Source organism: Photinus pyralis, unplaced genomic scaffold (assembly GCF_008802855.1).
Source record: "Photinus pyralis isolate 1611_PpyrPB1 unplaced genomic scaffold, Ppyr1.3 Ppyr1.4_LG2, whole genome shotgun sequence".
Lineage (NCBI taxonomy): Eukaryota > Metazoa > Arthropoda > Insecta > Coleoptera > Lampyridae > Photinus > Photinus pyralis.
This window is the reverse complement of record NW_022170403.1, coordinates 18,765,845-18,883,951: the sequence shown is the minus strand read 5'-3', so window position 1 is coordinate 18,883,951 and position 118,107 is coordinate 18,765,845. Positions and strand designations below refer to the sequence as shown.

The 118,107-nt window shown below is 36.2% G+C and overlaps 1 protein-coding gene across 1 annotated transcript; it reads left to right on the top strand.

The window, feature by feature from the left end:
• Positions 1-17,868: 17,868 nt before the first annotated feature.
• LOC116163861 lies at positions 17,869-105,765 on the top strand. The gene is made up of 4 exons (XM_031477992.1): positions 17,869-17,964; positions 50,180-50,251; positions 99,832-100,296; positions 105,668-105,765. The coding sequence occupies exons 2-4, from the start codon at positions 50,212-50,214 to the stop codon at positions 105,763-105,765; spliced, it is 603 nt and encodes a 200-aa protein (XP_031333852.1). The 5' UTR covers positions 17,869-17,964; positions 50,180-50,211.
• Positions 105,766-118,107: the final 12,342 nt, after the last annotated feature.

The following is a 118,107-nucleotide window of genomic DNA, read 5'->3' as shown; positions in this document are numbered from 1 at the left end:
AATATGCCTTGCGGCGGCGGAGGGTTCGGTAACGCCGAGTGGTGGTGGAGAGTTCGGTGCGCCAGGTCTCAATCTACCTACTCCTGTCGGTTTGGAGATCTTGAGGTCAGCCGTCTTTTAGGGGTTGCCCAAACTCAAGTGGTTTCATCAATGCCAACCGGTGCTGCTTATATTCTTGCCAGAGGTGTCTGATACGGCAGCCAATGGGGTTGTCGCAGCACCTTCTTGACTTTCAGTTGCATCAGCGAGAATTCTATAGTCGGTCCGTGCAGAAAGAAGCTGAGAGGCCAATACTTTCCATTCTAAATAAAAGCTGCGTCCACAACGCATCTAAAACTACTGGTGCATATACATAAACCTGCTATTAAAAGACCACTTTTTATAACTTTCACTATGAAAATTCGCCCAAGAGCACAGTAACAATATAGGTAGGTACTATGTGACCGAGAAGGTTTTTTTTTTGTTTTGAAATGTTTATGTGTATGTTTTGCAACTATATACTGCACAACACTATGATGACTATCATGTGGTAATGTATGCCTCCAACATTAGCCTTTAGTCGGGCAGTACCCTAAATCTCAGGTCGTCGGTACCGTCGGCAACGTCTGGTTCTCAACATGCTGTGTGGTTTGTTACGTTTATATGTGATCACCACAGAACAAGTACAAGAAAGTACAAATCTTAAACTGTTTGTGGGTTCATGCATTAGAAGTGATGCGTATCCACTTCCATACATAAATCCTCCTTCTAACAAATTGTGTTCATAAACTAAAATGAAAGTAAAACAAAATATTTGCCGTAATAAAATAGCGCGATCCATAAATCGAAACTCGTCGACCGAGCAATAATTATAGAAAGTTGCATGCCGGGATGCCTCACACAAATTAATGAATTTCAGATACCGCCCATATCATGCACCTTTTTGTGTGATTATTCAATCAATAATTGCCTATTATTCTTAAATTCGCGAATGCCGACGGGACAATCGAAATTTATTTAAATATCTATAGATATAGCGATGTGTTAATTCCATTTATAAATGTACTCGCAACAAAAAGTAATAATTTGTTTGAAAATTACGTAAATTTACAATCGGTCGGAAAAAATGGGCAAAATGTAAAATCGGGCGTTTAACAAATTCGCAGCGTACTTTCGAGTAATAATTTCGTGTATGTTCATTTCACCAATAAAACAAGTATTTATCGTTTTCGTCCGTATTAAATAAAATAAGGCGAGGTACTTCGGCACACGCAAACGGCTTCGTGTCGCTAAATCGTGCAGCGCGCAAAAAGGACAGGAATGCATTTTCCCAATTTCTATGCAAATTTAAAACCAATTGAAAATTAGGTACACGAATTACGTATATATATATACCTTTTCATATTTCGTACGTAAGTAACGCGAGTAAGGCGAAATTGGCACGCCATTCCGTATACGACATCTTATTCTAATGAGAACGAGTAAACATACACATTTACATCATTTTGTTGTTTGGTCGTTGTATATACTGAAATCTAATCTACAAATGCATGAAACTAAAACCGGAATAATATATGTAAAGCTCTTGAAATGTGAATACTAACTAGCATACAAATGCAGAAAGCGGGATAAGAAATTGCATCCCCTTGCGCTAACTTTGTTGATTATAAATCCACGTGAAATAAGTTTCATTTTGTAAGTGCTTTGTGGCGAAATGGGCGACTTTCGCCCACTTTGTGTTTGGCAAAGGTTGCGCCTAATTATAATTGTAGATAATAACAATGTTTACGGGTCGGCGATGACGCGAGTTTTTGTCCAAGAATCATTTGTATACTTTCTCATTAACAACACATTTACGTTACTTTTTGATAAGGACACCTTCGTTATATAAATCAACGCAAGGTTTATTTGGTGAACCTTCACTTCCCACAATGCAAATACTCCATAGGAATAGTCTGTCGGGTTGGACCCCGGTTAAAACCCCGCCCATTTAAAGATGTGCACAAAAATTAAAAGACTAGGGACCCCAAGTCCTTCAGTTTAAGTACTCAAATATGCTTTAGGTATTTTTCATGCGTTTTTCAGAAATGCTTGATAGATTGTTTGGTTTTTTTTTAAATTTCAATAGATTCTTTATAAGCTATTTTCAAAAACCCTTACAAAAGGTCATACGAAGATTATTCAGGGATACTTAAAAGATCAATGTAAAATGTTTAATATTTCCAGAAAGATTTGTGAGAGATTCTGCATAGAATTCTTCATATTAAATAAATGGAAGGGTCTTCACAAAATTTATATATATTTGGGTTTTTTTTTAATTGAATGTTCGGGGAAAATAAATAAATGTTCTCTGGAGGTGCTTCAGGGATTCATTACAAACTTGCCCGGATATCCCTCCCACCCTCTATATGTCTCAAGTAACTTTCAGAAAGTATTCAAAGATATATTAAGGATTCTTCAGAAGTTGCTCAGATTCTTTAGTTCGTACACCCATAGTTAGGGATTTCTCATATGATCTTCAAATTTCTACTGAAAATAATATCGTTCAAACTCCAGTGTTCTTTACTTTTTTTGTGATTTAAATGATTAATGTACTGCATGTAATTAATAAAGTTTAAACCCTACCTCGTGATCACGTTCGAATCTAATTAATTATCTAGATTTGTTTACTATCTGACGTAATTTGTAATTTTTACGCCTCTGGATGATAAATATAATTTAACCCACACAAATGAATGGTATTACGGAACTTAAAATTCACAATTAATTAGAAAAAAATGTACCAATATCTTTGATTTGGGTTCACTTATCATTCATAAAAGATATACAAAATTTGTTCACGGGATAAATTCCTGTGGGTCGAATTCTTCAGGAATGTTAGAATGGCTTTAAACATAAATCACGATGAAGTTACGCGATCTGTAAATTTCCGCGCTTATGTTGCGTAGGTTTTGCTTGAAAGTTTGGCTAAAAAATCGAAAAATAGAGCGCTCGACCTGAAACTTTGGCTATAAGTCCCTTTCTCCCACCCGATTTTTGCTTGTGTACTCGCCGAGCCCCAAATACAAAACGACCTCAAGGAAAAGCCAGTGTTAGCTTTGAGAAATACGCGGAGAGAGCTTGAATAATTCGTGGAACCAAAGTCAGGTGGGGGTAAGGGAGAGATATGAGAAGCATAAAGGAGGAGGTGAAACTGAAAAAAGACGCGAAAAGAGGTAGCCGACCAGGAATAGTTAAGAAACAACAGGACAAAGAGTGCGAAATAGTGCCTGTTAAGAAATAGCGAAGCAAACTTGAAAAATCTATGAAGGAAGCTGTAAAAAATACATGAAGACGTTGCGAAGAAGGCATATTATCAAGTATAACGATGAAAAGAGCGAAGAGGCAAAGTGAAACAGGCCGAGAGGAGGAATTTGACGGACGTAAAATAGGGAAAACCTACGTAAAGTAAACAAGAAAAAGGATAAATTAAGAAAAAAACTGCAAAAGCGAGAAGTATCCGGAGACGTATGTAAATTAGACGTGCAGAAGATGTTTTAGAAAATTATAATAGCGTGAGAGATTTTCAAAGAAGTCCTGTAGGAGGCAGAAAGACGTAATGAAGTTGTGAAACACACGGACAAGAAAGCAAGCGTAAAAAATACGCAAAGAGATACTTACAAAGGTGTTATAGGTAGATGAAGATGAAGTGAGGAAGATGTGTAAGTTTTTAAAATGATACGAAGGAGCTTAAAAGAGGCTGGACTTTGCACAGATCCGTCATGAAATGCTCTCACTCTCCACTGTTGTGGAAATTCTCGAATACCTCGCTCTCAAAATGCTGCTGGAACTCTCGTTCGGGCACTGCTATGGCTCTATGGAGATGGGACTTCGTTCTCCACGCCGGTCGTCGGTCTTTTAAGTATCGCCAAGAAGACGGTTCACTTGGTAACGCACAATTTGGCTTCGCGAAATAAATTAGCGTAGGTTCCCCGCCTGAGAAACCCGTGGAATCGCTTCACTTTCGAGCGCGAATTCACTTGTATTTATACCCTCTCTCTTAGTGTCCATTGTAATTAAATTCATTCGACTTCGTATTGAATAGACGCATTTAAAACCTTGGGGTTATTTCATTATTATAATTAACTCCTCCTGAATATACACACGTAAAGCAATGTTTACGATCCTATTTATTTACATGTGAGATAAATTTGCAGCTCTAACTGTATAAGTATTGCTAATTCCATTTTAGCGCTCTCGCGGATAAATAATATCCCAATTCGGGTCAAAGTAAATGAAACAATGCAATGCAACATCAATTTACTTCCAATGGAAAAATCTGCATACGGAAATTCCGTTGCAGATCCAGCCGGCTGGAGTTACCCGAAGGCAGAAAGGCTTACAATCCTGTTTAAAGATTAACGATTTTTAAGGTGGAACCAGTCCACTGTTTTCAAGGTCTATCCAATATTAAAACACGTATCTTTGGAAAGAAGATCGAAATTCACAACTCCCTCAATGAGCGGCTGCTATGTAAGAGAAAATTTTGGCAGGGTTTCTCATGAATCCCTTTAGCGTAACCAATCATTGGTACCAACCCCTCAGTAAGTAAGGGGTTAGGATGTGCGAGAGGATTTAAAGAAAAAACGAAGAGTTTTAAGAGGGTAGGGGGCATATTGTTGAATTGAAATTTGAAAAGGTGCATATAATTAGTAATCAGATCTGAACGGTGTAAATTTCGTCCTAATTAACGTATCCGCAATTTTTCGTGACAAAAACTTTTCAAACGACCATTTTGCGTGCGTTCGTTTAACACATCTAATGGCGGCAATAAGGAAATGTTTAACAGCGTGCACGGATTTGCCGAACTCGGTCAATATTGGCGCTAGTGTGGAAAGCAATCGCGCCTATCGCCGAAATTAACAAAATCTAATAAAATTACATAATTGAGAGCCGTTATACGCGCATCTGTTAAATTTTATGGTGACAAAAACGTTGATATATCGATGGCGCGTATGTTTGAGTAAACTACATTGTGTAACAATGCCTATCGACAGGAGCATTATTTGTGTTATCTGTGTTGGTTTATAATTTATTACTTACCAAATATGTACGGATGTATGGTTTTAGATAATAAATTGTGAGTAAACTAAATTCATGTTAAAAAAAATTATGCACATCACGGCTCCGACAGTTCCAGCGTCACGTACAGATCGTCCAACGTGGCGTTAATGTGTTCAGATCGTACAACCACAGATTACATCTAGACATTTTGGGATGGCCGCAATTTTGGATTTCCTTCAACAAGAACAGCGTGACTTTCCTTCGAAGAAGGCGAAAAAGAGGCGTCAAGAAGGTCTAAAGAAACTGCTAAGAAAGACAGTGAAAGAAAGAGGCGAGAGCAAGATAGATTAACAAGGGTGGAGCGAGGCGAAGGCATGGAAATCAAAGAGCGTTAAAGAGGAAGAGCGAGATACTTGAAGAAAGGAAAAAAGGATGTCGAAATATCGTAGTCCAGAGGTGGTAGCGTGACAAATCGGGGGAAGGAGCCTCAAAGGAGGAGTAATGCGGTAGAGACGTGCACTCGTGAGGAAAATGTGGAGGTTTGAAGAAAGTGTAGAGGCCTAAAGGAAAAGAACGGGAAGAAGATGAAGAAGAAGTTTGATGAAGCGATGTCTGGAAGAGTCGTGCAGGTGGCAGCGATAAAGAAGAAGAAATAATGGAAGTGGAAGTCCTAAATAAAGAATGAAGAATGCATTAAGCACTTTAAGTAATCGTTCAAGAAGCATGAGATGAGGGGACGTGAAGATAAGAGGAATGAAACTTTCATTATTGCTATTTAATGCCTCCTTTCTTCCCGCCTTTTTCCTACACGTCTATTTCCTGACGGTTCACACCTTCATTATGTTTCCATCTCACCTCTCTCTTCCTTCTGCTTTCATGTGTATTTCACGAACTTTCCACCCGTGCTTCACGGGTTCATCATGCCCCTTATTTCTTCACCCTATCACGTCACATTGAATCTCCTTCTCACTACACGTTCTACGTGCACCGTGCCTTCAAGTCTCCTTCCCTCGCCTACTTTACGTTTTTTTCTTGCTGTTTTCTTCACGTCCCCTCATCTCATGCTACTCTAACGATTACTTAAAGTGCTTAGTGCATTCTTCACTCCTTATATAGGACCCCAGCTATTTATTCTTCTTTATCGCCGCTACTCTGCATGCGTGTTTCCTTCGACCTCCTTCAAAGGTGCTTCACGTGTTTCTAGTTTTATACCACGTGCTCGTCTTCTTTAGTGAAATAGGCGCGAAAGATCCACGAAGAAAACTGGTTGACTGTAGAAAACATAAAGGAGGTGTGAAGAAAGCTTTGAAAAAATTTCGAAGCAGAATAGAAGAAGATGAAAAGGAGACTCTAGGGAAGTTTAAGTAAAACGCGGAGGAAGTTTACAGGAGGTTTAAGTAAAACGCGGAGGAAATGTACAGGAGGTTTGAGAGAAAGAAACATAAAAGTGCTTGAAGTAGGCATGCAGAAATGGCGTATTACGGAGGAAGAGTAAAGAATTGTGATGTGGAAGGAGGAGTTTAAAGAAAGAAGATGTCGATGTCGTGAAGGAAGACCGTAGGTTAACTGGAAGAGGTATTGCGACGAACTTTCGGCGAAAGCTCGCTCACCAACGGTGATTTCGATTTTCCTTTACACAACAAATACGGTATAAAGATGTGGGCGGCCCCAGGGATTCTAAAGGGCAAGCGTTGGGTGGCTACTGGGGAATGCAAAAACAAATTTAAAGCGCATAGCAATTTATTAAGCGGAAACAGTAAATAATCGATTCGGTAGCGGTTTCGACGGGAAAGCAATTGCAGGAAAGCGAGACAATATACCCCCCCCCTGATATCAAAGAGTTGCATGCATTAGGAAAGCGTGTGGAGTAAAGGTATAAAAGTAAGAATGTACAAAGGAATCGAAGAGAAAATTTGGGGGCGTGAAGGGAATAGGTATGAAGGACAAAGCCGAGAATGAAGAAAACAGAACGTAGTGTGTATTTGCGACATGAGAGTCGAGAGGTACAGGAAGAGGTACGGATTTCTAAAGGGACAATGCGAATTGGCAGTGGTCAACTAGAGACGGGAAAGGAAGAGGATGGCCACATACCTAAAGGAGGAGTTCAGGAAGGAGGCTTTAAGGAAGAAGGAGCAAATTTAAAGCGCATAGCAATTTATTAAGCGGAAACAGTAAATAATCGATTCGGTAGCGGTTTCGACGGGAAAGCAATTGCAGGAAAGCGAGACAAATATAGCCCCCCCCTCCTTCTTAAAATTAATGAAACGGAAAGTAACACGGTAACTTGCACGCCCTTTGCAGTTCCAATGCTCGTTTTGATTTAGGAAACAAAAAACCTTTTTTTATTAATTTTGGGGCGTCGAATCCAAAACAGTTCGTACTTTTTCGATCAGACTTCTCAATCAAAAGTTATGGACTAAAAACCAATTTCGCAAGAAAAGTTCAAAGGGCTGTAACTTTTGAACGCCCAATCTTGGAACTGTTTGAAATTGTGAATTCTACAGGCCACATTCTATAAGAAAATCTTTGTTCCCGGTCGATCTCAGACAATTTTTTTTTCGCGCTTCAAAAAAAGGCAGTGTATAACCTTCCTTTTTTACCAAAAATCGACTGCACCAAATTTTCTCGGGAAAACACTTTTTCTTATTAATTTTGGTGCGTATAATCAAAACAATTCGTACTTTTTCGATCAGATTTCTCAATAAAAAGTTAGGCTAGAAACCAATTTCGATTTCCCCGTATCTTGAACACACTGTATAGCGGCGATAATGTGTTTGGATGTTTTCACAACCAAATTTTAAGCAAGTACTTTGACATTCTTTTATTGAAAATCTTATTGTCTTGCACATTTGCACCTAAACTAAGCTATCGATTGCCGAGAGAAATTTAAAAAAATGTCCTTATCTCAAGTCAAAGATCAGATGTATAGCGCCTCCTTACGAATTGATTACATCACACTATTGTACGACTAGAATCTTCTGTTCTAGTTCTGTTAGCTTGTGTTATTTCCATATTTCAGTTTTATCATGTGACAACTGTAATGTGTGTTTTTATGAACTGTAAGTAACCATATGGATTAAGTAACGACATAAAACAGCGATAAGTGTTTCTTATAATGTGTTGAATCACATATGAAGCTATTCCCCGAAGGTCGTAGTGACTTTACTTTCCTTTGAAATAAAACGACCTCAGCTTGTCCTCTTTATCCCTTTAATCGATACGAAACCCATCTAGTCGTCGTCGTTGTTAATTTTCAAACTGTATAGCATCGCCCCCCGAAAACGATGTATACAAATGTTTGTAACGAGCCAACTAATCAACCCCTGATTAATAATCCTCCATTATAATGCAAGCTATGCAAGGAGAACGTTGAAGTTGCTCTTTGACGAGTGATTAATTTGGACGGGAACATTTAGTCACTTTACATTATAATTGCCGAAGCGAGCGAGGCCTTCCGAAATTGCGCTGTACAAAAAGCACTTCTTCGCTATGAATTGACGGCTCGGGGCGCGCAAAAAGTTACGTAATCGAGGATACGCACGAATTAAAAAAAAACGGTTGGCGTCCATTATAGTTTTAAGTTTCCCTCGGCGATTCCTCCATCTTGTTCTCCGTTCTATATTTAATTTGTCGCCCAGTAAACAGCGAATAATTAAATATTGTTAATATTAACCCAAACTGGGGTTAGCAAGTATGCTCTAGATCCAAGGGACTAACATCAACATTAAATGATTTAGTAGTGTCCTAATAGCGGAATGCATGATCAGAAGGCCGGGATAATTAGTATACACGACCTCAGATTAGCCAGTCATGTACCCTCTGAATCCTACGTTATTCATAGTTACCCTTAATCTCTACGTTAGTCCAGGGGCTGTCAATTTGTTAATATTAGCAATAGGGAGAATGTATTATATGACGTTGACGTCGCAAATCAATTAATTATGCTTTGTAATTACGCTCTAATTTGACTTTCTTTTGTTTGTTTCAGATCGCAAGAGATTTAATCGGGATTGCAGTGGGGTAAGTCACCACGTTAAAATAAAAATAAAAAGATTTTGTCTCCTTTTGAATTTGCATTGTTATATTAGAAGTATGTATCTATGAGGAATTGTGACGTTGGATTTTAGTTAATAACCTGAAACGGAAATACCCTCTAAACTACGACTAAGTTACCACCTTACGGCTTCTCTTTTATTGTATCCTCCTTGCAGCCAGAGAAAATTTACATAATCTTTCGTACGGTATCTGTGTGCACGTATTTGAGGCTGAAATACCTTCTCACACATTATATTCTTTTAATACAAAAAGAGAGGAAGAGTTTAAACGAAAAACTTGAAACATTCCCGTTGAGACTACAAAAATCCGTCTTAGATTTCTATGTACTCCTGGTAGCCAGGAAAAATTTACAAATTTTTCCTTCAAAAGCTGTTGTCAAATCTGAAATACATTATTTTATTTTATACTTAACAAAAGTTTTACCTTTAATGCAAAGCCAACACGGAAAAAGATCCCCCTATATCATGCTGTTACCTTATATAGAATTCCCAAAATACGGAAAGGGAACATCTGGATTTCCAGCCTGCCAGTGTACTCGGGTAGTAATGTCCAAAAATGAAAACTTCTTTAATTAATTACTTGATCCCCTGTTATCCTAAAAAATTTGGACCAGTCTTAAAATTCATCTCAATTAAGCGCGTTTCTTTTGACACCAGACACAATCTAATCAGACGAGGTTTGCTGCAACACAATTGATTAACGACGATTTATTTGTTCGGGCTGAAATTCGGTTTGTTCAATTAACACCGCCCGCGTCCCGGGTCACTTTCACAGGTTTATCTACTGGATTCTATCCTAGTTTTAAATTAACATAGGGAATCTGAAATCGGCTAATACCTAATTAACGGAGCTAAAATGTTAAAACAGTAATTTTTACCCCGCTTCCCTATGCCCAGGGCTTTCGGATGCTACAATAACTTCCATATCTCTACGGGAACCATTGGAAACTTTACAATTATGTTCGGCAGCTGGTTTCCTTATCAGCGTTATTAACGTTTGATTGGTTGTACAATGTATACCTAAAATCAAAGACGTTGAAATTGGGAGTTATGAGGTCAGTTTTGTTTAGTTTTGTGAGCCAGCGTAAATAGCTTCACTAGCGGGCGGAAATTAACTGGTACTAAAGATATCCAGTGGGTCATCCTGCCATACTGATTGGAGAAGTGTGTCGAAAATTGGATCTGCATGCGGATCAAGACACAATAAAATAAACCACAATAGTTATTTTATTGTTCTAATATTACCTGAAAAAATATGTCAATCCTTCGAATAGGCAGCGGAGCTAATTATGTGAACGTCGTACTTTCAGTATCTCAATCTTATATTGTATGTATAGGTCACGTACATAGAAAATAAACGTATACGTTTGCAAGTTCTTTGTTTAGTTCATGTATATTGTTTTGTGATCGTATCATTTTCCAAGTTTCTGCCAAGAGGCAAACCGAAACCGTATTAGATCTGATATGCGAAATCAAAGTGAAACGGGCCCGTCCTTCGATTCAAATGTTTGTCTCCGTTATGGAGCCATCAAATGGAATTTACAATGAATTGTGCCACATCACGACATTGATAGACGTTGATGATATTGCGTGACGATGGCGACGGCGTCGGCGTCGGTTTCGCGTACATAACTGATAGTGCCGTTATTGATACGGTAATAATCGCCATTGTAATTTACGAAAAATTGAGCCGCCACGGACAATTTAAGAAGCATTATTATGTATTCGCGTGCGTAAAGATTTTTGCTTTGCTAATGTTCGCTACGCTAACGATACGCCGCGATTTGTCGTGTAAATATAATGGCGTGCGTTATTACGCGTTTATATGCTAATCTAGTTCTAATTTCGCGAAATCAGATGCTATAATTGGAAGATTTCCTTCGCCAGGAAGTGAAAGAATTAAAATTGGCGAAAGGATAAGAAAATGTCGCGGCGGTTATCGTATTTACATCAAAGCGTCGTTTTCCTCGCGAAGGGGCATTTTGCGAATCTATAAATTATAAATGAGGGCTGGCTTGGCCAAAATCAGAGCCTTTGTTTGTATTATACATTAATATTTACTTTACGGTTATAACAACAGTAAATCTAAACAGAATCCATTTTAGTTCGCGTTCTACTTCCCCCTTTTTTTATTGATAGAAGATTTCAATATGATAGAGGAAACTCGATGGAAATTTAATGCGATATGTTAACCAGACTCCTGTAACTAATAGCTTTTACAACCTACCCTTTCGCCACTCGCCGAAGAGTCGTCTGAGGTAAACTGCCACCACCATTTAATCCCATAATATTATCCAAATTACTATTTTATTTTATACCTACCCCATTTATTTATCGATTTCGTTCAAATATATCTCTCTTCCTGTCAATATTTTATTAAAGTCTTCGGGAATTATGACAAAAAAAGTCGGTCACGAGTATAAATTATCACAAACCTACAGAAAATGGAATATGTTAAAATACTGTAACATTAAGGGCGTACAAAAATGGAAAAAAAACACATTAACATTCACGAAAGTACGGAGAATGAGTCACGCAGCATGGAACAATCTAGTTGGTAGTAATTACGTATGATTGTTATACTTGTCAAAAATGGCATTCTCTGGAATAGTTCGCTGGTAGCATGGCCTACAATGGACAGTCTTTATATGGGTTTTAGTCAGAGACATGGCCACCACTCCATGTCTCTGGTTTTAGTACGTCAAGTTATAAATGAATGTCGTGCTGATATAGTAAAATTCAGTTAATTTGTTTACTAATAGTTTAAAATCTGCTGCACAATGAGGTCGTGTTCTAACCTCAGGAGGAATGTACCAGAATTTATTTCAGCTTAGACTTTAGCACACGTTCGTATCATAACCATAGATTTCTGTTACTGATCGTATTTGGCAAAAAAGATAGATTCTTGCATACCAGGGAACCATAATAAATTGAGAAGCATTTTTTAATCAGATGGGACGTGTCTCCTATATTCACTTGAAATGTTGTGTCAGGAGAAGGAGCCAGGAAGTATTTCTGCTCCTGTTACCAGAAGAAAATATTAACGACCTCAATAACTGTAATTTATTTAATTTTTTTTTTGTTATTTATAGGAATTGACATAAATACCTTTGTTTGAAGTAATTTTAATATTCCTAAATGAATCGACCAATGAAAACGCAGGTCATAGAAAATAGGACCAGGGGAACTAAGACGGCCAGAAAAAACAAACGTTATCGAGAAGGCTAAATACTTACAAATATCTGTACCAAATTCAGAGACGCCTTCCGAGTCTTTTAAGAAATTTCGAGGCCCCCTTTTAAAAGTCCTAGGCTCTAGCTAGAGCTAGGTGAATCTAGAAGAAAGAACCACAGATCAGCTAGTGAGTGGATACGTTTTTTAAGGGTTTTTAGAATATTTCCGAAGAATCAAAGGCTTTTTAAACCACTCTAGGCCTTTTTCAGAGCGATCAAGGGCTCGTTCTGATCGTATCAGGCTGCTGAAAGGGCCTTTAAAGATCTCTGGATAAGTTCCGCGGTTTTCTAAAGAGTATCCCAGCCTTCTATGCAATTCAATTGTTTTTTAGTTTGTTCGGATGCTTTGAGGTGGTCGCTTTAGGCTTTAAAGATTTTTGATTAAAGTGTTGCCGGTTCTAAAAACCGTGGCGACGGAGAATGAGAGGAGTATTTTCTGCTATACCATCGCATGTATAAAAACAGAGTGAACGCTTCGGTGTTGTGGGTCCGTTTCGTATTTGGCGAACACTTAAGTAAGAATCTAGTGGGAGAGCGGGATCCTTACTAAAAAAACTTAGATTAGAAACGTGATCACGATGTAGAACTTGGAAAACTTAATTTTTGTATTTGTTACAAGAAGTACATCAATCTTTTAAATCACCACCAATGTAAGGAAAACTGGAACTGGCCCGAGATTCATGTAAACTATTCAAACAAATCAATTACTTACTTGAGAGTGGTCAAACCAAAGCATCAAGTTTTAATTTTCAGTGGAGATAAAGAACCAACCTTCCGCAAGGTGAGAGTCATTACTGAACTAGTCGTGGTATTTATTATTATTGTATGACAAGTAGTTATTACAGTACAATTTTTACCAGTGCCGTAGAGAATAAAATTTATTTTCTACAAGAGGGGTTTATAACCCTTGTCAATGTAACTAGGCCGCTATATACACACGTACGAAAATATGGAAGTATCAGACGTCTATATTTCCATGATCTTATATGTGCTCTCCAGAGATTTCTAATGCGTTTCTGGAGCATTTCTGCGTGCCTTTCCGGACCGCATATCTTTTTAGGCGTTTGACGTCGGAAAGCTCTGAAAATGCTCCAAAAACTTTGGGCAATGTATTAAAAGATGTGGAAACTCGGGCCTTCCAGGGCTTTTAAGGGATTTATGAGCCCTTTTAAATTGTTCTAGATTCTCGGTAGAGCTATGGGAATCTACAATGGTCTAGGTTAAACCACCGAGTACCTAGAAGTCTGTGGTAAGCTAAAGATATATCAGAACCTTGTAAATCCAGAATATTCATAATAATTCTGTGGAAAACTTCTTTTTTCTATTTCGGTGTCACAATGATGATTTTGTACAACTGTTTTCGGCCGAAAACGGTTGTACAAAGACAGTGATTATAGTCGTTTTTTTTTGGTAACTCATCTCTTAAGTTGGCAGTTACTAGTTAGTACAAGTAGGTACTTCGTTGGGTACTTCCATGTTTGAACTTCAAAATGTCAGTCTTACTACGCTGCCAACCTAAAACTTAACGGCATAAAAAGTGTTCCCAACATAAAACATGTTAGTTCGAATGTTCCCTATAGTTTCTGATAATAATTTTTTTAATTAAATTAAAGCACCGAAATAGAAAAAATAGTATGAAAAACGCGTGTTACAATGCTTTATTGTAATACTCCTATCTTGCGGACACTCGTGGCTACGCTTCGCGTCGCCACTCGTGCCACAAGATAGTTTTATTACAATAGGTCGCATTGTAACACTTGTGTTTCAATATACTATTCTCTATGAAGAGCAAATAAAGAGATAGAAATCTTTAAAATGTCCCTGGAACAGTTTGAAAAGTCTCCGGAAGGTCGTCTCGATGGTTTCAAGAGAGCTAGGTTATCCAGAGAAATAGAAAGGGCCTAGGAAGCTCTTTCCATAAGCTTCTCTATAAGCCTCCATCCCCCTCACAGAACTTTTAGGTCCTTTCAAATTTTTTAGATTCTTTCTAGAGCTCTCTAGGTTGCCTGCTCCATAAAAACTAAAAAAAAAGTTCTGCCGGACTAAAGGCACGCAAAAGTGCTCTGAAAAGAACTTGTAAGACTCTGGAAAGCACTTTAAAACTTTGCATAGACATCAGGGGCCCTTTAGAGTCCTCCCATTCACTCGGAGGATCTACTTACAATAAAATTGAAGGCTGTTCAATGGTTTCTAGACACCTTTTGTTTGACGGTCCTAGACCGTTCATGTTCATGGGTTCTTTCAAAATGTTTCCACATTTTGTCTTTTCTTTTAGAACCTATTTACGCCATTTCTGAACAGTATTTGAGCACAAAGGACCACAAAAACTCTTTGAGAACCTAAAACGCTCCGAATGCTATTATTATATTTCAAAGCCCGAAATTGAAGGGTGCCTTTCACAGGTTTCTAGTGTCTTTTCTGAACATTTAATCGCGAATGCTCCGCGAAAGCATTAATTTGGTAGAGGTATTATACCAGAATTAATAAACTCACCGTAGTTCCAGCTTTAATGAACACTCGGTATATCGACGAACTCAAACGGGCATTTCGTTACTAGAAATTGTAGTTCCGTACCTATGTATTTCAATTTGTAGAGCCATAGAAGATCCGAAAAAATGAAAACTGGCGAACTTAAAGAAACTGAAGAACTGTTCTTCTTGATGTTTTTCATCCAAAATCCCAGCTTGCATACAGTAACATAATAAGTCCCAAGGCACAGCAAGAGGGGCATGTAAAGAGGCCAAGAACACAAATCCAAAAAATGGGAGGAATCTCAAGCAATTAAAAAGTATTATTGTGTGGGTGGCAAATGAATTTGTTTTCATTTTCTTAGACGGTTTCTAAGTGAACGCCAAATTTTTGGTAAATCACTCCCTGTACTCGTAGTAATCCACAACAAAAATAATTGGTTAAGTGGGAAAAACATGATAATTAAATTCCATTCCCAAAACCTTGGTCAACGACATTTGTATTTAAATGATTCACGCTATTAAAAGTATGGCCAAGGTAGATAAGAAACTCGCGTGAGCGTCCCACCTGCATTCTTATCTGTGACGACAATTTCTATTATAATTGAACAGTTATATCGGCAATTTAAAGTGCGTCGGTTGTGCGTGAGCGTCGGTTTCGTTTTCAGTGCGAACTGTAGCCGTTTTTTTTTGAAAAAATGTTCAGCAAGGGGTAAGTTTCACTTATGGTACCTATTTATTTATTTAAGTAAATATATTATTTATAAAATACCCTCGAGACCGGGGGGTTGCGAATATTATTACACTTACTTATATAAATTAGAAGTAACCCCGAAGTCGTCATTTGTAACATGATTTTTGCAATGTATTATAATTGAGTTTTTTTTTGGAATTTAGTCTTTGAGATCTGGGAAATCAGGGGACATTTGATATAGTTCCCTTAGAGGTACAAATAGACACTGTTGCCATGTTTTACAAACGATTTGATTCACAATATTAGAATAGTAAACACCCGCAAACACCTTATCTTATTAACTTATAATCAAAGGTTGCCTCACATTCTCATGCGTTTAATCGTTAACCGTAACCATCGTTTGTGAAACGAAAGTCTTTTTCTCTTCATTATCGAATATCTCAAGTAGGTACTTTCCCTTAGCAACCGTTTAAAGGGACGAAATCCGCCCCTCTGGTTTAAGAAACTTCATTCACTACATGCACAAAGAGGAGTCAAGCATTCTAGTTGCTTTCAAAAATTTGGAATTGAATCCCAGTAGGTATTTAAAAAAATTGGCATTCACTTAGCAACCGTTTGAATGAGTGAAATTATCCGTCTAGTTTAAGAAAATTCATTTCTCACCTGCACAAACAGGTATCAAATTTGAGTTTCTTTTGAATTGATTCCCAAAAAAATTGGCACTCACTTAGCCACCGTTTAAGGGGGTGAAACCCTCCCCTCTGGTTTGAGAAAATTATTTACCACCGGCACAAATCTCAAAAAAAAATTGTTCATTAGTTAGCAACTGGTGAAGGAGGTGAAATCTGATCCTTTAGATTCAAAAAAATCATTTACCACCTGAACTAACAAGTTTCAAATTGGAAATTTTTTAAAAGTTAGAATTGTTTCCCAGTATCACTAAAAAAAATTGTCATTCATTAGTAACCCTTTAAAGGGTTGAAAGTCGCCCGTCTACATAAAAAAAAAATTCATTTACCACCTACATTAAGTGGTTTCAAAATTGAGCTTGTTTTAAAAATAGAATTGATCCCGGTATTACTAAAGAAAAAATGGAATTTACTTGGAAACCGACGAAACCGTTGAAGGGGGTGAACTCCGTCCTTCTAACATAAAAAAACTCATTTGCCACCTGCACTATGTAACGGGCGCATTAGGTTCGATCGAGGGTTCGCTTTGATTTTTTTAGATTTTCCCGCAGAAATACATAAAATAGTCTTCTCAATTCGTGATGCAACGTAAAGTAGCCAATTTGATGATTTTATAGTATAGGAAACGAAACTTGGTTGTATACGATTATAAAACCTGGCAATTTTTTCAAAATTCATCGATTTGCATGGAAATTTTGGATGAAGTTCAACTTACCCTCCACTTCAAAATCTATATTATGCCGATGGGCGCTCTTTATTTTTTATTAGCGAAAACTACCCCTTTTTGTCAAAACCCATAAAACTACGTATTAAAGCTTAAGGTGTATAAAATTTGCTTCAGATGAGTTGAGTAATGATTGTTAGAGGCTTTGGAACATAATTTATGAATCTTTCAATCATTAAAAATCAACCCCTATTTTGTATTGACTTCAAAAAGTTAATAATTTATTATTGACGACAGTTGTTCAGTATACATTTCGAACAAAGTATGGTGTTCAACCCCCTCATAGGTGGTGTATTAAAGGTTGATATAAACATTAAACAGTTCAGAGAGAAGGAGTGATCATGGTTTTATTTTGTCTCTTTAATTAAAATTCAGATCTTCAAAGTCGCCCTGTATATACACTACGTATAGTATAGGTGTATGGAATGAATGTAAGTGTGTATGTAAGTTTCTAATGAATATACGAAATATATACTGGTCATTTAGATCATCATGCTCGATTTGTGCTGTCAGAAGTTTTCGAAAAAAATTGGGTTTCGTTTTTTAATCATAACTCTTTTATTTTTATGATTGAAAGTGCATTAAAAAAACCATTTTGTAGGTTTCTACCAGAACTACTACAGCTTGCATACAGTAACATAATAAGTCCCAGGCACAGCAAGAGGGGCATGTAAAGAGGCCAAAAAATCGGAGGAATCTCAAGCAATTAAAAAGTATTATTGTGTGGATGGTAAATGAATTTGTTTAAGTGCAAGGGCGAATTTCATCCTCTTAGACGGTTTCTAAGTGAACGCCAAATTTTTGGCAAAACAACAAAAATGGGAAAAACATAATAATTAGATTCCATTCCCAAAACCTTGGTCAACGACATTTGTATTTAAATGATTCATGAAAGTATGGCCAAGGTAGATAAGAAACTCGCGTGAGCGTCCCACCTGCATTCTTATCTGTGACGACAATTTCTATTATAATATAACAGTTATATCGGCAATTTAAAGTGCGTCGGTTGTGCGTGAGCGTCGGTTTCGTTTTCAGTGCGAACTGTAGCCGTTTTTTTTTGAAAAAATGTTCAGCAAGGGGTAAGTTTTACTTATAAACTTATACAAAATTGGTAATGTGCGTGCACGTCGTGTTTTCGTAGGTCTAAATTTTGGAAATTGCCGACTTCCACGTAAATTTGCTCAAACACTTTTGGTATTTAAATATATCATTTGTAAAGTACCATCGAAACGGGGGGGATACGAATATTATTACACTTACTTATATAAATTAGAAGTAACCCCGAAATGTCGTAAAGTGTGTCGTCATTCGTAATCTGATTTTTGCAATGTATTGTAGTTGAGTTTTTTTTGGATTTTGTCTTGGAGATTTGGGAAATCAGGGGACTTTTGAGATAGTCCCCTTATTGGTACAAATAGACAATAACTGTTGCGATGTTTTACAAACGATTTGACTAACAATAGTCAATATTAGAATAGCAAACACCTTACCTTATTAACTTATAATCAAAGGTCGCCCCACATTCTCATGCGTTTAATTATTAACCGTAACCATCGTTTGTGAAACCAAGCAAATTGCTCCTCTTCTCCTCATTATCGAATATCTAAAGTAGATTCCCTTAGCAACCGTTTGAGGGGGTGAAATTCACCCGTCTAGTTTAAGAAAATTCATTATCACCTGCACAAACAGGTTTCAAATTTGAGTTTCTTTTAGAATTGATTCCCAAAAAAATTGGCACTCACTTAGCCACCGTTTAAGGGGGTGAAATCCGCCCGTCTAGTTTAAGAAAATTATTTTCCACCCGCACAAATCTCAATTCGAGCTCCTTTTAAAAAGTTAGAATTGATTTCCATTATTGCTACAGAAAATAGTCCATCTGCACTAACAAGTTTCAAATTTGAGATTTTTTTAAAAATTAGAATTGATTCCCAGTATTACTAAAAAAATTGTCATTCACTCTTTAAAGGGTTGAAAGTCGCCCGTCTACATTAAAAAAAATTATTTACCGCCTACACTATGTGGTTTCAAAATTGAACTTGTTGTAAAAATAGAATTGATCCCGGTATTACTAAATAAAAAATGGAATTTACTTGGAAACCGTATAAGGGGGTGAAATCCGCCCTTCTAACATAAAAAAACTCATTTACCACCTGCACTATGTAACGAGCGCCTTAGGTTGGATTTGATTTTTTTAGATTTTCCCGCAGAAATACGTAAAATGGGTCTTCCCAACCAAATATTGTTCGTGATGCAACGTAACGATCAGTTTGGTGATTTTATAGTCTAGGAAACGTATAAAACCTGAAATTTTTTTCAAAATGCATCGATTTGCATGAAAATTAGGAATGAAGTTCAACCCTGAGTTCAACTTACCCTCCACTTCAAAATCTATATTATGCCGATGAAGAGCGCCTCTTCATTTTTTAGGGACGAAAACTACCCCTTTTTGTCAAAACCCATAAAACTACATATTAAAGCTTAAAAGGTGAGTAAAATTTGCTTCAGATGAGTCGAGTAATGATTGGATTTGTAACATTTTTTATGAATCGACCCCTATTGTGTATTGACCTCAAAAAGTTAATAATCTATTATTGACTACAAGTTGTTCAGTATGCAATTCGAACAAGGTGTGGGTGTTCAACCCCCTCATAGGTGGTGTATTAAACAGTTGAGAGATAAAGAGTGTTTGTGTGATTGGGATTGAACATCTGAACCTATTTTCTAGTGGAAAAAAAGTTATTTTAACTCTTCATTTTGCTATAACCCATGGTTCTATTTTCTTTCTTTAATTAAAATTCATATTTTCAAAGTGGTGGTATTCTTGATTCTTCATACACTATGTATTGTATAGGTGTATGGAATGAATGTAAGTGTGTATGTAAGTTTCTAATGAATATACGAAATACATACTGGTAATTTAGAGGATCATATGCTCGATTTGTGCTTTCAGAATTTTTCGAAAAATTGGGTTTCGTTTATTCCTTTATTTTTATGATTGAAAGTGCATTAAAAAAACCATTTTGTAGGTTTTTACAAGAGCTACAAGGCTATTTACATCAAATTTCTTTAAAACTCTTAGTTTTTTTAAAATGAGGCGAGCTTAAAACGTCTATATATCACTTAATTTTTTTGTACAGAAAATTCCCGGCGAGGAAAACGTTTGTAATTAAAAAAAGTACAATTTGATCCTGTAGCAGCATTTTTTACGTATCTCTATTTGTTTTGTAGATATTTTGAAGAGAAGAACGTTGTTCACAAAATTATAGAAATTCGTTTTTCACTTTTAGCTTCAATTATTTCAAAATTAAGCTTTCTGAACTGACCACACTTCTAGAATGTAGTAATAATACATAATTAGAGAAAACTGAAAAAGGATGAGCACGAATTTTAATTAGGGTGTTAATTTTTCGCTGAAAAAAGTACGGATCTACGTTATTTTCATCGTAACTCACTTAATTTTTATGCTACTGTTTGTTCTTAAAAAAAAGAAGAAATGTTTTTTTTAATACCTTAAGAAATGTTGTACAAGTTTTTCTCGAAAAATGCATAGTTTTGCCATCGGTTTTGCCTTTATTTGTCTGTGAAACTCTCTCTTTTGGCAAAAAGAGCTAACTTTTAACAAGCTACAACTCGGTGCGTATAGGTCGCACAACAATTATTAAAAAAACATTTTCTTGGTTTTTTAAAAGCTACGATATTGTTCTCCACAGTTTTTCTGATAAAATGCATACTTTTCGCGTTTTTCGCGTGTAACCAATTAAAAACATTGATCTTTTCTATGAAAAACTCGAGAAAAACTCATACCTTCGGTAGCGAATAACTGGAAAGGTATTAACTTATAAAAAATGTCTAGAACACTTTTTGCTTAGAATTAATTTTTCTATCTATTACTGTGTTAAAATTACAACAATTTCCACTCCCGAGATGGGGTGGCCACCACCCTTACGGCCAAAACATCCTTTTAGTCCAGGCTAAATAGCTCTAAAATAATTTACTTTCAAAAGAAATTAGCGAGGAAATTAGTTACCGGGCGAAACCGGTTTTTTCAGGCAGGTGAAATGATTAGAAATTGGGGAAAAATAATTAAAACTGCATTTTCCAGTGAGTGAAATCTCGGGGGTTGAAAGGGGTGGAAAGCGGTGTTTTGCAAATTGTGGCAAAACTATTCATTTTAGACGAAAATGTTTTTTTCGTTTTATTCTTATTTTTGTGAAAATTTGAAATTTGGAGAAAACATTTTGTGATAAAAAGGAAATAAACTTTTTGGGCCTGTAAAGTCACGATTTCTGAAAAAACACCTCTTTTTCAAAGGGATGAACAATTGTCTTCTGTTTTATGATAAAACAAGGTATGTTTCCTCCAAATTTCAAATCTCTACGACTTTTTTTTCGCAAAAATGAGAATAAAAAACGAACAAAACAGTTTTTCGTGTTCTTCTAGGAAAATTGGAGGTTATGTGAAAATAGTGCAGATACAAAAGTTGTTCATTTTTTTATTCTCTAACTTTTTCATTGACTACAAATAGTTTTTTTATTAATAAACCGACTTGACTTGACTTGACTATTTTCGTCTAAAGTTAATAGTTTAGCCACAATTTGCAAAATACCACTTTTCACCCCCCTTTCGACCCCCGGGATTTAACTCGCGGAAAAATTCAGCTGTTTTAATTATTTTTCCCCATATTTCTAATCATTTCACCTGCATGAAAAATCTGGTTTGAACCGGTAACTAATTTTTTTGTCAAAAAATATTATATAGCCCGGACTATTGGCATGATGTAGATTTTGCTCCTTAGGCTATATTCCCTACCGACTGCCAAATTTCAAGTTAAATTCATTTTGAAATAATTACCAGGGTAAAACCTTCATTTCCTAGACTATTAGGGCGAGTAACGTTTACGTTATTTTACGCAGTTTATTTTCAATGAGTTATTTGTTCTGTAAATGTCCCCGGAAGGTTTAAGCGCCTCGAACTCTGCGTGTTGGATCAAATTCTGTATTTTTTAATAGTTATTGAAGTTACAGTTCTTAGCTCATAAAGATAAACGTACCGTGGATGACTCCGTTTGTTCTGGGGTTGATTAAGAGCCTTAAACCCGTTCAGGATTGGTATTACTAAAAACACTAACGTATAGAAATTTAGGCTTCATCATTTTAAAAGGGGGATTATTCGAACTTGAAAAAAGTCTCTTAACCATCGGAGAGAGATTGCAAGATTTTAATTAAAAGGGAAATTTGATTTCTTTTCGGCGGTGTGAAAAACTGGAATTAGTTGTTGTGTTTCTTGAACGATCGTTTCAAATCATAACGCTGGTTAGGAAATGTGAATTTACCGTTAGCCTAGTCAATTTAGGTTAAATAAACCAAAAAAATCTTATTGTAGTTTTGAAATGTTTTTCTTCTTGAACATGTCCAAAAACCGCATATGTGGGGGGTGTGCAACATGCCGCCGTTTTTAATTTCAGGTCTTTTTTTCGGTTTTTCCTCAATATCTTGAAAATTATCAACCACTTACATATATTTACAAAATGAAATCTCATTTCCTACCAAAATATAAGTAGTTTTTTTTTTCTAGAATGAATAATTTGAGAGATATGCAGGGTGTTTCTACTTAAAGTGAACAACACAATAAGGGTTATAAAACTCGTCAAACCAACACTTTTTTTAAGTAATTGTTTTCATTTTGGCTTTTGTTTCCGAATTACGGACCTTTTTTGGGTATTATAAAAATCTTTATGTCTTACTAACCTATCATAGCACATTTTATATCTGTGATACGCATGCATAAAGTACCACTTTATGCCCTAGGGCATTAAGTATCACCATAGTAACTCATTCATACTTAATGACAAAACTAACAAATATTTGCAGGTCATTGAAAATTAGAAACGTCAATTATTAATTGTCAATACCTACTAAATCACAAGATTGGCCTTATTTCCTATAGTTTCTGGAACTTCTTGCTCAATCACGATGAATTGAATTATTTAAAATTACGTTTGACGTTTATATGGTTTCAATCACATTAACAAATTCGTGTGGTTCGAACTTGATCAAACATAATGATTTATTTTGTAAACGAATATTTACTTTGACGAAGAAAACTATTTGTAAAACATAAAATTTTGTATGTACCACGGGCATAAGCTGATGTTTATACTCTCGGGCGACTAAAAAGCTCTCGGGCCATAGGCCCTCGAGCTTTTTAACTTGTCGCCCTCGAGAATATAAACATTACTACTATGCCCTTAATACATAAATAACTATTATATGAGGCCATTATACATGCAAAACTCGCTAATCGACAAAATCCTAGAAAAGTATGTTTTTGGGTAGGTTTATACAGTTTTTAAAGAGGAATCGAATGGTGAAATCAGAAATGTTCAAAACTCTTTCCTTAGCATGCAAATATCGTTGAGAAAATTCAAGTTATATGCAGAACTCGCTCTTTGCTTGGACGTGTTACTTGCAAAACTCGCTGTTTGCTCTGCCACCAATTAAATTTGCCGGTTGATTCACGTGACGAGCACGCTAATAAACATTGTTAAAAAAGGTAATGCCCCACCAGAACAAACGTTGATGCGGACCGTTGCCAAAATGTCGAGAATGATTCCTTTTTTTTGTGAGCATTAAGTATTTTGAGTCATTTTTTGTTTAAAAATGCAAAACTGTTACTTGTACGAATAACTCCTTCAAATTTCTCATTAATCTAAAGATAGTTTTAATTTATCTTAGATATTTATTTTCAAAACTGGTTATTTGCAATAAACATTATTATTTTCTATTTAAAGTGTAAATATTTTAGGCTGAAAACTTTTAATTTCCTTTCCTAAAAACTCTATGCAACATAAATAAGAAAAGTTACTTTGCGCGAAAAACACTAATCGACACTTATACATTTTTTTCGATTTCCCAAAAAATAGCTTCCGAGCAAATAGCAAGTTTTGCATATAATGGCCTCATATCGCCATTATTTTGTGAGTTCTAAAAGCTGCAAATCTGCGTAAAGTGTTGGCCAGATAATTTGGATATTAATTAAGTGAACTGCGAGCAATTATTTTTTTTAATCGAATTCTAATTTCAGGTCTGTGAGTACTATTTCATTGACATTTGGAAAATTTGATTTAAGCTTTCGTAATTTTCAAATTTATAAGAATTTTAAGACAAGTTTACTTCGAATTAGTAACCGGTGAAGTGCGTTTTTAATATACACACAAAGGAGTATTTATATGCTTAACGTACGAGGAAGTTTAAAATAGTGAAGTCTAGAATTTCAGAAATAAGACTTCATTCGACTACTAAAGTAAATACGTAGAGCGAGCGAATTTCTCACAACGTGTTGGTGCAAACTGCTTCTGATTCGTGGCAAATAAAATAAGTCGTTGGTAACACGTATTTAAATCATCTAAAGTGGTGAAATTGTAACTAAAACTGCCGGTAGTTTAAATAATAAACTTATTTCAATCGGTTTCATTGTTAGAGACGATGGACTGGACCCATTGCGCTGATACAGAGGTACAGAGGTGAAACTTGCCCGAGATTCCTACCTTGCTCTCTTTTTAGTTAAGTATTGGAAGAGCAGACTGTTCAGTTTCCTCCAGAAAAGAGAAAAATTACTAAGGGGTGGGTAAATAAAGTTATTTAAACTATATAGGCGGACTTTTACCGCTGGCCCTCTACCCAAATAACGTTCGCACTGGATATTTATACAGCCACACAACATAATCTTCTTGGCCGACCCAAAAGTAAATTTTTATTTTAATAAATGGCTGTAATTTCATCTTAACCAATTCATCAGTCAAAAATAATGCTACAAAATTTACGAGCGTACTAACGCAGACTTTTACGACATAATAATATGTATAACGCATCAATTTTTTTAGCGGAATCGCCCAAAAAAACACTCCTAATTGTTTAATGAACGAGCGTTGTAAAAATAGCCGACCTTTGGATAAATTTGGACGTGGTATGGGAAACTTTAAAAATAAAGTAACCCGTACTAAACCACATGTTACTGATATCGGAGTAATTATAGCTTTGTTTGTAGGCCATTTCGCGGCTCGCTTCGATTCTGTACTCAATTCGATTGGATTTATGCAACAACTTTATGAACTGATTCCATCCCTACGTCAAGCTAACGTTCAGTTCATTCACAATTCCTTCGAGGTTTCGGTTTCTGTCACTTTCACATTAATAATCCGTCCGTCCGAGATCACGTGGAACACCTCCAGGAGGACCAAGTGCAAACTACATTTCAAGTCGGCTCCTTCGGTAGGTCGCTGAATTCTTTGCTTACAAAACTGGAGATTGTTAGCTTTTTTCGCTCTAGGGTAGCTGTTTCCAGAGGTATTCTAGAAAAACGACTGTGAAAGAGAAAATGTCAAAGATATCTTGGCTATTTTTCATTTTTTTGGAAAAAACTATCCGTTTCAAGAACAGTTCAAACTTGGTAAGTGAATTTTTCAAAAATATGTTTGAGGTGATACCATCCTCTTCGTAATTGAGAGGCGACGATGCTCACCCCGTTGTAACAAATTGTAATTATGCATTTCAGTTCAAAGGTGGTCTCGTTGAAGTTTCGGTACTTTGCGTAATCAGTTCGTTAAAGTGTTTCACCATCTAATCGATTGCGAAAGCAAATAAGGCTGTAAGCGGAAATTTATAATTTCGAATAACTGCAGTTTCAATTTGGTTAATGCCTTTGATCTAAATTCGCATCGCTTCCAAAACCCAATCAGCAAAATTCGTACTCTCCGTTCTTGAGAGCGCCAATAACTCTTCGGAAGTGATATCAAAACATATACAAAACACGATACCGAAATTTATGTGCGCCCGCTTTTAAAACTTTTGCGAGATAATAATAAAGTTAAGTCTGATTTAATAGAGGGACCTTTTAGTGTTGCGAAACGTAATGGAGTGAAGCATAGAGTCTTGCAACAACTAAATGCTACATCTTTTGTTTTAGCAGTTAAACATACATTTCGTGTTTTAATTATGCTTTTAGTTGTACCATAAGAGTGCACGCTAATGGGGTCAGCCGAAGAAGAGCATATTACACAAATATATCATAATTTTGTTGGTCGTAGTGGCGGCAGTTAGTTAAAGTTCTTCGTTTTACTCAGAGCCACTTTTTTTATTGTTCTCGCGCTCTTTATTATTGCGTCTCTATGAGTGAAACGCTCGCCCCTTTTCATTCCGGTTTGAAACTTTTCCGTCGATTGTAGTAGCAGTTGTTTCTAATATCCTTCCATCTTTCCACGGAAGCAATTTCAGATAAGTGCGTGTGTATGTCTGTCTATTGTTCTGGTTAAGTTATCGCTTTGGATGAGCGCTTTTTTTACCAAATCGAGTGTTAAAAGCGCAGCTTTTTGTCGAATTTGGAATCATTCCAGAGCTTAAATGACATTAGACTTAACGTCTCGTTTTTAAAACTGTAAAGGCGTACGGTTCATTAGGTATATACGATATCAGTCGATATGTAGAGCTTTTGTTTACGTATGATCTCAGAGAAATTGGTGTTTATCTACTTCAGAGAATAACGGAGAAGTATATACGTTGAAATGACCGTGCCTATTCAAATTCGGTGTTTTGTGGTCGACGGAAAACGTTAATGAACCACAAATGTGTTCAAGAACCTCCCAAGTGTTTTTAAACCCCATAGAGGCGTTAAGTCTTTAAAAAGCTTTACTTCGCACGCTTCTTCTAGCGATTTTGTAGGCCTTTAAGATCCATTGAGAATATTTAAAGGTTAAAGGTATGGTTGCTGGTAAAAGCCTCATAGGATATCCCCAATAGTCTTCCAGAGGTAAAGAGTCCTTGAATTTCTTTTTAAAGAGCCAGTGGAGCTTTTGTGGGTTTTTGTAAGAGTTTTAAGACAATATATATATTTTAACTCAAAGTGTTCTAAAACCTTTAGGATCCACTTCAAGAGTTTTAACAATTTTGAAAGAGGGTTCCAAGACCTATAAGAACTTTCTAAAGGCTTTTAAATAAGTTTTCCAAAATTTAGTGAACAGTTCGGATTGATTGCTCCTGCAGCACGTGTGTTTGAGTCATATTTCGACTATGCAAAAATGTCAAAAGGGATGTGTATTTTTGTTTCCGATACAATAGCAGTTGTTTTTGATAGTTTTTTTAAAAAGAAACCAACCAATAATTAAAAATGTGATAGGCGCTGCATAGCTTTCTAAACTATTCATTATATACATGGTGGCCCACTGAAAACAGTCAATGCCAATTTTGCCAACTTAACGACAGCTTTGCCAGAAACGCTCGAATAAGTCAATTTTAGTTTTAAGGAGGATACCAAAATTAAGTAATACTACTTGCATAACTTTAACCCTGAGAAGGGTTCCAGAGAAAACTCGATTTAAATGGATTTGCAGAGGCGTTTTAAATGTTTATTAAGTAGGCGTTGAAGTTGAAATAATTGAGAGCTTGTGTCAGTGCACAAGCAAGGAAACGAATTTGTGAAGGCAGAATCGCCATTAAAAAAAATCGAAACAATTTCCACCCTTTGCGCTATAGTGTAAACCGTCATTCTTTTTGAATTTACCACAAAATTAAACAAGTTAATTTAACACACTCGCAAATTCGCTTCCTTGCATTTAAAACGGCTCTGCAAATCCATTTAAATCGAATTTTCTCTGGAACTACTGATCGGATTTGAAAAATAAAAACAGTTCTGAAGACATAATGAACATTCCTTTCGACCTATCTAACATTTACTACCCCTTCCAATTTAAAGTTTTTGGTGTGCAATTCACCCCCTTCTCAGGGTTAAAGTTACGTAAGTAGTATTACTTAATTTAGGTGCCCCCCTCAAAACTAAAATTGACTTATTCGAGCGTTTCTGGCAAAACTGTCGTTAAGTGGGCAAAATTGGCGTTGACTGTTTTCAGTGGGCCACCCCGTATATGCGGGGTGTTAATTTTAAAACTTGCAGTCGGCCATATTTTCCAAACTAAATAAGATATTGAAAATTGCGCAAAACCGTTTCGGGGGTATCGAGGGGGAACCAGAATGACTACTCCTCCACTCCCCTTAACCATCCAGCCCCCCCCCTCTTCAAAAATCCTAAATGGTCACTCCATACTTGTGACACATCGTTGGAAAGCTACTGAAAAATGCTTTCCAGTGGTACCAATAAAGTCAATATTCATTAAGACAATTTAACAAAAATTTAATAATTAACAAAAGAAAATTAAATGCTGACATTGAGGGATTTATGGCAAATTGGCCAAGAACTTCAACTTGATCTGCTTCCTTAAACAATCTTGGTTGCTTTCTTTTTTATTGACTTACGGTACAGCTGAACGTGTAGAAATAATATTAATTTATGGCTCCGAAAATCGATCATCTTTTAGAACAGCTAGAACGTTTAATGAGAGACAGTAGCTTTCCAACGATGTGTCACAAGTATGGGGTTGCAATTTAGGATTTTTGAAGAGAGGGGCTGGATGGTTAAGGGGGGTGGAGGGGTTGTCACTCATAACGTCATTCTGGTTCCCCCTCGATACCCCCGAAACGGTTTTGCGCGATTTTCAATATCTTCTTTAGTTTGGAAAATATGGCCGACTGCAAGTTTTAAAATTGACACCCCGTATATGGATATATGTATAAAACCCTTAATCAGTGCGAAATCCATTGGTAGACAGAAGAAAAGGCCCTTGTTAAAGAAATAAAGTTTTTGCATCTTCAAAACATCGAAATTTGACATGAATTCTTGATCAACAGGGGTTTTATATTGGTAAGGCGTATGCCTGATTTAAGCAAATCCTGAAAATATTGGATCTCGCCTGCTTTAGAAAATGCGATTGTTTTATTGGAGTTTGGAGTTTATTTAAAAAAAAAACGGGAAAAAATAGATCCACGACATTGACGAATAGGCCGTACGAAATCACCGTGATCGACTATAAAAAAATAGTATGAATTAACAATAGTTTTAATACTGTAGAGTTTTATGGAATTATAATGTAAATTTTAGTAGAAAGAGGCGATTTTTTAATTGTTCATAAACTATACACGATAGGATTATGTATGGAATAACATATGAACCATTTTGATATTTTCCGTAACCCTTTGATATAATTGTTATTGAATTCCATTGCCTCGCCTCGCTCCCGAAATTCCCTCGGGCGTGAGGCGATCCAATCACAAACGTAGCAACCATTTTGCGATGAATCTCGATCAGGTTCGCCCTTCTGCTGTCGTGAAACGCACACCTAGCGTTTCCTTCTTAGGCCTTGTACCCTGCGCATCAACGTCCAGAATTTAAGCTAAATTGTTAATTATCCTTGGGCCAAAGCATTAAAATGACATTTCACGTTGGAAATCATGACAATTACCATTCAAATTCAAAATGGCTTCGCCGCTCCCATAAGGAATTGCATTGCCCTATGTTCCCTGTACTGTAAAGTCAAAGTGAGAGGTGTGAGAGGGACAGGCTGTTTTTGATTAAGCAATCCGTAGTCGAGACAATACAAAAAAATTACTTTTACGGGGGGCGTTAATAAGGAACTTCAATATTCCACAGCATTCTACTTTATGTGGTTTTCTCCGCGGAGAACATTAAATGCACTGGTCTATCTATTGAGACGCAAAATAATAAGTAAATAAACTGTGTCAAATCAATATAGGCCAAGAGTCCACATGACCAAAATTTAATCAATTAGTCCCTTGACCATCGTCTACCTATTACTGAAAACAGAATTGGAAAATTCGAAACCGTTCGCTGCTTCTAATAATTAACAAATAAACAAAAATATTGTTTGGCAAAATTCCTAAAAATTAAATAAATTGCGAAGACCAAACAGCCACGCTTTTGATAATTTTGAAGAGGTTTTAAAATTTCAAGGTTTTTCGTTCCCAAAAAGTTAATCTCGGGGATTTGGAGTTGGCATACTTGGATTCACCATGTCCGTACCACCCCCTGGCATCTATCTGTCTCTCTCTTAAGTCCACAATCCTAGGATTGGTTTGTGGCAGGTCTTCAGCCAACTTTTTCAGTGCCAAGTAGGAGGTATAGCCCATGTCAACCGTTATTTGATCATTGTGTTCTAACCTAGGTCTGCATTGGTATCTTCCAGAGATCTTTCCACTCATGTGCTTTGTATGTTAGAATGTGTCCAATCCAGCTGATGCTCCTTCTCTTTTTCAGAGTATTCCATCGACAAGGTCTCTTTCTCACTTTGTCTCACATCAAATTTTCACCACCAGAATATTTCCAATTACCCAAACTAGATTTACAATTGCTTAAGAAGAACAGAACTGCTCAAATTATTGTCAAAATATACTTTGAAGGAGATGTGCACATTTTAGAAAGGAAGTCTATCTAGGATGACACGAAATTGCATTTGTTTTTAAATTGACCTTTTCTAACGAGAGTAGAAAGAATGTCCAAACTAATACAAATTGTGTCTATATTCAGAATTATGTAAACAAGTGCGACAGAGTCATTGAAGATATGGGTTCGTGCAAAAAAGTCGTAAATTAATTAGACATTTTCGAAAAGGCAAGCCATAATTATGTAACTAGTTAAAAAGTAGGAAATGAACAATTTAAAGTATTTATGAATAATGTGAAATGTTTTGAAACTATTTTCCGAAATTACAAATTACTTTTTGTGTACCGCCCGCAATTTTGCATGGCATTTTATTCACAAAACGCGTTGATTAATTGATACAAGATAAATACAATCTAAGTTTGGCAGTTAAGAGGGTTATCTGATAGGCATATTTAAGTTTGTGACGAAGGTAAATCTCCATTGATGGACGTAAGGCACGCCATTAATTTTTCAAAGTTTGATCGTTACATGCGCTCGCGCTTATTAAGGTCAGCGACGCTTTCTGTCGCTTTTAATTGGTGCACCTGTTGCGAAAATTTTCGCGTAAAAACTCATCCGTCGGTCATTGCTTATTTAACGAGGGTGGGTGGGCGAGATAAAAACAGCGCGGATCAGTCATGAATTTGTCAAGCTTTTTACGGAAGGAAGCGTCTCTGACAAGGCAAAAAGTTTCTTTTGGCGAAAAAGAATTTTTCTTCTTCCGTTTCTTTTGCGCTTTTTGGTATTATTTCAAAATTTTTGTATGTCGTAATTAGCTTCACGTTAAGGGAGAGATTTAGGTTATGGAGCGCGAGATAAAAAATGACGTTTTTCGGATATGTATTGATTCATATTTCAAACCTTTTTCAGTATTAAATCCGTGATGGAGTGGTTATCATAAATTTGAAATAACTTCGTGCTTATACATGAGATTCTGATATTTGGCTCCTTTGTAGCCAATCGCCTTCTCTAAGTAGTCGACGCGACGCGCAAAGGACAATTTCATATGTACATATAACACGTCATTTCCTTTCAGCTCGTTTGATTTATGGCGTTTTCGGGTAACGATTTAACACCCATTTTGAAGTTACACGTTGCCAAATGGGCCGGCAACCCATTCACGGACCACCATTTTCTAATGTGAATATATGAAGGTGTTGTTGTAAATATACTTACTCCGCTCCGACATGGTTATGTCTTGAGATATTTTGCCAAAATTGCTATATCAAGACTTTGCATATGTGATATCTTTATCTGCCATACGTTACCCGAAACCGTCGACGAGAAAATAAACATATAACTTATAAAACTTTTACTTCGCGTACGGCATAAGTTGATTTTTCCGTGATTTATGTACTTATGATTGGTTTTATATGTATGCACATTAAGTCTACCGACATATATCACTTAAGGATTACCTTTCTATAGTTTTGTTACTTTGTAAATTTAACTTCGGCAAGTAATCCTGTCAAATGGTATTTTGATTCTTGGTCTCTACTTTTTTGAGTGCTGATGATTTATGTAGTTGAATTTCAGCTTTTAAGTGCGTAACGTAGTTTTCATACCTTAGGATTTCAAATAGCAATAATAGAAATTTTTTTCTGTATCAATTTCGTGCTACAAGTACTGTAACGTAAACTTAATAACATGATAATAGTAATTACTAATGAATTTATAAATCTTGTACAGAAATTTATAACATGTAAATTTATCACGTACGAGCGCGAACTTCACTAAAATCACTTCGGCATGGATGTTAGAACTGCTATTAAACACGCTTCAATTTGCTTATATAATAAACGGAAAGTTTCTAGCAAAATTATGATACATTCTCGAGAATTCCTGAGATTTCCCTAATAAGCCGATCATTTCTCGGAAAGAACGCGTCATATCGGTCTTTGTGCTCTTTTGCGTTCCAAGCTGTTCAAATTTTCAGAATATTTTTGCCGTGTTATGCATATTTTTTTGACTTATCTTTTTTGAGTTACTCAGTCTTTTAAACTGGGATTCGAACTTAGAGCTCTTATAAAATTCGATATCTTTCCGTAGCTCAATTTTGTACCCTTTTGTTCTATGGTTTGTCCGTGAAAGAAAACTGGGAGACTTTCGAGGTTTTTCACCTTTCACCTTTCGTGGGTCTCTTAAAAAATCTTCAAATGTTTTCTAAACTTTCATAAACAAATTGTTCACAAAATGATGATATTATTTATAATTCTACAGCTATTCTTTCCAGAACGTTCGGAGCGTTGCCCGAAAGGATTTTTTAGAGATCCCTAATTCTGCACATATCCTTCACGAATACTTTTAAAATGTCTACATTTTGCAGGGATTCCTAAAGGTTCTTGTAAGGTTTATAAGTAAATTTATAGATTTTTAGAAGTCCAGGAGAAAAATCCGAAACGAATACCTCGAGTTTTGACGTGAATTTTTGTGGACATACAGTCAGATCTAAATAATTTCAACAGAATATTTTTCATGAATACATTCAAATATCTAAATATCAAAGGATACTTGTAAAAAGTGTTTGAAGACCTCAAAAAGTCTTTAATAAATGTAACGGTAGCTGTGAAATGTTGAATGAAGGACAGAGTAATCTTGGTAAATTCAAAATTTGAGTAATATTTAAATCTTTTTAGAATTTAAAGGTCACAAATCATATTTTCGTTCTGCGTTTTTAAATTCCATAGAGTGTTGTAGTCATGATGGCTTCCGGAAATGGTCGGGTCAGTAAGTTGTGATCTTATCTCAGTAGGGTTTTAGTTGAAAAAATACCTGTCAAAAATTACATAGCTATTGTACACATAGTAAGATTGCAATACATTAAAAAAATTAAGTATCTAGGAAGCCATGGAACACCCTATTTTTTATGCACTACCGTGATTCCTATTTGCCCTTAAGAAAAACGGTTCACCTAATCACTAGACGCCATCTTAAAAAATGCGTTAATTAATTAATAAAAAATAGGTAGGGGTTAGTCTGGTAGTGAAGGCATTCGTTAGTTGTCCACGCAAGAATTAACGGTTTGCTCGTCACAATTTAATTCCAAGAAAGTTGATTGGTTTGAATCGTTAATTACTCGCGAGTTTTCCGAAAAGCGTACAATTAAAAAGGCTGAAACAATAGGAAGCAGAAGAGACTTTTCGTCGGAACTTAAATCTAAAAAAATTATTTACACCAATAAATTAAATAATAAATTAAGAAAACTGTTTTCAGTCGCGGAAAAATTGCTTAAGTACGTGCCGGTTATTGTTCGCAACGAAGGCATATTGGTTACGGTTAATGCTTAATTAATTATTCTGGTCTTCCTAGTTACAATTCGTAAGGAAAATAAACTGATCTTAAAAACATGTCAAGTGCACGGTCTTGGTTGGTGGAAATTCTTCCATTTACGTTAAAAAAAATCTTGCTTTCAGAAAAAAAAATCGTCGTAACTTATAATCGACTGAAGTTAAAAAAATTATGGAAAATTTTGAATGTTCTTAAAGAGCAAATTGAAACTGTTGGTATTGCATCAGAGACTTGAGTCTCTGTATTGCATGTATTTAAGTGACCTCATTAATATTGGAATTAACAAAATCGGCCTTCCATTTAAAGTTGTTTTTGAGTTTAATAAAGAAAAATTGACAATAAAATGAATTCAAGGTGGATACTATAAGGTATATTTATTGTACGAGCATTTCACCGTTGCTTGTTGTTACATTTGAATTTAAATTAAGGGCAATTCACAAAAAAAACGCGAATACGAAAATTGATTTAGTAGAAGGTCATGGTAAAAGCTGTATACGGGGTGGACATTTTATCTGCATCATTGGATATATCTTCAAATTTTAAGAAACTTGCTAGCAATGTATTATAAGTTAAATTTGTGGTCAATGGCATATTCCTGCATGGTGGCATATTTTTTTAATAGCAACTACTAGTTTTCGTTATGTACTCTAGTTATACCACCATTTTGTAGGTATGTAAGTATGGATAATAGGAAAGTTAATAGTGATGTCATTAAAGTGCAAATTTTTCTGGATCTTATATATCAGTATCAGTATAATTAGTATGAGTGTTTGGCTCGTTAGTACCTATATAAAGTTCAGACCATCTAAATTATTTTACCCAAAATCGTCCTGAAACCTCCATTTTCATGTCTACTTGCTGTCAGGAAATTTTAGTTTCCATGATAGAGGCAGAGTAGACTACGTTTCCTTGTCACTTTGCTGGCCGTACCTGTCACATTGCTAAATGTCTATAATGACTCCTGTCATCAATGACAGATTGGCATTAATCAAAAGTTCTATATAAAAATTGAAATTTTATATTAACATACGATTTCTGGTAAAATTTAATACAAAATTCTTCAGTAAAATGACATTATTTAACTCGGAAAGTACAGTACTCGGCCCCTTAGGGGACTCGCATTTCAATATTTCCTCGCAAGTAATGTATAATTTTCCGGATTTTTATGTAAATAATTATTAAAAACCTTTTCAACCTCCAAATCTAGAGTATATACCCATTAATAGTACTTTAACCCTCAAGTACCTCCACGGTGGTTTAAAAAAAATCTTCTTCTTCTAGCTTTCTCATGGTAACATTTGGGAAAAAGTAATTGAATCTTCGTTTCTGGCGGGTTTTCCAGACCCCCAGTTACTGCGTTCTTTGCCGTAGGTACTTATTAGTAGAAGAGGATGTGATAATATTTCCAAATACCATTACGAGTTGTGAGGGCTAAACGTGTTACGCTGAAGCGAGTAGTTCCGGAGGGTCTGGGAGTATTCCACGCCCCAGCATATACGGTGGTTTAATTGCCATTTAAAAAAATGTTTCAAAACCCACTCGTAACTGATGAGTAACGAGCAGCTATCAATCAATCAAGGATAGCCTAGCACGGCGTAGTCTGGAGGGTATAGAATCCCCCCCCCCTCCCCGTATATAGGGTGGTTTCATTACCATTTTCAAAAAATCCCTAGTAGTCTCAGCAAATATTCTTCTTCCTTTAGCACTCTCAGGGTAATCTTTGGGGAAAGGTAATCGTAGCTTCGTTTACTGGGGGGTATTAACCCCCGGTACTGGGTTCCCTGTCGTACTTCTTAGTAGAAGACGATGTGGTAATATTCATAAAAACCATTACCAGTTATGATGGCTAAACGTTTTACGGGGGACCGCGTAGCACCGAGGGCTCTGGGGGGTATTCCACCCTCAGCATATACGGTTGTTTCATTGCCACTTCCAAGAACAACCAAAAGTGTACTCCCATCAAATTCTCTTCTTCCGTTAGGAAAATGGTAGTCGAATCATTCCATACCCCCCCCCCCGTACTTTTTAGTAGAAGAGGATAATATTCCCAAAAACTATTATGAGTTGTGAGGGCTGAATGTTTTACGGGGGGCCACATAGCATGGGGGGGGGGCTAGGGAGAAGAGGATGTGGTAACCTTCTCAAAAACTTATTGTGAGAGCTAAACGTTTTGTGGGGGGAGAGCGTGGCACTTGGGGATTTGAGGGATCTGGAATACATCCCAGTATATACCGTAGTTTATTTGCCATTTTAAAAAAACACCAGCAGTTCACTTCCTCTGGCACTCTCATGGTAACCTTTGGGAAAACGTAATTGAATCTTCGTTTAATGGGGGTACTAGTACTAGGTTCTCTTCTTAGAAAAAACGGATGTGGTATTCTTCTCAGAAGCTATGTGTTACGGGTTGTAAGGGCTAAACGTTTTATGGAGGAGAGCGTAGCACGGCGGGGTCTTCCATTGCCCCAGTATATAGTGATATTCATTTAGAAGTAGACATGGGGATTTCCTATTAGATATTAATTAATTGGAATGTTATTGCTTTGACTTATGTGGGCGATGTATTCAACTGAAGAAAAAGTTGATATTGTCAATGGTTAATTAATTAACGGTAATAGTTTAAGAAGCGTAAGAGACCAATTTTCTGTGTTGATCACTTAAAAATTAGTGGATATTTAAATGCGACACCGTAAACAATCCTTAATTTTAACAGAGGATATGAAACTGGATGTTTTATTTTTTGTGGGAGAGAATCCCATAAGAAACTTAAGGGAAATAGCGGCCGAATTTAATACCTTTTCATCATAACCTAAAAGCATACTATCATTGAATAAGTGTATTGCTTATTCAATGATATTATATACTGTCGTTTTTATTAAAATCTAGAATGCGCGCGCATGTTATTTCAGTTGCATAAAATTAGGCGTGTTTCAGAAGGATTTTTGTCATTCAAAAGTAGGAAATGTTTACTTTTAAATGAAGCCCCAGCAGTGTACTCGCAGCAATGATTCTTCTTCCTTTAACACTCTCGGGGTAACCTTTGGGAAAAGGTAATCGAATCTTCCTTTACTGGTATTCTACTTCTTCTACTTCTTGGTAGAAGAGAATGCGATAATCTTCGCAAAAACTATTACGAGTTGTAAGGGCTAAACTTTCTACGGGGTACCGCGCAGCACCGGTGGTCTGAAGTGGTATTCCACCCCACAGCATTTACGGTGGTATCATTGCCATTTAAAAAAAACTGCGCTGTACTCCCAAAAATTTTCTTCGTGCTTTAGGGCTCTCATGGCATATTCGTTTATACCCTCCAGAACACCCCTCCCCTTCCCCGGTACTGCGTTCTCTGTCGTACTTCTTAGTAGAAGAGGATGTGGTGTTCCCAAAAAATTCTCAGGGCTAAACGTTTTGCGGGGGGGGGGGGGATATGGAATACCCACCACTATAATAACCCCAGCATATACGGTGGTTTGCCATTTTCAAAAAAAGAACTCTGTGTACTCTCATCAAATTCTCTTCTTTCTCTAGCCCTGTCATGGTACCCTTTGGGAAAACGTAATCGAATCTTAAATGACTGGGTGGTATTCCATACTCCCCAGACCCCCGCTACTGCGTCCCCTGTCTATCTTCTTAATAGCAGAAGATGTGGTAACTACGAGTTTTTTCAAAAAACCCTAGCAAATTCTCTTCTTCCTCTACAACTCTGGTGGTAACCTTTGGGAAAAGGTACTCGAATCTTCTTACTGAGGAGTTGAAACACGTTGAAGACACCGTGATAGCACCTTTTAGTGTGATTTCCCAAAAGCAGTTATCAAGAGCAGACTTTGTTTTAAAGAATTTGCGTCTGAGAGCTGTTGAGACGGCAGTATCTTCAAGAGGTTATTGAAAGCTGCACAAGAGTTCCTAAGAATTGAAGGGAAGCTTTCAGAGTCGTTTAAATTATCTTCTCCCTCTAAGACCTTGTGGATCTTCTCATAGCCTTTATGGATCTTTAAAAACAAAAGCATCCCTCAAGCACATCAAGACTTTTTTTATCGGTAGTTCGTATCCAAAATAAAAAATATACAGGGTTCTCCATTATAAATTATGTAGTAGGTGCGGCTAAATCGTAAGCAATAAACAATTTACGTTATAAGCAATAAATTCATTGGTCTTTGTATAGACTTGTTTTTATTGTGTGATTCGTCAATTTAACCCCAATTATGCGTATTGAAACTACTAAAGTGGGTGCCATCACATTGAAAATTTTTTAACTGAAACAAATTCTTATGCACAAATTGGACAGTCTGTCACCTGTGAAACGGATACCCAAAAGAGATAAACGGAAGTTGAAAACTTGAAGTGAGGACTATACATACGTTGTGAGTCCACAAAAAGGGACAATTTACATGAATTCTATAAATAGCGGAAAATTAGTGGTTGCTCATTCCGCTCATTAAAATTTGGTCGGCGAACGATCACAAAGGCATGGCACTCTGTTTATGTGCAAACCAGCGTTTGCCATTAACGTTCTAAATTTATTATTCGACTGCTTTGTTATGTTAAATTTGCACTTATAACCCTTCTACGCACCGCAAAATAGCCGCCGTTTACATTATCGAAGCAATTTTGTTGGCCTGTTCCAGTTCGAGTAAGAAAAAAGTAGGAAGTCGACGTAACAATGACGATGATTATCCGTTAATAACGCTGATGCATAGATTTTGAATGATGGATTGCGGAAAGTAATATAGGGAGGAAGATAATTAGGTTATCTTGTTTAATCGGTCTAGCGGAACTAACGCACGTCATTCAGCAATTAGATCATTTTCAACTTTCGGTATACATTTTTGTATCGACACACTCTCTTACTTTTTTTGCATTACAATACGACCCCAATTTTGCACCCAATTCTTGGGGAGGGGTTGAAGTAGTACAATTACTAGGGCGACTCTGCAGGTGGATGTTTGGAATTATAAGCTGTATCGTCTTTCCACCAGAAGAGAGAAAATAATTGAACTAAATCATCCAGCAAGTTGCGAACTGGTCTGCTAATCACAACACTGCCTTATTTAACAATTCCTGTAGAGCTAACTAAATCTCAGGGTTTAGAAAAATTGATTAAGAAACTTTGAAAATTGATGAGTCTCTTCTGGAGCATCGCTTCAATTATTTTATAGGTCAGTGAGAACGTGAGGTGAAACCTTATTTCCAGTAAAATGATAATTATTTGTCAAAATTTGTAAAAGTATCTGCCAAACATAATTACGGTCAATATTTCAATTTGAGATATAAATTTGCTTTACTTCATTGCGCGCCTCGCTTCCCTTCATCTTCGATAATGAAAAATGTCGAAATAAATCACAACGAAAACGGGAGTTTTAAAGGTATTAAAGATTACCTCCTTGTTTTTTTCCGAGCGCCGTTCTTCCTCGTTGTTTTCCCAAATGCCTGCGTGAAATCTCAATCGGTGAAAATATCCAAGCCGATCTCCATTTGTACTTTTCAATTAGGGAGAGATATGGAAGTGCCATCCGACGTTCGTTTGACTGTAAAATTGTTTTCCATCACGAGGCAATCTCTCGCAATGGTTGCATAAGTACGAATTTGCATATAAAGCACTATCGTAAATATGAAAATTGGTTTGCTTGCAGTTTGTTTAAATTAAGATTTACCATCATAAGTAACGACTTCCTCGCCTTATACGGTTGTAACGTTCCTAACATATTCTGACATTTCGTTATGTTGCGAATACGTGCAAATTGTGTGGATCAAAATCGAGGAAATGAAATTAAGATTGTGCAGCTAAAGAAAAAATAATTTAGCTAGCAACAGGTTTTTGGAATAAAATCAAAATTTTGAATTTTTAAGTAAACTCGCAAATTCTGTTGCCAAAATTATTACTTGATCCACGGCTAGCTCTATATTAAGTATCTCCCCTCGCCAATTTCCTGAAATTTGACTTCAGGTACCTACTTGGTTTTGTTGGTGCAGAGGAGAGTAATAGCAATTACAAAAATAAATCAGTTATATTCACAATGGTTTATACGTAATCTCGCGATAGTGTCATTAGCTCTACTGCGACCAAGACGCGAATTAATGAACAATTCTAATTTTCAGAGTACACAATTCCAAAATCTTCGCCAAACTAATTCCCACTTTTATTTCACTTAATAATGTCCCGTTTAAATATCACGTGTAATAACTACATGCGACATGTTTTTTAATTGTGCCAATCGGAATCGTTATATTCATGAAAGCACAGAAAAATTGATCCTATACTGAGCTAGCAAGTGGCACTAATTAAGAAGGCGAAATATGATATGAACGACAGATATCTCGACTCGAGAGGTTTCCGAAACTCACTAAGAAACAATGTTCCATAGAAATTAAGCGACGGAAAAAACTTCGGTTGACAAATTCGTTCTTTAAGTCTCTACCAATAGTTACATTTATTTGGAAAACCAACTCAACCCCCTAAATTTTGATATTCTGTGAATTTCTGTGATTTGTAATTTCCAAACTACTCAAACCCTTAAGGTTTCAAAAAATTTAAATTTAACCAAATTTTTAAAAAGGGCTCCCTTTCGTACTGTGTTCGAAGTATTTTACAATTTACCTTGAATAAGTTTTTGGTTATACTTATAAGGAAGGATCCTTCTTGAAAACCTCTGTGGGAATCTTAAAATATGTTTCTGAATGTTCTTAGAAACCTGTTAGTAATAACTAGCAATTCACGTTAGACATCGCGTGTTTAATTTTAGAACATACTAGTTCCACATTAGTGACGAACTTATGATAAGAATGACTACTTTTCAGATAATTTGTTTTGTCTTAAAAAACTTCTTGAGGGTTTCGTTAGGAACCGTTTGGAAACATTCTTAAGACTCCTCTTAAAAACGCTTTATAATTTTAGAAATGTATACTGAAAGCTATTTAAGATTCTATTTTGAAACCTATGTAGAGGTCTTCCTAGGATCTACTACGAAATTACCCAGAAACCTCCTTTGAATCATTACTCAAAATTCTTTTAAAAGTCCCCCCCCCCCCCTCTCGTTGGTTTGAAACTGAGTTTTTTTAAGGAAATTTTCACGTTGAAACTTCTTACTGAGGGGGTTGCAACTTTAGTGGCGCATTAAATATGTTTATTTCGTTAATTGATTATGCGTAATGGGCTCATAAGGATTACACCCTATAACTACGCACACAAATGCACTCCCCCCTCCCGCTGTTTACAAAGTCTGAGTTTTGTAAGGACATTGAAACTACTCACTGAGGGGGTTTTAACTTTAGTGGTGCATTAAATATTTTTGTTTCATTGATTGATTATGGGTAATGTGGTCAAGAAACTCTATAAATTCGCACACAGATGCACCCCTCCCCCCCTCCCGCTGTATTTAAAGTATGAGTTTTTTAAGGAAATTGAAACTACTAACTGAGGGGGGGGGGTTGTAACTTTAGTGGCGCATTAAATATTTTTATTTCGTTGATTGACTGCGTAATGGGCTCATAAGAAACCCTATAATTTCGCACACAAATACACTCCCCCCCCCTCCTCCCGCTGTTTAGAAAGTATGAATTTTTAAAGGAAATTGAAACTTCTCACTGAGAGGGGTTGTAACTTTAGTGGCGCAGTAAATATGTTTATTTCGTTAATTGATTATGCGTAATGGGCTCATAAGGATTACACCCTATAACTACGCACACAAATGCACTCCCCCCTCCCGCTGTTTACAAAGTCTGAGTTTTGTAAGGACATTGAAACTACTCACTGAGGGGGTTTTAACTTTAGTGGTGCATTAAATATTTTTGTTTCATTGATTGATTATGGGTAATGTGGTCAAGAAACTCTATAAATTCGCACACAGATGCACCCCTCCCCCCCTCCCGCTGTATTTAAAGTATGAGTTTTTTAAGGAAATTGAAACTACTAACTGAGGGGGGGGGGTTGTAACTTTAGTGGCGCATTAAATATTTTTATTTCGTTGATTGACTGCGTAATGGGCTCATAAGAAACCCTATAATTTCGCACACAAATACACTCCCCCCCCCCTCCTCCCGCTGTTTACAAAGTATGAATTTTTAAAGGAAATTGAAACTTCTCACTGAGAGGGGTTGTAACTTTAGTGGCGCAGTAAATATTTTTGTTTCGTTGATTGATTATGCGAAATTGGCTCATAAGAAACCCTATAAATTCGCACACAAATGCACCCCATCCCCCTTCTGCTGTTTATAAAGTATGCGTTTTTAAGGAGATTGAAACTACTTACTGAGGGGGGTTGTAACTTTAGTGGCGCATTAAATATTTTTGTTTCGTTGATTGATTATGCGAAATTGGCTCATAAGAAACCCTATAAATTCGTACACAAATGCACCCCATCCCCCTCCTGCTGTTTATAAGGTATGCGTTTTTAAAGAGATTGAAACTACTTACTGAGGGGGGTTGTAACTTTAGTGGTACAATAAATATTTTTGTTTTGTTGATTGATTATGCGAAACGGGCTCATAAGAAACCCTATAAATTCGCACACCAATGCACCCCCCTTCCTCTCCCGCTGTTTACAAAGAATGAGTTTTTTAAGGAAATTGATACTTCTCACTGAGAGGGGTTGTAACTTTAGTGGCGCAGTAAATATTTTTGTTTCGTTGATTAATTATGCGAAATTGGCTCATAAGAAACCCTATAAATTCGCACACAAATGCACCCCGTCTCCCTCCTGCTGTTTATAAAGTATGCGTTTTTTAAGGAGATTGAAACTACTTACTGAGGGGGGTTGTAACTTTAGTGGCGCATTAAATATTTTTGTTTCGTTGATTGACTACGTAATGGGCTCATAAGAAACCCTATAATTTCGCACACAAATACACTCCCCCCCCCTCCCCCTCCTCCCACTGTTTACAAAGTATGAATTTTTAAAGGAAATTGAAACTTCTCACTGAGAGGGGTTGTAACTTTAGTGGCGCAGCAAATATTTTTGTTTCGTCCATTGATTATGCGAAATGGGCTCATAAGAAACCCCATAAAGTCGCACACCAATGAACCCCCCCCTTCCCCTCCCGCTGTTTACAAAGTATGAGTTTTTTAAGGAAATTGAAACTTCTCACTGAGAGGGGTTGTAACTTTAGTGGCGCAGTAAATATTTTTGTTTCGTTGATTGATTATGCGAAATTGGCTCATAAGAAACCCTATAAATTCGTACACAAATGCACCCCATCCCCCTCCTGCTGTTTATAAGGTATGCGTTTTTAAAGAGATTGAAACTACTTACTGAGGGGGGTTGTAACTTTAGTGGTACAATAAATTTTTCTGTTTTGTTGATTGATTATGCGAAACGGGCTCTAAGAAACCTATAAATTTCGCACACCAATGCACCCGTCCCTCCCGCTGTTTAAAAGAATGAGTTTTTTTAAAGGAAATTGATCACTTCTCACTGAGAGGGGTTGAAATTAGTGCGCAGTAAATATTTTTGTTTCGTTGATTGATTATGCGAAATTGGCTCATAAGAAACCCTATAAATTCGCACACAAATGCACCCCATCCCCCTCCTGCTGTTTATAAAGTATGCGTTTTTAAGGAGATTGAAACTACTTACTGAGGGGGGTTGTAACTTTAGTGGCGCATTAAATATTTTTGTTTCGTTGATTGATTATGCGAAATGGGCTCATAAGAAACCCTATAAATTCGCACACAAATGCACCCCCCCTTCCCCTCCTGCTGTTTATAAAGTATGCGTTTTTTAAGGAGATTGAAACTACTTACTGAGGGGGGTTGTAACTTTAGTGGCGCATTAAATATTTTTGTTTCGTTGATTGACTACGTAATGGGCTCATAAGAAACCCTATAATTTCGCACACAAATACACTCCCCCCCCCTCCCCCTCCTCCCACTGTTTACAAAGTATGAATTTTTAAAGGAAATTGAAACTTCTCACTGAGAGTAGTTGTAACTTTAGTGGCGCATTAAATATTTTTGTTTCGTCGATTGATTATGCGAAATGGGCTCATAAGAAACCCTATAAATTCGCACACCAATGCACCCCCCCTTCCCCTCCCGCTGTTTACAAAGTATGAGTTTTTTAAGGAAATTGAAACTTCTCACTGAGAGGGGTTGTAACTTTAGTGGCGCATTAAATATTTTTGTTTCGTTGATTGATTATGCGAAATTGGCTCATAAGAAACCCTATAAATTCGCACACAAATACACCCCATCCCCTCCTTCTGTTTATAAAGTATGCGTTTTTTAAGGAAATTGAAACTTCTCATTGAGAGGGGTTGTAACTTTAGTGGCGCATTAAATATTTTTGTTTCGTTGATTGATTATGCGAAATTGGCTCATAAGAAACCCTATAAATTCGCACACAAATGCACCCCATCCCCTCCGCTGTTTATAAAGTATGCGTTTTTTAAGGAAATTGAAACTTCTCATTGAGAGGGGTTGTAACTTTAGTGGCGCATTAAATATTTTTGTTTCGTTGATTGATTATGCGAAATTGGCTCATAAGAAACCCTATAAATTCGCACACAAATGCACCCCATCCCCCTCCTGCTATTAATAAAGTATGCGTTTTTTAAGGAGATTGAAAATACTTACTGAGGGGGGTTGTAACTTTAGTGGCGCATTAAATATTTTTGTTTCGTTGATTGATTATGCGTAATGGGATCATAAGAAACCCTATAAATTCGCACACCAATGCACCCCCCCTTCCCCTCCCGCTGTTTACAAAGTATGAGTTTTTTAAGGAAATTGAAACTTCTCACTGAGAGGGGTTGTAACTTTAGTGGCGCATTAAATATTTTTGTTTCGTTGATTGATTATGCGAAATTGGCTCATAAGAAACCCTATAAATTCGCACACAAATGCACCCCATCCCCCTCCTGCTGTTTATAAAGTATGCGTTTTTTAAGGAGATTGAAATACTTACTGAGGGGGGTTGTAACTTTAGTGGCGCATTAAATATTTTTGTTTCGTTGATTGATTAGGCGAAATTGGCTCACAAGAAACCCTATAAATTCTCACACAAATGCAGCTCATCCCCCTCCTGCTGTTTATAAAGTACGTTTTTTAAGGAGATTGAAACTTCTTACTGCAGGGGGTTGTAACTTTAGTGGCGCATTAAATATTTTTTGTTGCGTTGATTGATTATGCGAAATTGGCTCACAAGAAACCCTATAAATTCGCACACAAATGCACCCCCTCTTCCCCTCCCGCTGTTTACAAGGTATGAGTTTTTTAAGGAAATTGAAACTTCTCACTGAGAGGGGTTGTAACTTTAGTGGCGCATTAAATATTTTTGTTTCGTTGAATGATTATGCGAAATTGGCTCATAAGAAACCCTACAACTTCGCACACAAATGCACCCCACCTCCCCCCCCCGCTGTTTTTAAAGTAGGAATTTTTTAAGAAAATTCTCACATTGAAACTACTCAATGAGAGGGGTTGTAACTTTAGTTGTGCATTCGTCGATTGTTTATGCGAAAGGAGGCTCATAAGAAACCCTTTAGCGGGGTATTCCTGCAGGTACAACCCTTGGCTGTTTTCAAAGTATGAATTTTTTTAGGTAAATTTTCTTTCACATACCAACCTCTTACGGGGGTGGTTGTAACTTTTGTGATGTACGAGGGCTATCCAAAAAGTAACAGACGTTTTGAAATAAAAAATTAAGAAAATGTACCAAACAACTTTTATTATATTATACATGTGGAAGGTACACTCTTAGGCTATTTTTTAACATAGTCACCATTCATATTGAGGCACTTATCATGGCGTGCTACAAGTGTTTCGACTCCAACTTTGTATACATCCGCCGCATGAGACTTTCTGGACAACCCTGGTATTTATAACTTTTTTTTCGATGATTGTAATTGTGTGTAAGGAACTCATAAGAGATACACGTGATTTTTGAATTGCTTTATAGAGCATTTCGGACTTCTTTGCAGAACCTTTTACAGGCTGTTTGGCTTTTCAAAGCATTTTAGGTCCTTCTCCATAACTTATTTATAAGCCTCTGGTATATTAGCGATCACTCTCGCCTTCTCCGCAAGAAGAAATTGTTCTCATGTCCGTTTGCTCGATTTTTATATCGGACCATATTTCACACAATTGCTTTTGAACTAACCTTTTACCACGAACTGTTCGTACTCAGGAGGGGTTAGTTTCTTCTCAAGTTTGTTTTTAGTTGTTGGCATGGAAATACAGAATGAAGTTTCTGACACTCTTCAGATATAATTCCTAATTCGCAAAATCATTTGTATACGCAGGACACAATCCTGAAATACTACACCCACAGTTTTGGTGTGTTACCACGTTCCTCCAAGATTTCATTAGAATTTTAACATTGGAAATGTTTATGTTTTCGTATATGGGTTCAAAGTTACAAAACTCGTCCAAGACCAAAAGACAACGATGTCATATGTTGCATGGATCAAAATCTGTGAATCGCACCCATATTTAGGGGCGCGTCCCCATTCTGCAAATATAAATAAATAAATTAAATAAATATGTAAATAAAATCCCCTAATTTAGGGGCACGTCATCATTTTGCAATGTTTAAAACAATCGGAAAAGGCATGCCAGAAATATAAGAAGCCAATATTGATGGCGTATGTACCAATTTTGAGCCATTTGTACCTACTCTTTCAGGTACCTGCTACCTCCTTTTTACAGACTTCAACCACGCTTTACGTAAAACAAACTGTTTCGTAAAAGGCTCAAAATTTTACTCTCTTTTTGTCATTATATTGATTGATAGCTGTGGGCATACGAAGTCCATTTGCTGATGTGGCAGTCCAAATGTCAAAAGTGACGGAGGATTGTACTGGCAACAGCTGCGTTCTCGACGTGGTTGAAGTTCTCTAAAGAATTAGTGCCACTAAATGTAGCTCAAACGTAATGGCGTAAATGACTTAAAAGGAATCGAAAAATTCGAAAGAGAATCGTAATTCATATTCGAAAAGTATCAAATCTGGTATTTAAAGTAGAAATAGCCAATTTGCATCCTCTCGCACAAATCATCCCTCGTTAAATTCAAATACCGCCATGACACCTATCTTTTAAATGCGATCAGGATATTGACTCAAAACATTACGCTAGATATTCATAAAAGAGGGAGAATGACGGATATTGTCTGCTTGCAGGTTAGCGACGTGACGCAAAAATTCGATAAGGGTAGTAGAAAGAGAATGCTGACAGAAAGTGATGTTCGAATTAAATCCTTAAAGCACTTCATAGCGGAAGCCCTTTATGATTTCGAAATCCCTGACTAATACATCGGCTAAATTTCGACATCTTGAACTCTTTGCTGACTCCTTTAATATTTTATTTAACCGCTTCAATATGTGGAATGCCCCGACGTCTAAGTCCCATTAAAATCGTTTTTCTCTCCCGATTTAAACATTAATATCGCCACCCACCCTCCTGCCGCATGCATCCTCGTGCCATCAATATTTATCGCGAAAAACAAAGCAGGTGGCGTATAAAATTTAAGGACCTCTCGAAAATCTATTATTGATAACCGAATCTTGGACTGAAAATATGTTCGGTTCGTTTCAGCACTACATTCGCGGGGGGTTTAGTTAAATTTCTTCCGATTCCCGAATTCACAGCACGCTACATGCGCTGACGTCACACCCATACCATAACATTATGTTTAATTTATCGCATGTCTGTTCGTCTGCCAGGCTTGCGAACGTCTCAGATTACTACCGTCCTGGCACTATTGCCAAAATATTTTTGTTGCTCGATTTTTCTATTGTAGACGCCGCCACTTGATTAATCTGTTAACATCTTTTTTCTTGTAAAATACTCGAAAGGAAACCTTGAGCCGCTTCTGCCTAAATTAACGCCATTGGGACAGCGCACAGTTTTCTTTTAATAAAATTCTACCGTAGAAGGAAATTGCGAGTTTTTAAACGTTGCGCAAATATTTGTTTAAAACTGCTCCAATTAAGTAAACACGTCGACATCGGATGAAAAGCGTTTTATATTTCAAGTTTGCAGATCAAGATAATGAAAAACCGTTTTCTATTGATTTGCAAAGTGGAAATGCAAAACCCTTTACGACACCCGTAAGATAATAGTACATGACAGACACCTTCCTTTGTAACAAAAACGATTGCATGTACCATACGTTTGAAAAGAGAGATGAGTAAGTCTTGCAATAATTTATGAACTGACACTTTTTTCATGGAGTGTTCAAATTCTCACATCAAATCCCTCTCAAGCTTTCATCAAGTTTCCCTAAAATTCTTTATTCTCCTTAAGTCCTCTTCATATATCCTTCATTTAAATTTTCCTGAAATTCTTTTCAAATTTCTATCAAATTCTCAAATTTTCCACAAATTTCAATTTCTTCTCATGTTTCTCAGTTTCCGCATAAGTCACTTTGAATTTTTTCCTTCTATGCTTCATTTCTTCCTTCTTCTTTCTCAAGGCCTTCTCAAGTTTCCCTAAAATTCCAAATTCATCTCACTCAATTTTCCATTAAATTTTCCTGAAACTCGCGTCAAGTTCCTATCAGAGGTTTCCTCAAATTCCTTTCATATGTCCCTGAAGGTTCTTTCCATGTCCCCAAACTTATTATCAAATTCATCCCAACATCTCACCAAGTTTCTCTAAAATTCCCGACTTCTCTCACGTTTCGCTTTAAATTTTCCATCAGATTCCCTCACGTATCCTTCAATTTTCTATTAAGTTTTGCTCAAGTTTTTTTCTCTGGTTCGCCGATGCACCGTGGCAAATTTTATTGATATCGCAAAATACGAACAACAGCTTGTGGAGAAGAATTTAAACAATATCGTTGTATATTTTTGAAACTTTTCCAGCTTTTCCAAAGTGTCTCCAAATTTCCTAAACATCTCCAAAATATTTGACATTGTTTAGTAAACTTTTCATGCAATATCTAAAGCCGGCCCGTGTGGCGCAGTTCAGTTGAAGCTGGACTGTGGTGCTAGGGTCCCTGGTTCGAATCCGGGTTCGGGCATGGATATTTGTAAATGTATAGTGGGTTGGGTTGGTAGAGCAGCCTTGGCTGAAACCCCGCCCACTCAAAAATAAAGGCAAAATAAAAATAAAATAAAAAAATAAAAAATAATTAAATTATACTCAAATATTTTTTTTTCAAAAACGAAAAAAGAATCTTTTTAATAATAAAATATTCCATCCTTATTTTGAGGTGCTGTGAAAATCCTTATTAGAGAAACTCCAAATTTTTTTCATAAAAAGTATTAAATTGGACCACTTTATGGATACTTGTTAATTAATAATTAAGCACTAAGAATCTTCAACTGGAATTTCTAATAAATAACTAATACGTGCGCGATTTGTAACTTCATAGACGAAAGTTATTTAACACGCCCCTTTATGTTAGACATTTGTTATTACTAATATGTGTGGAGAAACTAGTTTTTTTTTAATAAAACGAGAGTTATCGCTTACGATCATAGACACATAAGGCGAAACATTTACGTTTCTAGCAGGCCTAAGTAATTGTTTATGTTATTATTAAAGGATTGATATTTAACTTGCAAAGAAAGCGCTCGGGAGGTAGTCAAGCATACCTCCGTTGATAGGGGAAAGATGTAGAAATGTGCGGTTTAGAAGCATTTGCTAATTTTCTTCAGTGCGAACCTACTATCGGAATACAAGGTAAATTATTTTCAATTAATATTCATTAATTGAATTAGAGACATAATATTTGCTATAAGTAGTAGCTATAATACTATATAAATCAGTATGTGGTCTGATATGAACAAATGCGACAAATGGTGGCGATCGGCTATCAATTTTTGTAATTGGAAATGTAATTAAATTGGGTAATTACGCAAACCGCTAGTAAATTATATAAGTTCGCTGAAAGGAAAGAACCACTCATGGAATTTTAACTTTCTAAAATCTTTAGAATTTTCCGATACTGATATTTTTAAAACATTCGGAACGTTTTAGGAAAAAATGTCTGGTATTTTTTAATGTCAACGTTCTAAATCCTTCATAGTCTTCTCATATGCATACTGAGATCCCTTCCTTCTAATCAGACCAATCAATGAGTCATGGTAAAACCTATGCTAAAATCAAGATTAAATTTTAATTCTCGTCGCTTAAGCGTTGATGAGACCTAGATTTAAATTGACCACGTCAGAATGTCAAGGTTTATTATATGTGTGTAGTATATTTCCCTTTAAAAAGATACGGCCGCGTTTGTTTGGCGAAAATGAAGCTCTTTGTGCCGCTCGCGAATCCATTTAATATTCTAAAAGCTACAAGCAAAAATAGAACAAGCTTTTTTCACATCTAATAAAGTAAAATCGTATGATTAATTCATGAAACACTAAATAAATTACTGGGCGAAAATGTTTCTCTTTTCGGACTGGGGGGAGTGTATATAGAGGAGAAAAAAATCGGCTAATTACGCGCGGGTCGGTGGCGGAAAGGTCTGTTAATATCGAAGAGTCGCCTCAATAATTGTAGCAATAATTTCTCGGTTAGGGTTTGTAATAAAGGCGTATAGGAGGCGTTTTCTCAAGGTGTTACAGTTTCCTTTGTGAAGGGTCGGACTTTGTGGTAATCCCCCCGAAAACCGAAAACCGCAAACCGCCGAGTTTGCAAGTTTGCTTTTCCTACTCCGTCAAACGATCTTAAAGGAGACGTATTGGAAGAAAAACTACGTACCTACGCGATGCTAAAGATTCGTAATTCATTTGAGTTTCTTCTGTTTTCAGAGTTCCATTAAGTATGGCTGGAGCGTTTTGAAATGGCAACACCTGCCATTTTCTGCCTTGGATTACAGTTGGGTGAGTATACATTTAATTCTTCATTCTCCTTTTGTTGACTTAAAAGTTGACATTTGACAGTTAAAAATTGACACTTAATGACAGTTTAAGTCAGAAAAAATTATAATTTGGTGTTTGAAAGTTTACGCTTGAATTTGAAATTGAACCTTAACGCCTAATAATTGACACTTGTGGTTTGACAGCTCGACACTTCAAGCCAGTTTGTTTGCGTGAAGGAGGTTTGTGCCATAGGCTACATATAAAGAAATGCAATAATGTAACATTTTTAAAAGGCTTTCAAGAAGTTTTAATATTTCTCAACAAACCTTAAGATTTCCAGTCATCAAGAGTAGTCTTTCGGAATTTTCTTGTAACTTGAAACATTTGTAAGACGCTGTATAGCACTCAAAACCTTTATTTGACACTACAAGGGCATTTTAGAAGCTTTATAAGTGTTTAAAGGAGAGTTACTTGAAAAATATTATTAAAAGCTCTTATGAGAGCTTAAGCCTTGAATAGGATTTAAGAATGTTACCAGGCTTTTAAGAGCTTTTATTAGACCTTAAAAGTCTAAGAATTCCAAATATTCTCAGCAAGTCTTTATGATGAAGTACCTACACAAATCGTTTTTTGGATTATTTCAGAATTTTATTAGTGTTTAAGAGATTTTAAACTGTTTTTTTGAAATCTTGAAATTAAACAGAGTGGTAAAAATGACTGTACAAAAAAGTAAAAGCTGTAGATACGGTGCGGAAAATGTAATGTAAAAGCAAAAATTGAACGGTATGAATGCAAAATAAATTTACGGAAAATTACGATACTTACGAAACGTAACTTGTGTAGATACAAAAAGATTTTTAAAATTTATTTTTCGGCTTCTCTGGCCATCATAAAAATCGGGGACAACTTACAAACATCTAGAAAAAGGGATATCTCACACGACTGGTTTTGATAACGTTTACGACAACATATTTATTTAGCTACTGTTAATTGCACCTACTTAATTGGTCGGATTGAAATTTCTAAAATCGTTAGTCTAGTACGGCTCATTGTTTATTGGCATTCCTCGGGTCGGCATGGTCACTTATCAAACCTGCATGGCCTTGTAGTTTTAATGTTCGTTTTAATTTACCATAGGAAACAAAAACCTACTAATAATAGTTTAACGGAACTGAAATTCTAAGATATTAATTTGCACTCGTCTTCCAAATAAGAGGTTTGGGATGTAACAAAAATATCTTGATTAATTACAGCTTTTGGTTACCGTAGCAGCGGCTAAAACACAACTCTAGAAATTAAATTGAGTACATATACCTTCCATCTTCAACTCCTAGAACCAGCACAAATACTTTTGACATGACACTTAAGCGCCCAACTTAAAACGCTTCTAGATACATAGTGATCCCTAAAACGGGCACACGTGAAAGCGAAAAGCGGGTGGTCCGTTACAAATTGCTTTAGATATTTGTATTTCGCCCGCCCAAAAAAACCGGTAGCAACCAGCCAGTCTGGCATGAAATTCAATTTTGGTCGATCTAATGCGTTTGAACGGTTTCTCAACCAAATTTAGCGCATAAACAGTTGTGACTTCGCCGTTGTGCCTAAATAATAGTTTTGAAATATTTTCGTCAATTCTATGGACTCATCCAAGTGGCAGATATAATACCCTATCACTATTGTGTAAAAATTTGAGAAGTGTACCCAAAGGCATTTTATTTACACACAATATTTGAGAAGGAGGTGGTTTTTTCTTCCGTTTGAGCTTTACACCTCTATCTCCATGTTGAATTTTCTCGGAAAAAAATTGAAGTTTCGGGAGAACATTTTAAAGGAACCCTTTTCTCCTTGACATTTTATTAGAAATCGCGGAAGAATCCATTATATTTTATTATATATTAAAGTGCCTCTATTAGGTATCTTATAAATTTCTTCCTAGGAATTTTGAGTAATTTTTCTTATGGGCCATTTTCTCCTACAGATATTACTAAAAACCCCTGTAACGGAAACATCTTTATTATATTCTTCTAAACCTTCCCCGGAGTTGTTCCTGGAACCATCCTTCTTAATCGTTTATTAGGGAACTTTGAGATCCATTCTTAGGAATATGACTGGTAATCTTCTTTAGAACCTTTTTAGGAACATTCTTCTTTGTAGTTTAATCTTCGTACAAATCTTTTATGGAGATCTTCCTAGAGGCTGTTTCCCGCTCGCCCGGCGCACTTTGCCTAGGCTGCAATTCGCTCGGCACTGGTTTTTACAGCATCACTTTGACGTGGAAGTTTAATAACAGGCCTATTCCAATGCCGAGCGAGCCGAAGGCGAGTTCGGCATAACTGTAGGCAAAGTAGAGGTATGACCTACCCCATGAGATGATTACTCTGCCTAGATATTAAAGAAAGATTTTAAGAAAGTTTCCAGGAAGAGTAAAGGTCTGGTGGGGTAAGTTATACCTCTATTCTGCCTAGGCTTTGGCTCGCTCGGCACTATAATATTATGTATTATTTATTTATTATCCTTCTTTTATTTTATTTTATGTTCGTGGAAATTCAATAACAGGCACGTTTCAATGCCTAAAGAGCGGAATGTATGCAAAAGTGATAGCTTTAAAAGCATTGCCGAGCGAGTCGAAGGTGAGTTCGACACAAACCTAGGCAGAGTAGAGTAGAGGTATGACCTACCCCATTAGATCATGACTTTGCGTAAATATTGATGAAAAATTTTAAGAAAGTGTTCAGGAAGATTTTAAAATAGAAGATCTGGTGGGGTAAGTTATACCTCTACCCTGCGTAGGTTTGTACCGCACTCGCCCCCGGCTCGCTCGGCACTGATGTTAATTCTATCACTTTTGCGTGGAAATCTAATAGCAGCCACATTTCAACGACGAAAGAGCCGAAGGTATGCAAAAGTGATATTTTTTAAAGCACAAACCTAGGCAGTTAGTAGAAGTATGACATAGTCCAGGGAATAGAGGGTTTAAACTTGCAAAATGAGAAGTAGCTTCTTTTGCATGTCATAGACAGTCATTTGGTGGTTAAGAATCTAAGTTTTCGACCTCCCACCCCTTGTGCTTCCCCCGTACCACCCCCAAAACCTCTGAAATTGGTTGGTTTCTTAGTTTTTCAATCATATCTTTTTAATGGTTCACTTTAGAAAAAATTGAAATTGTAGACCATAAAATCTACACAACTTTTATATACGCTACTTTTTTGTGAAATGTTTATTAAAAGAGATACAGAGCTTCAAAGTTTGCTTTTAAGAATTCTGAAATTTCTATGTAGATGTTTTAACCAAAATTTATACTTATAATTAAGAATTTTATGAGAAAATATCTTGAACCTACCGTGGTCTAAAGCCCCCCTATCCTGCACCCTTACCAAAGGGAATGAATAATAATTCAACTTTCTCGAGATATTTGAATCACTTGTGGCGATTGATAAGTTAGTCAGAGTTCCAGTTTACCCCCTACTGAAATGAGTGGTTTACCCTTATGTTGTTCTGTAAACGCTACTTTTTTTCAAAAAGGCGCTAAAGACATTTACTATTCATGTTCATATAAAATAATGATTTGTAAATTATGTTCGAAAGCGGTATAATCATAGATAGTAGGACAATCACTACTATAGGGGGTTGAAATAATCATCCCTTTTTGTAGGTGATGGAAAGGGTTAAAATGAATTAAGACCATTTTTCTTATTTGATAATCGTACTCGAAAGCATCATAATCACACAGTGATGAATTCCTACTATGACCAAGGGGTTGAAGTGCTATCATCCTCTTTGATAGGGGTGCAGGGTACGTAATTTCGTTGAAATATGTACAGGGTGAGTCAACGATTGCGCGGAGTAACTTAATGCCTTGAAGATAAGATTTTTCGATGGAGTGCTTTTGTATTATGATATGGTGGAATATTCTCCACATTTTAAAAATATTTGGAATTATACAGGATGCGCCCACAAAGTAGGGCACCCAAATGGTACATTTTTGAAATAGAACCCCTGTATTTGAATGCATTTTTGAATTCTACGTGTAATTGTACGTCTTTTTTATTATATGGTTAATATCCGAAAAGCTAGTAGTTTTAAAAGATAATTCGATTTTTAAGAAAAATTGGGCGTTTGCAAGCGTCAGTTTATATTGTCAAAATTATTACTTAAATTTTTATTCCAGGTTTTATATCTTTTATCTTGGGTTAAGTAAAAGTCAAATAAATACATCTACTATGAAACATTAAAAAAATAGCTTACAGGGTGTTTTTTTGATCCAAAGTTACAAAACTTCATATTAAAAAATCTCACTTTTTTTAAATGGAACACCCTGTATATTTTTCTGTCATCACTTAGCTCCTCCAAAAACCTTCAACTTTTGATAATAATGTCCTATACCTATCTCTGATAGTTTTCGAAATATCTTGGGTTTCCTGGTTTTTATCTTCTAATCTTAAATAAGTTATATGTAATTTACATAATAGTGAGGTGGTCACGATAAAAAAAGGCAATTTTTATCTATCGTCCAAAACGAAAATCATATCGATTGATTTATTTTTCAAACAATTTATTTTAAGTCCAAAAACTATTTTAAAAAATGTACCATTTGGGCGCCCTACTTTGTGGGCTCGCCCTGTATAATTCCAAATATTTTTAAAATGTGGAGAATATTCAACCATATCCAAAGCACTCTATCGAAAAATCTTATCTTCAAGGCATTAAGTTACTCCGCGCAATCGTTGACTCACCCTGTACATACATAGAAATTTCGTAATCTTTAAAATAAAGACAACTTTGAAATAAAAAACTTACGAAAGTATATAAGTGTAAAATTTGATTGTTTACAATTTCTAATAAGAATATTTTTCTGTAAAGTGAACCTATAAAAAGATATGATTGAAAAACTAAAAAACCAACCAAATTTCTTTGATTTTAGGGGTGGTACGGGGGAAGCATAAGGAGTGGGAGATCGAAAACTTGGATTTTTCACCATCAGATATTCCTCCATAACATGCAAAAAAATAATTGGAACTACTTCTCGTTTTGCAGGAAATGGCCCATTTTCAGTCTCTTATTTCCCGAACTATTACCCCCTCAGACCTTTACTCTGCCTAGATTTCGAAGAACGATTTTAAGAAAGTTTCCATGAAGAGTTCAAAATAGAGTAAAGGTTCGGAGGAGTAAGTCAACTGTGTCTAGTTTTGTGGCGAGCGATCCGGAGTTTCACTTTTACGTGGAAGTTTAGTAACAGGCCTATTTCAATGTGGAAAGTGCCGAAGATATGCAAAAGTGGCAGTTCTAAAAGCTCGCTCGGTAAAATCCTAGGGAGAATAGATCACACTTTTACTCTGCCTAAGTTTGTGACGAACTCGCCTTGGTTTGAAACTCTTCCTGAACACTTTCTTAAAATTTTTTTTTATTTTTTTATGGATCTAAGATATTTCTTGCTAGGAATTTTTCTACTATTCTTCTTTAGCAACATTTTAAAGAATCTTTTTATTAGCCGTTTTTACTTAGATATAAATCTTAATAACCTTCTTCAGAATTCTTACTAAATACTTCCTCAAAATCCATTGAAATCTTGAAATACTTGTTAGGGAATCTTTTGAAGCATTTTAAAAGATCTACTTAGGAACCGTTTTCTCCTAGAAATAGTCCTACAAATTCTGATGGGAAGACAAATGTAATGCTCTGAAAAATACCTTTACGTAACATGGATTTTGGGATTTGTGTTGCATTTTAGAACCGTTATAGCAAGAAGGCGGTCAAATTTTCAAAGAGGATGGAAAAACACTTCCAGGAATTCTCCAGATGAAAGGATACAACGTTTAGACAGTGTGATCTAATCTACAATCGATTAATCTCCGTCTGCGTTGATAATCTACTACGATCCTAAGTAATACCTCTAACAATGTAAGGGATTAGCCCTCTATAAGGGCGTTTAAATTGAAAAAATTGAAGTAAAAAGTTCGCGTTACGTGCCCCCGCACGCAAAAGAAAATTGAGTACGCGTTATTAAATTTCTTATTTGCTCGTTATATTCATTCTCGTACGCTTTCGACTACAATCTAGTTATAATATCACAAATGTTCTGTACCGTTGTCGACATTTCGATTTTCAAGAAGTCGTCGCCGCTCAAAATGCACGACACGTACCAGTAAAAATTGCTACGTTCAGTTTGCTGCGAAGGGTTGCCCGTTTTTCCCCCGTTCGATCTCTCCGGTTTTTTTTCTCCCTTTTTGCGGAATGCCACGTCTAACCTATTTTGGACGTAAGACAGAAAGCCACCGCATTATTTGGTTGACTGGTTTTTGTACCCCTCTTTTTTTTAAATTATTGCACATTCTATTTTTTCAAAAACAAAATGCTAGCAGTAAATGGGAAGTTTCGAGATTGAGATCCAAGTTATATCCGTTCATTCCGGATGTAATAAGACGATATAAATAGTTAACCTTTGGGGGTTATATACGATGATGCGCATTCATGTCGAAAATCGCCCATAATCTTGAGAGATTGATACATTTCTTTTCGAAATCGAGTCCGGGAACGATTTGTCTTCGAGATGGCATTTAATCGCTATTTGATTTCGCGCTTCAATTTTAGGAGGAAACAGGAGGCTCTCCCATATTGCGGTTAACTTCAAACATGTTAAAGCGGAAATACGGCGGGTTGTTTTGTTCTACACGATATAGCTGTAAATAATTATTGCATTAATTGGATTGTTGCCATGTTTGACTGGCGGAAATTCAATCAGCAGTTCAAGGAAAGCTCATTTAGATTTAATTACGCTTTTATTTATTTGTGTTTAACCGAGAATTACATGTGTTTGATAGCGGTAATGGCGTTTACGTCTGTCTGCATGCCAACTTACAAACGGAATTCAATCATCAACTGTAAGTTGCTCATGTTTTCAGAATTTGTGTAGGATTTAAATTTATATTATAAAGTTTAGGAGGAAAATGTGAAAACTACCTACGCTTATAATGGATAATACGAATAGAATTGTAATCTATTTCATAAAACTAAAGCTTAAGAATCTTCCACCGCTGTAGTTCGTTTTGGGGAAACTGAGCTTCTTAACTTCGGTGCGCTTATCAAGGGTTGAGCGCCACCAATTTCTAACTTAACTCTCCCTGCATGAAATTGAGAAGATACGGGGGTATTACAAAGAGTACAAATCAGTTGGATGGTTTATTGTCACTATTAAATGTGTCTCGCAATGGGATAGCGTAATATATTCAAATGTTCCTTACGTTACACATAAATTTTAGTATCTTGACTTTACAATAATTGAAATCTCCCAGTTTAACAAAACTCCATTCAAGAATGAGCGATTAAATTGATTACTGGATTTGAAAACAAGTTTCCACAAAGAGGTTGATATTCCATGCCAAATATAAGTAAAATATAAAAAGGCAACGCTTACCTTAATGTAAATTAAATATCATCCAGAGAAGTGAGCTCAGTTCTCGGATCCGTAAATCTGCAAACAAAAGAAAACCTCCAAGCTGCAAAGTTCGAATTGCAATGAACTGAAAAATGCCGAAAGGGCCTCGCCTTACTCTTAGTAAGCTTCTATCACAAGCACGATATACTGACTCTACCAACTTCTTCAGAAGGAAGTGGCGGGGCACCATAACATTCGCATGTGCATGTGTCCATAAAAGCTACTCATGGCACGTTTCAATTTAAATTTTCCTACTTTCAATAATAAAATGACATATTTACAACATGCAAATAGATAAAGTATTAAATAAATAAACAAAAGAGTAATATTGCAAATAAAAACGGATTTTCCGCTTACAATAAAAATGTTTGTCAGTGCACAGAAAAAGCATTACGATCTGCAGTTACTGCACATTTTTTCGCTAAAAGGGTAATTTTGACTTCGGGTACAGGATGCTTCAAATTCTTGACTCACCATTGGGATCTCCGTAACGGTGAGTGATACATTGCAGATTAAACAGAGGCAAGGTTGCCTCTTTTTGTGGCTAAAAAAATTTGAAATTTATTGAAAAGTCTTTGAAAATAACCGAGATATCAGCGAAAAACTGAAAAGGTCAAATTTTCGTCGAAGATTGACGGTTCCCGTTAGCATCTTCTATGAACATTTTTTTCGGAGGATCCGTATCTGTTATCAGAATTTCCATAGCACGATAGATGTAGAAACTATTTGATTGAGAAGTCTAATCGAAAAAGTAAGAATCGTTTTGGATTCTGCGTCCTAAAATTAATAAAAAAAGTGTTTTCCCGAGAAATTTTGGTGCAGTCGATTTTTGGTAAAAAAGGAAGGTCACTGCCTTTTTTTGAGCCCCGTAAAAAAATTGTTTCAGATCGACCGGGAAAAAAGTTTTTCTTATAGAATGTGGCCCGTAGAATCCATAATTTCAAACAGTTCCAAAATTGGGCTACTAGTTCAAAAGTTACAGCCCTTTGAATTTCTTTCGAAATTGGTTTCTAGTCCATAACTTTTGATTGAGAAGCCTAATCGAAAAAGTACGAATCGTTTTGGATTCTGCGCCCCAAAATTAATAAGAAAAAGTGTTTTCCCGAGAAATTTTGGTGCAGTCGATTTTTGGTAAAAAAGGAAGGTTATACACTGCCTTTTTTTGAGCCCCGAAAAAAAAATTGTCTCAGATCGATCGGGAAAAAAGTTTTCTTATAGAATGTGGCCCGTAGAATCCATAATTTCAAACAGTTCCAAGATTGGGCGACTAGTTCAAAAGTTACAGCCCTTTGAATTTTCTTTCGAAATTGGTTTCTAGTCCATAACTTTTGATTGAGAAGTCTAATCGAAAAAGTACGAATTGTTTTGGATTCTACGCACCAAAATTAATAAGAAAAAGTGTTTTCCCGAGAAATTTTGGTGCAGTCGATTTTTGGTAAAAAAGGAAGGTTATACACTGCCTTTTTTTGAGCCCCGAATAAAAAATCGTCTCAGATCGATCGGGAAAAAAGTTTTCTTATAGAATGTGGCCCGTAGAATCCATAATTTCAAACAGTTCCAAGATTGGGCGACTAGTTCAAAAGTTACAGTCCTTTGAATTTTCTTTCGAAATTGGTTTCTAGTCCATAACTTTTGATTGAGAAGTCTAATCGAAAAAGTACGAATCGTTTTGGATTCTGCGCCCCAAAATTAATAAGAAAAAGTGTTTTCCCGAGAAATTTTGGTGCAGTCGATTTTTGGTAAAAAAGGAAGGTTATACACTGCCTTTTTTTGAGCCCCGAAAAAAAAATTGTCTCAGATCGACCGGGAAAAAAGTTTTTCTTATAGAATGTGGCCCGTAGAATCCATATTTCCAAACAGTTCTAAGATTAGGCTACTAGTTTAAAAGTTACAGCCCTTTGAATTTTCTTTCGAAATTGGTGATTCATTAGAAGTGATGATCGCTTGAATTTCGCGCGTAAGGTTTTAGTATTTTTTGCATTATTAGATTGAAGGTTTGAATTTCGTTAGTAATTTTTTCTGTCATGAGTGTCATTTAAGAAACCAGTGTCGCCGTTAATTGTTGTGTGCCATATTGATCAATTTTTAGAGTTGATGCACTAAACTATGTAAGAAACGTGACTGTGTCTAGTGTTAGTTTATAATTTGTGGTAAAACAGAAGCAGTATTTGTAGATTATAAATAAGTAGACGATTTACTGAAAGCATGATGATACACCACTGCAATTAAATAAAAGATCATCAGTTAGTACCAACTTCATAATTTTTTTGATTTGCGGGAAATTCAAATTGTCCTCACTTCTAATGAATCACCCGGTATATGGATTTTTATAGAATGGGATAGAAGACAAAAAAGAAAAATAATGACGTGTCACACTCTATACTTTTATATAAATTTACAAGAAAAATTTCAAAAATCAAAAGATTTGCATTCGGTTCCCAACAAAATATCCACGAGTAACTAGATCTTGCCGAATGCATTTAGATGAATTACTTTTTTTGTCCTCAATATCATTCTGTAAAAATCCAATGTGACGCCCATAAGAAATAAGTAAGTAGTAGCCTGTAACTTCTACATCTATAGCGTGCTATGCAAATTCTGATGACAGATTCAGATGCTCCGAAAGAAAGTGCCTATAGTAAGTGTTACCGAGAGCTGTCCATTTCCGACTGTTTAATCTAGGGAGTATAAAAACGAAATTTGATATTTTTATTTTTTTGGTCACAAAAAGGGGCAACATTGGTCCCTGTATCTCCCACCGTTACGGAGATCACAATGGTGAGCCACAAATTTGAACCACGCTGTACACTGCCACGAAGTCAAAGTGACCGTTTTGGCGAAAAAAGTGTGCCGCTGTGCTGATCAGTGACCGCAGTTCGTATTGCTTTTTCAAACAGTGTGTCCTACTTCGGTTGAGACTGCAGTGCGTCCCAGCCGTTTCTAAAGGTAGCAATCAATCTATAGCTACGTTTGTTTCTGAGATACAGGGTGAAAACGAACAGTTTGGCAGAAACAAGGTAAATACTGCTTATTCTAGATATTTTTACGTAGAAAACGGTGACGTGAGATTTGACCAAACATTGGTATTTTTTAAATGCGACACCCGGTATAACTTAACGTTAGTTGTTTTTCATTATTTTTCTTGATTACGTTGATGTATCACAACCTACTTATATAGATTTTTTAATTTTATTCATGAAAATCTTATTTTTGTACTGTTTTTAAATAGTAGGTCATGGATTTATTGATATTTTGTTTTGTTTATTATTGTATCTATGGCAATTAAGGCAGCTGATACAAATCTCGAGAGATGGCTGACAATAGAAACATTACAGTTGAAAATTTTGAAAAATAATAATATAATCTCGAATGTGAACGTTCCAGGGGAGAGTATTTTCAGAATGAATTTTCTAGAAGGGCACTTAAGCAACAAGTACATACTTTAGGGACAAGATTTTCTGAGCAATTTTCCTTTGAAGAAATTTCCCAGTAAACTGGTATTCTAGCAGAAACATATATTCCTCAGGTGCCAAATTCGGATTGGGGAGGGGGGATTTATTTATTCATTTAATTATTTATTGCTCCACACTTGTTATGGGCCCTCAACAGGCTTTCGCCCAATTACAGAGAAGGGAACTGAATTGAGTTATTGTTGTAACCTCTTCAAAGGATCTGAAAAGCCTTTCAAAACTCTGGCTTGCTCCGCCAGACCTTTACTCTGCCTATGTTTTTGCCGAACTCACCTTCAGCTCGCTCACACTGTTACTTTTGCGTGGAACTGTACAAACAGGCCTATTTTAATGTCCAATGAACCGAACGCATGGAAAAGATAGTTTTAGATTCAAAGCCGAGCGATCCGAAGGCGAGTTCAGCACCAACCTAGGGAGAATAGAGGTTTACCGTACCTCACGTCTACTGTGCCTAGGTTTGTGCCGAACTCGTCTTGGCTCCATCGGCACTTGGTTCAACGCTATTACTTTTGCGTATAACTTCAATAAAAGGTTTATTTTAATGCCGAAGGAACTGAAGGCACGCAAAAGTTGTAGTTTTTCGGCTCGCTTGGCACAAACCTAGGGAGAGTAGAGGTCTGACATACCTCACCAGACCTTTATTCTGCCAAGGCCGCAAAGGTCAGTCCGGAGTTCGGAATTTTTTTCCGTGGGGTTGGAATTTTTGTACAATTTGTGCAAAATGATAAAAATCATACGCCAAAACCTAGCGAAGTCACTCAGTTGCATCCTTGTTAAAAATAGTCAAATTTAGGTCAAACTGAAAATGGTAAAATCAAAAGATTAACATTTTCACTAGATACGAGGGAAACTCAAAAAATGTGAAGTTCATAATGACCCTATATCTTCCTAGATAAAAAGGGTACAGAAGGATGTTTTATACAAAAGCTTCTTTATATTTTTTTTAGTATCAATTGATTTTATTTAAATATTATATAAAATATTTCGAAAATTTAAAAAAAGTTTAAAGATTTAAGAGGAAGAAAAAAAAAGTTATCGGATTTAACCTTATTTTTTTTAATGGAACTACCTGTATATTTTGATCCAAAAAATCGCATATTACTTTTTTTTTAATGTACGTAACACACTATGGATGATTCAAAAAGATTCAGGTGGTTCAAACAAATCCAAAAACGATTCGAAAAAGATTTTTAAATTGCTATTCTTTTTGAAACTAGAATTTAATATGCTATTTTGTTTAGATTAAAATCTACAACTGATTCCATTTTTAAAAAAAGTCCTGTAACTTTTTTATCTGATTCCTTATAATTATTTTAAAAAAGGGCAATTATTCCACAATCATGTCCTTCAACAACCCTTTCAGCCTGCATATAAAAATTAACCCCTTTGCAGTACAGAAATGAAACTGAAGACTACTACTAAGAAGGTTGAGATTCTTGTTATAGGTATAAGTACTTGAAATATTTTCCATTCTTTGAATAAAAAATGCCATTAATGACCCCCGCAGCTTGCACATAAGGTTCGCAGTTAGTCAGTTTTGAGAAAATTATGTCGCGACAATTGAATTTCTTGGGATGAATCAATTATTTTGGTTTATGTTGGTCATGATTAGACGCATTTTTTTAATGTACGTAACACACCATGGACGATTCAGATGGTTAAAAAAAATCCAAAAACGATTCCAAAAGATTATTTAATTTTTAATTTTTTTGGGTGCTATTATTTTAGAAACTAGAATTTAATATGCTATTTTGTTTAGTATAAATCTACAAGTTATTCCATTAAAAAAAATGAAGTCCGGTAACTTTTTTACATGATCCCATATAGCTATTTTGAAAAAGGGAAATTATTCCACAATCATGTCCTTTAACAACCCTTTCAGGGTTTTAAGTAAATGATGTGGTGAGAATTGAATTTTTTGGGGTGTACTTATCGGATATCCATGATATTGGTTTTCTTTGTTGGTTAATAGGCGCCACATAAAGCTCCTCGGAATACTGAAAATATGTGTTTATTTTGAAAGGTTTTTGTTACACAATAAAGTTTAACTTCTTTATTTAATTATGATTAAAGGGTAGATACACAAAACGTCCAGTAACTGCACATAAACCAACAACTGCCCGCCACAATGATTTTCTTGGTGCAAGTTCGCTTTCATATGGATTATTCTGCAAGAGTCAATTGAAAGTCTCGAGTCTAGGGGTTGGGGACCAAATCTAATTCGAACCCTTATCTTCACTTGACAAAGATTATGTTTTAATGCGAAGTATTTTAGCCTGGACAGTTTAGTTTATGATATTAGAGTGGGGCTATTTTAATTACTTGGATTAGTACAGATCGGAATGCTCAGTCACGGTCATGTATATTTGAATCATTTCAACCCGAAACGTTCAAAAAGTGCTTCCGGCGCAAAGATAAAAAAGATATTGGTTTTACGCATATAATTCTTCTCTAATTACCGTTCGGGTCGTTTTTCCAAGACCGAAAGGACATCGGGAGAGCAAAAAGTTCGCCCTTCCCTAACGATCGCGATGTTGAGAAGTACGCGAACTCGTTACGAGGGCATTTAAGAGAAGATGGACGAGGCGTGCTCAATTTTCACTTTCTGATGGAATCATTTTTTTTCCAATTGAGAAAGTACCATTCTATCAGAATTGAAAATATAGCGATAATACGTTCGTGCTTGTTTCGGTAGAGCAAATTCTATCAGGACGTATTTAATAGAAGATACTTGTGTCGGTAAGTAGGTTTTGTAAGGCCTGGGGGTCGCCGCCGTCGTCGATGGAAGGAGAGGAGCGTCGCAATTTAGGGCGGCGTGGTGTGCGCTCACTCAGCATATCTCAAGCCGCCCCTTGAAGACCGAAAGGCCTGTCGAGACTCTTAAAGAGGCCCTGAACTCGTTCGAATTCCGGACCTTCCGTACGCCCAGACAAACCCCTATAATGTTGTTTTTGTCCAGATAAAAGTTGATCGTGTTCGACGTTTTAAATAATCTTTTCCCGGCCGTCGTTTCACGAATTTTTCCGCTTAATATACCTATACCCTTTAAGGATCCGATTTCGATAGGAAAAGAAAAATGTAACTTTCTATATGCATATAAAAAGAAATGCATCTGATCTCGTTTTCGAGTAGTTTTTTTTTGTTCAGTTACAATAAGTCCAAAAGAAAAGCCGGCACAATAACGCAACAGGAGCGAAATCCCGACAGAAATGTCGAAATAAGTTCACCGTTCAACGACAAAGGAAAATTGGAAATGCATATAAATGAAGACGCGATAGGCAGTTCAAAGTATTGCGACATTTTGAATGTATATTCATTCGTTTCGTATCATACACAAAAATCTTTGGGACAAATCCCTTTTGTATTAAATTAATGTCGTGCTCGAACTTTTTACGCTATATTTCCATAATATTCATGAATATTTTGATTCGCCAAATGTGTTTTTCTTTATTTTCGTTCGGGCTTTTTATTCAGTTTTAAATTATTTTGAGATCCCCATTGAAAAAACACAGGAACGTCGAGCGTATTTAATCTAAAACGAGTAATTTTCCCCGCAAGCCGCCCTCGAATATTCGTCAATTATCTTGCTCACGATTATTGACCGATAGATGACACTCGCGTCAAACTACTCCGCATTAATTTATGTAAAAGGCTATCCCATAACTTCTCATCTGATCCTCATTACTTTACCATAAGTAATAAACTTGTATAACAAATATAACAGACGAGCTTCTGGGTCGCAGAAAATTTAATCAGTTCTTCCTTGGGCTATGATAAACATAATACTGAACATAATCAGTTAATCCCTTGACCATTGCCTACCTATTACTGAAAACAGAATTGAATTCAAAACCGTTCACGGGTTATCATGTACACAAACGGACGGACGGACGAACAGAAAGCCAGAATTATTTGAAAATATTTTAGAGAATCGACAGCAGTAATACAAACCGTTCTAGAACTAGAAGAAGGTGAGTCAAGCGCGAAATTAATTATTAATGCAACATTATAAAACTGTGGGCACTGTTGCCAATTTAAAAAATGTTTTTTTTTGTGTACCTAAGGCGTGTTTATAATTGCAAGACTTTAGGCTAAAAAGTTTCTGTTTGAAATCGGCATGTCTGTCTGCCTCTGCCAAGGACTGTAGATCAACAAAAAATTACATAATCGATAGACTGGCCAAAAATATTTAAAAATTACAACTTGTGCACCAATTTAATTAGAAACGCATTATACCGATTCTCAATGACTTCAATTTAATGTATGTAGAGTGTGACACAGAAATTAAAAATCGTTGTCTAAATTTGGTTGAGAAAACGTCCAAATGCACTAGCTCGATCTCGAAAAATTGAATTTTATTCATTTTCAATGCTATGAAAATATGTAACTTGCTATACAGGCTGATTCAAATTCGATGGCTACCATGGGGATCTGGGGTACTGTAAGAGATAGATAGGTAGTTTAAAATTTGGCAAAAAATGCAGTTTTGAAACTGAAGAAATTCTGACTACTTTCGGAGATATCCGGAAAAATCCGAAAGTTTGCAAAATCGTTTTTATTTTTTATTGAAGTTATTAAAAAAAACATTTTCAAAATAAATAACACTTTTTTCCTTCTACAAGATGCTAGTTTTAAATCCGACGTTTCGTCTCCGGTTAACCATCATCAACTTTGTTTTTTTTCTTATGGAAGTAATGTTTACTTTTTGTGTTATTTGATAGAGAATTTTTTTCTGATTTCAAACATGTAAATATCACAGTTTTTTTTAATATTGTTAAAATATCTTCTGTTTTGCCTAGAAAATTTTGCCTTGGGTAGTGTACGTACGTAGTTTCTTGCGTTTTTACGAATTAAAGCGCTATTTCTGATTAAAAGATAGTGATGTTTACATTTTTGAAATCAGAAAAAAATTTTCTATCAAATGACACAAAAAGTAAACATTACTTCCATAAGAAAAAAACAAAGTTGATGATGGTTGACTGGAGACAAAACGTCAAAATTAAAATTTAAAAGTAGTAATAATAATACTAATAATTTATTGTCCAACAGATATACATATCCAGTTACAGGAGAACATGCCTTAATTGGAGAATGTGCAAGCATTATATTATAATTTAAAAAAAAGGATTAATAACAATTGAACATACTAGGTAACCTAATACTATATAGAAACGAAATAAAAAATTAGTATAATAAACTCTAAGGAAAAGACTATATGAATGAAGGTGATCGTTTATTAACTAATAAATGATTAGAAACTATAAATAATAAAGTTAATAACCTGAGGTATTAGATGTGTATAAATTCACATTTTGTTGTAGTTAGTATGCCATAAGATTTACAAAAGGGAAAAAAGTGGCCGTAATAATATGTCATTTATTTCGAAATATCTTTTTGAGTAACTTCAGAAAAAAATAAAAGCGATTTTGCACTATTTCGTTTTTTTCCGGATATCTCCGAAAGTAGTCGGAATTTTTTCGGTTTCGAATTCTTCAAAATGAGTAAAAATCACGATTTAATGAAGATTGCTTCCTTATTTCACATCTAGGTATTTCCTGCACGCCTTTGTCCTCGCCTTTGTCTATGTCTTTTTGTTTGACACATGTTTTCCCCATTTTTCAAGCACACTTTATTCCTTCTTCATATGTATTCCAGTTTATGCCTTCCTTCTAGTCTCTTTCCTTCAAGGTTTACAGCTTTTTTATGCTTCTATCCAGGGCCGAATTTATGTACAAGCAGAACAAGCACGTGCGTGTGCGTCCCCCAACTTAAGGGGCCCCGTTAAAATGCTTGTAAAATGGTTTAGTATATGTTACCCTTGAAGTAACGTAAAGCTTTTGTAAACTTCCGTGTAGAGATAGGGGCCTCATCCTTACCTTGTGCTTTGGGGCAAGCTGTAAATCCGGCCCTGCTTTCAATTTCACATTTCTGTTACGTTCCGTATTTTTTACAGTTACTTCACAGATCCGACACGCTTGATTCATGTGCGCCTTGTTTCTTCACACCCCCTTTCACACTTGTTTTTTATGGATCATCCTCGTACTTCCTAAAGACCTTTTCTCTTCATAATTCTTTCATGACCTTTTAGTTTCATACTGGATCTTTTCTTCACGCCCTGTCCTTTCTCATCGTTTAAGAATAATTTCATTTCGTCTCTTTCCCTCTTGTAGGTTTCCCTTATCTGTTTCGAATTTTCACGTATCTCTTCTTCACATCTCCTAGCCCTAAACGATCTATTTATGCCTCTTTTTCTTTAAACATTCGTCTTTAACGCGTTCTTTGCGCTTATCGTTTCTCAAAAGTCCTCCTCACATCGCCTCCTTCACGTTAATCTTACGTATTATTCGAGCCTGCTTATGGTTTCTTCATCACAAATACGGCACAGTTTTGTTACGTCTTCTTCCTTTCTTCCTGTCCATAAACGTCTCCTTTGTTCACGCTTCTGCCTCTTCCAAGAAGAACCTGTCCCCTTTTCCGTACACTTCGTTTGGGCCTCTTCCTCGCATCCTGTCCTTTACCTCACTTTGCTCTTCCACCACAAAATATGTGGATGCTGAGGACCTAAAATGTGATAAAGTTCACAATTTTTAGTAAAGCTTTGAAATGCCTTTGGAACCCCGGGGTTGCATACACAAATGTTGTTTTCTGAACGTTTTCAGGTCAGCAATTGGCAGGAAGATGGAAGGTTAATAAATCCTGGGATTAATTAATTTATGCCTAATTAGATTTTTCCATAAAACTTTAGTAACTTTTAAAGGTCTAATCCGAGGTCTAATCCAAAAGAGCGATTTCAGAATTTCAGTGTTGGGAAATTTGTGTGTGCAGCTTAGAAATTATTGCTGAATTTTAAAGAAACAAAAATATTTAATGTACAACTAAAATTTCAACCCTCCGAGATGACTTCTATAAAGGAGCGAATTTCCTTAATAATCTGCGTAAATGAGGTCTTGTGAAGAGTTACAATTTTTGTGTGCAAGATGCAAGGGTTGCTGGTGGATTTTCTGAACATAATAACAAATCAAAGAAGAAAAAATGTTTAAACATATAATAAAAATTTGCTCTGTAGATGACTGCCATATAAAAGCAGACTTTCTTATAAAATTTGATAATTTCAGTACTGGGTCCAATTTTTATATGGAGCTTAAAAACATTACTCATGGTTTTTCTAAGTAAATAATCAATTATGGAATGCACAACTAAAATTTCACCCGTCTAAGTCAAAGACTTCTGAACACCATCATTCAAAGAAACAAAAATGATTCCATGAAGATCCTAGAATATAGTGTAAGTCTTATGTGTAGACTAGTAGGATTCATGATGGCCTTTGTGAACACATTTACTCAAAGATTAAAAAACAGAATTTCTTTAAAAAATTAACGAAACGTTAAAATGTTACATCGGTAGCGGTTTCTACGGCAAATGCAAATGGCAGGAAAGTGAGACAATATCCCTTGCAATTAACGGAGCGGTAGCAATTAATGCGCTAGAAAAAACTAAGGTGCGTTAAACTTAATGTAAAAGCAAAAATTAAGCAATCTGAATGCAAAATAAATTTACAGAAAAGCGCAAAATTGCCGTACTTGCAAAACGTAATTTGCAAAAAGATGCAAAAGGCAAAAGATTTTCCGTTTCGGATTAACTTACGATTCAGTAAACCACCAAATGCAAAAGATCATCTCTAAATTAAGCGTTTACCTAATAAACAGTTCGGGGAACAATGGTTTTTCTAACCGACACAAAATACATTGTTAATCTACATCCAAAAATCTTCTTTAATTCATTACGTCCTTCCCAGAAGTCTTAAAAATACGAGTCCGACGGACAAAATTCAAGTTTCTTAAGGGCGCACCTAACGGATGTAATCTTCACTTAATTGCGGACCTTTCCGGTTTAATCTTGGATTTTCGTATACCATTAGAAAACTACAATACAAAGCTTTACCGAAAGTTCCTGAATAAGCAGATCACATTTCCCCGAAAGAGCATTGGCTTTTATTCCTCTGGCATCTAATCTCGATAGACTGGATGGCGCCTGGTGGCAGCCCCATGTCTCTTTGGATTTCTAGAATCTTCGCTACAATATTTAATGAACCACAAGAATTTCAACCCTCGCATTAAATGGCTTTCTTATTATGGCAAATTTTCTTAAAGAGAATTCGTACTTTTTGTACTGCGAAGAACTATATTTTTATATGTAACTCAAAAGAGTTGCTGAAACACTTTCTAAGTATAATCAATCAAAGAAACAAATTTTAACTCTTTTAGTAGACTTTTTTTATAAACTCTCAGATTTAATTTTTATATGCCGATTAAGTTGGGAATGGATTTTCTTAATTTAGTCATTAGTCAATCAATAAGGGAACAAAAATGAAACAAAAATGTTAGCCCCTTAGTGGATTATTTCTTTAAAAAAATTGAGTCCTTGTAGGGGTTTAATTTTGATGTGCTAGCTAAAAGGGTTGATGATGGTCTTGCTGAACATAAACATTCAAAGAAACAAAAATGTTTGCTTTCTCGGTACAGAATTTATAATCGAATTTTCTGAAAAACCAACCGAGTTTTGTTTTTGCGAAGGGTTACAATATTTTGAGCCATTAGCAAGAATATGGTCATCAAATGTGCAATAATGTGTTTGTACAACTATTACAAAAATTGCAACCCTTTCAGTAGCGATTTATCCCTTAAAGTTGAATTTTTTTAAACAGGGGTGCATTATTATTTGTTAGCTGCAAAGCTCACTTATGGATCTTCTGAATATAATTATTAATCACAGCAATTTTTGTACGCGTATACACCGAATCGTTTTTTGGACACAAAATCGAAAGAATGACCGCTCTTGAATTCATGATGGTCTTAAGTTTAGAGCACGGTGCGCTCTCTAGTTGAACCATATCAAGTATTGCAATGAAAAATTACAATCATCTTTTATCAGATTTTCCTCCATATCAACCCCAACGAAATTCATTAAAGGGATTGTTCCTTTTTTTTCGTACCTTGGTCTACAAATTTAACCATGATCAATACTATTACAATTTGTTTCCGTGGAATTAATGAAGCAAAGGGGAAATATTACAGATTTGAGCATTTGTTACTCCGACTCAGTGGTATTATTGATCACGCGTTTTGGAGTTTTGTTTTCATTTGAAAGATTGATGACACAAATCGACCAAAAATGTTGTACATAACAGGCCGAAGTAAACTAATAGGGAACATCGGCGGGTTGTTTTACTTGTAGTTCGTCTAATTAACATGCTATCGACTAGGATAATTACGGGTCTTGTACTAGACGTTCTTCGTACCATGTCGTGTTCATTTTGTTGCGAATAGTTCTCAAATACACAAAGTTATTAATTGCACTTTATTTGTTTTGTAGTTAGTTACGTGATTATGCTCTGTCTAATTAACGTGATTAATAGAGTCTGCATTTATTGTATCGTACGCGCTTTTGTTGGGCCCCTATCCGCCACGTTGTAGGCAAATATTTTTAGCAATGGAAATTTATTACCGCTTTCTTAATATACTGAATTATTACGAAATTAATTTCCTGTTGTTGTGTATATTTTAATTACGACAATAGCGCCGCCGTTGTAAATTTTTTTATTAGGCAATATTTCTCTTTATGTCTTTAAAGGTAATTAGAATTTAAGCCGAGAAGGTTGCGACTGTTTTTTAATAAATACGAATCGGGACCCGTTTCGGCGGCTGGAGTAATTTATTTCGCGTCGAGAACCTTTGAGAGGATCTGTAATAAGCAATGGCGACCTCTTTACTGTGTATATACTGTTTTATGTTTAACGGTACTTCCGTTCCATTCGTAAACAGAAAATTATTCGAGAAAATATATTATATTTGTCTCTATTTATGTTTTATTGTACTGTTATGTCCAGATTTCATTACAATTTTGGCAACGGTTACGTAGATGTAACTTGTATTTGTACGACCATGTGAATTTATTAATGTTAAACTTTTGCAAGTACTGCTCTTCACGTATGGAGACCCCATTACGCTGTAGATAGAAAATTATTAAACTAATTACGTGATACTGTCATACATTTTGAAATGAAACACTTCCCTTCCACTTAGAAAGTTTTTCGAAACAAATCCATATGGACTTATCATGCTACCATGCAAATGCATAGTGCGTCCATATGGATTGGTGTTGTCTAGAGCATTTTTTTTTGTCCGTACTCCTTTTGTTAGTAAGTAACGATGTATACCAGTAGCAGATTGGCATTGCTGAAAGTTCACACATTTGTTGTTTCTAATGTAATTTAATGTTGCAATATAAAGGATTAAAATAATCAATAAACAATAAATTTTACACGCAACTTAACAGTAGGTGTGATTTATACCACTTTTTGGGTAATCTTGTGCAATTTTTGATGTAAGTAATGTTTTCATTAGCGATATACGTTACCTATCATTTTGGGTCATTTGTAATTTTACTGTAATTTATAAAAGTTAGAAAATTACACCCAAATTATTGGCGTCCAACATCTGCGTGTGTAAGTAAAAGCGGTCGCCAACACCAATTCTTCTTTCAAAAAGATTGATATATCCGGATCACAAGAATGCAAGAAATTTTAATCAAAATTGTCTTGAAACCATCATTTTCATTCCTACTTTCTGTGAGAAAATTTGAGTTCCCATGACAGAGGCAGTTTCCTGCCGCTTGTCACTTTACTAGCCGTGCCTGTCATTTTACCGGCCGCATTTGTGACATTTCTAATGTCTATAAGGACTCCTGTCATCATTGATAGATTGACATTAATGAAAAGTTTTATATACAAATTGAAATGTTATATTAAAATACGATTTCCCGTAAAATTTAATACAAGACTCGTCAGTAAAATGGCATTACTTGACTCGGAAATTAAATTCAATATTTCCTCGCCAGTAATGTGTCATTTTCCTGACTTTTATGTAAATATCTATTACACAAAATCGCATTTAGTATAAAATTTCAATTTCCGTATAGAACTTTTGATTAATGTCAATCTGTCATTATAGACATTTAGCAGTGTGACAGGTGCGACTGGAAAAGTGACAGGTGCGGCCGGTAAAGTGACAGGCGGCAGGAAAAGTAGTCTGGTCTGCCATTCGTGTTTGCGTACAAGGTAAAACAACGACAGTTTGCTCCTCGACGAAGAAGAATTCATTTAGTTTCAGCCATCTTACTCAAAAGACACCTTATGACTATTGAACAAAAATGTTGCATCGCGGCAATTCAAATGCGACATCCCTATAAACATTTCTTAGCGTCGCGTCGCTTCCTTCCAGTGCAGTTCCGCCTAGTGCGCTCTTACCTTAAATGGGAAAGGAATTTCGTCCAATACATTCCTTCTTATTATGTTCTCCTTATACACATTTTTCTTCAGGCGATTCTGGTATCCGAATCATGAGAACGCAAAAATGTGATAATGAGTAGAAATCAATTTCAACGTAGTGTGTTATATTGATACCAATTTTTCTTCTAAAAATATGTGTATTAGGAGCACAGGATTACAAAAGCATTTCTATCTATTAGACACGTCACGTCTAACATATTAGATTTTGTATCTCATGTACAGAAACGCAAGAAAGTGTAAATGGCAATAGAACTAATGGTCAAACACCTATCATCTTATATGTTCTCCTTATATCTTTTCTTCAAAAATTGTTGCATCCGGATAATAAGAATTTGGAAATGTGATTTACAATATCTTCCCTTGATTTTTCTTTAAATAATATTTGTTAGGACCAAGGAGTACGAAAATGCTAGGGTTTAACTGTTACATACCTCTTCTGCTATGTTGGATTTGCACATTTTGGATTACATGCACAGAAACGCAAGAAGGTACAGTAAATGGAAAGCAAAGGTAATCGTCTAACAGATTATGTTTTCCTTATTCAAATTTTTCCTCAATAAGTAATTATATTAGGAGCTCAGGAGTACGAATAAGCCAAGTTTTTAATTGTGGACGCCCCTTGACAAAATTAGATTTGCACGACATTAAATTTTTTACAAATTTTGAATGACATGCACAGAAACACAAGAAAGAACCGTACATGTAAAAGAAAGCTAATCGTCAAACACCTTCTATCGTTTTATGTTTTCAACAACTGTCTATATTAGAAGCACAGCAGTACGACAAAGCCAGTTGTTTAACTGTTAGACACCTCTTTTACAGTGGTAGATCCTTAGGTGGCGTTTTTTAAAATTTTACATTACATGCCAGAAACGCAAGGAGGTCCTGGAAATGGAATAGAAAACTGAGCTACAAACACCTTCTCTCATATTATGTTCTCCTTATTCACATTTTTTTGAAATATATATTTTCATTAGGAGCACAGGCATACGAAAGGGCCAGGTTTTTATCTGCTAAAGACACCTCTTCTATCAACATTCTTCAAATTTAGGATTATACGCACAGAAACGCGAGAAAGTACTGTAAATGGAAATCTTCACATTATGTTCGCCTTATACAGACGATTGTTGTATCCCGACTATAAGCACGGAGAAATGTGATAATGGGGAAAAATCAATTGCCAATAGTTTTTTATTTATCATACTATGTTATTGATACTAATTTTTCCTCTAAAAATAATTATATCAGGAGCATGGGATTACAAAAGCAAAAGCATACCATATTAGGCTTTGCATCTCAATTCAAAACGCAGGAAGGTGTAAATGGGAAAAACACTAATAACCTTCTAACATTTTATACTATGTTCTCCTGATACGCTTTTGCCTTCTGACGATTATTGCATCTGGATCATGAGAATCTAAAACGTGATAATGGAGCAAAAATAAATTATAGGTGTGTACCATACCTTCCCTTTGTTCAATTAGTTATATTAGGAGCATAGGAGTACGATAGTGACAGGTTTTTAACTGTTATATACATTGTGTAATATCAAATTAAACAGAAGCCATGCTCTACAGTAGTTATACGTGAGCATGAGGCTTCTAAGTCTACAAACTTGATGCATGAGACTGTGTACAACCCCTGCTCACACTAATAATATTGAGAGCAAACTCGATATTATTCATGCTTCTTCTATAGTGGAGACAGTCGAGGCGGGCAAATTCGAACCAACACCAGCGGCAGGAAATCATGATCCTTCGAGTATAGAAGAATTAGCGGATGGTGGATAAGTCCGCAGTTTGAGCCAAGAACGGGGCCAGCCAGTGAATATCATCAGGGCAGCAGATGGTACGAGCGTGAATACTAATGGCCAAACACCTGCTATCATAATATTATGTTGTCCTTTTCAAAGATGTGTATTAGGAACTCGGGATTTTTAACTATTAGACAACAATAACCTCCTTCACACGAGGAATGTTTTATTGCAATTTTGAATTACATTCACAGAAACGTAAGAAGGTGCGGTATATGGAAAATGAAACTAATAGACCGGGAGGCAGCGTACATAGTAACTAAACCATAAGCGACAAAAAATTCGACAATACAGGCTGAAAGTACGTTGAAAACTAGTAATAAAATCACCAGTCTGCCAGTCGTAAGTGGCAGCATTAACTTGGGGCGGCGCTGAATAGGTGACTTCTTTAGGTGATCAACTAAATTACCAAACTATAAGGGTCACGGAAAAGATTTGTATCAAGAAATCCCATTTTTTCCATAGTTTTCAAATATGCTATGGCAGACGATTTCAAGTGCAGCGTTGGTAGCGAAAGACGCCCTTCAATGTAGGGAAAAACACCCCTGAACTAAACCATGAGGACCGTATAAAAATTATACATAAAAAATTCCTCTTTTTGTCTATTCTATTCTTTCTATTCTATTCTATTCTATCAGGGGAGCCTTTACAGGCAGCACTTAGGCTCATCAACGGCCCATTGTGCTAACCCCCTCTCTAAACAACCAAAGCTTAGAGCCCGTTCCCTTCAATGAAGGATAAGACCCTATTTAGCCTTAGTTTCCTCACCTCCCTCGGTTCCAAGTAACTGTCACCGAGGAGTTTATGTCTGTCCCTGATCAGAGCGTCACAGTAACAGACTACATGCTCGGTAGTTTCCTCTACCTCACCACAAAACCTGCACGCAGGGTCTTCCACAAGCCCAATATTGTGCAGGTGATAGTTGACCATCCAGTGTCCCGTGAAGACACCGACGATCTTCCTAATCTGACTTCTGTTTAGGTTTAGAAGCTTAGAAGACTCAGATTTGCCAAGAGGCCCTGTTAAAAAGGTCTTGGACTGTCTGAGTCCAGCTGCCTGTTGCCATTGAGCCTGGAATTGACTGGTCGCCCAGTTCTTAATCCTGACCCTGACAACTGAGGGAGCAATTCCAAGGGTGGGCTCAGGCCCGACAAGGACCCCACTACTGCCTTCGCGAGCCAACTCGTCCGCCCTTTCGTTGCCCCCTATTCCAGAGTGCCCCGGCACCCATATCAAGCTTACCCTATTAGACTCACCTAATCTATCTAGGGTTCGCCTACAGTCAAGCATCGTATTCGAGCGGACCCTGTCAGCTGACAGAGCCTTTAACGCCGCCTGACTATCACTACATATGTATATATGCTGGTTACGATAACCTCTACGGAGGTTTTCTTGCGCACAGGTCGTGATGGCTAGCACCTCTGCCTGAAACACAGTACTGTGCTGGCCAAGGGAGAGGCTGATGCCTACTCTCGGCCGGTCACCGTGTATACCCATGCCCGTTCCCTTTTCCGTTAGGGACCCATCGGTAAACCACACGAGCCCCTCAGGTTTGAGGAACGGACGATCTGGGTTCAGCCACTGCTCCCTGTTCGGGAGAATGACTTTATACCTCTTCGGTTCAAGTAGGGTAGCTCGAATCACGTCCCTTCTTGCGAGGAAGGGGTCGGACCTAAGAGTTTCCTCCCAGATCCGCCCGTGTCCGAGACTGCCTCTATCCTTCCACTCACCCCAATCATTTAGTCTTATGGAAGCCCTCCGGGCCTCGGCCTCTACCGATAAGTGTAGAGGTTCAAGTCCCAGAAGAGCCTCCACAGCCAACGTTGGCGTGGTTTTCATGGCTCCAGTGATTCCCAAACAAGCGAGTCGCTGTACCTTACTCAGCTGCTTCTTGTATGTTACCCTGCGCGTTGCAGGCCACCATACAAGTGCGCCGTACAATATTATCGGCCTTATCACCGAAGTGTAAAGCCAATATACTAGTCGAGGCTTTAATCCCCATGTGCAGCCGAAAGCTCTCCTGCATGCCCATAGACATGCAGTGGCCTTCTTGCTAATTCGCTCAATGTGCCCTTTCCAGGACAGACGGGAGTCTATAGTGACCCCCAAATATTTAACTGACCTGGTCAGACACAATTGGCGTCCTCGAAGGATGAGACCGTCAAGGTCCACATTCCGTCTCCTCGTAAATGGAACAATTTCGGTCTTTTCCGGGTTGACAGGGAGACCGTGGCTACTGCACCATCTATCCACCTGTCCAAGAGCCCTCTGCATGAGCTCTTTTACGGTGCTCGGAAACTTCCCCACAATGACAATTGCGAGGTCGTCTGCGTATCCCTGTGTATACGCTCCATCCTCGTTTAGTGTACGAAGGAGCCCGTCTATCACCAGGCACCACAGTAGTGGAGACAGTACTCCACCCTGCGGTTTTTTGTCACTACTTTAAAATATATCCTGGCAGACGATATTAAGTGTAGCTTTAATAGTGGCAGACGTCTTAGAAGTTAAAAAAAATTAGGTACAGTAAATCCCAGCGAGTGCGAGTGTGTGAGAGATAAGCCCGCGAGAGCACCACGAACAGAGATAGCTATAGATTTACGCACCGCTTGGAGTTACCAAACGAATTAAATTAGGGAAAATAATAAATTGTTTATTTCACTATAAGATTGTCGGTATTTCTTGAATTCTTCTCAGACTGAGAAACAGAAAACTTGAAGAGAAAAGAAGATAGATCTTCAGCTCGTTCTAAACTATCCTCTGACTCCAGTTGTAGATGTTGTTTTAATCGATGGATTATTTTTTTTGCATCTTTTAAAAGATCTCCGGTAAACCTTTGAGCGATTTTCTGAACACATCCTCGGCAAGATTTGTGCTGTGTCAGCGAGAGAAGTTCATCTTACTTTTGACAGATAGTTACCCCTTCCATGAAGGACGCAGAACATGATCGTTGGGATCAAAATAAGGAAAGATTACAATCCTACTCAATTTCTGTTTCCACGCATTTACCGGATGTATGACCTGTGTATGGTCCTCATGGTTTAGTTCATCGCAATTTGAGCGAATGCCACCGAAAAATGTCTGAGTTTCTACAATCCGTTTGATTGAAGTGGATGGAACTATATGAATCAGAAGTTTAGAATCAAATGGTTTGAAAGATCTCAGTAGTCACTATCCTATCGCTATCTCTGTTGGTTATGCTCTCGCGCGCTTAACTCTCACACGCTCGCACTCGCAGGGATTTACTATACCTAAATTTTTTAACTTCTAAGACGTCTGCCACTATTAAAGCTACACTTAATATCGTCTGCCAGGATATATTTTAAAGTAGTGACAAAAAGAGGAATTTTTTATGGATAATTTTTATACGGTCCTCATGGTTTAGTTCAGGGGTGTTTTTCCCTACATTGGAGGGCGTCTTTCGCTACCAACGCTGCACTTGAAATCGTCTGCCTAGCATATTTGAAAACTATGGAAAACATGGGATTTGTTGATAGAAATCTTTTCCGCGACCCTTATAGTTTGGTAATTTAGTTGATCACCTAAAGAAGTCACCTATTCAGCGCCGCCCCAAGTTAATGCTGCCACTTACGACTGGCAGACTGGTGATTTTATTACTAGTTTTCAACGTACTTTCAGCCTGTATTGTCGAATTTTTTGTCGCTTATGGTTTAGTTACTATGTACGCTGCCTCCCGGTCTAAATCGTCATACACCTTCTATCATATTGTTCTCGGTATACAAATTCTCCTTCAAAAAATAGTTGTATTCGAACCTTGAACTTTTTGAACAGTTGTCTTTTTGTGCTTTGTAGCTAGCTTAATTAGATTTTTATTCAACCAAAATACGTCAAATTAAAATAATCATAACAGAAAACTCATAGTAGCGCCGCGCCGTACGGATTAGTGCCGTCTAGTTGAAAATGAAATGTGGCACAGAAAAACTTATTGGATTAGTGATTTGCCCTAAAAAAACAAAAGTACGCTATCCAACGCAGTTGTAGGAGTAAATTTAGGGATATTGATGCTAAAATAACGGACGCTCGTTGTACAGGCGTTCCGGAAAGTGCGTCCGGGAATTGAAATGGAAATCAAAACCCAGAAAAACCTTAAGAAAACAGGGGGAACATTTTAATTCGCCTCCAGAAACTACGCCTTTCATTCTCAACAATGCGCTCTTATGTTTTCACGCATCGCCGTGCACCGTCCATATAAATTGTTTTCCCAAAGAGATTTTTTTCCCGTGAGCGAATCGTGAAATATGAACGGATTTCAATGGAATGTCCCCAGATTTATATAATGGAGAAGGGAAAATGGGGTATGAAGTACCCCGTATGCAGTTAACTTAATAGTGGAGCGAGCGGTCAGTTCAAACTTTTGCCATTTGAAGTTCGCGTACAACAAACAGAGCAGTTTGATTTTTTACTAAAACTGAACATTAATAAGATTTATTGTAGTCGACCGAATGTACTGTTTTGTTTATTGTAGTCGAGTGGTGTAAGTTGGACAACAATATTCTGACTGCCTGCCGCCAGACAATTTACAGACGGTAATGTTCATGCGAGGGTGGCTCAATTTATGGCGGACGACTTTATGGAAACTTCAATTGTATTCAAAACTTTAAATTTGTTCGAGTTTAAGAATTCGGTATGCGTTTTTAGATACGTCGGTCGCTTTGACATTTATAAGTAAGGGCAATTGATCACGTCTTGTATATAAATTAAGGGGTTCTTTTGTATGTATGTTGTAAGTTGCCTAATTTTCTCTTTTTGCTAAAGCTCATGAATAACAATTTTACATAATATTCTTGTTTATGTTTACTTTGCTCTTAGAGAGTAAGTACACCGAGCATATTACATAAACGGGTGACTTTGATGTAGTCATTACCGTAACAGACCTAAAAAACGTCTAGATGGCCTCTGGGGTGCAACACATCAGGATACCACGTATCTCCTGACGGTATGATGAAATCGTGGGAATAGAAAACGGAACGGGTACTCAAAGTAATACAGCTTTTGTGATAATTATTACTTGTATAACATACAAGGATGATGGATGGCGGCGGTATATATTTCGTTATAATTTGCAAAGAGTAGGAGGTGTGCTGAAAACGTGAACTTTTAGCTAATTACAAATTGAAGAGAGGCGGGAAATGTTTTCCTAATAAACTAACTAGAATTACAGGGCAGAAGGAGTAGTGTAATATGTTTTCTATAATTAAAGCTAAGGCTTCTTATTACGTCGGCGAGGAATCCTTTTGTTTTCCCTTATTTTCGCGCCGCCTTTGTTCCCTTTTTAACCGTTCGTAATCCGAAGTTAAACAAATATAGGACGACACCGTTAAAACACGAAATACTCATCAATTATTAAATTGTATAAAGATCCTCGCAAACGATGTTTTAAACTTTGAAGGTTGTTTATTCTAACTTAATCACAAAATGCTATTACTTCCTTTCCTTCTTTGTAAATAATCAAAGGAAGTGAGCGTTAATTAATTAACCGAAGGTACTCAAAGTGAGATTGCGAGTTAAAGTAAAGTACAAAAAGAAACCCTTTTAAGCTACTTGTTTGTAAATAATTAACAACTTTCGCGAGTATACATTTCCGTTACTTTTTTTGGAATTAGCTCAGGCGGTCCTCCGAGAGTCGGCTTCGTGTGGGGGTGTTGGTAAATATTCATAGTACATAGAGTACAGAAGGTATTCTTTTGGACCATGTTATTGATATTCGTCTTTCACGTGTCTTCTACAACGTCTTCACGCCTTCTTCGTACGACATTTTTCGCATGAACTTTCACATTTGTGTCAGACATGTTTTCTCCTTTGCGCCGCTTCATTTCCCTCCATCTTCACGCCTTCCATAGACTGTAATTACGTGTCTTCTATTGTTTCATCCTTCGTTCGTTTTTCAGATCTCCTTTGTGCTATATTTGCACTTTTTTTCACGTCTCCTTCATACATTCTTCGCAGTTTTACGTGATTTATTTATGTACCTAAAATCGATTATTATTAATGAATTTATAACAGTCCTTAAATAGAATGATTAGTAACAGTTAATTATCACTTACTTGTACTCAAATTTATAACACGAGCGCGAATGTCACTAGTTATCACTTCGGCGTCGATGCTGGAACTTGAACCAAACACAATTCAATCCCCTTATATAGCAAACGGAAATCTTCTAGAAAGTTCTTTAACAAAAACATCACATTCGCCCTCATTCCTTATCACATTTGCTTTTTTTACATTCGCCTCCTTTAAGCCCTTCACCTTCAGTTTTTTACGTCTCGCCCTTAGAAATTTCCTGAAAATTCGCTAGGAAAAATCGCTCTCATCAAAAAAGACTCGTAAAAATTGGATAATTCGTTTCCAGAAAATTTTATGCGCTCTAAAAATCGCCCCTGGAATATTTGACCCCTAAAGACTTGTCCTCCGAAAAAAATATACAAGGCAAATTCGCTATGAAAAAATCGCCTTTTTAAAATGCTTCCCTGTAAGATTCAACCCGTAAATTCATTCGCCTCTACGAATTTTCCTCCCGTAATATTTGCGTGAAAATTTCGCCCCCAACAATTTTCGGGAGGGTTCTTCCCGGAAAATTCTTTCCTAAAACATTCGCCGAATAAAGTGGTTATTAGAATATCTGACTCCCAAAACCTCCAAGGAAAATTGATCTGGAAAAATTCGCTTCCGAAAAATGTACCTATGGAAAATGTAGGCTAAAAAACTCACCCCGGAAACTTGCGTGGAAAACTTGTCTCCAGAAACGTAAAAAAATCGCCCTTGAAATGGAAAAATTCTCCTCCTGAAAATTTAAGATTGATAAAATCGCTCTTGGAAAATTTTTCCCTGATATACTTGTGTAAAACATTTGTCCCCAGGAAAAATCCGCCGTTCGAATATTTTACTCGCAAACTCTAGTCCTGGTAAAAATTTGCCTTGGAAAAATTTTAGATGGAAACAACTTTGAATGTTTGGCGTACAATCCTCTGTATTAATTTGAATTAACGTGAATTTATTAGAATTCACGTGAATTAATTAGAATTAACGTGAATTAATTAGAATTAACCAGAACTAATGTGAATTAAAGTGATTCAATTTTAATTAACGCAAATTAAAAGAATTCACTTTTCGTAGGCTAAAAAACTCGCCCCGGTAACTTGCGTGGAAAACTTGTCTCCAGAAACGTAAAAAAATCGCCCTTGAAATGGAAAAATCCTCGTCCTGAAAATTTAAGATTGATAAAATCGCTCTTGGAAAATTTTTCCCTGATATACTTGTGTAAAACATTTGTCCCCAGAAAAAATCCGCCGTTCGAATATTTTACTCGCTAACTCTAGTCCTGGTAAAAATTTGCCTTGGAAAAATTCAAGATGGAAACAACTTTGAATGTCTGGCGTACACCCCTCTGTATTAATTTAAATTAACGTGAATTAATTAGAATTAACGTGAATGAATTATAATTAACGTGAATGAATTATAATTAACGTGAATTAATTATAATTAACCAGAATTAATGTGAATTAACGTGATTCAATTTGAATTAACGTAACTTAATTTGAATTAACGTGAATTAAATTGAAATAACGTGAATAAATTTGAATTAACGTAAATTAGGTTGAAACAGAGCCCTTTAAGATTTGTATAACTTTTAATTGTTTTTAAATGAAAATGTCCACTTGATCAAGGATTGGTAAACGCCTGCTGCCTTCAAATCGCCTTGAAATTGGAAACTCCGGTGGAAATTTTGAGACTAACGAATCGTTGGGGTTTTCTTTAGTGTTTCGAGCCCAAAATTTATGTATTTATGTCCGAATTTAAATATTTCGATGTCTCCATTGAGCACAATGTTCTTGTATTTAAGAATGAAACTGAAAAACAATGTTGCCTACGACTTTTCAAAAAATGTTTAAATACTAGGTTTGGTTTCGTTAAGGTACTCTTTACACAGCAAAATACCAAGGAAAGCGAGCTGAAAAGCACAGCCAATCTGCTGAAGATGCGGACGAAAGGTTTTGAGTTGTCAGCGTAATTATATTTGACTTTTCAGACATAAAAAAGTGTATTCATTACCTTTTATTTTCATAAAATAATAAGGAACTTGGTTTTTACTATTAAATCCAATAAACATTGGAACCGTAACAGGTGGAAATACCCCATATACGACTAGTATGTGTGCACAAAGTTGCAGGCGCGTCGTCGACAGCAGTAAAATGAAATTCCTCAACTCGCAAGAGAAATAAAACTTTACCATTGACAAAAGTTATTGAGAAATTCAAGTTATATAGACAGAGAGGCATTGGAAGTGTTCAACAAAACTTGACATGCACACAAACAGAAAGGCAAGGAATGAAGGGATATCGAAATTGTGTAAAGCTTTCCACTTTCCGGGAGATAGAGGAAAAGCTTTCCTCTCTCGTTAAGTGAAAATTTGACTTTTACCTTTTCAAGTCTCTTTTTGCTTCCCTTTTTTGCGTTGCATACCCGTATCCAATATTTATAGTTAACGCCACATCGCATTTAGAGGTCCAAATCGATTACGCTCCAAGCGTTTTGAGGTAAACGTATCTAAATGGCTAATTCAAAGTTAAAATAATTACGTCGTCGTGCGATTTAATGACACTCAAACAACATTTTAGTGCCTTTTCATCCTAAGTAAGTTGTAAATAACCCTTACGGTTTACCTTTGTGCTTACTTTAAACTTCCAGACAGCTAATTCAATGTGTGTGTACCAAGTTAAATTACAGGAATCAGTAAAGCGTATTGCATTTAAGCAAAAACAAACTCTCTCTCCCGTTGCAAGTTCTTGGCTCTAATCGTTCATTCTCGGCAAACTTGCATATAACTAGAATTAAACATCTTAAATGAGAATTAAGAGGGACTTTTTGCTCGGAATTTATTAACTTCATTTCAATTCGCTCGACTTTACTTGTTTTTGGATGGGCAGCGGTTTTTTTGGGGGATTTTCAGACTTTAGTTTCTTTATTAAGCAAAGTTCATGGTAAAATATCGAGTGTAAATTGCTTTCCTGTGGTAGCACGGGTTAGGATACGCCGTAGACGCGAACCTTGGGCATGTGTGTTAGCCTAGATTCGAACCAATCTAGGCTAACGCACATTTCTTTGCAATTTTGAGCAAGAGTTGGAACATGTAACGGCTTAGTTATGGAAACCCCACTCGTAGAAAATAAATTTTAATCTCTACGACACTGTGTAACAATTAATTTCTTGTAATGAAATAATTAATACCACGGGTAGCTCAGTAATGAATAAACTTTTAATGACTCTTAGCTTGCGGAAGGGTCCACTTTTAATTTGAAAATGAAAACCTTATGCTCTGGTTTGCTCACTCTCATAAATACTCATGTAAATTGATTTGTGAAAAAAAAAATCACTACTACATTATCAATTCCAGCAAGCGCCGACTGTCAAATGAACTGTCACACCTTAACTGAAGGTAACCTTCACCCTACACACGAATCAAAAAATGTCACCCCCAACCGCTGAATGAAAAAACGTCCAAACTACGCGCCAAGTCATTTCTTCGACATTACTTCTTGTTTGCTTGTACAACTGCAGAAGAAAAAGAGAAAATGGAAAGAGTGAATGTGATTGGCCAACGAACTTTAATTAGTTACGTAAATGCATATTCAAAGAATGAAAATGTCTATCGGTAAATTTAAGGATGAATCGGAAGGGAACCTTTGAATAAATTAACTACCAGAAAGCTCGCGACTGATAGTTTGAACTGTGTCACGCTATTATTACACATTTATTTCTGGACTGACCTATGGACTGAACTGACCGAAAACTGACAAATAACTGCGTGTCTAGAGGAAGCATTATAGCTTAGGGTTTAACGGCTAGCGAAAGCACGATTTAATTGTCTTTGAACTTTTTACCCGTTATCGTTTATTGTGAAATCTATTACCACCTCGTATACACAACAATTTGATTGACAAACTTGGTTTTTTAATCGTCTCAGGACTCTTTCCCACCCGATTTTCTACTTATGTACTCGCCGAATCCTACACCCGAAACGGACACAACGTAAAACGGATTTCAGCTGTTTATGCATGTGCAGGTATAGCATGCTCCGTTACGACGGTTTTTAGAACCAGCAACACTGTTGCTCTTTGACTCTTATCTGTTGCACACTCGTTTCTTATCCGAACGCGTTTTATTTTCTAGCATATTAGTTCTGTTCTCTTTCATTATGAAGCAGTACACGTATAACATTTTGTATACCGGCAATTTTGTTAAATCAAAACCAACATGTTCTAATCCTAAAGCACCTTCATTCTCAGACTGTTGTGGTTTCTTAAAGAATCATTGAAAAAACCTATGAGAAATCTCTAGATAAACCTTCAGAGTTTACACCCAAATTTTTAAAGATGCTACATAATTTTATTAATTTCAACAACTTTTAAAGCACGTCTTCGAGAATGTCTTCGAATATTGGAAAAATTTTCGTAGACTCTTTAAAGAATCTCTCATGAATCCCACAACAGTTGACGATGCCTCTGAAGAGTTCTTTGAAGGATCGTTTAATATCGCTATGTGCAATGGCAAACGGTTACCAAACCACCCACATAAACACCTGTCCAGTTAGCTCAACCGCGGAAATTGGAGAAACAGCCATGAAAATCCAAACCAATTCCAACTACCAAAATCTACCTACACCCATGTATTAAAGTATAAAAATTTAAACTCTCTAGGTCTAGATTACACTATCCATAGTTCTCCCTCAGGATATACTTTATGCAATTGTGATGAGCACATTTAGATTCATGTTGCAAAGGTTACTGTAACGGGAGCCCTCTTCTACCTATTAATACATTTTACCTGATTTACGACAAGTTGGAACGATTTTTGGGAATGATTTCTCCGAGGATTTCTCCAAATTAATTGGTTAGAATTGAATTCCGTTAGGATAGCTCCGTGTTAGGTCAGATCTGGTGATCCAAAATTTGGTTATTTTAAATTTTTTAATTAATCAAGGAGTCGACGAAAAATAAAAATTACCTTTGAACTGCGGGTCGCAATCTGTTGAGCTCAAGAGGGCGCATTCTGCAAATCGCGCTGTACATAAAATATTGGGAAATAGCAAGGTCTAACGTCTGACACGGAGACTGATCGTATACCAAAAACTGTAATGAATACTCAGAAACATACAATCATTCGAATGACTTTCCACTAGCAAAAGGAAAATTTGTATCAAATACGATTGTCCTTACAGTTCGGGTGTAACAGCAAATACTTTATGATGCACAAATAACTAAATTTCTATTCCATAACAATGCAATCTAATCAATTCAAAATGTAAACAAGCTATGAGCAAATTCTTCGGATTGCCAAAAGCCATTTACATCTAAACAATGCGACAGCAGACACTTTACTGAAGAGGAAGAGAACAACAACTGCCCGGAAGCAGGAATGAAAAAGGGGATATAATCAGAAGGTACAACGCGTGCACTCTAGCAACAAGACAAAGAAGAAAGTAAAAGAACTCTCTTAACACTCGAAGGGCCTGGATTGCAAAGAAGATACCTAGATGGCGTAGGATATTAAATTTACATTGAATAAAAACACGACTCGAAGGTTACTTAAGCGTGATTTCAATTCGGTAATATCAATTGGTGAAAAAGATGTTACAAGTTCATTAGAAATATGGTACGGTACAGCTGAATATTTAACTCGATAGTAATAACTATTGTAAAAGAAATTCCATGTTTCGTGAAGGTAGTGTACGTGCAAATTCGTATTCAGAATTGTCGAAAAGGTATACAGGTGCGAATGTACTTTTTTCGTGCATAAATCAGAGTTACACTGACGGCTCCTAATTCGAAAGCAGAAAATCCAGAGAAATCCGGAGATACTGGTTTCATTCTATATTTCCAGTTTTACAGCACGATCCCTTCGAAAAGTGCGGTACTGTGTTGTACCATAGGGAGACCATCGAGTCCAGAGACCGCTATAATTTTAGGTAAAGTGAACTTTTTGATTTGCATAAAAATAACGATCGGTACTTTTGCATTAAATTTTAATGAAGGTAATCAGTAAATTTTTAAGGAGCCGCATTATAATATATTAAAATACGGACATTTGGACTTATTTAGAAGGAGTTTGTTTTGTTCTTTCGTTAAAATAAGGTGTTTTTTTGTATAAATTCGCCATATTTCTTATTATTTAGGATTTAATAGGGGTACGTTAGAAAGACACGTGGCCACGATGCAGGGGTACTCTTTCAGTATGCGTTGTAATTGTAAAACCTTACATTCGTATCTACTGTCTGCAGTCTATCAGGCAGTATAACCCGATACCACCTCAGTAATAAAACTAAGTAATTTGAAGAGCGTTTCCCATAGCCATCTAGACCTTTTCTTGAGCATTTAGACACTTTCCATAACCTTCGCATGCTTTTCTTTGTCTCTGAAGTGGTTTCTCTAAAACAAGAAGGAAAATTTACTCTTCAATCGACGGTTTTCCAAAACTGTTTATGCCCTTTTTCTGTGCTACCTCTAGTCTTGTCAGAAGATTGGAAGTAATGTTTTGAAAAGACATTAGAAGCTCTATAAAGGTCCTAGAAGAGTCTTTTCAGAACCATTCTCGAAGAAGTGAAAGCATTCTAGAACCTTCTAATCCCTTTTCAGAGCGTGTTTTGGCCATCTTTCCACGCTTGTTCTCGAAAAGCATCAGAAATTTCCTCCACAGCGCTAACAAGGCTCCGACAAGCATTTAGTGACTATGTGTATCTGATGTGCTAAATGAGAATGCATATGTCATTAATTGTGGGATAATGGAAACGTAAGAAGATCATGAATACGCTCACCCTTAACCTAATAATAATCTTAAATTTTCGATGAGCTTAATGGTTTATATTCCAATATCCAGATCAGCCCCCCATGTATTAAAGGGGGTGATAGGGTCACGCTAAGTTTTGGTTATCTGCCAAAATACCACCCGTTGTAATACGACTCTCCAGATAAAATATCCCTCACATGCTGCGTAGGGCAATTTCGTCCGACAGTTGACGTTAAAGGTACGTTCCCTCACCCTCGCGCGTCGAGGGGAGGCGGATTTTAATTAGATACGGTTTTGTTATAGTGCGGAAGCTTATTTTGTTTAGTCGCAAATTAACAAAGTCGATTTATTAAATGATTCGTTCTGAAAGCGGCGAGGGCCAAAGAAGTTCGGGCGCAAAAATTAATATCCGCCGAGGGCGTAAGTAAATGGTGTCTATGTAGGTCAGTTATATAATGGCAGGACTGAAAGGCTGAAAGTTACTTTAATCCGAAAGTTTACACGATACACACGGAAGAGGGAAAAATCGCCCGACTTAGAATTTAACCTCAATTAACGCGAAAAGATTATAAATCACGGCCGGTAATTTAGAATAATATAACCTCCCTCTAATTTGCAGTAATACATGCACAGTTTGTAGATAGGGCAATTTATGGGCACACGGAGCGACCAATCGATGTGCTGAACGAGCATTACTATTACCGATAAGTTCGGGCGGGTAAATTTGCAGAAGCCTCTGGTGATGTACCGGTGATGGAGAATCTCCCTAAATGCAAATAGCTCAAACTAATCTCTAACCTCTCCCGACCAACTTTCGTACGTTATTTTAATCTCCCCCAATTGATTTTTGCTCCCCATTTGCGGACGCGCCGATTAGATTTTTCGCGGCGCGCTCGAGCTTTCGGAAGCACAATTAATCGGAGGGAATGAATGGGTAAATGTTTACTTATCTCATTTTAACGCGATTATATACCTTTGATATTCAGTTTTGCAGTCATTGAGGTAAACATATATCTTGTATCGATTTAAAAGGGATGCGGGTGCATGTACGGGGGAAGAATTTTGAAAATTCAAATCGAGTTTTAGAGGGGATTGGAAGATATTAATTTTTGCTTAGGAATGAAAGAATCTTTTGAATTTTAATAAATAATTTAATTTTAGGTTCATTATTGTCAGTTCCAAAAAGGGTACACAATCTTGGACTAGAATTTTTGAAGAATTGGCAAAAACATACCTAAATTATCAATCTATATCAATCAGGTTGTTGAACTCGTTTTAGCATTTCATAAGACCTGGGCACTTAATTCATCGATAGAAGTCGTTAATGCACGAAAGATACATCCAAAAACTAAAATTCCAAAATAAGACTAAATAAAATCCAGTTAATTGAAACTTACGTAGACCAATAATAAATGGGTTTCGGATTGCGACATAGCTAATTGAAGGATAGGTAATTAAATTAAAACATATGACATAACTTAATCAGAAACATGTAAACGAATTAAGGAATCCAATGAAAATCACTTTACCTCGTGAAGATACAACTAAAACTCATTCACGTAAATACGCTAAATAATTTTTCCGTTTAAGATTTTATCTTTCGCAAAATAAGAGCCTTGTTAATGACAAAAGCCAAAATGATATTTTTTCATTTCCAGTTATACCAACACACTTTTAACATGCTAAAGCGCATTCAGGCAGTTATCGAACTAAGAGCACATTCAACGAAACAGCGGGACGTTACAAATCACCCAATCTCTGGTTAAAAAAAGGTTAAGGAATGTCAATTTTTTTAGTAATAATTAGATGCATCAATCAGATGCAAGCTTTTAAAATGAAGTAGAATTCGAATACTCTGTACGAGGGTGCACAATACATTTTTCGGACTTTCAGACAGGCAGGCAATAGCGAATTTCATTCCCTTAGACGCTCCTTAAGTGAGTACTACTACCAAAGAGATCGTCTTTTTTGACTCGCATTTGCATATTCCTCGTCATTTTCTCATTCTCGTTCTTTTTTCGTCCTCTTCTCAGCGGTGCATTCGCTTCTCGCTTCTGATATACTCCTTTAAAATATTCAGGTCCGAATGATTCCTTCAGAATGTTTGCATTTTCCTCGCTCCCGAGAAACCTGCTCCAAGGAAAATTCAGGACCAGTATCTTTTGGTCTTTAAGAAAACGCTCCCACTGAACAAATAGACTTCTCTTTCATTTGTGATAAAATTTGATTTTCATCCCTAAGAAAGATCTTTACCCGTTGAAGTACATTCTTACCTGAAATTTGCTGTGGAACTTTCTAAGGCTACATTCGCCTCTGATCTCCCCTCCACGAGATTTTTTTTAGAAGAAAAATTAGCTCACGACGGAATATTCCCTCACCAGGATTCAATAAATGGTATTACTTTTATTTATCTGACTAAATTTATCTCGGAACAGCCGCCTCTACAAGATAATTCACTCCCAAAGTATGGGCAGCTTGGTTTTAAAGGATTAGCCTTACGAAATCTTGGCCTGGGGATAATGACTCGGATTTTGAGAATTCTCTTCTGATGCGGGTAGAAAATTCGCCCTGAGTATGTTCTTTCACACCATTTTCGCTCCCAGCAGAAAACATGCTCACCCAGAACATGCTTCAAGAAAAATTCAAGTTTCAGAAAACTTGACTTCAAGAGGTGGATTTTAAGAAACTCGCTTTTGAGATTTCTATGTGCTCGGTTTTTAAAAATTACCTTCGCCCTCAAGCTAAAAGGAATAATAATTTTAGCGCACAAAAAAGGGTACGTGCTCGCCGACGGTCTAACTCAGACTGCCTTAAATTCAAATGCCCTTACAATCCGGTCTAACCAACGGTTTATCTCGAAAATGCACGCGTTTTTATCGCTTTTTATTTGCAGACAGATTTTGGTTCACGTTCGCTATTAAGCGGTATATATATTGAATAAATTCGAAAAATATTTTTGAAATTCTAAAGCGACCACCCCTTACAGCTTCATCTTTACAAGTAAGCGTTCAAAAAATTATTTTTATAGACAGACGAATAGAAAGGTTGTTAACTTGAAACTTTTTACCGAGATTTCAAATGTCGAAGAAATTTTAAGCGGCTTTCCTAGGGTATTTAGGAGCCGTCATAGACCACCAAATGTTTTTTCTACGAGAGTTTTTAATAGTCTCCACGGCCTTTTGTGGTCTTTGGAATTCTAACATAACTTTTAAGTACTCTTGACCGTTCTTAATAGTCTTTAAGAGCTTCCAATTTAAATTTAAATGGCCGAAACCTTATGTTAAAAGATTAAAGGCCGGTTAACCCCACTATTTATTTTCCATTGAAAAAAATGTATTCATGGATTATGAGTTCTGATTAGGGTTCCGGATAAAAATAGGTACATTTTTCTTGAAAAAGCTCTAATTGGAGTTCTGAACAGCTCGTAAATAATTCCAAACCTTTCTGTAACAGTTTTGTGATAAAAACAAAATAAATTAGTATTTTAGTTCCTCAAATACCAAACGAAATTGGCCATTTTTTGGTAAACGTTTCGAGTAGTATAACGAGCAAGTTACATTTACAAGGGTCGAAGACCCCACTTGCATTAAATAAAATTGAACTTCTATAGCATTGGCAAAAATTTTACTGTGACAATTAATTTTAACTTGACCCACGGCTAGCTCAGTAATAAAATGTTTTTATACCCCTTACTTTGGGGAAGTTTGACCTTTTATCTCTTAAAACCTGAAATTCTAAATCTAACGCTCTTAATCAATAACCGCAATACAAATCTGTTTCATACAAGTGATTCTCATAGATCGATTCCTTTAGGAATGTTAAAATTACTTGATTGAAATTGATTTGCAAATTCCGAAAAATGATCGACAACTACTTTTATACTAATCAAAATTTAAAATAACACAGTTATTGACGTAGGTAATATTTTCTTTTGGTAACAATCAATTATTTCTCCTTGGAAAATGCCGGTCCCTTAGGAATATGGAAACAGATCGCTTCTATGGTACAGTTGACTTTCTGCACAGCCTCGGTAACGTTACTATTTGTTGGATCGAATAGTTTTGCTTTAAATTCTCGAAACAAATCCTCGAGATCGTAATTACGCGCTATTTAGTGACGTCACTGAACTGACTTTTAAACAGGCGTTATTATTAGCGATCCGAAAAGCACTTCCTTGCTTATCACAATGAGTTTTAATGTCAGTTAATTTAATCCCGTTCTTTTACTTGAACAGCGATTCTCCGACTCGAAAATGTTTCTTTGCGTATATTTCGCCACTCATTAATAAAAGGCCTTGCTACTAATCAGGCTGCTAAAAAGTGTTTTGCCGCGGATTGAAAAACAGCAGCAACGTTTAGAATTTTTTCACTCAAAATAAAGTCACTAACGCTTTATCGCTACTTTATACAGTTTCACAAACGAATTTCGCCTGGTGGCGCTTGAATTTTAACCACTTAATCTCTTCCGATAGCGAAATAAACAATGTTTGCACTTAAAAAGTACGTGCTGACTTTTTCTCTAACCTTGTCTGCCTGATAACTTGGTCTTACTAGCTTTTTATCTGGAAAATGATCATAGTTATCGCCCTTATTCGAAATATACTTTTGTTCACGTTTGCTGTGAAGCGGGATATTTGAAGTAAATGTAATGTTAGAAAAGATCATTTAATAGGCTTTCTAAATGTGTATTAGTGCTTTTCTGAACAAGTGATTGACTCTTAAACCTCTTAGAAGTTGCAGAAATTATTGAAAGTATGGAATTATGAAATTGCACCCCTAGACCAAACGGCGAAAATATTGACATGGAGGGTCACTTAGTTAATTGTACGCATTTAAGCTCAATTTGAAGAAGGGGAAAAGCGTATTGTGATTAATTATTGAGGCCGCGCGATGAGAGTAAGACACATTGTAGCGGATATTCCCAAGCCGCAAATAATAGTTAAAAGTTGGAAATAAAACTAGAGGGTGCAATTATTCAAATAAGACCATCCAAATGACGTTGTATGAAATGTGGTTCAACAGAATTTTAAAGTTCTTCCCCAAGTCATATTTTACAGACACGGATTTGCCATCAAGGTACTTTGAGCGTCCCCATAGCTCTAACAGGAAACGTCTTGAATGAGTTTTACGATTCCCGTGATAATTTTGCCTGGACGCCTACGGTAACGACATTATAAAAGTAACTTTCGCACGAACTCCATCTCACTTCTAATTTATCCGATTGTCGCGAATGAATTTTTTCGCCGCCGCCACCCTCGCCCGTTAAAATTCGAACAACGTTTACGTCCGCGTAAAATATTGTCAATGCAGCTAGAGTAGCAATAACAATATTCTTACAGTGCCGGTATACCAATAATGGCCACTTCAGGGAACGAGATTCTCTCTAACTAAACCACTACATGCCTTTATTCCACCTACAGCTCCCATTTATACAGATATATAACCCAGAGGACTCATTGAATATTCCGTTTTGCAATTTCTATCACTTTGAATATTTTTAAAGGACTCCTTTTTAATTTATTTATTATCGATGGCGAATTCAATTTTAAAACTACCCACACATTATCGATTCGCCGACTTCAAAGCGTCTCTCCCACTAAAATAAACCCCAAAATCTCCTGTCCGATTTTATTTCGTTTTCCTACTGAGGTTTCCCGTTTCGATATGGACGCCTTAATGACAAAATGCAGTTTTACTACCCTCAAAAGTGTGGAGCTGTAACAAAATGGTAAAAGCCGCTACAATCGCTTACGTGAAGAGAACAATGCCAAAAATTGCTTTAAACTATGCATACCTTTTGCGAGAAATTCGGGTAAAACCAATACTGAAAACGGACGTCGGCCTATGTCACAAAGCTCAAAGCGTGGTTACAATGCGGGATAAGATCTAATGCCAGTCACGTTAAATCTTGCTGCTTATAACTACGTGAAGCATAAAAAAGCATCCAGTTAGATCTAAAATGGACTGACGGATTACTGGTCCGTTATTATGCCCTTCTGATACATTTCACTTTTAAAATTATATGATAGCGCATAATTGCAACTGGAAACCGGGGTTTTGATTTTAGTCGATACCTCAGTAGGTAAATAAACCCGAATTTTTCAATCAATGAAACAAAATAATCACAAATCTTTTGTTTGGATTTGATTCTGTGTCAATAAATATAATACAAAATCTGTCTCATGCTAATAATTTTCAGTGTTCGAGGTCGATTCCTTTAGGAATATTAAAATTACTTCAAACAAAATTCCTTATGCAAACTCCTAAAAATAACCAATCAATACAAATCAACAAATTTAAAATAACTTTCAGTAATTGACGTGGGTACTATTATCTTCTAGGATCTTACCTTGGAAAATATCGCTTCCTTTAGAAATATGGAAATAGATCGCTTCGATGATACAGTTGAATTTCTGAACAGACTTCGTGATGAATGCAAACTCAACTTTTAAGAAGTTTTAACAGCCGTTACATTTATCGATCCGAAAAAATAATATAAATATATAAAATATATATAAATATAAATATAAAATTTATAAAATATAAAATAATGGTCTCAAACCAAAATTATAGTGACAAGCTATGTCTTCAAATAATCAAATCGGGCGGACTGCCCGAAAAAAAATAGCGTAATAAAATCTAACCGTCGCGATCCAGCCTCGTTTTTTTCGTTGATTTCAGTATTTAACAAAACACCACTTCCACTATTAAAAAAAAATTTAAAAACCATTTATACAACCACTAACTTTAAAACACAGATACGCTCCTTAAACTGTTACCGTTATTCCGTTCTCCCAATATAAATTTATATGTAAACGAAACTGTGATGCTCATAAGTTTTCTCTAAAAATACTTAATTAAAAGCCTGTATACTAGAATTGTACAATCTTGTGTTACCGTCGACAGTCTCACACCATCCTTTCTAATTTAATTTCAATTCTCACGCTTACACTTGTGCGTGGCGGAGTTTCTACAGAAACATGTTTGTTTCCAAATGCTTCAATCGAAAAGATCTCTTATTTTTCCTATATCCTATATAAATGTAGTTCCATTCGAAAATATTACCCTTTCAAATCGCATACACGCAATGTAAGCGTTCGTGTGGAAAAAATGGAACGAAAACGAAATTTATGAAACGAAAAAATGGTCATAGGTTTTTGGTCGAAAGAGTAAAAGGAGAAACGTATTCGCATTACTATTGTGTTATGCGAGAAGTAACGGAAGACGGAAGGGAGAAAAGGCGCATATTAAGATAATTCCATAGCGAGTAGAGACGCTTCGATGCCTTTCGTGAAACAATAACACCGGCATTACGCAAAGTTTCGGTATACATTAAGGGTAGGTTTACACAACGAAATAATGCCATTCAATTTTTTCCGAGACGTTTTTGACGCCACATTCAAACGAAAGACGAGCAAAAGAGGCACCTTTAGTTCGTACGTTAGGCGACAACGGGCGATATCCCGCTACTCCACGAACGCCCTCGTTGAATAGCGAAGCTTTTCAAGCGAACGGATGCTTTCATAGATAAACTCGAAATTCTTATACACGCAATCAAATATACCAGATTCTGAAATTGAAATATGTGCTTCGAAATACACTGTAAGAGACGTTCGTCTGGGGGAGGAAAAACTAAATTCATATTCTAACTAAGCGAGGCGAACGGCCAAAAAAAGGACGCACGAAACCTAATCAACGGAAAACTCGCAGACTACAAATAACGTGTGCTTGGCTTTATCGTCTCATTCAAAAGTAAGCAATTGAAGTCAGGTCGTCCGGAATTATAAGGGCAAATTTTATCCGCGACTTCATGTCAACGTTTTTTTCTGCTGTCTCGTAACGTAATGCTTAAGTAGGCTCCAAGTGTGTATCTTCCAATTGCTCATTTATAAAAAGTACTTTAGTGGGCGTATCACCTGAATTTTTCCAATTGGAAATTTACTCCAAAAGATTTATCGGAGTACTCGTCCATTTCAGTTCCTAAAAGTTTTATTAACACTCCGCAAATGTCAGTTTGTGCTTGGAAGATTTTTCCCCATATTTAATTTTATGAGAAGTTTGCCAAAAATATTTTCGATTAACCACCCCAAAATGAAACATGTACAAAAACATAGGCACTTGGCCGTCTAAGGAGTTGAAGTTATAACAGGGGGTTACATTTCATGGTGTGGAGATCGCTTTAGTAAGTTTTTATTTTTTCCCAAAACGTACCTAATCATTATTGTGTTAAATAGAAAAACACCCTTGAAACCTTGAAACTTAAAATTTATATATTTTAACTCAGTTAGAAGACTTCTAGTACTTAATATTGATTTTAAAAGAAGACCTTATTACCTTTTAACCGAGTTCATACACGACTATTGGTTACAGTGAAAAATTCCTTTTAAACGCAGTTACAAAATGTTTGAATACGGTCTTTCAAGAATGTTTATATTTATAGTTTAAACCTTTTAATTTTTTAAAGAACACGGTCAGGGGCGGACTGGCACGGTGGGGGCGGGTGGCGATTGCCACCTGTGCTGTATTTAGTTTCTTGCACTATTAATAAATTATTAACACGTTTCTCTAATTGGGGTTGATGTTAGGTTGTTAAAAAATTCTGTTTTAATTGAAGTGTTTTACAATGAATTTATTTTTTGTCGTAGCATGAAAGTGCTGAAATACAATGATAGGCGACGCACCTCGTGTGGATTGTATATTTTGTTACCTACTTTTAATTATCAGCTGCAATTTAAAAAAAACTGTATGGTAGGTAATTGATTTTCGAGAAAGGAGTACTTTAAAATGTTTTTGTGGTGCACTCAGAGCTACCTCCCCCCGGCACCTTCATTACTACACTAATACTTTAATGGCTTAATGGCCCGTAAGCCAGTCCGCCCCTGTGTATAACCTTCCTTTTTTACCAAAATTCGACTACACCAAAATTTCTCGGGAAAACACTTTTTCTTATTAATTTTGGTGCGTAGAATCCAAAACAATTCGTACTTTTTCGATGAGGCTTCTCAATCAAAAGTTATAGACTAGAAACCAATTTCGAAAGGAAATTCAAAGGGCTGTAACTTTTGAACTAGTAGCCCAATCTTGGAACTGTTTGAAATTATGGATTCTACAGGCCACATTCTATAAGAAAATTTTTTTTCCGGGGCGATCTGAGGCAATGTTTTTTTCGGGGCTCAAAAAAAGGCAGTGTATAACCTTCCTTTTTTACCAAACATCGACTACACCAAAATTTCTCGGGAAAACACTTTTTCGTATTAATTTGGGTGCGTAGAATCCAAATCAGTTCGTACTTTTTCGATCAGACCTCTCAATCGAAAGTTATCGACTAGAAACCAATTTCGAAAAAAAATTCAAAGGGCTGTAACTTTTGAACTAGTAGCCCGATCTGGGAACTGTTTGAAATTATGGATTCTACAGGCCACATTCTATAAGAACCGGGACGATCTGAGACAATGTTTTTTTCGGGGCTCAAAAAAAAGGCAGTGTATAACCAGGGGCGCACTGGCCCGGGGGGGCGGGTGGCGATTGCCACCTGGCCTGTAGATCATAATGGCCCGTTGGAAATTTATAAGTATGTGCTGTATTTAGTTTTTTGCACTATTAATAAATTATTAACACGTAAAACACGTAAACCGAATAGGCGCCACTTAGTCTTTAGTAAACTTCAAAGTGGGGAGAGAATTGTTGCCAAATAATTAACGTCACAATCGAGGATGATTTAATGAATGATCTCAAAAATATTACAAATAGGACACTGTAATATATAGGTAGATCTGCTATGTCAATAATTAAAAATTAATTAATTTTTACTATTCGGCCTTTTCCGTAACAGAAAGCAACACAACAAACAAGTAAAAGGGGTAGTGAATAGCACGGCACATAAAAGATTTCGTAAGCAATACTACGGTCCGACACTGAAGGCAATCTGATACTTAAGGTATAATTAATACTCAGAAAGAATAAATAATTCGAATGACTTTACACTAGCAAAAGCAAAATTTTGACTGGACCACCAAATAATAAAGGTTTCGTTAATTCATGCAGTTTTAGGAACTATCTTGAAATCTCCAGGTATAAACAACTTCGGAGTAAATGGACCACCAGGTAAAAGTTGGTATAATTTTCAAGCCGGTAATGTTGAAACTCATCTATCACATGCGTTCGCCACTGTTAATCTTCCCAAAATGGCAGGTCCAATTAAGACTCAAAATCAGTCAAGAAATTGGGTACCCAAGAAAAGTTTGCATGTAAGCAATGCGTTAACTGAGCGAAAAGATACAACTGTGCGCAATACTGAATTAAAGAAGGGATGGAATTTAGTGTAGAAAGGTACAAACAAGACAAAGACAAAGAACTAGGTAAAAGGACTCTCCTATAGAAATTAACTTACATCTTAAACTAGTGGATTACAAGGTAAATACCTAGATGGCGTAAGAATATCAAATTTACATTAAAGAATTTAAATATGAGCACAAATCGAAGTTTTTCTTATTAAAAATGTATTACTTTTATGACGAGTATTGAAAATAAGTCCCTATATCGTGACCACGTGTTTTTCTTTACCTAATATGGTAATTTTTACACAACAATAGACACCTTATAGCTACTGAATTCATTTATTGGAATAATCTCACTTAAATTATATCATTTAAAAGAATGAAAACAACCAAGATCCCTTCCAGATGTATTCAATCATAGTTATTAAATTTGTTCCATACAGTTAGTTTACGCAGATCGATTCCTTTAAGAATGTTTGGATACCTACTTTCAATAACATTTAATGCAATTTCTTAAAGAGAACGATCGTTATCTTTTAGACATCAAAAAAGATTACGTTACCTTATTATAACGGTTTCTGCATTCGGTGGTTTCCCTTGTGGTACGGCCCTTCTCTAAAAGAAGATGGCTCTAAATTTAGAAACGAAAATTGAATCTCCTGAAGAATTATTGAAGTTTTCTTGATGTTTTTTTTCGTATGCAAATGATCGGAAAGTGAACGTTTTTATTTATAGTGTCTACATTCAAACGAGCTTTCCGCTTTCGCAATATGAGTTTTTAAGGTCAAGGTTACACGTCAATACTGGTTAATTTTCGAAACCCCACCATAAAGTCTGACTTATTCGCCGGTTAAAATTTAAATAAACTTCTAATTACCTTAAATAGTTAATAATCTTTAATATTTAACACAAAAATAGCACCAATGGAAGATGCTTCTGAAACTCACATTCTTCAACTGATTTTAACTCACTAGCATTCTTCTATCGCAAACTTTTATAATCACAAAGACTGACTGTCTTTCAACAACACACTTGATTACGGCAGACACCAAAAAGCCTCGTTTCCAGTCTGTTACGTCTTTGTAAAACATTCTTCCAATTCGTCAGTTCCGCTCCTCCTTACCTACCAAATCAATGCGCCGTCGAATGATAATCTCTACATCCATTAAGACCATTCTCGTCGATTAAGGATGATTCTCACTAGGCGACGCGTTAATTTATTAATTCATTAATTTTCACGATTCTTACAGAACCAACATTTAGGGCACTATTTGACCTAACTTTTAGCCGACGTAAACAATTTTAAAACCAACCTCAAACCAGTCTTTTTCTGTGAAAAACTTCAATGCATATTCATAAAGTGGTAAAATTAAAATATGAGTGAGCGAGAGGAGGAATTAATTAATCCTGTTAGCTAAGTGAATATAATGTACTGGTGGCTTGCGTAATTACCAAACTTAAACTCATTTCCAATTACAAATAATTGACCGCCGCATGCACAGTATCGCGCATTATTAATAGACATACACAAATCTGTAACTCGGTCCGTCCCTCACCATCGCCTCCATCTGTTGCATTTATTCATACCAGACCACTTGCCAATATATTTCAAATTAAATTAATTAATGCTAATTGAAATAAATTTACCTTGTAGTGAAGTATTTCGATAGTAGGTTCAATATAATTAACAAAATGCTTCTAAACTGCATATTTCTACATCTTTCCCCTATCAACGGGTATTTACGTGAAATTCTTTTTACTGTAAAGATATGCTTAGTTATAAATCTTGGATCAATTCAGTACCTACGAAGTCCGACGAAGTAAGTGGAAGAATCAGATCAGATGAAATTATTTAATCGGGTTGTGTTTAATTTAGTTTTTTTTAATTTAAATTGCATGATTCTAGTTTATAAGCATTGTAGAATTTTTGACGTTTCAAGCGTGCAATTTATGATGAGTTGTCACAAAAGAACTTCCTTGATGAATTTGCAAATCGTACTTCCCAATCTACACGCACAAAAACGGGAAATATTTTATTGTCAGTGTTGTTACGCACAAAAGGAAGAAAAACGTTTCCACGAATGTATTTTTAATGCTTTAACGCTTGAGAAAAATCTGAAAAGTTACGGATACAGCGTGTCTGTTGTGCTTTGAAAGTTTTCCAATTTTTTTCATATTCAAGTTTCTACGATAAAGAGTAGCTTTTATAAGCTATGCAACAGTCATGTGTAAATCGCTGCACGCTTATAAATTCCCCCCTGAACAGAAAAAGCAACAATAAGACGACCAAAAATGTTTCAGCGATACACTTATCAGATTAACAAGTTGTGTATCAATCGATTTCCTCATGTTTCCTTCTCGCGTGTCGCGAAATTTGATGCATTTTCTCACGCAATTGTGGCGCATAACTATAATCAATTTGGCTTGGAGAAAAGTCTAATTTTCGCCATTTCTGTCCGTTGCAGATCCGTCTAATTCGTCCTCGGTGGAAAGCAGCAAAAGACAAATGCACACGAGCAACGCCGCCGGCGGTGACAAACGCGAACTAAACGGCGACATCATCTTACTGAGGGGATCGAAACTGCCGGAAAATGGGCACATACTGCTAAGGGCCGAGAATCTGAATTGCCTCAAGAACAACCTGGTCTTGGACGATACCGGCGGAAAGCTTCTCCTTCAGCAAAGTGACATTACTGACGGTCTGCTTTTGCATTCCGTAAAACGGTTAGGGAACGGAGCGCCCATTTTCCTTTTAAGCGGTAACGATAACGGCAACGGACATATCTTGATCCAAACTTCCCCGAGCGACGACGCTGAAAGTGTCAGTGAAATAGTGGAAGATCAGATACAAGAACAAATTAGTCTACGCGCTTTAGATGGATGTCCAGATGAAGAAACAACGAAGTCGATTACGCTTCCGCTCGGTTCCGGTAAGTGTTTTTACTTATTATGTCCTCTTTATCTTGTTAGTTATGCGGAAAATCTAATTAACCCTCGCAATTTCTGCACGCTAATCCCCTTCCTTTGCGCATTGTTCACTTCGTTTCGATGCGTGTCGAGGGGATATTAATTTTTACTGAATTTGTACGGTCGTGTCTTGCATAAGTGACGCTGTCTCATCACTAATTAAATACTTAAAAACGGGGACAATTACAAGGAAAATGTCGTAGACACGACTAGACCAAATGTAAAACGTATCGACTTAAATATTTAACGACTTACATAAAATTAGACAACCCTTACGGTTTACGTCAGTTAGAATTCCCAAGGTCTCTCAATAATTTTCTTTGAATTGATGGATGGATTGAAGCTACATCTTTTTGCTCATACAAACCTTGAGGTTAGCTCAGGGTTAAGATCTCGCGATTTGAAGCTATTACAACAGTATTTGCTTTTCATCTTTAATTTCAAAGTTTTCGATACAGTGGATTATCTTCGGATACCTTGACTATTTGTTCGGTTCAAGAAATAAGGACAAGGAAATAAATCACTTATATCTCATTTATTAACAAAATTGTTCTGATTCTCGTAATAGTCCCGCTGAAAGAAAAATGCAAGTTAGTAAATGAGGATGAGGCACATGAAATTATCACCAAAATAAAATACTTGTATTTTCCCACTTGTTTGTGCTCCTCCTCCTCCCATAAAGCATGAATTTGTATTTCAAAAGAACACTTTTTCCGGAGACCTTTACCAGAACTCAATAACCGGCCAGAAATTCATTCCCGACATTAACTCATACCATAATCATATTCCTGCCTATACTTCCGACACCAGAATGACTTTTTCGTTTATTCTACAGTCACCAGATACCTTTTTCCGTTCAGTTCATTATTAATTTCTCACCAGACCTGGTAATTTTTATTTAGTTTTCCCTATTTTACCTGTAGTATTTGTAGCGTCACTTCTGGTAGGATATATAAACCTGCGGACTTTTTTTACATGGTTTGTTCATTCGGTCGACAGACCTGACTCAAACACAATTGTCACTTGATAAGGGGTTGTTTGAATCGCTTGGAAGATTCCTGTTAAGGGATGTATGCCAGGTTTTCTACGGAATGAAATATGGAACAAAAAAGATAAGGTAATGACGTGTTAGACTCTGTAAATTTATAAGAAAAATGTCAAAATCAAGGGTTTTTCTAAACAAAACCTCCATGGGTAACTAGATCTTGCTGAATCAAGATTATTTTTTTAAAATTGATGTTTTTTGCCCTCTGTCTCATTCCGTAATAATCCAACATGGCGTCCATGAGAACTAAGAAAGTCTCTGGGTCTAGTTTGTAATAGAAATTCTTATACCAGATTCAGATTCTCCGAAAACTCAGTTACTTTCAAAGATTTTTTGAAAAATTTAAACTGCGTTTTTTTAGTGACAGAAAAGAGCAACTTTGTCCTTATTTTACCTATACTGTACCGTTATGGAGATCCTAATGGAGTTGAACTACCCTGTCATTTATATTCGCCGGATTCTTCTTCTTTGAGCTTACGTATTTGTTAGATTTATCCCCTTGTTTTATTTTCAGAGTCCAGTGCCATTTTTCAGTTTAGATTCTTGTGATTCTTCAATTTGTTTCATATTCCTCAACTTCTTCGGACTCTACAGGGACATTTTATATATTACCGATTCGTAAAGTTCTTCAGATTTTTCATTTTCTTCAAATCCTTCGGATTTCTCAGATGCATTCGGCTATTCAGATTCTTAAAATTGTTTTGACTGATAAAAAGGCTCACGAAGCTTTGGGATCTTGTTTGAGAGGATATGTAAATAGGACACATAAATGTTTCTCAATCATACAAACACCCTTAAAGGCCAAATCTTTTAATTATTAATTAATTATTATCTATTAAAGGCTCTTTCAAAGACTAGTCATTACCTTTAAACGAACTCCCGTTATTGTTTTAAGATATTTAATGGCCGTTAAGGCTATACAAATCCCTCGACAAATCCCAAACTTTAAAAAAAGGTTCCTAATATCCCGGCTCTTAACCAGTTCTTAAGTCCCGTAACAAAGCTTTGGGGCTTCTAAGAGCTCCTTGAGGCTTTTGAGAGGCTATTTAAAGCTGTTTGAAGCTATGCCTAGACTAGACTCACAAATCTGTATCAAGACGCGTTTTTAAAACACGTTTAAAGGGTATTAAGGGTTTTTGAAGGATTTTCAAGGACTATTTAAGGCATAAAAAGTAAAATAAATAATAAATGTTTTTCAAGGGTATCAAAATCATACAAACACCCTTAAAGGCCAATACTTTTAAAAACTTTTAATCATGAATTATCTATTAAAGGCTCTAAAAGTTCCTTGGAACCTTTTATAACTTTCGAAGACTCTTCAAGACTTTTAAAGATTACCTTTAAACGAACTCGCTTTATGGGTTAAGACATTTAATGCTCCTAAATCTTTTTAAGGGCCATTACGGCTATAAAAATCTCAAATATTAACAAAGGTTACTAATAGCCCGACTCTTAAACAGTTCTTAGAACCCCCTAACAAAGCCTTTTCAAGACGCCTGGGATTTCTAAGAGCCATTTTAAGACTATTTAAAGCTCTTTGAAGCTATGCCTAGACTAAACCCACAAATATTTTTCAAGATGCGCTTTTAAAACCCGTTTAAAGGGTATTAAGGGTTTTTAAAGATTTTTGAAGGATTTTCAAGGACTATTTGAGGCATAAAAAGTAAAATAACCCCTCCAACACATACATGTTTCTCAAGAGTATCAAAATCATACAACCACCCTTAAAGGCCAATACTCTTAAAAGCGTTTAATTATGAATTATCTATTAAAGGCTCTAAAAGCTCCTTGGAACCTTTTAAAAACGTTCGAAGACTCTTCAAGACTTTCAAAGATTACCTTTAAACGAACTCCCTTTATGGTTTAAGACATTTAATGCTCCTAAATATTTTTAAGGGCCGTTAAGGCTATAAAAATCTCAAACATTAACAAAGGTTCCTAATATCCCGGCCCTTAAACAGTTCTTAAGTCCCGTAACAAAGCTTTAGAGCTTCTAGGGCTATTTAAAGCTGTTTGAAGCTGTGCCTAGACTAGACTCATAAAGCTGTTCCAAGACGCGTTTTTAAAACATGCTTAAAGGGTTTTCAGGGTTTTTAAACATTTTTGAAGGATTTTCAAGGACTATTTAAGGCATAAATAACCCTCCAACACATAAATGTTTCTCTCAAGGGTATCAAAAACACCCTTAAAAGCTTTTAATTATTAATTATCTATTAAAGGCTCGAAAGCTCCTTGGAAACTTTTAAAAACGTGCGAAGACTCTTCAAGACTTTCAAATATTACCTTTAAACGAACTCCCATTATGGTTTTAAGACATTTAATGCTCCTAAATATTTTTGAGGGCCATTAAGGCTATAAAAATCCCAAATATTAACAAAGGTTACTAATAGCCCGACTCTTAAACAGTTCTTAGGACTCCTTAACAAAGCTTTTTCAAGACGCCTGGGGTCTTCTAAGAGCCCTTTAAGGCTATTTAAAGCTCTTTGAAGCTGTGCCTAGACTAGACCCTCAAAGCTTTTTCAAGATGCGCTTTTAAAACACGTTTAAAGGGTATTAAAGGTTTTTAAAGATTTTTGAAGGATTTTCAAGGAATATTTAAGGCATAAAAAGTAAAATAACCCTGCAACACATAAATGTTTCTCAAGAGTATCAAAATCGTACAACCACTCTTAAAGGCCAATACTCTTAAAAGCTTTTAATTATTAATTATCTATAAAAGGCTCAAAAGCTCCTTGGAACCTTTTAAAAACGTTCGAACACCCTTCAAGACTTTTAAAGATTACCTTTAAACGAACTCCCTTTATGGTTTAAGACATTTAATGCTCCTAGATATTTTTAAAGGCCATTAAGGCTATAAAAATCCCAAATATTAACAAAGGTTACTAATAGCCAGACTCTTAAACAGTTCTTAGGACTCCTTAACAAAGCTTTTTCAAGACGCCTGGGGTCTTCTAAGAGCCCTTTTAAGGCTATTTAAAGCTCTTTCAAGCTATGCCTAGACTAAACCCACAAATATTTTTCAAGATGCGCTTTTAAAACACGTTTAAAGGGTATTAAGGGTTGTTAAAGTTTTTTTAAGGATTTTTAAGGATTATTTAAGGCATAAACGAACTCCCTTTATATTTTAAGAGATTTAATGCTCCTAAATATTTTTGAGGGCCATTAAGGCTATAAAAGCTCAAATATTAACAAGGGTTACTAATAGCCCGACTCTTAAACAGTTCTTAGGACCCCCTAACAAAGTTTTTTGAAAACGCCTGAGGTTTCTAAGAGCCCTTTTAAGGATATTTAAAGCTCTTTGAAGCTGTGCCTAGACTAGACCCGCAAAGCCTTTTCAAGATGCGCTTTTAAAACACGTTTAAAGAGTATTAAGAGTTTTTAAAGGATCTTCTAAGACATAAAAGGTAAAATACCCACCAAAAACATAAGGGCTGTTAAATGACTTCAAAAAATTACTCTCCTCTTTAAAGCAAAGAAGCAATAAAATCCACTTGTAGACTCGTGAACACTTTCGAAGGTTCTTGAACACTGCTATTACTTTATAAGGCTGTAGAGTGTAGATAGCTATAAAGACTCATACTTTTGACAAGTATTCAACGGAATTAGTGATTTCCAAGTATTTTATCCGAGTGTGGGATTTATGAAACCCCATAAAGCTCGTAATATACTGTTATATACCATCAACCATGGCTCTTAAAGTTCGGCTTTCAAGCACGCTTAGAGACTAAGGTTTTTAAAGACTAAAAACAAACCCGAAGGCTGTCTTGTGGCTGTTCAGTGCCGTGATAAGACCTATGCTCTGCTAAGGAGCAATTGTCTGGTGGTCTAGAATCAGACTCTCCACAACCATACCACTTCTTAACCATGTGCAACGACTTGCGTGCTTTTCTTGCACGGGCGCGATGCGTACAGCTTCCACAGCCGTCATGGACCCCTTTCTGGAATCTGAAGTTTCTTTCTGGGGATCCTTGGAGGAGCTTTGAGTCTGTTGGGCTATTCGAAGCTCTTGGGGACGGTCACTAAAGGCTCATATAAGCTTTGAAAGTCTTTTTAAGAGCCGTTACTTAAAGAATATTAAGGACTTCTAAATGCTCTTAAGAACTTTCAAGTACTACGAGGCTCTGAGGGACATTTGGGGATTCCTCGAAGCTTTAGAAGGCTCGAGACCCAGATCCCATTACTGTATCGGATATATTCTGATATTTCCATTTCTGAATTGAAAGTAGTCTAAAAAGTTTTTCCTAGATTTTGAAATTCCAAATCACACATTTTAGTTTGCGTTATTGCAGGTACTTTACTGTATGTCTATCAGTGCCGCAACAACCTTTTTGCATTCGATAGTTTAAAGATCGGGCATCTCAGCGAAGACTTAATCTTAACTTCCTGAATTGCGAAAAACAATTCGTGGTCGAGAAACGTCCAGAGGTCTCAAAACTGAAACATTTTTATGGCCACGTTGTGTTCTGGCAAGAAAACGGTCGATCTAATACGAGAACGCTGTAATTCGGTAAATGAACAAATTTACTCCGGCGACTGCTTTAAATTTACATTAATTAAAGCAGTTTGGGGTTAATTAAGATCTACGACAAGGTCAGTTTTTGTTATTCGCGTTAAGGTCGGAAAGTTAACGAAAGCGTGAAATATTTTATAAATCTCGCGGTTTATATCCTTTTTATAAATTCTAAACAGCTCACGTTTTAGAAAACTTCGCCGTAATACTCATTATTAATCCAAAAACAAAATGTTCAACGTGCCCTCAACTCCGTACATTAATCTTTAATGTTCAATTAATTAAGAAAATTGCGCGAGCATAAAATTAATAAATTTGTTTCTTCTGGGGGGGCGGGCGAACTTCGTTACAAAAATTACGCTGCACCTGGAGACTACTTTCGTGTCTTTAGAATACTGAGCAGTTTAATTAATTCAATTTACGCTATAGATTAAAAAAAAAGAAGGCATAATTGCAGTGGCGCATACGACCTTTTCAAATGCAAACGGTTTTCGGTTTTTGCTTAAAATTTTTATCATCTGCATAAACTGCAGTGTAATTGTTTTCTTTAGAGTTGGCGATTCTCCGCATACTAAAGAGCATGCTAATTTAAACGGCTAAATGTAAAAGACGTTATTAATTTTATTGGTCTTTGTTCCATGAGACACGTACGTTAGTTCACGTGACAAAATCAGCATCCCATCAAATGATTAAATTATATCGATGCATCAAACACGTATGGATGGGCGATGCGATAGGGATCAAGTACAAGATGGCGACGAGTTTTGTTATTTTTAACCAAAAATAATAGGGAGCAGATAATACAAAAAGTTGTTGGGAAAGAATAATAAAACTGTGTATACGCATTCGGTGGAAAGTAATTACACGTCGCGTCGCCCGTTTCGTTTACGGTTTCCGAAATGAATTATAGGAAGCACGAAGTTATAAATAAGGAGGCGGATAAAAGGTATTATTATTACCTATTATTTCATCCGCGTTACGTGTGGAAATCCTAATTGTATATTAAATTCCCTAAAAAAAAAACGAATGCAAATACTAAAACAATTACCGTCAGCGGCAAACTGAAAAAGTTGACAAGATAATAACACGGTCAAATGGTTGCGATAAGTTAAAAAGTGACAACTTGCAGGTTGTGTGTAATAAAATAAGCCGCTATTAAAAACAATTTTCCAGAATACTTAGCAATCCTTTATCTTCCTGCTAGTTTTTATTCAGATGTGGCTCTACCAACATTGCACTTTACTGAATGCATTATTCACAGGAATTGTTTTCTTTCCGGTTCATGTAGTTTATGGCAACATTTTTAAAGTACAATTTGCATTTTGTTATAAAATATGCGAGAAAGGGGATATCGAATTTTTTGACTGCGGCCGCAATACGCTTTGATGGCTCGAACTTTCGAGAATTTATTTCGCAAGCGATAGTACTTCGATACACGAGTACAAATTATAAATGCAAATACCATCACTGAAAACAAGAATAAGCTTTTAGATTCGTACAAGCTTAATTCATTGACGGGGTATAAATTTATACGATTGGTTTAAATTAAACAATCGAAGTAATTATCATCTATATATTATTTCGCGCCCAGTTAAATTTATTTTTACGTATCGGCATATTTGTCAATTGCTATTACTGCGGCGAATAAGACGCCTAGTCTCAACGAATCGTTCAATTATTAAAATTGATAATGGCATCAATCAAGTTTACCATACACTTCCCCCAAAACCCAGTCAATCGTCAAAATTCCAAACCATTTATTTCACAGCTTTATAGCACTAATTAAAAGGAAATGATTCTCCGAGATACTTCCGTGATAACCTCAAATTATCATCGCTCTCTTATTTTTTCCCATTGCTCCACACCGGTACATTACTTGCAGCACATAATTTAGAAAAGCACGCGATTATTTTTATTGCAGCAGCGTCTGTATTAAATTGACACTTCCTTACACGCAATTTTAAATGAAAAAAATGAGCTGCACGTACGAATTGCAACTGTCAGGTCTTAGCAAGTCCGCACACCGCCCCGTTTTCATTTGCGAAACAAACAGCCAAGTTTAATTCTCCCCCTATTCACTTTATAATAACATTTTTGGTATCTGGAAGCAAATGAACAAAACGAGAAAAACAAAAATGGCCATTACGTAATCCAATTTTCAGTACGCTTCCGATGGTTTTACAATCGGAAATCAATAGCCGAAGGGCCTCGCCGAAAGTTTTTAGTGCTTGATATCAATTGAAATACACAGAAGTTATGAGTTAATATTCGGGTAACGATTTTCTTTTCCTCTAAAGTGTAATGAAAATCGAATGGTGTACGTATATGGCCACTTTTAGCTTCCGGTCTAAGTACAGGCTCTATACTTCTATACACAAAAGGTCTATGAGAGATGGAAAATATGTTCCAAACAGAACCCTACGCTGAAGAATTGACCGATCCGGAAATTTGAGCATGATCGTTTTGGAATCATGAATCATCAGGGGATAGTTGCAATTAAATTGATAGGGACCTCCACCCGTCTCATCCCCCAACGATCCCAAGAGACTAAATCTCTCGAAAATTCCTCCGTGTACGAGGCCTAGTATTTCCTTGATATTATCCCGTTGTTCCCGATTTTAAGAAATCCTGGAGATTGCCCAAGTAACTAACACAGAATACGAAATCAACTGTGCTAAGGACAATAAGGATGTCAACATTCATTTTTTAATATCCTCGGTCGGTGTTTGAAAGTCGAACCTCTAGGATTTTCGACATACTTTTGTTTTGTCCGTAAGGATCTCTAAGACCTTCTAGATTATTTTATAGTCTTTAAAGCCTCGAAGATCTTTTATATGATCTTTAAGGGTTTTTAATCAGAGTTCTTCGGGATTTTTCCTCCTCCAAGTACCTCCAAAACCAAGAGCTTTCATCATTTTTAACAAAAAACATAAGAAATGTGCAGGTATACAGAAACACATGATATAATGTCATGTTCGCCACCTGAAATAGGAAATGTAGGAAAAGACCTTTTTACATAGTGAACGACGACGAGCGAATAAACTATGTCGATTTTACCACTCCTTATATCCATATGTGAACAAATATGGAAAATTCCCCCTAGGGCATCCTTCAGCACTTCAGATTGGAAAAGGATGTAAGAACTTAAATTTTGCATACTACCACCACATTTATAGCCTCATCTAGTCCTACTTGTGAAAAAGAAGTTGTACTTTGTCGCACATGGACATGAAACAAGCAAAAATTGACAATGTAATTTTATGATCGTGTGGCAACAGGTATCTATAATGATTGTATGATATCTACGTTACCGAAAGTCCCAAAATAGCCCCCAATAGTTCATTAAGAAATAATCACTAGAAACAAAGGTTTATTGTTTATTATTATTATCTTGAAACTTGGGAATCCTGGAAATGTCATTCGAAACCATCGGTGAAGCTTTTTTGGTTAATTTTATGGAAATTCCTTAGAAGCCTCCTTGTGATAATCCTGTCGAGATCCTCTTGAAACACATTGTGGAGGCGGAGTACGCTTTGTGATCGTTGTCGGTGGTTAAAATAGGGTAAATTAAGCAAGAGGTCGATTACAATGGCGTGACCATATAAATGCGTTTTCGAATTTATCTGTCAACGTTTTAATGCTCATTTCGTGCTCTTACATGTTGTGCTTATCGAACTAGTGTGATTTATAGACTTGTTTGCTCTCAATTTTACCCTTATTTTTAGTAACTTTTCTGGGGAATTTGTTCTAGTGTGGTTGACTATTAATAATTGGGAATGTTTTCGTGATATTCGATTTGAGCTCCTTATAGTTTAGTTTAGTGATTTATCATTAAATTTTTTTTTTGTAAATTCTTTAGTCCCAAAATTAAGATGTTTTGGAAAAATATGTAGAATTTTTAGTGTGACCAACACAATTCGAAGTTTCTTGGTTTTATTTAAGACAGTGAAAAATTTGTTACTTAGTTTAGCATGAACTTGGAATTAGAATAACTCAAAATGAACAAAAATTAGTATTTACCATTAAATACGTAAAAGGATAAAGGGCTTACATAATATACCTTAATATTAGAAACCAATAAAAACTTCTTTTGGCCAAAAAAGTCCCTAGATAATCCTAAATCACTCTAGGATCAAATTCCCTAGAAAAGCTACTAGAATTGAAGGTAAAATAAATGGAAAAAATGTACCTAGAAAAATTACTATACTCTATTCATTTTAAGAAGGTAGCGGTAGAAAGCGTAGGGACAGTTTGACCCTCACTGTGATTGGTTAAAACACGAGTCAGTATTATCCTGAAAAATAGTGAAGAATTCTGTCTGTTAGAAGTTTCAGTTACGAACTAAACTGTCGAACTTAGCGGTAAATTTCAAAGATCCAAGCGTGATATCGTTTGATTTATATTTTTCTAATTTTGTGCCGTTTTATATTGTTTCTGTGTGTGACTATCTTCAAACACAGCGCCATCTACTACCTTCTTATAATGAATGCAGTATAGGTAATATATGGTCAATTCTAAATCACACTAGGACAAACTCCCCAGAAGAGGTCATGTTGGAATTTCGACATGTACTACTCTCATTATATTTATATTCAGCTTAATAGACGCAAGGCCTGATGATGTAATAGGAAATTTCGAAATCGATAACCATTAGAAAACTTTCAATTATAGTAGAGTATACAGGGTGATCGAAGAATAGGCCTGATAAATTCAAAATTTTAGTAAATTTAGGTTTCTGAGAAGGTTCGGTTATTCTATTGTAAAATTAGCGGTCATATGTTTGTTCTGCGTATTTAAAATTTATAGTGCTGTGTTCATAATAGCTTTCGGAAGTCTTAGGTTCCAGCATGACGGAGGTAGCGGAACGTGATGCTATCTTAATGAGGCTACTGTAACCAAAAGTGATGGTTACGTAGTTGTGAGATCATCGTCTGCATTGTAAAAATTCAGCGTGCGTTTCTTAAGAAACAGCCTAATTTTCCTACGCATCGGGGAGTGGTTTGCGGCTGATTGGCGCTTACTTAGTTACTAGACGCCATGTTAGAAAATGCGTTAATTAATTAACAAAAAATAAGTTCGCAAGCTATCTTCATGGATTTTTACACCAAAATCGTCTATTCCCACTATCTCACGTAGGGTTCATAAATCTTCTGTTTCTTTTTTGATTTTTCCAACCTGGACATGTTCTTCTGTTTTCATAAATTCATTATTTTTGCACGCTCCCCACTTCTTGTTTCTTCTGTATCTGTTTTTTCCTGATGTCTTCATGTAACAACTTATGATGTCTCTCTTTACATTTATCCTTTCCACATCTTTACTGCAACTCTCTATATTGTGACCAGCATTTAAACATAGATAGCAAAGGCCCTTGCCGCGTACAATTACTCGTTTTTCTTCCACAGATCTGTTGTCTTTAATTTCTCGCATGTGCTTTTCGCATTTCTGCAAATATTTCCCTTCTGTGGTTTTCCCAAGTAACTCTCTAGACTTGTACTCCATTTTTCGATTCTTTTTGTATACGTTTTAAAATTGTTTGCCACTATCGTATGACGTTGTTGGTAAGATTTCGCATGCAATATTTTACCGCTCCTCAAGCCATTTTGACATTTTTAGTGGATTATGTCTTTTCCTTTCATATTCCTCTTCCAACGTTGCCTTCTGATTTGCATTGAGACAGCCATCTTCTTTTCATAACAGCTTTTTAGATCTGCTACCATTGCAAGTGACTTCAGGGTGGCATTATTTAGATCCGCCGCTACTTGTACAGGGTGAGTCAACGATTGCGCGGAGTAACAATGCCTTGAAGATAAGATTTTTCGATAGAGTCTTTTGTATTATGATATGGTTGAATATACTCCACATTTTAAAAATATTTGGAATTATACAGGGTGCGCTCCCAAAGTAGGGCGCTAAAGTGGTACATTATTTTTAATGGAACCCCCTGTATTTGAATTTTAATTTGTAAAAATTCACTTTTTTCCATAGCCACCTCGTTATTGCGTAAATCACATATAAGTTATTTAAGGTTTGACTGGAAAAACCAAGAAAACCAAGATATTTCGAATACTATCAGAGATAGGTATAGGACATTATTATCAAATGTTGAACGTTTTTGGAGGAGCTAAAACATGACATAAAGTATACAGGGTGTTCCATTTCCGGTCTACGGTCCTGCGCTTGGTTCGATCTGCTCCTTAATTCTTCAGGCCGCCGACAATCCTATCCTTGATCCTTGTCCTTATTTCCTACCAAGCCGACACAAAGATCATATCCTTGTCCTTTTCTTTCTGCTACAATGACTGTTATTGAAACTATATACTTTATCCTTTTTTTTACTTTGACTACTCCCAATTCCTACTACCCAAGTGTGCAACAGCAAGGGTGACTAGATCATTGTTGTTTGCACCCGTCGCATAATTGCAATTTGATACTATAGTATTATATTATATCTAGATAGAAAGGAAAAATCACACTCTATACAGTAACAAATAAGAGAACTTAATTCCGGTGAATTGTTTCACTATAATAAACATGAATTTACTTCATATGTTTACCGAGTATTAAATGTTTTCCATCCCCCTGAGCGCAAAGTTCAAATTGCCGGGACGACCGGAGCCGGGATTGCCCAATGACCATAGCCGGGTTTAGATCGCCGGGGTAACTGAAGGAAAGGGTCGCCGGGAAATCGGTGCCGGGATGGTCATCGCCTAGATAGGAATCGCCGGGATGATCGTGGCCGCCCAGAAATAGATGCTTCCCAAACATAGAATAATTTTAATTAGTCATCAACAAAACTGTTCCTATAGTTAACCGAGCCGTGAAAATTCCCCATATAAATGGATCCGTCGAAAGAGTTTAATGAAAACAATCATTTAATTTGAAATGAGTGTTTCATTAGGTTGTTAATTTGACTGTCCGATTCGACGGGTGTATTCGATCGCTCGTGCATTTTTTTTTGTTATTTTGAATACACAAAATATACCTACCCGCCGCACACAGAGAATAAAATCCATAATTAAATTAATCCGCAACGTACCGCATGTTTAATTATAATTTTATTATACAACATCCGGAAGATTAACATTCCAATTTTAGCAAGAGCAGCCGCGTATAATTCAAGAGTTATAGCGTCCTTGCCTACAATGGCCGTCCGAGAAGTGAAATTGGCCGAAAAGCCTTTTAAACCATCACATTTAATTAACTGTGGGAACTTTATGGTCGGGTTCCGCAATTAGAATTTGACAATTTTTTTGTCGTACGAGAATTCCCACGGTAGTAAGAAGGCGATCGCATTAAATCAAGCGTGTTGATTTTTTTTGGAAAAACATGAATTCAAAGCGACCATCATAAAAAATTCAAAAGTTTTCGCGCTGCTACCAATTACATCGTAACTTTTGAGAATTTTTACTCCAGTCGTTGCAGGAAACGACTTTATTTTACACAAGTTTTTCAGGAGCTTAAACTTGACGATGTGAATATAACTGATGATGCATCTTCATATTTAAAATTTTATGGCCTTAATTTAAAATTCAATTTTTAGGAGTGTTTTTGTTGTTTATAGCCGGCGCTTTGACAAAGTTAAGAAGTTGTCTAGTGAGACGTCAACGAAATCGCTGGATTTTCCTGAAAGGTTAAGTTTCAAAAAGTCTTTAACTGTTTTACATCATGAACTTGCGATAAAAATCTCGCGTTTCGAAAATTGCTGTTCTCTCCTCCAGGGGTGGACGGCTTTTCTTTTAAACGCTTACTTATTTCGCAATCGGCTTTAATCCTCCCCTAATCGCGTTTTGGCCGTCGATAACGACGACGCCTCCGCGCGCTCATAATTGTGTCCAAAAAGAGGAGTTATCGTCGGGGCGAAAAAGCGAAAAAGAGAGATTTGTAATTAAACTTCGGTAGTTCGTTATCGTGCACTAGTTTTTATAACGTTTTCTAAATGCTTTATGTTTCACGCTCTCATTTTTACGTGCTTGATTGCCTGGTACAAGTTGTCACTTATTTTCCTCCTTTCTTCGTTCAACTACAACTTATGTCTATCTCGTTTCCGCTAATTTAAGACACGCAAGTTCGCTTCTTTTCAAAAGTTTGATTTTGCTGCTTCTATACATAATTTTTCGTGAATTTGCTGCCGGGTGCCTGAAAGAACATTTTTCGTGCCGGTCGCCGACGGTAGGGCTTTTTTTTCAGAGATGTTGAACAAGGTTGGAATTATTTGGCACGAATTTATGCTATTTATTATGAGCTTATTAATAGTTTATAGTCGACTTCAAACGGAATTAATAAATTTCAATTATATTTTACAATGCAGTCGTAAACCGTATTTATTGCCCATTTCTCTTTACAATTCAATTTCTAATGGTTCTTGTGCAATGGTTCTTGTGCACTCGCATTTCCTCAAGTACGACAGCACTCGAAAAATTAGTACTCGATCGTTGGCGACGTTCAGGTTGACAAATAGGGGTTGAATTAAATTCGATTGTAACAAAAAGCCTAAACATCCCCCATTGCGTTTCGAGAGTATGTCATCATCAGGCATCTAAAATAATTGTAGTAGTATCTTAAACTCCAAAAGAGGGGGGGGGGGGATATTGTGTTTAAGAAAATTTGGACCATTGGTAACTCCTCAGAGAGGAAATAACGTGAAAAGCACGTTTTAATTACAGGGTGTGAATGTCAAACGATGGGTTCGTAAAATAACGTATAACTCTTTTGCGCAATTTTCGGCATTTTTCGCTTAATATTTAGTTCCTCCCACGAAATCGGTGTGTTTTGGTCATTTTTCGGACGAAATCTGTGGATAAATAAAGATGTTGCACTACCAACTTAATCAGGATCTTAGCCAAAGAGAGTTAGACTCTCCCCGTGAATGAAATTTCGTTGCATTTTTTTAAATTTGTAATTTCATCTAAACCTTAATCAAACAGAAACGAAATAAAATTCCTCCCCGCACAATCAAAGCGATTTTACCAATTTTCCGATGAAATTTGCGACCTACTTAATCTTGACCTTATGTATACTTGCACCCAAAACTCTTTATAAGTAAATTCCTATGTGGATTTCTAGAAGGACCTCTAGTTTTCGAAAAATCTTTATAAAACAAATTATAATTAGCATTTCAAGAGAGATCCCTTGGAGACTTGCCTTTTTTTGCCTTTTCAAGACCTGAAATGGATTTTTCTGAAATCTTATAGAGGTTTTTCAAGAGTTGTAGGACAATTTTTAAAATGCTATGATATTCTGGTAAAATTTCCTAGGTAGACTTCCAAGACGATTTTAAGAAATTGCTGTCTAGAATATTTCACCTTGTGAGACGCTTTCTAAGAAGGTCCTTCCAAAAGTATTTCTAAAAAGTTTACTTTAGTTTCCTAGGACGATCTTTAAAATTGTTTCTAAGGAAACAGTTTTCCACACATTCTTAAAAGTATTTATAAGAAGTTTCCTGAAAATATTTTCTAGGTAATTGCTTTCATCAGCACCTAATAATAGGGCCCCTTGTATGTGAATTACAATTATTGTAAACGTTAAATGCGGTTGTAAATTGGAGATTAAACGCAATGTCGTTCATAATATTTCATTTCGAGGTCAATGCTTTGTATCAGAATTAATGATTTGTTTATTTTGTTTTGGTAATTGTAAGTTTAATTAAAAGACTAGATCTATCCAGTTAGGAATTGTGTCCGTAGTACTTGTAAAAGTTTATCTCATGTTTTTCTACGGTCATAGATAAGAAGTTTTTTATCGCTGGGTAAGTTAATCAGTTTCAAGATAAGCACGTGTTTATCGCCGAAATAAGAAATAGTTAATTCTTTCGAAAACGCAGCGTTTTGTTAAGGAATTGTGACTCCTTTTGTGATGCGAGTGGAAACGTAGCCGTATTTTTCAAGATAATCTGTCGTGCCAGTTATAAAGTTTTACGCAGGGAAGGTTAGTTGTCTGTTATAAGTGGGTTAATCTTTACATCGTATTAAATGAACGTTAAGTCGAGTAAGCGGAAGCGTTTGTGAAGAAGTTCCCCAGTACCTATTAAAGAGAGTTCTGTCCACCATCAAAGCGCCGAAATTATAATATTACTATTGCAAAGAAGTGAGTGTCATATAAATCGAGTTGGAGGTCAAGTCAAAGAAATGAGGTTCCGAAGCATATTTTAGCTTGGTGTTTGTTCGGTACATCTGTTTGTCGAAAAGCGCATTCACGGCCAGAAATTTTGTATTATTAACATGGTAAATAATTAAGATTTCATTTAATTTGTTCTATCGATCAATTGTTTTTTTGGTGTGTGTTATATGGAGCTTGGTGCCATTATTTTTCAGATTATTTGGTTGTTTGAGGGAGGTTGAATAAATTTGTTTCATTTGTAAATGGTTAGTTTTGTGCTTAATCGAACCAAAGTTACGATCCTGATAAGAATTTTTATGTTAAATTATTTTGTTTCGAAGAGTTACATCAGGTGTTAATTAACATTTTTTTAATTAATTATTTCACCACCCTCACGTTTGCAACGAACATCGGTAGTTCGCACGCAATCGGTGAACTTTTAAATTTAAACGGTGTAATTAAATTTAATTAGTCAAAGAAATTATACACTCACAATTAAATTAAGGAGGGAGGGACTCGAGCGCTACCAAGGGCATAATTGCGGAACAGATGCCACAGATAACACGTCAGAGATCTTGCGGGTAGCAGCGATCGGATTCTGGCGAAGGATCTGAAAGCAGAATTACGGCACAAGGATACGGTAGCGATTGCTCTAACGGGAACACAAGCACAAATTAACTATCGGTGGCTACGGGAAATCAAAGGCAGGAAAACACTATCCTCCTTATAATTAATGGAATAGAAAGTAGCTTACCTTACAATTAAACGTAGTGGTAGAAATTTCTGCGCAAGAAAAAACAGAAGCGGTAAATACGGTGCGGTAAACGTAATGCAAAATAGATTTACGGATTAATACGGTACAAATAACACTAGCAAAACACCAAAGGCAATAGAACTCCTCTAAACAACACTTTACATTTAAAATAATTATGAGAGCACTAACGTCTTAATCGTATGCTGTTTACTGCATCTCATTTGATCAGCTACCGTTAATTACACTTAATTAATTTACGTGGCAATCTTGGAATTTCTCAGGTCCTTTATCAACTGACGTTTTAAATTACCATAGGAAACCAGAACCGAATAATGACTAACCGAGCTGAAATTCTAAAATATTAATTCGCCATCGTCTTCTATATGACAATAGCTTTCGGAGCCAACCAAGACAATTGAAATATCTTGACGGGAACGGTTACAAACGGCGAATTAATTGCAACTTTTCTTTGCGGTAACTAGAAATTAAATTAGTTACCTTTACCTCTTATCTTCAACTCCTAAAACCAACAAAAATACTTTCGGCACGACCCTTTTCATAACAAAACGCCCAACTTAAAACGCTTTTAGAGACCGAGTGTCATTTACAGAGTGATCACTAAAACTTCGTTACACGTTAGCCAAGACCTCCCTTGGTGTAAAAAATTCCCCCCACACTTTTTCGACGGAAATACACGTTTTTGAAGATCCAAAAATCCCAATCAAACAAAATCTCGATGATGTTGGTCTATCAGTCCGTCTGTACTCTCATTTCCGGCTGAACCGATTGGAACCAAATTTGGTACGCATACTCTTAGACATAAAAGAAAGAGCAGAACAGCTTTTGGGCAGAATGCGAATGCACAGTTGTGTGCGGGTGAGATCTGTGTTTTTTAGTTTTTTTATTTATGGGGTGTGAGGTAGGTAAATAACTCTTTCGAATTGTTGGTATGATTTTTCTGGAACTTAGGAAACTTTCGTAAGTTCTCACTCAATGACTTAAAGAGTTTTTGGAGTAAGTCTGAGTTTTGGAATTTTGGAATTTTTTTACATTTTTGTAATTTTGCTGTACTCATTTTTGCTCAGTGGTTTACTCCTCGTCTGAAGCGGATTTTTTTGAAATCTCGTAGAGGTTTTTCAAGAATCCTATAGGGCGATCTAAAAATTGTACCTATGCAGACGGTTGTGATAAATTTTCCTAGGTAGACTTCAAAGATGATTTTAAGAAAATATCTGTCTAGAAAATTACACTTTGTAAGTTGGTTTCTAAGAATGCTTTTAAAAATAGATCCATTGGCAGACACTAATCTTATGAAGGACTCTTTTTAAAAATATTTTTAAAAGTATCTCTGAATAGGTTACTTATGTTTC

What these genes read in the sequence shown, in the direction of transcription:
- LOC116163861 (XM_031477992.1), top strand. Translation starts at nt 50,212, where the DNA reads ATGGCAACACCTGCCATTTTCTGCCTTGGATTACAGTTGG. An exon ending in CTGCCTTGGATTACAGTTGG is followed by an intron (nt 50,252 to 99,831) that starts GTGAGTATACAT and finishes TGTCCGTTGCAG; the next exon opens with ATCCGTCTAATTCGTCCTCG. An exon ending in TACGCTTCCGCTCGGTTCCG is followed by an intron (nt 100,297 to 105,667) that starts GTAAGTGTTTTT and finishes GCGTTATTGCAG; the next exon opens with GTACTTTACTGTATGTCTAT.